Source organism: Pituophis catenifer, unplaced genomic scaffold, assembly GCF_029215685.1.
Source record: "Pituophis catenifer annectens isolate HBS135680 unplaced genomic scaffold, rPitCat1.0.hap2 SCAF_1, whole genome shotgun sequence".
NCBI lineage: Eukaryota > Metazoa > Chordata > Lepidosauria > Squamata > Colubridae > Pituophis > Pituophis catenifer.
The window spans coordinates 190734231-190865774 of NW_027256881.1; the positions used below are offsets into that span (position 1 = coordinate 190734231).

A 131544-nucleotide genomic window follows, 5' to 3' on the forward strand; every position below is an offset into this window, starting at 1 on the left:
AGCAAGCTCATTCTCCATGGCTACCAAGGAATAAGACAATGGAAGGAATATTTCATCAATTGTTCTTTATCTTATTATTTGGAAAAGATGAGCAGCTGAATTGCCTGGATTGGGAGCTTAACACTGGCCACCTTCCCTTGACAAGATAAGGAAGAAACCTTAATAAACATGTCCTTTCAAGTTTAATCCCACTACATGTATTTCTTTCCAAAAGAGGCTGTAATTGCAGCAACCTGAAGCAGCATTCAGAAATGGGGTAAATCCCAGCTCCTGACCATATCCTTAAACAAATGATTGACAAGCATGCTAAATCCTGTCCAGAGCAGAATAAGAAAAGAAAACTTTTGGGTCACCTGGAACAGCTAAGGATGCTTTAAACTCTCAGCTGTGGGTTGGGGATAAGGCAAAGGCAATATCATGGAGATTGCATAAAAACAGTTATGAGGATATGTTTGTGCCACAGCTGAGGGTTTATGAGCCATACTCAAATTTTATTTAACTTAACTTATATGGGCAGCTATGAATATTATTTTGGATTCCTTTAATCTAGATCAGTGTTGGCGAACCTTTTCGGCACCAAGTGCCAAAATGGGAGCGTGCGCATGTGCATGCACAAGCATGCCAGAAACCAGAAGAGCAGCTGCCCGGTGCGCATGCATGTGCCAGGAAGATGGTCTTCCGGTTTTTGGTGCGTGCATGCGCACTGGCCACCTGATCTTCTGGTGCACATGCACGCACCAAAACCTGGAAGACCATCTTCCCAGCATGCACATGCACATGCGCACCGGGGGGCTGCTCTTCCAGTTTCCAGCACTCCTGCGCATGTGAAGACCAGTTGGCCAGCGCGCTGGAACCCAGAAGAGCAACGGGCGGTGGCTTGTGTACCCAGAGAGATGGCTCTGTGTGCCACTTCCGGCATGCATACCATAGGTTCGCCATCATGGATCTAGATGTTATTCCAAGCAAACCCAACTGCACCGTCAAATTTAAAGACTACATAGCACAGACGTGGAGTAGATATAGGTGAAGTGAACCATTTCCTTGCATTCGTTATGGAATTTTCACCTCAGTCTCTAGGATGTCAAGGTGGAATGGCAGGGGATGTCTCCTTATTTTATTCAGATAGCTTTGGATGATTAATTCACAATCAACCAATGAGTGCCACATCCTAATGATTTGAACCTGGGTTTCTTCTACAACAGCCCAACTTAGTCATTATTCTACTTTTATTCAAGTATTAATTTCCCAAATAGTTAGTGCAGCTAATAAATGGATCCAACATATATAGATGTATGGGATAAATAAATGTATATATGCATATGAAGGTTTGCCTTCATAAATATTACACCCTTAGTGTGGTTTTGCATTGAGAACCAAGTTTCCTGTCAAGAGGGGCATCTTTCCAACTCCATTGAGAATATTGTCATAATTCAGCCAACAATGGTCCCCTGTGTTATGGGGATTACAGAAATTGCAGTCAATACTGCTGGAAAAACCCAGCAGTGGAAGGAGATTGAAAAAAAGGGTTAGCATACTAAATTAGAGGAGAGGAGAGAATTTATCTAAAAAGGAGAGCTGTGCTTCCCAACTTCAGAATGGGCTGCTGAAGGACTTAGATTTGCTACTTATTACTACCTCGGCAACCAAATCTGGGCTACAAAAAATCCCAACCCATATTGAGTTAAAATTGCTGCTATTCCTTAATCCTCTAGATTTTTGCAGTCAATAATGGTAGCAATTATTATTATTATTATGGTTCCTCACACAGCCAGCCAGATGTTTATACTGGATTGGCATTTTTTATCCACCTATCAAATCCTTCCCAAAGACCTGGGATAGACAGATTTTAATAGTTGGTAAAGGTAAAAGAGAAAGAACTGGGGTAAAAGCGGTTGTAGGATGTCAGCTGTTCCCAGTAAAGCCGCCTTTTGAAATTGAGCGTTGGTAATTTTGTCAATGCCGACGACGGTATTCATACGGTGCTCCAGATGTTCTGGAATTGCACACCAGGTGCCTATTACTACTTGTACCGTCTTCGCTTTCTTTTCCCCCACGGTCGTTCTACTTCTCTTTGCAGGTCTTGGCATTTTGTGATTTCCCCAGTTCTTGTTCTTTTATTCTGCTGTCTCCAGGTACCACATTGTTGTTGTTGTTGTTGTTGTTGTTGGTTAATCTTTAGTGAGATTCACAGGCTTTGAGGCTGGTTAATAGCTCAGCAGCTCGAGTCCTAACCAAGGACCTAGGAACTGTTAAGGTATCATTGGAGGATGTAAGCTGTACCAAGGAAGGTGGTTTTTTGTAAAGTCAAAATGTTCAAGTCCAGTAAATTTAGAATTTCTAAATAGCGGGGTAGCCCTTTGGGTATTGCTCCAAGGGCTCCAATTACAATCAGGACAACACACGATTTCTTTTTCCACAGTCGCTCAACTTCAATTTGTAAGTCCCGGTACTTTGTGATTTTTTTCTTGCTGCTTATCTTCAATCCGTGCATCATCAGGTATTGCAATGTCAATGAACCATACTTTTTTCTTTTCAACTATTGTTATGTCAGGTGTGTTGTGGACCAAGACCAAATTATTATTATTGTTATTATTATTGTGTTATTATTGTTGTAATTATTGTTGTTGTAGTTATTATTATTACTGTTATTATTACTGTTATTATTACTGTTATTACTGTTATTACTGTTATTACTGTTATTACTGTTATTACTATTACTATTATTATTATTATTATTATTATTATTATTATTATTATTATTATTATTATTATTATTATTATCATTATTATTATTATTATTATTATTCCTCTTCTCGCGCGCCAACGAAATGGAAACTCCTATGCCGGGTTCCCACCCTGGAGGGGCAGCAGAGAGGCGCATCACGTGGGGCGGAGGAGCCCGGCCTCTCTGTGGGCAGCGGCCGGGCGAGAGAGCCTCCGCTGCTGTTGCTAGTGCTGTCGCCGCCGCCGCCACCGCCACCGCCACGCCTAGCGAAGACCCAGATTGGGAGGAGCGCCGGTGGAAGTGGAGGGGGGGAGAAAAAAACCCGGCGCGGGTGGCGGAGGCGGCCGGAGCGAGCGGGAGAGATGGAGGCGCTGTGAGCGCGGCCCGGGCTGCTTGACGGGCGGGGGTTGGCGGAGGCAGGAGGAGTGGGGAGGGGGGAATCCATCAGGGCAGCGCCGAGCCGCTTTCCCCGCAAGCAGCCGCAGCCTCGGCCGCGTCTCCTCTCTTCTCCCAGGATGTCGCGCTCGGTGCTGCAGCCCAGCCAGCAGAAGCTGGCCGAGAAGCTGACCATCCTCAACGACCGCGGCGTCGGCATGCTGACTCGCCTCTACAACATTAAGAAGGTGCGCGGGCCCGTCTGCGGGGAGGGAGGGAGGGAAGGCGAAGCCGTGCGGGGACAAGCGGGCCTTGGGGCTCCGAGTCTCGCTCCACACTGGCTTATTCCGCCAGCTGCGGGAATTTCCGGCCTGGCTTTGGGAAAGGTGCGAGCCGTAGGCCGCGCGCAAGGAGCATTTCCCGGCTGCTTTTGGAGAGGTGGGGGGGCGCGGGAGGAAAAGAGGCGGCCGTAGCACCGGGGGCGAAGTCTCTCTCTCTCTCTCTCTTTTCCCGCTTCCCCCCCCCCCCCATCAACCCACCGGGCCTTTCTTCCCAACCCCATGGCTGCTTCTTACTCAGCAAGGCCTGCAAGGTGTGGGCACTGATTTGCTTCCCGGGGCGGAGGCCCGGAATGCAAAAGGAAGCCGACCCGGGGTTGTTTTTTTTATTATTATTATTCTTATTAAATTCCCATTTCCTTTACGCAAAGAGTGAGTGGAGAGGAAGAGAAAGGGAAGGGTGTAAAACCAGGATTGGGCCGGATGCATCTTCTGGATTTATCCCATTTGCCCCATGGAAGTAGAGAGTCAAAGATAATATTGGAGAGGGGGAATGTTTTCGCCACCGTTTTCCGAAACCCGATGCAGTGGCTAGTAATCCGTGTGTGTTTGTATGCATGTATGTTTGCGTGTACGCCTACGTTTCTGTATGAAGGGAGATCTCAAAACTGGATATGTAAATACCTGCACTTTTCTCCTCGGTCTCCTACTCTTGTTGCCCAAATTGTAATAAAAAGTATTGCGTTAATTGCTGGTTGCCCTGTGTCGTTATTGTTTGACGTAAAATGCTCATTGGAAAGATGGTAGATTTGCTGCTTAGTAAACATTTTTATGTTAGGATTTTCTAACGGCTCCCCTTGATTGCTAGGTGGGCTGGTCATAAAGGAAGAGAAGTGTGATTCTTGACAGACCTTGCTTCAAATATTGATTTGCTGATATTTGACTACCAACTTGCAGCATTAACATGCTACAAAATTCAATATGTAATTCTGTTTGCTCTGATGGTGTGTTCTGAGAGTTTCCTGCTAAGAGTATTAAAATGTAATTGGAAAATAATCAAGTGGTTTTTGCTCTGATTTGAATGAAGATATTAGATCATCATTACGTGAACAGATACTAAAATATATGTGTAAAAGTAGTGGGGCATCTTAGCTATAAAAATCACTATGTGATATAACACTGATATAAAACCTTTTGCTTTTAATAAAGTATTTAGCATTGTGGTTGTTAGGTGGATTCCCCCCTCCCTCTATGTAACAACTTTATAGATGTTTCACTATGTTATTCCTGTAAATGTCTGTATTATCAGAGTCCTTTAATTATCTGGTAGCTTAGTTAAAAGACTTCTAGTCTTTAAAAGTGGGGTTGGAAAAAAAAGCTAAAATATGTCCTGGCAGGATGTTGGCTAATTTCTGATTATCACTTAATATTATAGGTAGTCCTCCACTTAGACCACAATTGAGATCAAAATTTCCACTGCTAAGCAAGACAGTTGTTAAGTAAATCACTGAAATTGTGTTTATGGTTGTTAATGGTAGTTAAGTGAATATGGCCTCCCCCTTGACTTTGCTTGTCAGAAGGTTGCAAGAGGTGATCACATGACCCCAGAACTTTGAAACCGCCATAAATACATGCCAGTTACCAAGTGAATTTCAATCACGTGATTGTGGAGATGCCACAATGGTGTGAAAAACAGTCATAAGTCACTTTTTCAGTGCCATCGTAACTAACAATGATCACTAAATGAATGGTTGTAAGTCAAGGGCTACCTATATTAGCATTTAAAATGGGTGCTAACATTGCTGGATCATAATACCAGTCAGATATCAGGAGTACAGCTCTACATTTCAAAGAATATATTTCTAGGAGATTGTAATCAATCTCCTAGATTGTAAAGATTGATGCCTCACTACATTGTTAACCATAGCCATTGTAAATAAAACAGTCAAGTTATATTAAATACAACGGATCAAACACTTTTTCTTCGTTAAAATCTATCCATTGACCATAAGAGATTCTATTTATGAATGACTGTCTATATAAGACAAATCAAAAGAATATGTGTTTCATTTTAGGAAGGTATCATAAAAATGTGCTAATGAGTCTTCATTAGGTAGAAAATACTGCCAATTTGTACTTGATACAGTAACTTCATATACCATAAGAAAGAATAGCTTCTAAAAATGTTGCCTCAAAAAGGCCTTTTAAAAAAACCTACTGGTTTCTTACCACCCCCACCCAAAAAAAAAAAAAAAAATTTCAGAAGGGTTAGTAACGATGATAAATTTATCCATGAAACAGCTTTCAAATATTTAAAGGTTCTGTAGTTGTCAAAATAGTGATTTGGTTAAATATTACAGCATCTCCAAGTTCATAAAATATACATAGAGGCAGTCCCTGGGTTAAGAAGATATTCTATTCATAACACTCAGATTTGTATGTATGTCAGAACTTGTACTTACAAATGGATGGTCTATTACTAAAAATGGCGGATGGCATTGTCATTCCTTGAGCCAACAAAATGCTAAAGCCATGTAATGCTTTCTGGAACTGCTAAAAACAGGCTGTATATAAAAAATGTGCAGCTTCAGCGGCTCCTGAAAGCATTGTGCGGCTTCAGCAGTTCAGTGGCTAGAGGAAGGAGAACACTGTCCACCATTTTTAGTAATAGGCAACCCACGCGTATCTAGGTCTCAAGTCAACTGATATGTGGATTACCTGTATAGCTCTTAAATACTGCTTGAACTGAAAGTGAAAGTTTGACAGTGCTTTTTTTTTCGTAATAAAGGAATAGCATCCTATGTAGTTACATCACTCCCAAGAACTTCAAAACTTGAGTGAATATCTTTCAGTTCCACCTCAATTACCTTTGATTAATAACTTCACATAGGCACCTGTTACAAACCATAGTAATGCAAAAAATATGCACGATATTATTCAAATGAAATAATTATATAAACAGTCACAGAATGACATCTGATGGTGGTACATAAGTGGTATCATGACATTATCTTTTGCTCCTCTCTGCAGTCACCTAATAATGTCAAGCAGTTCAACCAAAATTATAAATCCCAGTTCTCCACCATTAGGATGTTTGCATCCAAATTAACAGAACCATGGTGTACTCAATCCAGTTTTCTGGATTTGCACAACACACTGAATTGTAAATTACAGTATCGGGGTTCCCATTACTCAAATAGCCTCAAACTAGCCAACCATATTTTAGTTGAGACAATTGTGTTCACCAGCTGTTGAATAAAAAAAATAATAGGCATTATAAACAGCTGGGCTTGGTACAATTCACCTTCTGCCAATTTTCCTTTGCAGAAATGCTAATTGCAATTTTGTATCTAGATTTTATACAGTACTCATCACTATGGTAACTAGAACTACTGATTAAAGCCCTTGTTTCTCATTGGTTTGGGCTGATGTGATCTGGTAGAGCAGAATGGATGAGATTCTAAACAGTGCAGACTGCTATTTTTCATTCTGTTGCAAATCCTTTATTCAGGAAAATATCTGCATATGAAAGGAGCCTTGTAGTTTTCCAGGGATCTTTTTTTCATATATCATCTTTTGCCATGACAGTCTTCTTCCATTTATCAGGAATAAGCAAGTGCTCAAGTGTATCCTATCTAATTTATTTTTACTTTGTTATTATAATCAGTGAGAGAAGTAACAAAACCAGGAAATCATCTATGTATTGATTAATGATGCTTCCAAACTGGAATCCCTGTGATCCCTATTTACTTTTCTGATAAAGCCAAAATCTAAAAGCCAGAATTTGTTCTGGATTTCTGGCTTTTTAGGAGGGTAAAACTCATAGATTTGAGTTTTGATATAAAACAAGAGACTTGTTTAGACTTTCTACTAGACTAGAGGAGGAAAGTAAAACCACAGTTCTTGCTTCTAATGATATTCAAGCTGATTTTTGTTTTGTAAGATTACAAAAGTTTGTCAGGCAATATGTGGTATTGTGGTTAGATGAATTGGCTGTTTTAAACAGAAAAGCAGAAGTTAAGGCTATCAGTGGTAACACTTGGTTGATCCCCAATGAAGTTAAACATTTTGAAACCAAATTAATTTTTGCTAGAAAGTGTAACTTCTCTGATAAAATTTGGAAAATGGCTAGAATAGTATTTCCATGGTTAACATATGCATCCTTTTTCTCCCTTCTCCTCTTCTCTTTTTTTGATACAAGTCACTAAGTTAACTCAAAAGCAGCTGAAATCCTCAGTTTTTTTATCTAGAGCCCACTCTATGCTTGCCTATTTTCTGGAGCCATATAAGAGTTGAAGAAGCAACCTTTCTTTTCTTTTAGCCCTCTGTTAAAAGCAGAACAATATTTTTAGTTAAAAAATGAAATAACTATCTAGAAACTTTTCGTCAATGGTAGGAAACAGGATATGACCAAGAGTCAGATTGTTCCTCCAATTTGTCTTCCGAGACCAAGTGATGACAATGGATAGGGCCAGTTTCTATATTTCCTGAAGTGTCAATCACAACTGTTACATGGCTTTGGCGAGCATCTCTTTCTTGGCACTCAGGAACCAGGCAAAAGTAGGTTTACTTGCCCTTCATTTGGGAAAAAGAAAAGATAGCACAAAGACATAGAAATGTTGTTTAAAAGTTGATTAGTGTCTTGAAACAACAGCTAAGAGTGGGAAGGAGCAGTAAATGTTGGTGATTGAGATTAAGATCAGGATCCTCCATTTCTGGTTTAGAATATTTGAATAAATTATTGGAGTTAATTATTGAAAGAACTTTAGTAATTCAGTACTATGTGCTTTCTTATTTGGTAGAAGAGGAAAGTTGTTCCTGTTTTTGCATTAACTTTATCTGAAAGATGAGCAGTGCTATGGTTGCATTTAGATTCTCAGGCCTCATAAATCATAGTTTATGAAATTATAGATGTCATAAATGCTTTACATTCTCATCTCTGATATCTTAAGAATGGTTTTAACTCGCATGAAGCTAAAGTTCTCAAGAACATCTGAACCAGTGCAGTCAGGCTTTCCTGATTTGTTAATTGGTATTGAATTTCCTGCTTCTGAATAATACTCCAACTAGTATATAGAAGGCAAAATATGATTCTGTAGATTCATAACTTATGGTTTAGGTTTTAAATAATATGCATAATAAATTATACATGTGGTTTGTTTTTTGTATTTGTATGTTGTGTGAACCCACTATTATGGCTTAGTATTGTGGGTGTGCCTGGTCATACTATGTTAGAAATAATGTTTTAAAAGTCTGTTTTAGGATTATATACAGTGTAAATGAGATCAACTTTTTGTCTCATGTAATCCATAATTTTAAGAACTTTGTTTCAGCAATTTTGCTAACTGATGCTGGGTCTTTAATACTTAAAACAATCAGATGGGAAATATAGAATTACTAGTGGGACTTATTTTGCAACTGATATTATCTAGTCTAGTGCACTGTCTGTAAGTGAATTAAAATATGATGTTAGCGGTACATAGTACATTTTTAGAATCCAAATAGAATCTGAGTATGTATGTATACATTAAATAATGTGAGAAATGTAGATTTTTTAGCATTATCATTCTCCATGTTCACCTCTCAATGTAGTATTAATCTTGGATACAGCAACACCATATATGTTGCTTCTACCTGGAAGGAACCCTTTCTTTAAGCCACTTTTTAATATAAATTTGTTTATTTCTGAAAAGCTTTGTTACGGGAAGCTAAAAGTTAGTAGATACTTTAGGTTAATGGATTTCTCAGAGTCCTTAGTTGGGCCTGCTTTGGACACTTTAGGTTTTCACTCTAAAATATAATCCCATAATGGATTGTGCTTACCCATGATTTAATGAACTCTCATTTTGCATATATTCAGTGAGAATCCATAATTTGTGAACCATAATACCTGAGTTCATAGCAACATGCTAAAAGAGAAAACCAAATAAAGCATATTATATCTTAGCGCAATGTGTAATTGCTCTAGTGATTAAGGCACCAGGATAAAAACTGGGGAACCTTGAATTTTAGTCCTGCCTTAGACATGAAAGCCTGATTTTGGTCCAATCACACACACTCAGTTCAACTCAACTCAATTCAGAGTTCTTGAGGACAAAACAGGAGGAGGAAGGTTTATTAGGAGGAATGAATATTAGGTATGTTCGCCACCTTGAGTTATTTATTAAAATGTTAAAAGGTGGAATAAAATAAATATAGAAATAAATGTATAAACTTGATCAACATGCAAAACTATGTCCTGATTTAAATACTTGCTGAAAGCCTATAGTAACTTGGTAACTACTAAGTAACTTAGTAGCTACTAAAATGCTGGAATTTTAGTATTACTGCTGTCGTTAAGGCTTCCTTCTGCTGAATTCAATAAAGGTTTAGGAAAAGTTGATGAATAATAGCTATGGACTGATGTTGCAGTTTCCTCTGAAATATGTTAAGATCAGTTGCCTTTTAGATTCAAAACAGTATCTGAAGCTTTAAAAGTTATATTTGCGAAAGGGTTGTTTGTACCAGTCTATGCCTGGGATGCAGATGGTGTGAAATCTTTTATTAGGAGGCACTCCTGTGGTTTTCATGTTCCAGCATTCTTGCCTGATTGTGTGCACTAAAGAAACACAGTAATCGTTAACCCTACAGAATGAAACACACTGGTTTCAGAACAGTAACGGTTCAGACTTTACTAGAAAAGGCAATTTTTCCTTTGTAATAAAGATAGTTTTAAAATGCTATTTCCTGAGTTGTTAATTAAAATGCTTCTTTGCATGATATATTAACAATGTTTTAATGGAATAACAAGAGACCCTTAGATGTCTTATGGCATCTGTAGTTTTCTAAACTACAGTAGAACCTCTGGTCACAAACGCTTCTGACCATGACCAAATCGGCTTCCGACCAAAAAATTCACAAAATTTTTGAATCTGGTCACGAACACATACTCGGGTGGCGATCAAACATGGCCGCAGCTGATTTTCCCTTCCGCACCATTTTTTTTGTAAGCACCAAATTTCCTGTTGTTTGTTTACAAACAACAGCAACCCATGTGTGGCTGCTGCATTTATTTTGCAATTAACCATGGCTTCTAATCAAATGAGACCCTTTTGGCTTGGCGATGGATCCTGCCTCACCTTCACTTGGCCATGATGCCTTCAATTCCTCTGACCGCCCAAACGCACCTCCTAAGGTTCACACTACTCGAAAAGCCACTTCTCCCTCACTTTCCCCAGCCAGTGCTTGTTGCTGCTGGGCCCCCTCACCCTTTATGCCCCCACTGCTGTCCCTGCCCCAGCCAGACTGCCATTAATGCCCCTGCCTCGGCTGGTCTTCTCAACTGCAGACCAAAGGAAACAGCCGATTGCCAGCACTCTCCGGCTCCCGGACCCGCCTCGGCTCCATCATGCTGGGGAAACAGCCACCCTTTTGTCCATCTTACTGCTCCATGCCTCTCTAAGTCTGTTCGCGGCTGCCAGAGCAGCGCTTCCTCCTCTTCTTTCAAGTTCCTCTGATTTGTCCCTTGGAAAATATTTCTTTGCATGGCACACTGGAAAATTGACAAGAACACCCGAGAGAACTACAAAACATGGACTTCCATGACTTAGACTCTGTTTTAGGCGTCTAAGAAAGTGCCTATGTAGAAATATGAATGAACTACAGTTTGTAGGGATCTGGAACGGATTGATCATATTTACATACAATCCAATGGGGAAAATAGGTTCGGGTCACAACAAAATTGGGTTGCGATCAAAGTTAAGGAACGAATTATGGTCGTGACCGGAGGTTCTACTGTATAAGCTTTTTCTACAAATAATTTTTGTCTATTAGCCTACCAAGGAATGCTTAAGATGTGACAGAGAGCTGAATAGGTCAAGCTTCTTGGTTCTGATTTTTTTTAAACCACAGCAGAACCACTTGCCTTACCACAAACATATTCTGAAACAGTCCTGAATTTCAGAAGTGGTTTGCACACTGTGGTTAGAAGGAAGTCAGCAGTTTGAACAGAGGTATTGTAGCTAGAGATATGATTTTCTGGAGCGTAGCTGAATTATTTCAGAACCTTTTTTTCCCCTGTGATTTAACCCTGCAATTAGAAATATTTTTTAAAAATCCAAATTGATTTTGAAATCCAAAATCCCCAACTGGGTTATGTCTTGATTATGTTAACCAGAAATGCCACACTGGACTTCAAAAGTGCAAGCTTTTGAATCTTCATGAATTAATCAGCCGAAGTTGTACACTTTTTGTAAAAATTTGGTCAGTCATAACAGGCATTACCCTCAGGTACATATTTTGGATTTAAATTCTAAACTTCTCAGTGCTCCTGAAGCTGAAATTAAATCCAAGAATAACCTTATCAATAAAAGAAAGAGATCAATCCAAAATCATAGATTGATCCAATTTAAACAGAAATAATTACAAAACGTTCTTATGGTATGAACAAAACCTGTAAAATTGTACATTTTTAACAGCTTTTAGTTTGTTAGTTTTCATCCTGTCTTCCTTAGTTCAGGTTAGTTTTAGAATCTAGGAATATTTAATTAAAATCAGTTCATTATACATATTGCTTATTATAATTATGCATATTTTGGCATAATTTTGGCATTTCTGATATTTCTCAAATAAACTTTACATTAACTTAATTTCATTGGTTTGAATATTTTGCTGGTTTAAAATACTAAATAGGAGAGACTAAAAAATTTAGTGATCTGCAATAAGATTACTCATTTTCTCTCTGGAATATATTATTTAAATTATGTGAAATAGATCAAAAGTAATTTGCAAGATAGAATGTGTTACTCTTACAATTTGGCAGATTTTCCATGTCTGAATGAAGGTACTTCATTTATGCATGAATATGACAGACATTGTTGTCTAGAGAGAGAGAGTAGAATTTTTTAGGATCTTCTATCAGTGACTGTTTAGGAATTAGACTGGTCTTCTTTTGGTCCCCTTCAGGTATGTTGTTCCCACTGAAATTCCCATCCATTAAATTTTGAAAATTGTGTTAAATTAAAAAGTTGTTTTCAATTTTTTAAAAAAGTACTTTGATATAAGATTACAGGTAGTCTTCAATTTACAACTATTTGTTTATTGACTGTTAAAGTTACAATGGCACTGAAAAAAGTGACTTATGACCGATCTTTACATGACAGTTGCAGCATCCCCTTGGTCACATGATCAAAATTTGGATGCTTGGTAATTGGCATTATTTATGACAGTTGCACTATCCTGGGGTCATCATTTGTAACCTTCCCAGCCGGCTTCCAACAAGCAGAATCAATGGGAGAAGCCAGATTTGCTTAACAGCTGGATGGTTTACTTAACAACTGCAATGATTCGCTTTACCACTTTGGGCAAAAGATCGTAAAATGGGACACAATTCACTTAACCATTGTCTTGTTTAGCAATATAAATTTCGGACTTGATTATGGTTGTAAGTCGAGAACTGTATGTAGTCGATTTTAAAACAAGTAGCATTTTACTTCTGTATATGAAACAGGCATATTGACTAGCTGTTTAGAGAAAAATTTACCTGATATTAAATATCTTCATGAAGCTCCTACAGCAAATTATATTCAATAAAGATTATAAATCTGCTATAATGACTGGGATTTCCCCACCCCACCCCCACATTCTTGGCTCTTTATTTCTATTACAGGTATGTAAGATTTTCACTAAGAGTTCTTCCCGAAAGTTTCTTGCACTATCAATTTATTAATTCCCTTTCCTTGTCCCTCAGAATGGTACTTTGGGTGTGACATGAGACATGTTTGTATTGAAAATTCTGATTTACATCTTTTAAATAACCTATATGTAAATGGAGATAGATAAAATGTTGACTGTGAGCAGCAATATTTTGCTTTAACTCTGTTAATAGTTTTAGTATGCATTCCTGAACGTGATGTTTATGGGAATAAAAAAAAAACCCTTTTGTTTATGTGTAATCTTCTCTTTTTTGTTGTTGTTTCATTACAATGCTTCCCCAGCAAGGACAAGTATGGAAGGTTTGCAAAGCTTTTTCACCTTCCCTCTGCCCGCTTTCAGATCAGCCTCATATTTCCATGATTTTTCTCTCTCTATTATTCACAACTGTAAATAATAACAACTTGCCATCCTGGCTTTTCACTATATTGCATAGAAATGTGCAGCATGTTACAATTTGCATGAGACAGATTACATGAGAATTTTATGTTGAAGAAAAACTATTGGAGCCAAATTAGAATTACTGCACAATTTTCTTCAGAGTAGTCAATTTGAATTTGCTAATTGTACTTTGGGTATAGTTTTACTATGTACCATTTCTCCCAGATTGACTTCATTTTAAACTAGAACCTTGTACTTTTAAGAAAATGTTTACCTTTAGCTGTTAAGGATAATAACTGCATTATGCAAAGTGATGGCTAGCTGGGTCATCACAAAATCCCATAAGAAACCATTGAAACATTACTATGTTAACAAATTTGAGGAGATTAGAAGGTTAGATAAAATTAAGGTTACCCAAATTAACATATAATTCTTTAGGTTGGAAGCAGGTTATCAGTACTAGTCAAATTGAGAACTGTTCCTACCACCCACCATAGTGATATTCAGTACATTTCAGAGTAGTACGACTGGATCCCCAGCCAAATTTAGGATTTGATTACTATGATAGAAATAATTCTGTGGGGTTTGTGGTGTGTTTGTAGGTCAGAACATACTGAATGTGGCTGCAGGTGCAAAACTTGTGCCTAAAGGTAACTTTGATAAACACTGTTTAAATAGGTCTACTTCATTACGACTTTTGCTTTCATTTACCTTTCATTTACCTTTAAATGCACACTAGTGTTGATTGTTCAAATTGTAGACAGACCAACGCTAACTCTACGCTGCTTGTTTCTTTGATTCAGGTGAGACATAAAAATGTAGTAAGCCCAGGATTTTTTTTTTGCCAGTTGTTTAAGCTTCACTAATTCAGGGTGGCGATTAAAGATAAACCTACTTCACCCTCTGATAGAAGGAAAATATCAGTTTCTTTTAAGATTGCTTTTTCAGTTCACTACTGCCCTGCATTAACAGCTTTGAAATGTCCACACATTTTTTTTCCAGTAGGAGAACATTGTGTATTGTGTCTCATTGCATTGTCCAGCTATGACAATCCTCATTCATTTTTTTTCACTTCACTATGAAGCCAAAGAGATATTTCTATTTCTTGATTGCAGATTATTTATAATAAATGCTTGGTGAAAAGAGTACATCTTTAGTTTCTTGTTTTTATTTTCTTCCATAGGCTTGTGGAGACCCAAAAGCTAAACCTTCATATCTTGTTGATAAAAATCTGGAATCAGCTGTTAAATTCATAGTCAGAAAATTTCCAGCTGTAGAGACACGCAACAATAATGTAAGTAATGAAACATTCCATAAATAATTGAATTTCTTAAATGTCTCCTTCTTTAATCAATTCTGTTAATGCAACTGCTAGGGATTTATTGATGTTTCCATAATATTAGTTATGACACAGGTTGACTTTTTTGTAGTGACTATATTAGATGAAAAACTGACATTAAATAGTTGTAGCTTTGTTAATGACATAATAGGAGAAGCATTCTGTGTTGAATATTACTATGTCCTAAAACTTTTATATTGGTTAGGAGCTTATCTAATTTAGGATATGACCATACTAAGCAGTTACAATAGTTTCTAAGAAAAGAATTTCAGTGGAACCTTTTGTGTGTGTTAGGGTTTATTGTGGGTATATTTGAGATGTTTCAAACTCAGTGGAGAATTAGAAAGTATTTTGAAAGAATTGCAACTAGATATATTAGCAGATACTTTTCGAGTGCTGCACAACCATCACTCTTTTAAATTAACTGTAGAGGAAAACTGAATGAAATAAATATATTTGTAAAAGAGTTTCACATCGAATCCTGCCTCTTGATTAAACTAGTCATTCCATTATAACCTGGGATAGAAAGTGAGTCATGGCACTTTCTGAAAATTCTTTTTTATATAACTTTATTGGTTAAAAGATAAGCAGAAAAAAAGATCTGAAAACAAAAAGGTCAGAGCAGAAAAAATGAATGTGCAAAAAAAAAAAAAAGGAAAATAGAAAAGGCTTTCCAACTTCTTCCATACAGATGCAAGTAAAATATATCAAACTTTTGATCTAAGATTAACAGTTGTCTACATTATTTCCATAATCCCATATAATTCTAATCATCAAGTCCCCAAAGTGATTTTCAAGTAGAAATAATATCTGTCAAAGTCTTTGCTTTCATCAAATCTGTCAATTTCACCATCTCTGGCAATTCCACCACTTCATCCATTAATCCATTGATTTACTGAAAATTCTTAATTTGTTTTGATAGCAGAGCATCTTCAAAGATACTGAATAGGGGGTAGGGGTAGGATATGTGTTGTGCTTTTATATTGTTTTACAGTTTTATAAACCAGTTTGTGGTGATGCTGAAAGGTAGGTTAGAAATATAATAAAAAAATAATAATATAATATAAAATATAATAAAAATAGAATAAAATAGAATCATCCCCCAGAATGATACCATATTTCTAATAGCCCAGCTCTCAATTTGGGTAATTGCACAAAAGTATTTCTGTTCTTTTGGTATTGTGAAAATGGATGCTTCACCATCTGTTGAGCAGGATGGAATAAAATACCCCCAAATGATGCCTTTTACAGTTCTCTTCTGTACCTTTATATTTATTTCAATTAATTCAGTGGTGTTATTGCTACATTATCAAATTCTGTTCAATAAAATAAGTGTACACTGCTTTAAAGATATTTATAATCCTAACTGAATACTGATAGAAATATAGAAAGCTCTCCGTTGGTTAATTTTGTAATTCTTTATAATGGAAAATTGGGAGGAAGATGGTCTTACCTATGTGTTTTTCTTCTCAGAGGAGGAAAGGGGAGGCAGGTAATGGGCTTGCATGATTTGTGCATGGAACAGTTTGCACGACTGCTTGAAATTTCCTATTTCTGATGCAGTTATTAAGTTCAGTAATTATATTCCTTTTTATGGTCCCACTTGGCAATATTAATATATTTATGTATCTAAAACTATTTCAGATGTATTTTATATTTGCTATAAATTGCATCCAGACAATTCTGTTTAGAGAAGGCCCATTGGAAATCAGTAAGGCTTATTAGTTATGTAAAACTAACATCTCATTGATTTCTATAGATGTACTTTAAGAACGATGAACTCTGATTCAAATGTTGTACATTGTCAACATTTCAAATAAGTAGTTTTGCAAGCCCCAGGAATATCTGTAACTTTCAAATGCAATGACTTTGGCATGATCTGTATGTATACTTTCACAGTGGAAAACATCATACCCATGAAAGGATTATTAATTACCCAATGGAAAAGTGGTGTTTAGAAGAGCCCAAACTCAGACATAATTTGTCTGAGGATATACACTTTCCTTCAAGACTCATTCAGAACATTTCTCTGATTTTTTTATGTCCCACTGCAAACCACTGGTGGTCTGGTCTCCATATGACATAGACACAAAGCAATTCCTTTTTAGTCGAAGATCATGCTGCTGAAATTTGATAACAAAATATCTGGATTTGTCCTGTACAACTTTGAGTAGGATGGGGATGGGTTCTAGCCATGCGTCTTCCATTGGGATCATCTTGTGATTGCATGGTTTCATGTGGTCCTGAGAAGATCAGGAATTGGAGTTTTGACATGATTGCTCAAAGGCTGGCCACTCCTGCACCGAAGATTGATTCCCACGGCCTGGGAAAATAATCATTTTCTTCTAGAACATCATTGGGATGGAAACTATATGGATCTTGGAGGCAGGAAATATCATTTCAGAGAAGATATCATATTAGACAAGCCTTGGTTTGTATGTCCTCCTAGATGTCATTTCTAATCAAGGGGCTCTGAAGGGGTCTGTCTTGATTTTATGGCTGGTTTTAAAATTTGATACGGATTTTAAATTGATAAGTTTTAAATTATGGGCCAAATTTATTTAATTATTTTAAATCTATTTTTAACTGTAACTTTATGTATAAATGTTTTTATTTTGGCTGTTCACCGCCCTGAGTCCAAAAGGAGAAGGGCGGTATAGAAGTTTAAATAATAAATAATAAATAAATAAATAATAAATAAATAAATAATAATAATAAATAAATAAATAAATAAATAAATAAATAATAAATAAATAAATAAATAAATAAATAAATAATAAATAAATAAATAAATAAATAAATAAATAAATAAATAAATAAATAAATAAATAATAAATAAATAAATAAATAAATAAATAAATAAATAAATAAATAAATAAATAAATAAATAAATATGAACCCTGCCAAATTTTACCAGATAGGCAGAAACCTTGAGAGATAGGTTCCTCAGATAAACTGGCCCTATCCACGAGTATCTTCCTAGGTGAGAGCCAATACCATGAATTGTACCCAGAATCTCACAGACAACAAGTGAAGCTCATGAAGCAGTGGTATCACATGGGCATACTAAGACACATCCAACACTGTTAGTACTATGAATGGCCTTCAAGCACACCCTCATGTAAGGGGCATTATTCCTACCTGAGACGCACCTTCTCGTTGGGAGGAGACAGCAGCCAGGATGGGGTGTGCTCGTCTGTTCAGGTTGATAGACTGAGCCTGTCATAGTTGTTAAGTCCCACCCTTGTTACTGGGTAGACCCAGCTTTTGGCGAAGACAAGAAGACAGGCTCGGCGTGTGGGAGACCAAGAAAGAAAGGAAAGTAATGGATAGAGAGAGACCAGACTGGCAAAGGGAGGGCCTGGCTGCTGTCTCCACCCAACGAGAAGGTGCGTCTCAGGTAGGACCAATGCGCCTTCTCCATTGTGGGTGGAGACAGCAGCCAGGATGGGACATACCAAAGATCACTGTCTCTAAAGTTGGGGGGGACCAGGCTGGTCCAAAGAACCCTCCCCCGAGAGGACCCGTTGCAGCATCCTACGACCAAAGGTGGCATCCGCCGAAGCAAACTTATCCAGTTTATAGTGCTGGATGAAGGGAGAAGGTGAAGTCCACGTTGCCGCCCTGCAGATTTTGAGCAATGAGGCCTGTGTGGCCCAAGCCGCCAATGTCGCAGCGCTGCGGATAGAATGCACAGTCAATTGAGGAGGTCTCGGTAGGGAACGTAGGCCGTGGCTATTGTCTGCCGAATCCAACGTCCAATGGCCATAGATGACACCTTGTAATCTAGAGAAACTGGCAGGAAGGAGACAAAGAGAGATTCTGTTCTGCGGAAGTCCGCAGTACGCTTAATATAAACACGTAGTGCCCTTCGGACATCCAAAGAATGTCACCGCCGTTCGAGCCGGTGAGCCGGTCGAGGGCAAAAATTGGGCAGGATAAGTTCCTGCATGCGGTGGAAAGTCGTATTGACCTTGGGTACAAATGTAGGGTCCAATCAGAGTACCACATGATCCACGTGGAACACACAGAGGTCATTCCGGATGGAGAGGGCGGCAATCTCCGAGATGTGATGAGCCGAGGTAATAGCTACCAAAAAGGCAACTTTGCACATAATAGCCGCAGGCTAGCCGTCCGCAAGGGCTCGTATGGGGCACCCATAAGAGAATTAAGAACTATCAAAAGGTCCCAGGTTGGGTACCTATGTAGAACAGGAAGGCATAGATTGGTAACGCCCCGCAGGAACCAGCGAATCAAGGAGTGCTGGGCCAAGGAAGAAAGAGAACCGCAGGTAAGTATCGATGAGATTGCTGCCACCTGTCGTCGCAACGTATTAAGAGCCAGAGGCCCTCCTGAAGGAAAACCAGGATATTGACAATCGAGGCCTGGAGGGGTTGAACCCCGTTCCGATCACACCATGTACAAAAGGCCCGCCAGGTAGCCGAGTAAATGCGGTCTGTAGAAGGCCTCCGCGATGCCTGAATGGTCTGAATTACATCTGTCGGAATGTTGCCCCCCCCAGGGCGCACCGCTCAACCACCAAGCGGTCAGACGGAGCCACTGCAGGTCCGGATGCTGTACTGCCCCCTGAGTCAGGGGGTCCTCCCGCGTAGGCAGTTGCCAAGCCGGGGTCACTGACAAGGATACGAGGTCTGCAAACCAAGGCCTGTGTGGCCAATGCGGGGCCAGAAGGACGAGCTCCTCTTGCTCCAGCAACAACTTGCGAATAACCCGGGAGAGCAGGGAGATCGGAGGAAACGCATAGAGCAGCCTCGGCAGCCACGGGGAGCGGAGGGCGTTGGTGGCCTCCGCATGCGGCAATAGATATTGCGAGATGAAGCGCGGAAGCTGAGCATTTTCCGGTGTGGCAAGGAGGTCGATCACCGGAGTGCCGAAGTGCGCAGCAATCTGTCGGAATACGTGAGATTGAAGACGCCACTCCGCGTGGTCCAGTCGCTGACGGCTCAGCCAATCTGCCTGTACGTTGGCAATGCTGGAAATGTGTTCCACCCGCAATGAGCCAAGGTGAGTCTCTGACCAGAGACCCAATCTCATCGCCTCCGACATCGGGGATTGGGACCGTGTGCCCCCTAGGCGATTGATATGGGCCTTCGCCGTAATATTGTCCATGAGGACAAGGACGTGTGAGCTGGAGATGCGGTGTTGAAAGGCTCGAAGAGCCAGGTAGACAGCCCGCAGTTCCAGACACATCCAACACTGTTGGTACTATGAATGGCCTTAAAGCACACCTTCATGTAGAGAGAATTGCAACTGTGGGGTGACTAGGGCATATATGACCTTCTGGAGAGTTCCTCTTCTAAAAATGGATGCAATTGACCACCATTTGTAGCTGACTAAAGGTCTTCTTGGCCTTCACTGCTATTTGAGCATGAGCAATGAGTCCAAGCTGTTCCATAGGTTATGCACTGGTCTTGAGTGTAGGAATGCAACCCCACCCAAGAGTTAAGATGGAAAATCTCCAGATCAAGGGAGAGAAAGGCACAGTTTTAGTTTGGATTTTCCTCATCATATGATTACTTTTTGTAACAAAAGAGGGAAAGTTGGATATCAGAACTAAGCTTTTATATAGGCGGTATATGTGTATATATTTTTGCTTTATATTTTAGTATCCTTCAAAGCTAATTTTAGGGTGGTGTTAGACAGGTTCTACCTGCTTAATATTGTGCATCAGACAAAAATGTTGCAACAAGAACAAAATCTCAAGTGTCAGCAAAAGTAGCCAAAACTGGATTTGCATTGCATATAATGCACTGAGAATAGCAGTTGGGTGCAGTGATTAAGTAAAGTCCTTATACCAAAGAAGTTTAAAAAATTTGGAACTAATTACCTTAGGTTTGGGTTTGAGTTTTGGTTTGGTTTTCTTTGCTCCCTGTAATTTTTAGAAGTATATTAAACTAATTTTTAACTGTTCACTTATTTTGTATTTCAGCTACATTAATTGTGTGTTAATTAAATTCAATGCTATGGCTGGAATAGAACTGATTTCTTTTAAATTTTGTTTTTTTAAAAAATCTCCCAAGTATACAAACAGCAGTTGTTTAGTATTCCTATCTTAAATGCACAAAAATATGTTATAAAGTATAAATTAGATGGAATTTCTGTTCCTTTTTGGAATTCAAATGAAAAAATAATAACAAAAATAATGCAGTATTTCTATGAGGCTTGGTTCGCTGTTGGGATAAAATGCTATCTGCTGATCCTTCGGTTGACACTAAACCATATCGTGTCTCTGTTGCCTCTGTTCTGAAATCCTATCAAATGAGGGAATCCTGGTTTCTCAGTCTGGCTTTGCTGCTAACCCCTTTCAGCAAGTCTATGGTCAGCAGGGAGAAGCTGTCTTATGGTCTCTAGCTAAAACTTTCTGAACAGATTTGTGTGCCCCTCTTCCCACACACCATTTGGACATCTCTTTAAGATTAAAGAATAGAGTAGAAAAATAGGGACCACCTTTGGTGGGAAGGTAACAGTGTTCCGTGCACCTTTGGTGTTTAGTCATGCCGGCCATATGACCATGGAGACGTCTTCAGACAGCGCTGGCTCTTCGGCTTTGAAACAGAGGTGAGCACCGCCCCTAGAGTCGAGAATGACTAGCACATATGTGTGAGGGGAACCTTTAGCTTTACCTTAAGATTAAGAAAAAAAGTGAAATAAAGCATAAACATCAGATCAGGGATAACCCCAGAGGGCAGGAAAGCAAGACACTATCACAATTGGGCAAGCATATACAGAAGATTCTGAATCTGGAAAAACTGACACTGTGAGACTAAAATTGTTTAGCCAATCTTTTATTTCAAGAGGAGTGAAACTAATCTAGGAAGACTGGAAAATAAACAGAACAAAAGCATTTTTCAGATATCATATTTTATTTTCTGGATAGTGTATGAGGGAAATTACAGCTGCTATATGTAAACCATACTCTTAACACTATATCAGAATATTGTTTCAGTGAATTGGCACTTAATACATCCCCACCTCTCCAAATAAAATAGCAGAAATGTTGTTGTTTCAGAGTAGCGTTAAAACAGAATTGTACAGATTTGCCTCTTCTTTGCTAAATAAAGTAGTGGAGATCTGCTTTTCTCCTCTGTACTTTCAGGCAGCCTGGAGAAGGCTCTTGTTCTGACCTAGGCTTCCCAAGAGCGTGAAGCAGACTCCTTGTCCTGACAAAACCCCCTTTTTATTAAGTTACTGTGAATTCCTCTCATTCACATCCAGGAAAGTCTTTCAAGGGAGAATTTACAGTCACAGACCTTATCTGGCTTGGAGAACTGCCAGGCCAATATCTTCAAAACTTGGAAAGAAGTCTCTGAGAGTCACGAACCAATTAAGCAAATTAATTGTCTCCTGCAAACTCCCCTCCCCTTTCGTTCCTCTTTATTCCCTATGGGAGGGGCCATTCACCGTCCACCTGTGGCTTTACTCCCAAGTCAACCCTTGTTCCTGAGCTGTTCCCTTCTCCTGGCAGCTCTGTGCATGTGCACATTGGGAACAGGCTCAAGCTCTTCTGCCCCACTGATGTCCGACTCCGAATGCAGCTGACAACTATCAGGCAGCTCTGGCCCCATCTCTGCCTCCGACGCAGAGCACTCATCAGAATCTTCCCCAGGACTGGCCCATGTTCCTCCCCAACCTCCTCAGTGTCTGAGTCTGCCACCAGCTCTGCTGGCGGGCCACAATAGCTCTTTCAAATTAGAGAAGAGACAGGACATAAATGAAGAGAATCTAGGAGACATAGTGCTAATTGGGAGGGCACTTGCTGGAAGAGAAATGATTGCAGTCAACTATGGGTAGTGATCAAATCTGAAAATAAATTTCTGATCACACCTGTTACAAGCCACTTGATCTGGCCACTAAGAGAATGGATGATAAAGTGTTATAGATTTTTCACGGTGGTGCAGTGGTTAGAGTGCAGTACTGCAGGCTACTTCTGCTGCCTGCTGGCTGCCTGCAGTTTGGCAGTTTGAATATTACCAGGCTCAAGGTTGACTCAGCCTTCCATCCTTCCAAGGTGAGTAAAATGAGGACCCAAATTATTGGGGGCAGTATGCTGACTCTGTAAACCACTTAGAGAGGGATGTAAAGCACTGTGAAGTGGTATAATAAGTCTAAGTGCTGTTGTTATTGCTATTGGGATATGTTGTCTTAAAGGGCGTATTCCACTTGTATACAGGTAATCCTTGACCATTTGTTTAATGACTGTTCAAAGTTACAGTGGCACTGAAAAGAAGTGACTAATGACCAGTTTTCACCATTATGACTATTGCATCATCCTCATGGTCACATGATCAAAATTCGGATGCTTGGAAACCTGCATGTCCCAGGGTTATGTGATCACCATTTGTATCCTTTCCAGCCAGCTTCCGGCAAGCAAAATCATTGGTGGAAGCCACATTTGCTAAACAACCGCAAAATTCACTTAACAACTTCAGTTATTCATTTAAAAACTGTGGCAAAAAAAGACATGTAAAGTTAACTCACTTAACAACTGCCTTGTTTAGCAATAGAATTTTTCAGCTCAATTGTGATTGTAAGTTGAGGATTGCCTGCGTAACGACTTAAAGGTGTTTTAGTTATGGGCTTGGGTAAGTGAATAATATCATGTGATCAAGATGGAGGTTTGGAATTGTCAGAGTACAAAAGTGTGTTGGGAATCTGCAAATGGAAAGAGGAATTGTATAGTATCTTCCAAAATATCAACTTTCAAGAACAGAACTAGAACTGGAATGTGAAGTAATGCAAGATCCAAAGCCAGTTTTTTAAAAGAACTTCAGAGCACCAAACACCTTGCATATCCCTCTTTGACAGTACAGTCAAAATGAATTTGTTGGTGATGACCAGAAATTTTATCTCCTGAATTTTATTTTTGCCCCTTGACTCTCCTAGTAACACTGAAAAATCTGATTTGTAGATATGATTTTGGGGGAAAAACTACATTCCATTTCTTACTAGTGAATTTTCCCTCACACATATTTTCTGCAACTCTGATCATAGAACAGTTTTAATTGATACAGTCTACCATTATTATCAGAAATGTATTGTTTCACTTAATTACTCAGGAATATCTTGCCTTTTGGCTACTTTGTTGGCAACAAATTACTAAAAATGTATGTGATAGACTTGAGAAAGATTTGAGATTAATAGCACTTAGATTTATATACCACTTCACAGTGCTTTACAACCCTCTCTAAGCAGTTTACAGATTCAGCATATTACAATTATGATGGAAAAAATATTGAAAGCTGAAATGTGTTATTATGGCAATGAAATGAAAGTATTTTTTCCCTTTTATATACTACTAGCATTTTACAGTAATTAACTCTGTAGTAAGAAAAACAATTATTGATTTCTGTGCAATGCTTAATAATACTTAACAGGGAGAGTTAAAAACATTTTAGGACTATGCAAAACTTTCCAAAGAAGTGTTTTGCAGTATACATAGTACATAGGAAGGATGGCTGTTCATATTAAGTAAAAAAAATCTTTTAAAAAAGATACATCACTTTTTTCTAACAAAGCTGCTGTGCCCAAAGACAAATAGGAACAGACTAAGCAACTGTGCATGATTTTTTTTTTTTGGGGGGGGGGGGGAGGGGCAACTGTATGTGGTTCCACATGATGCAAATACCTTCCAGGAGATTTTCACAATGTAAAAATTATTCAAATATATTTGTTTATTTTGCATTTAACTGAAGAAAATCATTAAGTTAAGCATTCTTGTTATTTAAGGAGTAAACTTAAAATGCACTTTAAAAACAGATTTTATTTCACCAGGATAATCATTTACACAATGTTTAAATGAATTGCCTAGGATTGGTTAGGGAACATGACTATGCTGAGTGGTTGATATATTTTTCATGGTGGATGCTGCAATTAAGGCAATTATTGCTTGAGTTACATCCATTCACAATCTATTAGCTTATTAAATGGGACTGGTCCATATCTAAATGATTGTCTCCCATTTATATTTGCTGACTGGAGCTTACTTTCTGTAGCTTTCTGCTCCAGTCCTTTGAGAGCAGAGCGCTAAAGTGGTTTTAATAGCCACTTCCTTTGCCAGGGTCATGTGACTGCTTAGAAAGTAGTTCCCAGCTGTTTTTCCATACATTTGATGCATAACTATTTCACTGGGGGAAACATATGTTTGTGGAAGAGCCATGCAAGACTTTGGGGATGAGGAACACTGCTTTTTCAAGAGACAGTCTTCCACAAATTACATAGCATCTTTTTTGAAGAGTTTCCTCAGCAGTATTATGTTCTATTTTATAAATAAGGAGGCAACTGAATATATGAAACTGAAATAAAAAGAATCATGTTTAATCTGAAATTATTAGAGGGTCTAATGTTAAATGTAACCGTAAAGCGTGTTTCAGATTCTGACTTTTCAAAATATCATCTGGTATGAGGTCATTAGGTAGTACAATAATTATATTTTCAGTAGTACTGTATAACAATTATAATATTGACAGGAGATTTGGGTTCAATTCCACCCATTACTGCAAAAGTTCACAGGGTGATTTGGGGTTGTTTTCTTCTCTCAGGTTACCCAGCCTCACCAGATTGTTGTCATTAGGACAAATTGGAGGAGGGAATGTTGGGTATCTCCTGGATAAAAGGTGGATCCTAAATATGAAAAATAAATATTCAGTAGGTTTATTTACCTAGGAAAAATCCTACGCTACATCTATAGGATTTTTGGAAAATACACTATAATATTAAAGATACAAGTTTGATCTTTATGGTCATGATTTCAGTTGGTGAATTGGATTATGAAAAAATAATAAAAATAAAAGTAAAAAAGACTTAAAAGTTTGAGTTTTTTAAAGACAATTTATATTTCTCCACAATACAACATTTATTTAAATATTACGCAAATATATTAAAAAATACATTTGCATAACTCAAGCCATGTGAATTATCATAGGAGTAGGCAATGTATTACATTTCAAATGTTCTGTTGTTGGTGTGTTACTCTTCCCGTAATTCTTACAAAACATGAAAATTAAGGTGTAATCATTCAACAATATAGACTTGAGTTTCTTACTTTAGAATCATCCAAATGAAATGTCAGGTTGATTGACATTTGATCAGTTAAACAACCCATCATATACTGACTACAAATTAGTAAATGATTATGCAAAAACAAGTTTTCTCTAATCTCAGTTAGAAGCTTTGTAGCAGTTCCTGTTATATATACTCAGTTTAAATTTTGACTCCTAGTAGTTTCTTGCCTGTGGTAATTACTACTTTGTATGGGCCAACCATTGCACAGACCAGATTTACAGGTTATGCATGAAGTAGACAAGCAGCCTCAGATGTTCATGTTTCCTCCAGCATTGTAGAGTCTGACCCTATTTCTTTCTAGGGCTATATAATCAAGGCAAAAATCATGGTGATAAGTAAATTTTCTTTCTCCATGTTGCTAATTTGTACTATATATCCCTTCCTAGGTAAGAGCAATCTTTGGTCTCCTCTCTCCCATTTCAAATATAAAGCTTGACTAAGTTGACAGTTTTACTGTGGCTTGCTTAAGATGTTCTGAGTTGGAGATGTGGTGATTTACTAAAAGAAGTGAGGGGGAAATGAGAAATAAATATTTTACTAATATTTTCTTTTCACGTGGGAAGGAAATAGGGCATATCACTGACCCACCCATTCCCATAGCTCCAGAGTTGAGAAGACTGCTGGCAATAGTTACAGTAATGACTGACTATAAAATCACATTGAAAAAATGTTCTACTTGCATGACTTAACCATTTTTCTTTCATAAGGGTTGGTCCCAGAAAATAGTAACCTTCCTTTGGGGTATAAAAAAGGAACTGGTAGAAGTGTTGCAGAAGTTAATCAGTAAATATTTAATTGATGGACTGTCAAAAAAAACCACCTTTCATTACTTTCCTTGAATTGTTACTCATTAGATAGACTCAACTATACCAGTGAACTGCAAAATGAACATATTGCTATTTTAAAACTTATTAATCATAGAATCTAAACATTAATTACTGTAAGTAAAATTAACAGAAATAAATTTCAGAAATAAATTTGTCAAATCCTTTCGAAACTTAAACACATTGAATGGAAGAGATAATAATTCTTTTAAAACCTAAAAATATGATCCACTTAAACATTTTCCTTATTTTCATTTTACCAAGTTTTTTCCTGATATATTATAGTTAAGTATTGATTGTGATATGTTAGGAGCAGGTTGCTGTCCCTGAAACCTCTCAGAAACTTGCTAGAGATACTATTTAAACCGTCAGAAAAGAAAAATTAGTAAATACATATTAGCTATCTTATGTAAATAAAATCACATTTGTATTTTTTTTTATTTTTATTTTTTTTTGGCTCTGCGTGGGTTTTTAGAATGGAGATCCCTGAACATTACCTAGAAAACATATATTGACTTTAACAAAAAAAAGTTTCACTTTGGAAAGATCTACTTAAGAGATTCTAGAATACAAATGAACATTTTTAATGTAATATGTGTCTTTAGAAATGGAATCTGGATCTTTTGTATATTATTCATTGATGACGTGTAAAACGTTTGCTATACTTCTTAGAGTTGAAGCTAAATTACGGAATCATGCAAAGTAAATAAAAAATAATAAGCTGCAGAATAGCAAAGCTGCTTGCAACAGCATTATATTTCCATTTAATTAATCTTTGTACAAGCTTCAGCCAAGTATTCTAACTCACTTGCAGAAGAAAAAGGTTCTTCTTTAACCCTGTAGAGTACTAACCTGAAGATCTAGAATGAGGGATCAGACTGGTACTGTTATTGCATATGTAAAAACACACCAAAATCGCTCCTCCCAAAAAAGCTAGATTCATATTACAAATTATAAGAAAGCTGAGTAGAAAGAGAAATACTAGAGAAAAAAAGTAGGAAAAGCATGGCTTTTAAAAGACTTTTGTCCAAGCCCTCAAAAGCAGCTCTACTCTTGTTTTACATGACCAGAATGGAAAGGACCCTTGAATTGAGTGGTTAGCAACATTCCAAGCTGGGAAGACATTGGGGAATTTTGCAGAATCTTTCTCCTTATGAAACCCCCCCCCCCGTCTGATTTCTCCACTTTCTAATTTGATTTTTCTTCTGCCTATTTTTCCCCTTCTCCACTCCCTTCATATTTGATCCTTTTTCTAGCACTGATGACGAAGTGTCTGCAATAAAACAACTAACCTTAGAGATCACCAAGAACCCTTCTTTCAATCCTGAGCTACACATATTCTCCTTTATTGATTCTTTTTCTGATCAGTTTTTTTTTTGTGCATTATCAGTTAGCACAAACTAGTCACGATTTGCTTAATTTTTTTAATGGAAAATATTATTAACTCTTATTAAAAATTGTGGATTTAAGCATTTGGAGAGATTGGACTGAATCGGCAAGATCCCGTCAATATCAAATATATTGATATTTTATAATTTTATTTTAATGGGACTATACTAAGTTTTCTAAAAAGATAGAAACATCTTTTATATAAGATGTATTTCCAAATTATTTTTACCTGGAATCATCTCCAGTACTTTCTGTGGAAACACTTAAGTCATACAACAATGGTCATCCATTGGCTAAGAAAAGATGTTATAAATATCTTAAATTTGAGTCCATTTTAGTATAGGATTATTTTTAATACTGGGGAAAACAGAAAAATATCTACTTATTCCAAACCAAATTATACAGGTTGAACAATATAATAGCTTTGCAAAATAAACATTTTAAAATGCATCTTTATTTAATCAATGACTATCTATTTTTCCTGCTTAGTTAATCATCTCACATTAGCTGCTTATACGTATTGACTCATCAGATATACTCCAAGTAGATAAAAGCTATGTAGAAATACAATATAGTCCTCAACTTGCAACCATTTGTTGAGCAACCATTCAAAATTATACTGGTACTGTACAAGGGGGACTTACAATAGCTACACAAAGTTGTGGCCATCGTAGAATCCCTGTGGCCAGGTGATCATGATTCCTGGCCTGCTGGCGTTCCCCATTCCTCATTCACGGCACCCTTACATCCTCTATACCAGGGGTGTCAAACTTGTGGCCCACAGGCCTGATGCATCACGCGCTGGCCATGCCCCCCCCCCCCCCCGTTTTAGCGAAGAGGGAAAAAGTCATGATACATAACGTGACGACGCGAGTTTGACACCCCTGCTCTACACTCTTTTATGTGGGACTGCAGCTTTTTCCTGCTGAACGACCTGCACAATCCTGAAGTTATGATAGTTGCCAGGACTGGCAGAATTGCTGTTGCTAATTGGTACAGTCACATGTTATCACATTTTGTGACCGAATCACTTACTGGCAGCAGTCCTAGTTCAAATTGATTTTATATCCTAGGTACTACTTACAGCTTCTTTTTCAGATAATGCAACTTCAGGTTATCCATACTGGATTTGCTTCTAGATTGCTGTCAGTCTGAATAGGGAAGAAGAAAACCAGTTTTAATTTTCCCTTGTTGACTTTATTTCAGCTGAAAAAAACTGTCATACCATCTTCAGACAGCACAAGCTAAAAAGCAAACCACAATTGCCTTGCAACTATGCAGTTAAGAAAATGCAGTCTTTAAGTTTGTACAGATATGTAGCTAAACTATAATTAGCCAAAACCTATGGTACTCTGTGAACAGTTTTACTTCAGTATCTGTGGAATTGCATTTTAGATTATCTCAATCCAAGTGATATATCCTGAGAATGGAACCAAATATGGCCTTCATGTTTCTTTTGTAGTCTGTTTAAAACCAAAGTTACCTGTTTTTGTTTCTTCTGATTATCTTATCTTCTGAATGATATAAATGAATAAATATTTCTCCATGGTTGACTAAAACAGATTCCATTAATATGCATTTGTTATCCTTGTAAACCCTTCAGCATGTCTTATTTCATCCATTACTAGTAACAACTATCAACGTCAGTTCTTATTTATGCTTCCAAAAATGATTCCTGTTAATGATTTTCAGGTGCAATTTATCTGCATTTAATTAAGGTATTTTAGGAGAAAGTAATAGAGAATTGCTTGAATGTTTATGAAAAAATGGAAAATGATAACATTCTAATTGACTTTTGTGAACAGATTGAAAAACTGTATTGCCCTCATATAGGTGAAACTCAAAAAATTAGAATATCGTGCAAAAGTTCATTTATTTCAGTAATGCAACTTAAAAGATGAAACTAATATATGAGATAGACTCATTACATGCAAAGCGAGATAGTTCAAGCCTTGATTTGTCATAATTTTGACGATTATGGCTTACAGCTCATGAAAACTCCAAATTCACAATCTCAGAAAATTAGAATATTGTGAAAAGGTTCAATGTGTCCCACTCTAATCCGCTAATTAAGCCATAACACCTACAAAGGGTCCCTGCGTCTTTAAATGGTCTCTCAGTCTGGTTCAGTAGGAATCACAAGCATGGGAAAGACTGCTGACCTGACAGTTGTGCAGAAAACCATCATTGACACCCTCCATAAGGAGGGAAAGCCTCAAAAGGTAATTGCAAAAGAAGTTGGATGTTCCCAAAGTGCTGTATCAAAGCACATTAATAGAAAGTTATGTGGAAGGGAAAAGTGTGGAAGAAAAAGGTGCACAAGCAGCAGGGTTGACTGCAGCCTGGAGAGGATTGTCAGCAAAAAGCCATTCAAAAGTGTTGGGGACTTTCACAAGGAGTGGACTGAGGCTGGAGTCAGTGCATCAAGAGCCACCACACACAGACGGATCCTAGACGTGGGCTTCAAATGTCGTATTCCTCTTGTCAAGCCGCTCCTGAACAACAAACAACATCAGAAGCGTCTTACCTGGGCTAAAGACAAAAGAACTGGTCTATTGCTCTTTTCTGATGATAGCAACTTTTGCATCTCACTTGGAAACCAAGGACCCAGAGTCTGGAGGAAGAATGGAGAGGCACACACTGCAAGATCCAGTATGTCCAGTAAGTCCAGTATGAAGTTTCCACAGTCTGTGTTGATTTGGGGAGCCATGTCATCTGCTGGTGTTGGTCCACTGTGCTTCATTAAGTCCAGGGTCAACGCAGCCGTCTACCAGGAGATTTTGGAGCACTTCATGCTTCCTTCCGCAGACGAGCTTTATGGGGATGCTGACTTCATTTTCCAGCAGGACTTGGCACCTGCCCACACCGTCAAAAGTACCAAAACTTGGTTCAATGACCATGGGATTACTATGCTTGATTGGCCAGCAAACTCGTCTGACCTGAACCCCATAGAGAATCTATGGGGCATTGCCAAGAGAAAGATGAGAGACATGAGACAGAACAATGCAGAAGAGCTGAAGGCCGCTATTGAAGCATCCTGGTCTTCCATAACACCTCAGGAGTGCCACAGGCTGATAGCATCCATGCCACGCCGTATTGAGGCAGTAATTGATGCAAAAGGGGCCCAAACCAAGTACTGAGTACTTGCATGCTTATACTTTTCAGAGGTCCAATATTGTTCTATGTACAATCCTTGTTTTATTGATTTCATGTAATATTCTAATTTTCTGAGATTGTGAATTTGGGGTTTTCATGAGCTGTAAGACATAATCATCAAAATTATGACAAATCAAGGCTTGAACTATCTCGCTTTGCATGTAATGAGTCTATCTCATATATTAGTTTCACCTTTTTAGTTGCATTACTGAAATAAATGAACTTTTGCACGATATTCTAATTTTTCGAGTTTCACCCGTATATTGACCTGACTTAAGACCATCTCTCAAAAAGAACATATCATTTCTCTCAGAATACTGTTGCTTCCCATCCTCAATTAACATAGCATATTATACATACAGTTTCAAATCTATGGCACTGTTCATGAGTTGTTATAGATGTATGACAACCATGACAACTGTCATAGTTGTCATAGTATGAAGCTTTAAGGAAATCACTGCCTTTATCATAGCATCCAGAGGGTAATGTATGTAGCATCCCCAAAGGTAATATTGCTGAAAAATACTGTGTGAAAGCTTATGTTCACTGAATATTCTTGTTTTCATATTTTGCTCTTCCATATCTTCACCAATGTCTTAACATGCTAGCCTCTTGCTTCTTTTTCATCTTTGTTTCTTTTGTTGCTTGTGTTTCAATGTATATTGTGTTATATTGGCCTGGTTAAGAACCGTTACCGTATTTTATGTTTGTATCTACATTTTATTTTGCATGCTTAACGTGGCTTTGCCTGGATATTCTTTTTTGGTAAGTTCTGAATTTTAAAAGTGTATTGTTTTTCTGTAGTAAACCTGTAAACTCTCTTATCACCAATCTTTCCCACATCAAGAAATCTGTCCTTCTTTTCCTCATGCTGATTTGTGCTCATAAATTGTTTTGCTTTGGCTAATTATCTGTATAACCAATACATAACACTTTTAATTTCATATTTAGATCTTCTGTGCCTATGTCACAGTTTTTGTACTAATGGGTACTAATTACCTAGTAACCAGGACTAATTAAAGATAATAGTCAAATATGGTTTGAATCATTGTCAGCTCTCAGGAAAAGATTGCAGAGAGCCCAGTGGTGTCCTCTTTTTTTATGTGTGTGCATACCTTTGCTCATGAAATGTGTGCACACACACCTGTGTATCACAGAGAGCTACTTGTTATTTGGAATGGGTGGCTGGCTGGCTTATATACACACATAGTTTGTGCTCAATATTTAACACTTTGGTTCAGCCAGAGATTTCAAGAAAAGAAACAAAGATCTGATTTACATGACATGTTAACCAATCTGACTGATTAACAGATACACACATGGTACCATCTCCTTTCCTGACTTGCTTGCTCTTTAACCATGGTCTGTGCATAAGTAGATAGAAAGAAAAAAATATCAATAATTAACCTTTTCAAATTCCAATTCATGCTACCTTGTAAGAACCATCCTTTCTGGGTTTAGGTAATGCTTTGGTCTTAAAAACAAAAAGCCACACACAATGGTTAAAGTAGATACATTTCATTGATTTAGATGTCATGCAAAAAATGTTTATTCCATCCACCCTCTTGCTTCCCTAACAGCCAGCCTTATGGTAGATGTTTGTATTCACAGAGGGAGAACTCCACTGAGCTTTTAGCAGAAAAGACTGCATCCTGCTATTTATTGATTTTTGTAAAATTCCTATAAAATACAATTTGATATTAGAGCTATACGGTAAAATCATCAGTAAAAAGAAATTATGGAAAACCTGATTCACATGCTTCTTGCAATATGATTTCTTGATTTACCAAAACTAAACTATTGCTTATACATAAAAGTATGTGTACATGTCTAAATATATATTTTTTTTCTTTAATTTACAGCAACAGCTAGCTCAGCTGCAGAAAGAGAAATCAGAAATTCTGAAGAATCTGGCTTTATATTACTTCACTTTTGTTGATGTTATGGAATTTAAGGTAAAGGTCTAAGTATAGATTAACTTTCTTGAGAGGCTTGTAGCTTGTAGCTAAAAGTTCCCATTAAGTATAGATTAAATCATTCCCTATGATGTTACTTTGAGAATTATATATAGCCTATCATAAATTATTTGTTACTGTAAAATGCTGTGGTCTAATAAACAATCATACCTTTCTCTTCCTTTTTATTTCAAAGGATCATGTCTGTGAACTATTGAATACTATTGATGTTTGCCAAGTCTTCTTTGATATTGTAAGTCTGAAAAAAATGAATCTTTGAAACAATTAAGATAGAAACATTATGAGGGAATATCAGGGTTGTATTGTTGCAGTTATATCAAGCTGGACCTGTTTCTTACATTTTTAAAGGATTGAAAACGGGACATAGGGTTCATACATCAAATTACTGTGGTTCCTCTGCTTAAATTACTGTTAAATAATGCTGGATCAGGAATATCTGTTCAATATGGTATTTAATTTTTATGTTTTAAAATTAAGTAATACAAGCTCTAGAAGCTGTTAAAAATTCAGGCAATGATCATTGATGACAAACTGCTGAACTGTGGAGCTTCCTAATGAATTTTGGCAAAACAAAGCCATTGGCTGAATAGGTTAAACCTATAATAAATCAATAGGGTTAATTATCTTTAAAGGTTTTTCTTTTAAATTTCCCCCAAACTACCACAAAAATAAAAAATCCTACTTCTCTGACTGTTCCATGCAACAGTAAACAGATTTGTCAGGAAGAGGATGGAGAATTAGGATATCAGCTACTGAAAGAACTTTAAATTTTGTCATTAACTACTTTTACATCTGGAAGCCAGAAATGTATTTTCGAGACATTTGACAATTATTTTATTGGATGAGCTCACATACCGTGTTTCCTCCAAAAATAAGACCCTGTCTTATATTTATTTTTGAACCCTGAAATAAGCACTTGGCCTTATTGCCATTGGCTCAAAAGCCCGATTGGTCTTAGGGGATGTCTTATTTTTGGGAAAATGGTAGAAGATTTTGGCCGGGACAAGTTAATAAGTCAGACCAAATCTGAGAGCTCCAAATGGTTGGGCCTGTGTCAGTCACAGACATCAGGGTCAATGGGCATGGAAAAATGCATGAAGAGTAAGAACTTGAATGTGGTATGAGTAATCTGCCGTAAAAGTGTGCATTGTTTAATCAGTGAATTGATACATTTCGCATAACCTTTTAAAAAGAACTCTCTTTGAATTTTAATTTCAGACCGTAAACTTTGATTTAACAAAGAACTATCTAGACTTAATCATAACCTACACAACATTAATGATATTGCTGTCTCGGATTGAAGAACGGAAAGCCATCATAGGATTGTACAACTATGCTCATGAAATGACACATGGAGCAAGGTATCTGATACACTGGGGGTCTTTGGGGACCTCATTCACTTTGCACAAGTATTTTTACACTGAATTCTTCTTTTGCTTTCAGTGATAGAGAGTACCCACGTCTTGGCCAGATGATTGTGGATTATGAGAATCCATTGAAGAAAATGATGGAAGAATTTGTACCACATAGTAAAGTATGTGTGATTTTTTCTGTTTGCTGAAATGTAATTTTAAAATTCAGTTAAATGCTTTATAATGTGTCTGTCACTATTTTCTTTAATGATTTTAAAATAATTAGATTGTTAATTAGGCCAGTTGCATAAATAGATAAAACTTTTTATTTGTCCCTTGTAAGCAAAATGTGTAAATTGCTGTGCTATTGTGATTTCTTTATGTTTTTTCCCTGACTTCTGAATTTGTAAATATTTTATAGTGAAATAATGTTCAGCCACTTATTAAGTCTTGGAATATAACCAACATTTCATAGTCATTATTCAATTCAATATTTTAGCCTTCACTGTCCCTTTTGGTATCATGTATGCTTATCACATTTTCTCAGTATTCTCAAAAATATAAAAATATATCAATATTTATATATTATTCTCAAAAATATAAAAATAATTATATATGATACTTTGGGACATAGAGTTTTCACCTTCTGGACTGTGCTTGCAGTAGTCCCATTAAAGAAGAATTTTACACTCTGCTAAAAATATGACATTCCTAATTATCACTTTCTTACTGAATGCAAGTATGCATGGCAATGGTAACCATTCGCAAGCATATGAAGAGGAATGTTTAAATTAATCAGACTTAATGGAATGAATCTTGAGGGAATTGTAAGACAAAAGGGAAATAAAACTCACTTTCCCTGCATTCCGTAAAGCTCTGTTAAAGATTCTCTGATTGCTGTATATTTGGATTGAATTTATAGTAACCAGTTTCATTCTTTATGAACAAGATGATATAATCATATTAGCCAGCAACCAAATGGCTTTTAAAGCTTCTAATATCTGTCACTGTTTGTATTTTAAAAAGCTCACTGCATTTTTTTTTAAACAAACTGGTTTAAAGCAGTAACTTTGCAAAAAGGAACAGTAGGAGGTAATGAAAGTAAACAGAAGTGTATTTGTGATGGAGCAGAGATGTTAAGGGACACATTTGGGAGTTGTGTGATGCCAAGCCCTGGCTTGGAGTACTGGACAGGGTCAGGTAACCAAAGATGTTATGGAGTACAAGAAGAATGAATTAATGGCCTGGAGAGAGCAGAGGATTGAGTAGATGAACCATCTGGTTCTGATTGCTCCAAGTGGTTGGTGTACCTTAATAAGTCATCGGTGGAAGCAGTTGGGCTCTCTGCTAGATTTAGTTTGTGTCTCAGAGCAGATGCAATATGAATCGAGAATGGAGGATATTATCATCTGTCCTTTGTCATAGACAAACTACTCTTTGATTGCTATGGAGTTAATTAGTACTACCAATCTTTTGTAGGATGAATGGGTCTATTCATTTATTCTGCCTCAGATGTCTAATGGATCCATCTGCTTTCCAGAGGACTCTTAAATAATTTACTGAAGCCCTAAAAGACAGTTGTGGAGAGGCCTTGGTTATTTACTGTGGAGACAACCGCAACCTTAGACAGGCTTGTACCTGAGTGACCTCTGCTTGTCTATTGATCTAGGGGAAATACTGAGTTTACTGAGAGCTTCAGCAGATGAAGTGGCTGCTGGAGAGATGCATATAGCAATGCTGACCAAAAAAAAGTGTAAATCTGATCAAATAAGATAAGAACATAGGTTCAAGCCTACACTGTGGCAGTAACAGTGGCAAAATGGTAGTATGTCTCGCATTCTTATTGTATGAATTACCACCTAGTTGTCCTGTTCAAATAAATCACAAAGAATGCAATAGAGGAGAATTTCTTGGGCTGCTGTTAGAATTGGGAAATAAAATCACTCAAAGAGCCTTGATGGTACAGTGGTCTAAGCACCCTGTTATTAGCACAGCTGCCTGAAATTACTGCTGGTTCGAATCTCTCCAAGGCTCAAGGTTGACTCAGCCTTCCATCCTTTCTAAGGTAGGTGAAATGAGGACCCAGTTTGTGGGGGCAATAAGCTGACTTTGTATAAAATATACAAAAGTATGAAGGCTATTCCTTAACGCATTGTAAGCCGCCCTGAGTCTCCGGAGAAGGGCGGCATATAAATCAAATTAAAAAAAAAATTATTTGGAAGTTGAAAATCTGCTACACAAACACTATAGAAGTGACCAGAATTACATTTGTTGATATGACCTGGAGCCAGGATCTGAGGAAATGAATTAGATTTTCTTCTCCAGTTGGCTCTTTTTATCTACTTACGACATTTTTCATAAATAATTTAATGCAGTACAGCTCAAAACACCTGCTTAGATTGTTGAGAAGATAGGCCTCCAGTTGCAGAGGACCCTGCATGAAACAGATTGTTTGGATGCTTTTTGGACTCTTTCATGCTTGGGTATGGTTTCAAGACCACATTAATCTCCCTCGGTAGTGAACCTTGGTAAGATTGGAATAGGGGAAGTGCAACCCTCACAATTTTGCTTGATTTCTCAGTGGCCTTCAGTACCATTGATTCTGCTGTCCTTCTACAGTATGTCAGAGGGTTGAGATCTTTTTTTCCTAAGGGGGCAATTCCAGACATTGGTGGTGGAAGAAGTCAAGGCCTAGGGTGTTCTGTTGTGGAATGCTACCGGACTGGACACTGTTACAATCTTTTTAACATCTATATAAAGCCACTGGAGGAAGTCATCCATAAACAGAAAGTTAAGAATTGTTGGTATGCTGGTTTAGTGAGTACAGAAGATGTCCTTGAGGTACAAAGGGAAGATTCATTGCCAAGGCATCAATCAAATAAAAAAAAATTGAACCTAAGAAAGTGATTTATGAAAATTACTCAGACAGTTCCTCCCCTGCCCCTTACAAATTCACACTAAGATAAAAGAGGGAGGAAGGGAAACACACTCAGATTTGCAAGATTCTGTTACTATACCTGTTCTAATAAAAATAGCTTTAAGTCTACACTTAAAATCTATTTCTTAGTCTGGTCTACCTTATGGAGGTGACATAAGATTCTCAGTCAAATATTTTGTGCCCCCCCCCCAACCAATTGGAACATTTGCTAAAGACTTGAAGTAAGGCTTGGATTATTAATGTCTGGATGGTGAAAAGCAGGCTCAGTTCCCAAAAGTTGGAATGACTTTGGATTCAGAATCCATTTGTATATTTACCATGGGTGAATAGGCAACAATATAAATTCAATAAATAAATAAATATTCCATCTTTAGTTCTGGATAGGATCAGCATCTCTTGTGCGGAACTGTTTCATAACCTGCAGTTCCTCCTAGATTCCCTGGTTTGACTTGAAGAACAAGAGGCAGCTTTATTTAAGGAGGACCTTCTCATCTTGTGTGCCAGTTACGGCCTTTTCTGAATCAAAATGTCCTCCTCATAGTTAATGTGCCTTGACTACTTTTCGACTACAGTAGTCCAATTACCTTTAAAGGTAAAGGTAAAAGTTCCCCTTGCACATGTGCTAGTCGTTCTCGACTCTAGGGGGCGGTGCTCATCTCCGTTTCAAAGCCGAAGAGCCAGCGCTGTCCGAAGACGTCTCTGTGGTCATGTGGCCGGCATGACTAAACGCCAAAGGCACACAGAATGCTGTTACAATGCACTTTACATGCCCTTAAAGATACCTAGGTAGTAGATGCAATCCAAAATGCAACAGTTATGGATGCCACTTGATTGTCCATGTAATGCCTCTTATTTCAGAGCTGCATGGGTTGGCTGGTAGTGCAATTCAAAGTACTTTAAAACTCTTCATGATTCAGCAGTTGAGTGTTTAGAAAACCAAAACTTCCCTGTGGTGTATGCTTGTTCAATAAGATTTTGAGGGAAGACTTGTGAACAGATTATTCTCTCATTGCAAAGGCTGTGGGGGTGAGCTATCTCAGTTTCTTGCCCCCCCCCCCATTGAAATCTGATTAGCCCCAACCCACTTGGTATTTTAGAAAGCTAATATGTATGGCTTTTTAAGAGGGCTACAGAGGCTGGTGTGTTGTGAGCTTCTCTCTTTCCCACAGGAGAAATATCTGTTTTAATTGGATTTTGGCTCTTTGTATATGAGGTGATGATGATACATTGAACATATTTCATTTGTTTTTGTCTTGTTGCAGAATATGGATGTGTAAGCCATTTAGAGTCAGATACATTTGGACTGATGTGTAAGCCTTTGTAATAAATAGCAATAAGTAATACTGTTTTCTTTCAGCCAGAGATAGAATGTGAATTTACTATATATCCCATCACAGCTGTTTTGACGCAGGCTTAGCTTGCCGGTTCTCTGGATATACAGGCACTTAAAAACAGCAGGGTGCATTTTACATGTAGTCATGTAAATACTACTTTTAGCATGCAAATTGGAGTCAACGTTCAAGTTCTGCTATGAATTTCTTAAACATGAGTGACATTGGATGTTTGAATCTGTGATGTTAGATTCAAATGTTATTTATTATCAGATTTTAAAATGTATATATATTGATTTATTATTAATTTGCGCTCTAGGCTCTTTCAGATGCCCTCATCTCACTTCAGATGGTCTATCCTCGTCGGAACCTTTCAGCTGATCAGTGGAGAAATGCCCAGCTCTTGAGCCTCATCAGTGCTCCCAGCACAATGCTTAATCCTGCACAGTCAGACACAGTATGTAACTCTTTGATTGATCTGTGTTATATTTATGCCTTGAAACCAGAAATAATTCCTTCTTTGGTTCCTCCTCATGCCATAGGGAAGGGGCAGCTCTGATGATGTGTGGGGAGGAATGGAGAACTTTCATCCACGAACCTTAATTATCCTTTGAATTCAGCTTGCTCGCTGAGTTTATATATTATGCCTAAATGTAGGTTAACATAAATTAAGTGATGCATTTGCATAACATCTTATATTCAGGCAAATAACTATACTTATTTATAAGTAGTTAAAATATGCTTCTGCAGCCTCATGTGGAGAACCCAGGGGAGCCCACAATCATGAGGCTGTTTAGACCCCTGAAAGCTCTCCCTTCTCCTTTTAACTAACTTTAATCTCTTGCCTCCTCTTAATATTTTTAACTTTTATATATACTCTTTTGTGTTTTAATGTTTTATTGTACAGAGTCCCTCTTTGAGGGAGATGGGCAATACAGAAATGTGAAGAAGTAATTAATTAAAAAGCTTAAAATACTGGCTGAGATAGTGACATGCTAAATCATAAAGTTTGCATTGCTCTTTTAACTTAGATGGGCTATCTTATATTAACCCAGTACTTAATGGTTCTTTTATTGAATAGCCCAAAGGCCTTTTCAAAAAAAAAAAAAGAAAGAAAGAAAGAAGAAAGAAAGAAAGAAAGAAAGAAAAAGAAAAAGATAAAACAAACAGTTACAGAAATAACAATCTAAAAATATATGATATATGACATTTAAAATTTAACAATATCGAAGTTCAATAACTAGATTTCCAAAACTAGATAACCCAAATAAGATAGCTCCTCTCTAACTCAGCTCATCTTTCTTACAATTAATGAAATTCTTTTTGATATAACTGGCTCGTATTGCTGTCAGCCTTTTAAGATAGCGAGTAATAGCCCTTACCAGGGGAGGAGAGTCTGCCTTCAATAGAAATGATAATTTATGCCTTACATTCCAGTGGGGAAATTTATTTATAATTGGGGACAGATATTGTTTTCTTACTTCCTCATACAACCTACATTCAAATATTATATGCGCCGTATCCTCCACGACGTTTGCCCCACATATACATGTTCTTTCGTTATACGGGATTTTCCGGTAACGGCCGAATTTGACGTTGGTATCTAAAAGTTCAAATCTAAACTTGACAAATAGCTCTCTCTCCACTGATGGCATTTCTAGATGTAAATATTTTTCCAGGGTAAAATTGTTTTAACTGCTGTCAGAAGCTTAAGGGAGTGATTAGTTGAAAGAGTTTCCATGTCCATTTGCCCATGTATATCTTTAATCCATTGTTTAACTTGCTTCAGTGTGTCACACAATGGGAACCCTACGCCATATCGATTCAATATTTCTGACAGCCGAGTTAGCCAGGAATACCTTTGAGGATTTGAAATCTGCTGTTCCTCTAGGCAGATTTTGGGAAGTCTGCTGGCTTCCATCTGAGTCATTTTTAGCCAGTAGGCTACCGCCCTAGTAATTGTGTAGATGTGCAGTGAAAAATGTCCCAATTCAGCTCTGACGGCTACCGCCGAAGTGGAATTGTTTACTCCCAGCATCCTCCTTAACAAATTATTTTGAGTTCTCTCCAATATGGGGGCCTCTGTAAGACCCCAGATTTCGGCACCGTAGAGCATAATCGGAACAAGTTTAGCCTGAAAGACTTTACGAATTGGTAAAATCGAGGTTGGTTGAATATGTTTACTTAATTTGGATACAAGGCTAGCCCCAGCTCTGACCTTTTGAGAAAGGTATTGATGGTGCGGAGTCCAAACACCTGCACTGGAAAAAAACAATTCCAAGATAGGTATATTGGGTAACTTGCTCAATCTTTGTGTCATTAATATGCCAATTATGCTTTTTATTCTTATTGCCAAAGACTAAAACTTTTGATTTAGCTACATTTATGGCGAGAAGTCTCCTCATCTCTATTTGGGTTCTAGAAAACAGCACTAAGTCATTGGCGTACATTAATACATTAATAAATCTTGAGCCTATTTGGGGGCTATGCGTCAGAAGATCTTCCATCTGCGGTGGGATATCATTTATATAAAGGTTAAAAAGAGTAGGGCCCAGCAGGCAGCCCTGCCTCACTCCTCTAGTTGTCGGCATGCTGTTTGTTGAGGCCCCATTTGCCGCATATCTGACTCTAATTGCCGTATTAGTATAGAGAGTCCTGATCAACAAAATAAGTCTGGGGTCCATCCCCATGGCTTGTAGTTTCCTCCACAGATGGTTCCTATCTATAGAATCAAAAGCAGCAGTAAGGTCAATAAAGGCGGTATACAGCTTTTCCCCCTGAGTCTTGTATTTATTAACTAAGTGGGAGAGGACAAAACAATTATCAATGGTAGACCTACCCGATCTAAAACCTGCCTGCTCATTTGCCAGAATTTCCTTATCCAAGCACCAGTCCTCTATTTTATTTAGCAGATGCTTCGTATACATTTTTGAAATTATATTGAGAAGGCTGATGGGGCGATAGTTAGATGGGGCGGCTCTGTCACCTTTCTTGAAAATTGGAAAAGCTATAGCTAACCTCCACCCTTCAGGGATTATCCCTACTTTATCGATATAAGTAAACAGTGCTACCAGCACCAGTACCCAAAAATCAATATTAGACCTAAAGAGTTCGGGAGGCAGCAAGTCCTCTCCGGAGGCCTTCCCGGCCTTTAAGGATTGTATTATATGTTTAACTTCAGTAGAGGTAACTGGTGTCCATTCCGGACATTTCCTTAATTCCTGCTGGAGAATATCCAGTTGCAAGACATTCGTTGTATTGTTACCATCAAATAAAACAAGATAGTGCTTCTCCCATTTTACTGCTAATATATCAGTGTCCATGAATGGGGAACGTTGTTTTAATATACTGGCTATCTTGTGCCAAAAGATCGTAGGGAATTGGGATTTCGCTGCCATTTCTACCTCTTTCCATATCCTGATGTTATAGCTACTTTTCTTGTTTTTCAGGAGGAATTTGTATGCTCTCCTGAGTTGAACCATATTTGAATAATCACCATCCTGTCTGGACCAGTTAACTTTCCTAACTGCGGCTCTTAGATTTGCCCTCAACCTATGGCAATCGTCATCAAACCACTTTCTAGAGATCCCATCTATTTTGCTATCATTCTGGATCATTAAGTTCTTAAGAGTAGAAGTTAACTCTATATAAACTGGTATTGGGGTGTTGTCTCCGGGCTTAGATTGGGAAATTTCCCTTGCTAGCTGTCTGGCTTCGTCTGAGCCCAGATAAGTGGTCACAGATTCAACATCAAGTCTGTGCCAATATAACCTTTTGTAGTTATAAACTCGGGCGTTTACTAAGATGTCAGTTTCCTCTCTTAAATGAGGCCTAACTTCTGAAGAGAGTGAAACCAGAGCCGTGATGGGAAAGTGGTCTCTTTCCTCTTTAAATATAGCTCTTACATCTGAAAAATGGTGTACTAAACTAGAGGAAATGCAAATATAATCAATAGAGGTTGATGTTTTGTTGGATGAGAAAGTATAGGGATATATATACCCCTCACTCAGGCCACTAAGTACTTGCATATCATTCATAAACAGCAGAGAAATTAACCTCTGGGCATATTTATTGGCCCTCTTGTCCATTGAGGACCAGGTGAACTCATTATAAAAATATCCAGTTGGTACCAGGCCTCGCTTAACATAGCTCTTCATTGAGGGGCCTAGTCTTGCGTTAGTATCTCCAGCTAATATAATTTTTGCTTGGGGAAAGCGTCCCTTTAAAGTAGCTAATACTGAATCCAATTCATCCCACAAATCCCTTCCTAGAAGGTGGAGTGAAAAAGGAGCAATATATACATTAATTAAGATTAAGTCCATCCCCCTGAACAAAAATCTAATAGGCAGAATATATTGGAATTGAGGGTCTAAAGAAATTTCTTCACCCTTCCATCCCATATCCCTTTTGACCATCGTGGTTAGACCCCCAATTGCCCTCCCTCTTAAATTGACTTTGCCTGCCGGTTTATGCCATGAGGCAAAGCCCGGTAAGCTGATCTGTAGATCATTAGTAGTCAGCCAGGTTTCTTGAAGGAGGATGAGATGATGTGTTGAAATCAGTTTTATAAGATCCATCCGGTTTGCAGTGCCTTTCCAGCCAGCTATATTCCAGGACAGGAGGGAAAGGCTAGGGACATAAGATGCCCTAGTTATTGGCCATTTGTTGTCTAGTCAATCACCCCGAGGCACTACTCCTTGTGTCTCACCCTCCACCCTTCTGGAGGAGGTGCCCGGAATTACTACCACCGCCTTCTCTGGAGTGCCAAAGGAGACAAAAGTGGCCTCTGGTTGTTGCGGAAGTGTCTCACCCGTTCTTAAGGAAGATAAGACAGGTGAGGGCAGTTGCACACTTGGGGGAGGGTGAACTTCTGCCGCTACGTTCATGGTCTTTGTTTCTTTGAAAAGTCTTTTGCCTTCCCTTCTATCCCGCTGGACGGACTTAACAACTTTAGGCCTTGTCTGATCATGCTTTCCCTGTTCTTCCAACTTGGACAGCCTTCTCGTTAAACTGCAGGCTTCTGCTAGCGAAGATCTTAACAAGTCAAATTCAATTAACATTGACCTTTGCTCCTTTGGAGACAAGGAGACAAATTCGCTGATTATAACATCCTTGGGCTTATCGGTACTTGCCTTCATATATGGGACCTCCCTGGTCTGGTCTGTCTCCATAGTTTCTCCGGATTCTAGAGGAAAGACCCTGGAGGTAGCAAAGTGGTTCCTAGATACCATTTTTGATGTTTGGTTGAAATGTGGTTTAATAGACCCACTCGAGAAGACTCTTGTAGGAATGACTTCAAATCTGAGCAGGAATCCTTTTCTTTTCATTACAGCATTCGGAATAGTATTGCTGTCAAAATGCAGTATTAGTCGAACACAATTGCTATGCTGGGGAAGTTTTTCGTATCTGAGTAGATCTATTAATAAAGGATCAGATTTCAATAGCTGTGCAAGTGAGAGAATTATCCTTTCCTTTGAAGTCCATTGAAGTTGCATGGAATTTTCCTTATCCTTAAAGCAATTTGTTTCTTTAACAACCTTCTTCCTTGATGAGGGTTGACATCAGTTCTTGGAATGCTTTGTTGTTTGGATTGAGATCTTAAACCCTTCCACTCTCTCCGCGCATCGGGTAGGTGTGCAGTCTCACCTTCCTTAGCTGCAGGGTGAGGGTTATTTAAATATTGAAAGATCCTCTCGATGTCTCTTTTGATCGATGTCAGTAGGTCATATATTGAATCTACTGTATGCGCAGTTAACATGCTCTGAGTACAGACCATCTCTCTGAGGTCTGAATATGTCGGAACTTCTCTTAAACAGCTAGAAATAGGAGAGGGGATAAAGCTTGAACAATCATCCATTCTAGCAGGCGAATTTAAATCTGAAATCTGGGAAAAAAGCTCCCTTTCTGTATCTCCCTCTCCCAATGATACAGTCGACGGAGACAAAGTTCGAAGTTCGGCTTGGGGTTCTGGATTACACCTCTCCATAAAGTCGTCCAATTTAAGCTGTTTAAGAGGCTTGGAGTAGTTAAACTCTCTCATAGATTTTGGGGAGAGAGAGTAAGATCTCTGCCTCTTACTTTTCTTTACCATTTTAGTAGATAATTGATCCAATATCTCTCAGCGAAATTAAATATCGCAACAATTTATCCTCCCTCAGCAATCGTAGTTAAAGTAGGCCTTGATGATGGTCTCAGCCGAGGCACCACGGAGGTAAAAACCAATCTCCTTTCCAAACAGCGGCTTATATCTATTAACCCAGTTAATATAGTGGTCTGGTATCTGGGAATATTCAGCTGCCCCAAACACTGTAAAGTGGTAAAACGGGGATTAAATCTAAACAAACAAATTATTATTAATGCCAAGTTGTGTACATTAATTAATTTTGTACATTAGTGGATTTTTTCCATATGTAAATTAAAAAGCAATCTACTGGCCAACTGAAAGACTGTCTATTCCAATATTGAGGCCAACCAGAAGCATTCTGAAGGCTTACAAATGGACATTGGAGAGAGAATTCCCTTCTACTGTCAGGACGTATCTAAATCTATCAGATTCTGCTATCGACATTAGTAAGCATGGATAACCCTGCTCTCAAATAATTTGTCCAGTCCATTTTTAAAGCCATGTAAATTAGTGAATATCACCAGATGGCAGTGAATGTTTATGGAGAGTCTCAATCATCCATGTCCTGGTTGCCCCAAAGGTGCTTTTCTGTACTTTCTTGGTGCGTGTTTTTTTAAAAATATTTTGCTTCTCATCCAAGAACTGAAGAAGCTTCTTGGATGAGAAGTAAAATGTTTTTTTTTAAATGACAGGAATATCACCTTTGGGACAGATGGCAGTGAATTTTCCATATTTTAACCAATCATTATGTAAATGAGTATTATTTTTGACTGTTCCTGTTCAAGTTTAGTAGAGGATCTCTGTATTATATTATTATCGGGGGGGGGGGGGGGTTATTCCCATTACATTTTTACATCATGAATAAATTTTATTCAACCTTATCATAATGGCAAGCACCGTGTTAAGATTACCTTCTCATAAATGCTTCTATCTCTAGTTCTCTTTATTAATTTTATTGCAAGACAGATTACACTTGGACCATTAAGCATAGAATTGTAATTTCTATATTGTGGATGTTAAATGATTAAATTACAGAATCAAAGTAAATAACAAATTGTTAGGCTATAAATAGTGCTTGCTTATTTTTTTTTCATTCCACATATCCTACATACTGTGTTTATATATGCAATAAGTATATTTAGTTATGCTTCGTTGGACAGCACTAATCCATTAGAATTATGTCTGCGACTATCGCAGTTGGCAAAATTGTGGTGATTAAGTCATTATATACTTCCAAGGGGCTCCCAAGAGAATCATCACAAAGAAGAGTTAGCTCATCCTTAAATACAGGTTAGAAAGTATGTCTCTGAGTTCAAATTGAATATTAAGTATTAAAAGTCTTCACAATTCTAAGTCAGGAGAGCTTTTAGCGTATTTATATGTAATGGTTAGATCATAACAACATGTGTGCTTCTATTAAACTACTTTACTCCCTTCCCACTGCCTTGTAGAATTATAGCTAAACTGTCCTGACACTATATTTTGATCATGCCAGTCCAAAACTAAGGTATTGTAACAGTCATTACATTTAAAGCAAAATATAGATTAAGCCATTTTAGCTTAATCTGTATTTAAAAAAATACACTTTAAACCATTTTTATAATCCTGAATTATCTGTACATTATATTTTCCTGAAAGACTGCTTTTTTTTAAAATGTAAGTAGATGTTAGATGAAAACGAATCTTACATTAACTAAATTGTTGTTTTCCATTGATGATTAAAATTTGCTTTTTTAAACAGATGCCATGTGAATATCTCTCTCTGGATACAATGGAAAAATGGATAATTTGTAAGTTGAAATTTTACTGATGTGCTTGCAATTAATGTTTTTTACTGTGATGTCACAGTATCAATGTGTAAGAAATTGTTGAGAGAACAGAACAATTGTGCTATTCTCTGCTCCAAGATACTCATAGCTTTAACCATATTTTTTGAGTACAGTGGCATAAAAAATGATGCTAAACATTCATCTTCAGCTCATGTTTTAGGCTTTTCAAATCCAGGTGACAATTTTAAGTGATTATTACTAGTAGTTAATTTTTATTGTGCCATAAATGAATGATAGAGGGTAACCGAAGTAATAGAAAGAAAAAATGGAGTCCTGATTCCCATAACATTTTAAGCTGACTATACTAGTAAAATAAAACATGTGTACCACCATCTTACAACCCAGTCCCAAACTATACATCCTTCGTTTCTAATACATATAGAGCAAAACTTGAATTAGCAGGTTCTTGGTTTCAAATTTTGGTCATGGCAGATTTGGAAGTTGGACTTGGTCATAAAAAAGCTACAGACTATTGCTGAAGAACTGCCCAAGACCAGTAGAGAGTTAAAATTGAGCTACACAACAATTCTGTTAATTACACTGGCTGGCACATACTACACAATGTACATACTTGAAGCTTTAGTTCCAATTCCTTTCTCTTTTGTTAGGGTCAAGCAGTGTTAACAGCTGCATGAACTCTTAATTTTTCAGTTTTTAACAATTCTTATAGACAAGACCCAAAAGAGTTCCATTGCTGTTAGTGGGAAGAGAATTAAGAATGTGCTTAAATGTCTTCCCTGGAAATCAATAGGAGTTTAAAATGACAAGATTCTTTTTTTATGTCAACACTGAGGAACCAAAGCAGGATTTTATGGCTACCTCTTTAAGAAACGAGTTCAGCTCAAGGACTAACAGGAGAAATCTCCAAACAGAAAGTCACAAAAGACCTGTCACTTGACATCATCAATTTCTCCATGTGAGAGAAAGTAGGGAGCAATGGAGCTTATTATCCTTGCATTTTCTCTTTGAAATGTCCGGAAACACCTGAATCTCTTAGCCAGCTATTATAAGAGGTAGAATGCTTTGCTGCGGAGATGGTATGGCTGTTTAAGGTTGGCCAGAGGATGAAGGTTTTTAATCCTTACCTGAAACATTTTTGGAATGGCCAATTGAAAAACCATTATTCTTTTCATAGAATTTAACTTTTTGATGCACTAGATATAAAAGCTAGGAAGTGGCTTTTTAAATATACTTACTAGTGCACAACACTATACAAATTGTTTGCATTTATAGGGATTTGATTTCTACTGGAGACCAAACAAGAATGCCTCTTTTTGAAGAAAATAATGAATGTAAAGATAGGAAAGGTTTTTCACATTTTGTTTCAACATAAAATAGAATATGACATTTTCTCCTAAACCAAGAGTATGTAGGGGTTTTTTTAAAGCATCTGGTATTGCCTTAAGGCTAGGCTCTCAAAGTGGATAATGCCATTATAAAAAAATAATTTGATTATGTGCCAATGTAGCTTTAATTAACTATAGGTAATATGGTTGCTTGCCATACATTTTTGCTCCATTAAACAATGGGAATCACCCAGTACTATTGAAATTCAGATCAGGGATAGAATGGCTCTAGGGAGCACAGACCGTAAAAAGTCATTTTGTATGTTCTGAATAGATATTTACTTATTTATTCATTCAATTTCTATGGCCACCCATCTTAGTCAATGACTCTAGGTGGCTTACAATAAAAAATATATATAATTAGAAATACTAGAAACATTTTGAAACAATAAAAAACACTAAAAGGTAGTCCTGGCTTACAGGTTGTAATTGGGATCAGGACCTCCATTGCCAAACAGTGTGGTCATATGGCATGATGTCATGTGACCATGCCAATTTACAATGTCAGTTGCAACAATCCCAATTGCCTCCTACAGTCATATGATTGCCATTGGTCTTCTGTCAGCTACCCCATTGATTGCTTGTCAGAAACTGACCATGAAGGTTACAAATGGTAATCACATGACCAAAAAATGCTGTGTCATAATTGTAAGCCAGTTGCCATAATGCCATCTGCATTATGATCACATGACCATGGGAATGCTCATTCCTCTCATTCGGAGCTGTTGTAATTTCAAATGATCACTGTATGAGTGGTCATTAAGTGAGGACTGCATGGTGATTATTTTAAACTGTACAGGGATGTTAAAATAACTGTATCTTAAGATCAAGCAGATTGAAAATATAATAATCGGATGCAGTAAAAAGTATGAATGATCTGTTTTATTTTTTATTTTTGTGGGTGGAATGTAATGGATTTTTATCTTAGTATTCTGCTTCAGCTCTTAGTAATTATTATTTTTATAACTATGTGATTTTCCTCCCCCCCCCCCTTTTTTTTAAAAAAGTTGGATTTATTTTGTGCCACGGAATCCTGAATAATGACACAACAGCTTTGACTCTTTGGAAACTCGCTCTTCAAAGCAGCTCTTGCTTGGCACTCTTTCGGGATGAAGTTTTTCATATTCATAAGGCTGCTGAAGATTTATTTGTAAACATAAGAGGGTATATGTTTTTTTTTTAATTATGCATATTATATGATGATCCAGGTATGATAAAATAGGAGAAAGTCCAGATAATTCTTCATTAACAGATTGGTAGAAACAGCAGCATTATCCTCCATCTCACCCCACTCATTTGTAGCTTTACCATACTCAGATGTTTCATAATGTTTAATCTCGTCAAGTCTTGTTAAGATGAATCTACAGTTGCTTTTAAAGTTACTTTAGAATGTAAATTTAATTAGGTTCCATAATAGATATATCTGTTAGTAGCATTAACAGATTCAACACTCATGAAATTGGAAGGGAAGATCAGAGTAATTGGTCTGCCCTATCCTTTAAGACCAGAGAGAATTATATCTATTGAAGTCTTAGGTACATGTTTCAATATTCATTAATAAGTTTCATTTTACTTTAAATTTAGAGTATTCATAGGATTGAACCTAAAGGCATGTTGAATTACTAGTACATATTTCATTTGATCATTATTGAAGTACATAAATGTTTCATTGATCATATCTAGAAGGGTGTTTATCTAATCCTCTCCTCCCAGAAGGTTTTCTGACTATATTTTTAAAGCTCACCCTTTTCATTCTAAATAGCAAACTGTTTCTTAAATTGAAAAGTAAGATAGGCATGGTTTCTACTATGTAAGAAGGACTGGATATATCCTGAAGTAATGCCTGGAAATTTTAAGATTAATGTCCTTAGAAGAGCCAAAAGAGAATTGACTGCTAGGATAAAATACAAAAGTATGAGAATCAAAAAGCAAAGACATATAAAAACAGTAGGCACTACTTGGAGCTCTAAATTAAATCTTACTTTAAAATGTGCGCTTCTTATTCTATGCCTTCTGATTCTGCAAAGAAAAAGATACATAATCCCTTTTCTCTTTCTCTGTGTTTATATTGGATTTAAATATATTAAGTAACCCTTTGGGCTTTGAGGAAATTAAGTAAAGGAAGGTTTACTTGTCTTTTGTAACTAGAACCACAGAAAATGTACATCACCACTATGTTTACACATTTTATTTATATTTGCAGCTATAACAAGCGTATAAATGACATAAGAGAATGCAAGGAAGCTGCTGTATCACATGCGTAAGTATACTACATGTAACAATTTTAGAAGGCTGCTAATTACGTATTCACACTCATCTAAATTTTATAGCTTTATCAATAAAGTTAAGAGATAGATTTAGATCCCATTTCACAAAGTGAAGGCCATTTCGATTTTTGTTTTCCTTTCCCCTTCCTGCAGCTGTAGAACCACACAATTCAGAAATGTTATTGGGGTGTGTGTGTCTTCTTTTGTGGAATTTGTTTCAAGGGGGAGAATATTAACATGTCCCTTTGTGGCCGAACACAATTATCCTCTGGCTTTCTCAGCTGGATTGTCGAATCCCAGTGTATATTTTCTATCATGCAGCTCACTCTCTGTTATCTTCCATAGTTTGTTGAATTTGTATATTTTTGTTTAAACGCTTTAAGAGCAGAATTACAAAATAGATGTTAAACAATTCTAGGTTGAATTGTGTAAAACTGTATAAAAAACATTAGGAATAGTGTTTATAAATAACAGGCTTTAACATAAAAATAATAGACTGCGGAATTATATGAGACCAGAGATTCCCATAGAACTTGAGATTTATTTCTGAAATGCAATATATTAGTAATGTTAATCATAAAGTTTGCATTTTTCAAACAGGGGTTCAATGCACAGAGAACGGCGCAAGTTTTTACGGTCTGCACTAAAAGAGCTAGCTACTGTCCTGTCAGATCAGCCAGGACTCTTAGGTCCCAAGGTAAATAGATAATGCTAGAGGAAAAGAAATGTTTTTCTTCAGAATTACTAATTCTGTGGCTTCATAATTCTGGATATTGATATGCATACCTACTTTAGAAATGAATTGGATTAATAAATGTGTCTCTTTCTTTTCAGGCCCTATTTGTATTTATGGCACTATCCTTTGCTCGTGATGAAATTATTTGGCTGCTTCGACATGCTGATAACATGCCTAAGAAAAGCACGGATGATTTCATAGATAAGTAAGGCAATAGCTGGAATAACTGTGTGGGGCCATATTTCTTGCAGTTTACGATATGTTTGTTTTTTGATACTGGGTGTTACTTGTACACTGTGATCCCTAGATGGCTTTTATCTCTTGATAGATTAAATAAATGTTCTCTGTAACATAGCTCCTGAGGGGTCCTTGTAAAAATGAAATTATATCAAAACATGGTTGTGCATGTTGATTGAAAGTTGTATATCAAGGTTTATAAAGTAGGGTTTATATGACATGGTGATTTGAATATGTGCCATACCAGTATTACATCGAGAACTGCATTACTGCACTGTATAAAAGCTTGATTACAATACAAATGTTTCTTGAATTTAAAATACTAACTACTAGCAATGTTTAGAAAGTTGAAAAATAAGAGATAAAATGCAAATTGAAAATAACATTGTATTAATTAAGTGAAACTGGACAGGGGCTTTAATTTGTTTCCCCAAAAGCATTAATTTGTCTATAGAAAATGAACAGACCAGAAAGTAATGGGGCCCTAACAGAAAATGTCATATTAATAAAGGTATTTAATAGGGGTTTTTTGTTGCTGTTGTTTTCTCCGCTATCACCACGTAGATAGCTAAAGTGAAATCTGAAACATGTTCCCATCAGCAGATCTTTACTGTATTATTGCAGTGATGGTGAAACGTCTGCTGACAATTAATAATAATTAATAATCAATTAATAATGTTAATTAATTTAATGTCTTAAAAATAATAAAGATGAGATCTAAATAAGATAAATAAATAGTATAAATATAAATTCTGTGCATACTGTACTAATGCACACTGGGTGAGTCAGTGTGAAGAATGTTCCAATATCTCTCAACCCAAAAGCTCTCAAAAATGTTCTCAATATCCTAAAGAGATTTAAAATATTTATGCTAATTAATTCACATACATGATTATTGTGTTGTTAGCCAATCTTTAAACTACAGTAGATCTCAAAACCAGTTTGTTCTGTTGTGATATTTGATGAGTCAGCAACAAACAAAAACTTCACTGAACACATTATACATAAAGTTAATGTGTGCGTGCGCACAAATAAGCCCATCCATGGATAAGCCAGTCATTGAATTCTTAACTAAAATACTGTGGAAATTGTCCCTTAGGCTAGGCTGATGGGACCTTATGGACCTATCCACTAATGGCATGATATTTTCCAGCAGAATTGCTTCTCTCAAAAGGGAAGACTCCTTGTATGGGAATATTCCCTGTGCTCTTGGATGTATGGTATCATTTTTAATCAATTGCCAGTAGTTCAGTAAATGCCTTATTTATCATAGAGGTTTTGTTTTAGACATCCATCTCAGTTGGCCTGTTAAAGTAGGAACATTTTAACCTTTCCCTTCTGTCTTTTCTCTATAATAGAAATGGGCAACCTCTTAGTTGTCAAGAGCAGCATTTTAAGAGACTTGAATGGTTCCAAATGGGTGGAACCACATCACAAATCCACACATTTGTTTGTGGGTGGGGCCTTTTACTTTTTGAAGTTTATTATACAGTTTTCACATGTTTTATATCTGAAACTGGCAGGAAATAAATCCTAGACGGGGTCTCCAAAGGCCACAGGAAAAGGCCTCCATCTCAAGAGACCATCGCATCACTGGTGGCCCTCCCTTTCCTTAGCTCCCTTACATCTTCCTTTCCCATTCAGCTGGAAGACAAGTGATGATGCCAGATGATTCATCCCTTCCGTTTGTCCGCTCTCCACTTCTTTCGAATTGTACTTTTTAATATTTTTCTTCTTAATTATTTAGGGACAAACATACAGCTTTTTCAGTAATAAAGCGTTTGCTGTCAGGGGCAAAAAATCAAGACCATTTATAAGATGGCAGCATAAATGAACTAGTGAAATGTATACTCAAGAACCTAGTCAACTAACAGTCAACACTAAATTGGTGCTAAAGATCAACAGAATTGAAGGAGGGCTGGACAACACAAGGGCTCTAAATTGATGATGCATTTAACTCTGCCATCCCAGCTCTGCCTCCTCAGCTCCTACATTTTATATGAAAAGAGACTTTCATGTAATTTTTTCATGAGATACCCTGTTTAATTCTCTTCTCTTTACAATTCATCAGTGAAAAAAATATTAAGTTAATAGCGAAAAAGCAAAGTCATCTGAGCTTGTTGGTCTTTTCCCACCCACTCAAATTTATTGTTTTTTCCACTTGTCAACCGCCTGTTTTATTCTGTTCCTTCAGGCACATAGCAGAACTGATTTTCTACATGGAAGAGCTTAGAGCACACGTACGAAAATATGGCCCAGTGATGCAAAGATATTATGTTCAATATCTATCAGGTTTTGATGCAGTTGTTTTAAATGAACTTGTACAGGTGAGTGGTGAAGATTTTGCCATGAAATCTGACAAAATTTACAAGAGTTGGATTGAATACTGCTTTGTTTATTTTTTGAAATTCCAAGTCAGTGTAAGAGCCTATGTTTCCTATTAGTCATCATAAAAAGATACACTAGTGACAAAAAGATTTTTAAGGTCTCCGTATTTTGTCTAAAAAGACAAAATTTCTTACAATAAATCACCTTTTTTCAATGTCCACTAGATGGGGCTTAATGTTTGTCCTTCACCAAAGATTCATTAAGATGTTCAGAAGGGAAAATAGTTATGAGTGTGTTTATATTTTAAAATCATAAATGCATATAATAAAGTTGAAGGTTCTTGTAATAAGGAAAAGATATGTGAGGACATCACAGCAGAAGTGAAAACAGTAAAAATAAAAAGCTTGTGCCTCTCTCCCCTCTTTTGTTAGTGTAGTTTAGTAAACTTTGATTATTATTTTTTATTTGATTTATTATCTTAGCTGGGTTGTCAAGATGGGTAATAGAAATTGAACAACAAACTATAGGCAAAAAGTTAAAAATATGTTGAAAAAGAACATTTGTGTTAATTAATAAAAATCTGGGGAAAGAATCCATCGTGACTGCGCATCTAAACAGAGGCAATATGTTTCATGGAACTGAAGAAGCTTCCAACTCTTTAAAAGTACTTTATAAGTGAACTTGGCCATTAGTGGTGTTTTTAGAAGGCCTTTTCTCCATGTTTGATTAGCTTCCAAAAAAAGAGATAGTTCTGCAGATAAGCAGGTTGTAATTATATAATAGAGATATAAAAACCAGTCATTTGTCTGGCACAATGCGTGAGCCAGGAAGCGGTTATGCTCCCTGGCCGGAGAGGGTTGCACGTTCACTCCAGCAAAGGTTTGTGCAACCCTCTCTGGCCAGGGAGCATAACCGCTTCCTGGTTCACACATTTCTTACCACGCCTACTTCCCAACCGGTAGATCTCCATGAGTGAGAAGCTGCGCTCTCCTCCAGTCCTCCTGGGGCAGCTCGCCTCCCCGCTGGCAGCTTCTCCTTCTCCTGGCTGCTCCAGGAGTAGCCTGTCTGTTACCTGGCAAGAACAGCCTGCCACCACAGCCTGCCCCGCCCTCTGACCTGGCAGTTGCTCCTGGTGCTGCCGGAGAAGCGGCAGCATGAGAACCACTCTTTCTGGGGGCAAAGGGGTGGCGGTGGCAGAGCAGCAGGCCAGGGCCTCCCTCCCTCCCTCCAGAGACCTGGGGCTATGCCAAAAGTCTGCTCGGGCAGGGAGACAAGGAAGCCCCGGACGGCCCATCCTTGCCACCACCGCCCCATCGCCCTTGGCGGCAGTGGTTCTCGCACAGGAGCAGCTGGCAGGGGAGAGGAGATGGTGGCAGGCTTCGGCAGCAGACAGTTTGAGCCGGCTAAGAGGCAACATTTCTCCTCCTGCCAGCCTCAAGCTCAGCTCCGGGCAGTGTCCCCCCTAGCCATACCTGGCTTCTCTCTGCGGCGTGGATCCCAGGCAGCGCAACTTCGGCGCCTTTCCTCAATGGTAGCGGTGATCAGGCAGGCAGAAGGGTGCATGGGAGCGACTGGCGGCAGAGCTCTTGGCTGGCAAAAGGCGGAGTCCCGGGGCTGCATGCGGGCAATGACAGTGGGCGGGTTAAGCAAGTGGCGACCGGGCCAGGAACCGGTTCGGGGGCATGGCCAGCCAATCTTATTACCGGTTCTCTGAACTACTAAAAAATTTTACTACCGGTTCTTGCGAACCAGGAGCAACCCACCTCTAATTTGAGCTCTACCTAGCATGGTTAAGACAAGTTGTTTAAAATATTTGATAGTAATTATTAGGTTGGCTATCCCTGGATCCCAGCTTTGACTTTTAAAAGCTCTCAACTATGTTTAATTAAAATCTCTAGTTTTCCTGCTTTCATCAATAACCTCTTTATATTACAATATATAGATATCAGGATGGGGAATGTTAAAAATATATAGTTCATTTTTGTTTGTAATTAAATTATTTTAGCCTGATAGCCATGAAAGAATAATAAGAGGAGTTTTCAGATTAAATATTACTGGTTGATTTTATTTTTTTAATACTGTCTATAAAATTATGTACTCTCCTTATTACTCACCCTAATTCTTTTACACATAGATTGCATGCATCAGACTTTATATACTCAGTACCACTTAAAATTTATCTACATATATAGCTGGCAAGGGATGCAAATAATGAAGAAGAAAAACTTCCTAATATGTGTGTGTGTATTGGCACTTTAGATTCCGTGCTTGGATTTTGTGAGAAAGTGAACAACAAACTTCTTACATCAGTTTAAAGCAACAGGCAACTAAACAATCCTAGGAAAAGAAACCGTTGCTTTTAAAAAATTGTAGGCACTTGTTAAAGCCACACTTACGTAGGTTTCCAAGCACTTTTTAAATAAATAATATAGAGAGAAAGAATGTGTGTGAGAGAGTGTTTGTGTGTATATATAAAGAATTCCCTTTTGTGATAACTTGCAGTTAGTGATTGATTGAGGACCCGGATTGTGGGGGCAATAAGCCAGCTTTGTATAGAACAACACCGCTTAGGGGGGCTGAAAGCCCTAATAAGCAGGTATATACATAAAAGTATGCAGGCTATTGCTATAATGCATTGTAAGCCGCCCTGAGTCTATGGAGAAGGGCGGCATATAAATTGGACTAATAAAAATAAATAAATAAAATTACAGAATTAACCAATGCTGTAACTTGTTCCCTTTATACACTTGAATATTTAGAATCTTTCAGTGTGCCCTGAAGATGAATCCATCATTATGTCCTCTTTTGTAAACACTATGACCTCCTTGAGTGTGAAACAAGGTAAGTGTGTGTGTGTGTGTGTGTGTGTGTGTGTGTGTAAGAGAGAGAGAGAGATTTAAAAGGATATGTTTAGGTGAGTTCCATAATCTTTATTTCTCATTAAAATCTACTCCCTTACACCATGGAATGGGAGAAGAATAGAAATCTTGTCAGATATCCACATCTTTCAGGATCTTAATATATACAAATGATATTGTGGTGTTTGAACCTTTAGTATATCTTATTTATTTATTATTCATTCATTCAGTGAAAGTGTTCTTGCATGAAATTGCTGGTTCCTACCTTTTATCATTCTGAACAACATTATACATACAAACATAGAGAGAGGTATATGTTTCATGCAGCTGTTTTAACCAAGTGAATAAGTCTCTTTGAACAATTTTGAATAATAAATGTCTTCGACATTCTTTTTTTCCTGCATGTGTTTTTGAAAGCAACTGCCCACTGTCACAAACTGAGCTGTCAGTCTTTTATTTTCAAATATAAACTCACTTAGTTCTAGATAACCCTAATCTTCAAAGCTAATGTGGCATTATCTTTGCCTTTGCTTGATCTGTTTTATTTACTATCAAGTGTTTGTGCGATGTCCAATGCAGGTAAAATTGACACAGACTTTAACTTCAGAAGATTCCTTGCAAAGTATTTTCAGGAACTAAGAACTCTCTATAGAAAACTACAAATATAACTTGTCTCCCTGAACATTTTGACCAGCAGTGTTTCAGGACAGTTGTCTGATAAGAATCATCTGGAGTTTCTAAAAGCTTAAATTGAAACTTAGATTTTTTCAATTTAAATTTCAGTTAGTTATATAAACTGATGTCCATTTAGCGAGTGTAGAGAGTTTTGTATAGGACTAAAATTAATCAGCAAAATTCTGATATTAAATACAAGAATTGAGGAATTATCTTCATTGTGCATTAATAGTGTGTTACAGAGTTAATTTTTCATTTCCTTCTTTGCTGCAGTTGAAGATGGAGAGGTATTTGACTTCAGAGGAATGAGGCTTGATTGGTTTAGATTACAGGTAAGAATTATCTTATTGTACTTAAATGCAATGTTTTGTGTTTTTTTCTGCTCTAGAGTCTAATCATTTTCAGTCAAGCCAATAATTTTTAAGTATTTGATTTCTTATTTTCCGATCTATATTTCCTGAGCATGTTAATTTATTAAATAATAATAATAGAACTTAAATGATTAAAGCTACCATCCTGCCCTGCTAGCAAAAAAGTATGTTTGTGATATCTTCTCATGCATGGATGGTAAATGGAATAATTTGCATATGACCAGCTGTGTTTGGTTATTTGGAATAAAATAATATCCAAATTAAAATTAACAGGCCTAGATGTAGAATTTTTCCAATAGAATTGATAATTCCTAAATAGAGATGTTTTTAGAAGTTGCCTACTTTATTGTTTCATATAATACACATAATGTGAGGATAAAACATACTATCCATTCATATAGTTAGAGAGCAGAATATAAAAGCCTAAGATTGCTTACATGGCCTCTGCCTGGTGATAGGAAGGATAGTTTCTCAAAGATTTTATTGATTTTCAGTTGTAAATGTTTAAGTATATTCCAAAATCTGCAATTAAATATATATGTATATAATAAAAATACACAACATTGATCTGATTCAACCAATTATATCTTGGTTTAAATGTGAAATATGCCCAGATTTTAATGGACATTTCGTTCTGTGTCTTTTATGGTGGGCGAAACAAATCAATGTGTCCATGATTAATTAATCATCTCCCATCTCATAAGCATAGGATATGTTTTATATTGCAATAATTCATGGCTTTAAGACAAAAAGTTCTTTGATTAATCTTTGACATGAATTGGTTTGCTGTGGTAGTCTTCCTACATTTATTGCTGTTACATGGCATTACACTGATTTGTGCTGGCATAACTTCCCTATATGATTTCATTGATTCTTATTGGACGTGCTGAAAAGAGTTCATGGTAGTCCAATATCCTGTATTGGGCTTTAAGAGCCATGTTCAAATTAGATTTTTTTAAAAAACTGCTTTGGTGTCAGGAAGTAGGATGCTATTAAATCAAACATTGATTCTCTGTAAGAGAGTTTCAGTAAAAATACAAGCTATTCTGGCAAGGCCTTGTAGAGACTGGTCAATTGACAGAACTGCTTCCAATTTGTGATTGCTTGTGCTAGCCGTATCTGGGCAGAAGAAGCATTTGCATAAGTATATGAACCATTCATTTATGTTCACGTAACGTGACAAGCTAGTGTCACTTCTCTAACCATATACAAATCACCGGGTCAGTCTTTGGAGTATTGAATATGTGAGCCGTGGTGGCACAGTGGTTAGAACAATACTGCAGGAGTTCAATTCTGAGCTGCTCAAGGTTGACTCAGCCTTCAATCCTTCCGAGGTCGGTAAAATGAGGACCCAGATTGTTGGGGGCAATATGCTGACTCTGTAAACTGCTTAGAGAGGGCTGTAAAGCCCTATGGAGCGGTATATAAGTCTGTGTGCTAGACTTTATATAATTTTGGCATTATATTTTCTAGAAGATCTAAAATGCATAGTCATCTTAATCTGGAGAACAAGCCATTTCATAAAATAAACATTATTAGTCATTTAGACGTGGCCCTTGTTTAAAGCAAAAGGACGGGGTAACACTAGATTATTTGAAGAAATGTGAAATAAAGTGTTACAAATAGAGATCTGTAATAACAATTGTATAGCCAAATCAGTTTAGAGAAGGTTTTGTGGCTTGTTCTTGATTAATTTATTGCACGTACCCCAAGTGTATCCTTGTAGAAAGATCCCGTTGTTAAACCCAAATCAGTTTTCCTTGTAAGTTGCTTTTGAGATAATGTGTAAAGTCTGGTTTTCCTCAATTGTTCAAAGAACAAGAGTTGGAAGAACATACCAGTCTTTTTATCTAATGTTGGAATTTTTTTTTCAAATACTACAGGAGAATATGCTTAAAAAATTAATTCTGCATTTGGACTTAGGTTTTTGGCTGTAAACAAACTTAGAATTTTTTAACATACAGTTTCAAGTAACATTTATTTCATTGCTAATTGGCATATTACTATTTTGATCTGATTTGGCTTTCATCCCACTTTATAAAAATATTGAAGCAATAAATGCTTTTTTGTAAGGAAAATAAGTAGTTTCCATAATTCTGGATTGAGCTGATAAATAAAAGTAACTGGGAAAATAGTCTTCCTAGGTTCTCAAATGACTCTTATCAATTTACTTATTTGTAATTACCATTGTAAAAATAGATTGTTTATGCACAAAAAGTTGTTAAGGAGCATTTTGACATTTTCCAAATGGAGATTGATAAAAAGTGACCTGTCCCAAGTTAAGCAAAATATAACAAAAGCATATTTTGTTTTATTTTTCATTCCATTTTATTACATAAATACTTCCATATAAATGGTGACAGATTCTCTCAGAGGTCTTAACCTGGGATCCCTCTTTTGTTTATTTTCCTTGTGTTGTTTTACATTTACAGGCTTATACTAGTGTGTCCAAAGCGTCACTTAGTCTTGCTGACCACAGAGAACTTGGAAAGATGATGAATACAATAATTTTCCACACAAAAATGGTAGACTCTTTGGTTGAAATGTTGGTTGAAACATCAGATCTTTCTATATTTTGGTACGTCATTTAATTTAGTTCTGAACTTTTAATATTTGTCCAACTCTAAAGAAAATGTACAAATTATAAAATACTGTAAAATGTCTGCTGTTAACACGATTACATTGCATTCTTGCTACGAAATTGCAGTTTATTCTTGTGTAGGACCCACTTAATTCAATAGAATAGATGTTTGAATAGAGGTTAAAGAATGCACGTATTAGTACATATTATGAGCTACTTCTATTCAGAGATTGGAAAGAAACCATTTTAATCTGGATTTTAGTCCTTTGATAACAACAAAAGAGTGGGAATACAGCTACTGGTTTTATTAAAGTTGTATCAGTTTAATCTAGTTGATTAAACTGGCCTCTCTGCCATGCTATTGCTTATATACTTGTTGACAGTAGCATACCTGAGGTGGGAAGAAATATATCTTGTGTGGAGACCATAAGGGAGATGTTGCCAAAGACAAGGTGGCTAGCGATAGGAGTTGGGTCATTGCTGCCAGCCATGCCATTTATCTGTTTGGCAGTTGGTGGTGGAATGCAACAACAAAGGGGGGGAAATTGTGCCATCCAATCAGTTTTGACTCTTGGACACTGCCCTTTTCAGTTTTCTTGGCAGCATTTTTAAAAAGTGGATGTGTAAAAAGGGCTGAGTGATAGTGACAGGCCTAAGGTCTCCCAGCTGACTTTGTGCCTAAGCCAGGAATAAAACTCAAATGTCCCCATTTCTAGACTGGTGCCTTAACCTCTATACCAAACAGGCAATGGGACACAGGTATACCCTTTTTCATTATTTTGCTTTTATGTTTTATAATCAAAATCCACTCAGAAACATTCTTCTGCAGTTGATACTGGGGTGAATTTTTAAAAGATTGTTCTGCTCTTTTTTTTCTTTCAAGAGGACCATGATGACTTATTTATTTCAGAAACATTTGAACTGGAGATTGATTCTGTTGTAATTTATTATTGCTCTAAATATATTTATTCCTCTAATTTTATTAGAATAATTCTATTGTATTAGAATAAGTCATATCGTGTTTCAGTCTTTAGATGGTTTCAGCTATTGTATAAATAGAATATAGGATACAATTTCTGGTATGTTAAATGTATGCACTTAGTAGCATGTTTTATACTGTTTATTGATATAAAACACTTTCTCCAAGTAAAATGAAAATGATTCATGATTCTGAACAGTTTTTACAGTCGTGCTTTTGAGAAGATGTTTCAGCAGTGCTTGGAATTGCCCTCTCAGTCCAGATACTCAATTGCATTTCCGCTGCTTTGCACTCACTTTATGAGCTGTACCCATGAACTGTGCCCAGAAGAGGTAATACTGTGACTTAAAGTATCCCTTGCATAAGTAGAGAGAGAAGCTGGAGGATCATACTGTTTTTATGTATATAAAGGCAAGACTAGATTAGGGTGTCTGCTTCATTAGCCACAATGAATCTGTTTGAACACAGTTCAGAATTTTGTCTGTTGTATTAGAAATTCCTCCATTCTTGACAAATAAAAAACAGAGAGGGCTGGTTATGAATTCACTCATACACACATATAGATAAATACATTACATTTTAAATCAGTGTTCACATGTGCCAACTAGTTTGTTAAAACATTTACACCTTCCATCTCCATAAGTGACCCTTTGGACAGCAGAAACTTAAAATACATGGGACATAAGTTGATACATGATACAAAGACTGGTTCAGGTAGAAAATCATGGTTCCTATCAGACCAGCCTGACTTAGTCTGCTTGTGGCAATGTTGAAGAAAAGGGGCAAAATTGGTTTAGAGATAATATGTCAGAAAGTAAGGAATGCATTTCTGTATCGTCCCCCAACTCAGCAAGATTTCAGAAAAGACAGATAATTCTTAGCTGATTAGTTTCATTCCTTCTAAGTTAAGGATTTTTAAAAATGGGTGGTATAAAATTATTCATATTGGTTCACATATATCTGGGGTGGAAAGAGGTTAGCTAGGTATAGTAAGAATGCAGGTCATCTCTTTAATGTTAATACTTTTGAAGGGAGGTCTAGCCATGTGTACTCAATATATTTGTTTATGCGTTAGATTTATATCCTGTTGCTCAATGTATATAACCAAATACTTTAATATAGTGACTAAACTATAAAGAATAATACCTATTTGCCGTGGTGTTAATTCAAATCAATTTTAAAAGCTATTTTCAATGAGTATTAATGATCTCCTAATTTTAAAAGAGTAGGAATAAATTGAGAATTGATTTATCTATCTTGATAGAGACACCACATTGGTGATCGCAGTCTCTCCTTGTGTAACATGTTTTTGGATGAAATGGCTAAACAGGCCCGGAATCTTATCACAGATATTTGTACAGAGCAATGTACCCTAAGTGACCAGGTGAGAATTAATTCTCGTTATTTTGTACTGTAACTAAATGAAACTCGGTACTATGCAATAATTACACATTCTTTGTTTATCCCTGCCTGAAACCCTTGTCTTCCATAGTTTACCTTGTCCCCCACTCACATTGAAAAGCCCTTTGGGCACAAACCTGTTTTTTCCCCTCCATTCTATGTGAAATGTCACCTACATAAAATGAAAAATATATAAAGTAAGAAAAAAAACTTGAATATTTGTGAGATCATCTATCTCCAATTAACTGCTCATCCTACAAGATCTGAAAGGGTTGGCATGCTTCAGGTCCAGTTAATTAAACAGAACTACCTCCCAGGGTCCATGGGGTGCATATTCTCTGTTAAAGCACCTACCCTATGGAACAACAGACATCCCCAATACTAAATTGGCCCTACTCCTGGCAAGTTTTAAGAAGACCCTGAAGCCTTAGTTCTGATGTGAGCCAGTTGATAAACCTCCTGGAATAATAAAGGATGCGTGCCTAGTCTCTGGTTTAATGTGTTTTACTATATGATATTTGAGTTTACCATGTTCCGTATTGTAACATTTTAACCCTTGTTAGCCGCTCAAAGTCAACATGGCTATGGTGTGGGAGACATAAAATTGGATGGATAGATGAGCAGACAATCCTAACAATTTAGATATTGTTACATAATATAATATTTAAATTCCAAATAAAGTCTTTTTCATAATAATCCAGTCTTTATTTCCATCAGAAACCAGCATAGCCTTTCATAATTGGAATAGATAGAAATTAGAATAAAATCGTTTTTCAATCCTAAATGTTGTCATTACTACATTGCAAGTGGGTAAAATCCTGGAAATGGACAGTCTTACTCAAACCTTCAAAGGCAAAATGGTAGTGCAGGTATGAAGTGCAGTATTCCAAATGAAATTAGGGATGGTTTTTTTTTTTTTTTTTTTTGTAGATTGTAACTGGTTTTTGAATTTTTTTTTCCTCTCCTTTTTTAAGTTACTGCCAAAACATTGTGCCAAAACTATTAGCCAAGCAGTGAACAAAAAGTCAAAGAAACAGACGGGTAAGAAAGGAGAACCAGAAAGAGAAAAACCAGGAGTAGAAAGCATGAGAAAAAATAGGCTGGTAGTGACCAAGTGAGTAATTTTGAGATCATTTATATTTAAGTAGATATTTGTCTTAAATTTTCTTCTGTCTTTTATATACATACATAAATATTGTGCTGTTCCCTTTCAGGCTAAGTAGTGCTGTGCAAAAGGCAAAAAGGAGGGAGGAATAGTTAAAAGAAACTACTTAAAAGCACAAGATAAAAGGAAGGAGAGGAAATATAGCTAAATATATTTTGCAATTGTACCATTCACTATACCTTCCCATAGCTTTCTATCCTTGAAACCATCCTTGTTTCTACCATGTCATACATGATTTCATTCCCTATTCACTCCTTCCTTTTTGAGAATATAATCAACGCCATCAACCGCACCTTTCTTAGAGGAGAAGTAAGATTAGCCTATCCATCTTCTCTTGAATCAGGCACTGTCCTTTTATATATGACCAAACCATCACAGCATTGCCTTTTTTTTTTTTTTTTTTTTTTGCACTCATGTACAGTATTCAGTCTATAATTATTTATCATTCACCTTGGTGTTTAATAACTTAATTTGATAGTTTAATTTTCAGGCCCATGCTTTAATTTACACCATATATCTACCTGCCGTTCTCTGCATTGTTCAAGACTCTATTGTGTTTTACAAAAGCATGTGGACATTCATAATGCCAACAAACATAATCTATAACATCATCATAAACACTTTCACAAATATATTAAAAAACCAGGGAACATTTCACATCTTTGTCTTTCTCCCCGATTTTGTGTTGAATCATTTGCTAAACATTCCATTCTCTTGCATGTTCTTCTGTCATATACTAGTGTTACTACATTAATTATCAGATTTTCAGTTGCATATTTGCAGAAAATATTCCGGAATTCAGTTCTATTCACTTTATCAAATGTTCTCTCTGAATCAACAAAGGAAACGTTTCTCATATTTTACCTCAATTACTACTACAGAGCACTAATTGGTCTGCATGCTTCCTACCCAGTTAAACTTAACAGTATGTTCCAAATTTAGTTTGTCACCTCTTGGATCTTATCAATGAGAATCCTGTTTAAAAATCTTCATTGGCATACAGCAGCGGCCTCCAACCTTTCCAATTCAGCAGACCGATGCCAGCAGGGAAGAGGCGATGGTTTTGTGTGCATGCCTGCATGCCACTTTCAAAAATGCAGCTTCACACATGTTAGCGCATACGCATCCACCACTTCCACTGCCTGGTTCCTAATGAGCTTAATGGGTTGGAGGCTCCTGGCATACAGTACAGATCAAGGAAATAGTAATAGCATTCTACAGTCTGGGTAGGTATCAGTGTGCTTCATGTCCTCATATCCTGATGAGACGCAAGCAACAATATGGTGGTCTGCCACGTCTTCTATGTCAGGATTAAATTTTACCCATGGATGCAGTAGCGACTTCTACTTTCATCAAATGATGGCTGAGAAAGGACAAGATCAGTCCATGTGGTTGATCTCCCTCCACCTCTTTTGAGAAGAACAATCATAACACTGTTCTTCTCAACTCCACTGATGTTGGAGCCATGCAAGGCAAATTGGAGTGCAGAATATTTGCCAAGGATACTCAAATTTACTTGTGGTGAAGTCACATATGTTGGAGAGCTACTCTAACCAATACTGGATCTGCACAACAAACACCTGTTTCTGTATTTTAACCTTCTCCTTTCCATTTAACACAAGATAGGACAAAAGAATTGTATCTCTTTTTATCCCTGTGCTACTCTTCTTAATATACTTTTTCCCCCCTTCCATTCAGTTAAGTCCGATTCTTTGAGACTGCCTTGCCAAGTCCCTGCAGTTTTCTTGGCAAAGCTTTTTTAGAAGTACTTTGCCATTGCCTCTTTCCTAAGGCTGAGAGAAAATGACTGGTTGAAGATCACTCAGCTGATTCTATGCCTAAGGCAAGACTGGCGCTCATAGTTTCTCTGTTTCTAGTCTGATGCCTTAACCACTCTCAAAGAATTATACAATTGCATTCAAATAGCATATATTAGATTATGTAGTTTTATCTTTTCTTATGTGACTTGCATATTCTTTGTTTTTCACCTACTCAAGCCTGGACAAATTGCACACAGCACTTTCTGAACTCTGCTTTTCTATCAATTATGTTCCAAACATGATCGTATGGGAACACACCTTTACCCCAAGGGAGTATTTAACATCCCACTTGGAAATTCGTTTTACCAAGTAAGTCCGATTAACATCTTTTAAATCTTTGCCTTTGGCTGTCATGAACAATACTTCTTTGGAATCTTCCAAGTGTCTGTTCCATTAGGTCAGGGGTGTCAAACCTGGGGGCTGGATGCATCAGGCAATAGCCACGCCCACCCCCAGTTTAGCAAAGGGGGGGGAGAGTCATGATATGTCATGTGACGATAACATGAAGCCGCCAGTTTGAAAACCCTGCATTAGGTACTGGTCAACTTTATAGTTGCGCAACTGCTTATTTTCAGTCATGCAATTATATTGTGCTTTGCCTTTTGTCGCTTTATAGGGATTATAGTATTATCAAGGTTATGATCATAGCAATCAGATATTCATGACAAATACCTTAAGTTTACATAGTGGGAAATGCCTGTTCTCAATATCAAAACAAGTAAGAATCATTGAATCTTAGAAAGATCCTAAGTCAGTTGACATTTTGCAATAGGCACCTCCATCATTTTTACAAACATGAGAAGCTGTTGCTTTTGATTAATCCCACCAGTTCAGTTAAATCATACTTCAACATCTCTGTATGGAAGCTTCTAGCCTGTTAAACATTTTAATGCCAATCGTGGGCGAAGCAATCGGCGTCATTAGAAACCCGTGAAGTTTGGTTGTTTTCTTGCAGACGTTTCATTACCCAAACTAGGTAACATCATCAGTGCTAGTAAGGAGTGTGGTTTGCTCTCAGTTTGTATTCTATAAACTTATAAATATAAACTGAGAGCAAAGCCCGCTTCTTACTAGCACTGATGATGTTACTAGTTTGGATAATGAAACCTCTGCAAGAAAACAATAAGCTCAGAGAGCATCAAGAACCCCTCATTTCAACCCTGAGCTGAGTACCAATCCTTTATTGGTACCGGAAAAGCAGGCAAACATCAGATTGTTCAGATGATATGAATAACTGTGTTATAGTAGTTTAAAGTCAGGTTTTGCTTTTTTTGAAAACTCTTCATTTAGATTATTTAGATTATCTGCATGACACTAATGTGCTAATAACTTCTTTCATTTTTACAAAGGTCAATTGTTGGGATGACAATGTATAATCAGGCAACACAAGAAATTGCAAAACCTTCAGAATTGTTAACGAGTGTCAGAGCTTATATGACAGTGCTCCAGTCAATAGAAAATTATGTACAGATTGACATCACAAGAGTGTTTAATAACGTCCTTCTTCAGCAAACCCAACATTTAGATAGCCATGGGGAGCCAACCATCACCAGTCTATACACAAATTGGTAAGAATTTGAATGACTGTTTTCCCTGTTATGTTTTGTAAGAGGCGAACTTTCAGACTTAAAAAAAAGATTGAGAATGAGTGCCCAAGTGAAAGAGAACAGTGTGCCCTGCTTCAGTATGCAGCTTAAAACTGAATATCTCAGAGACCTTATTTAAAAAAAAAAAAAACTGAAAGGAAAAAGCATGCTCCCAGAAGGAGAAAAAAAAATCATTAAGCATCCCTCAAAGACAGTGTACCAGGAGGGGGGGAGCTTTTAAAATAACTGTAAAAACCTCACCTACCTGAATTATATCTAGTCCTAAATGAATATTTCTGAAAAAAATGGAAAGAAGAAAACTTCTTTTCTTCAATTTCTACATTAAGATTCAATTTTTAACAGTGAATTAAACCCAAATAGTATCCAGTCTTGCTTTTGATTTGGTTCAAAGCAAATTCAGAGACAGAGTTGCCAGATTTTATCAAACCAATATATATCCCAAAGAACCCAGATATTCTTTTAGGAATACATAATCACCTTTTCTTTCCAAAAGTATATCCTAAGAGCTTCATAGATTAAAAGATTCTACATTTTTAGATACAGTATAATAAAATATTAACATTTTTAACTGCCTTCTAAGAAGAACATAGTTCACTATAGCAATAACTCCTAACCAATATAGAATGACGAGTGTACACTCATAACATCTATGTATAAAGGATTAAGACAATCTTTTAAAATTATTTTCTGAGTGATTCAGTAGATTCTAAATTCTTTTATACAGAAAAAAGATAATATTCCTTGAAGCTGACAGCCTTGGTTACCCCAATTATGTGTTCCAAATCTCTTGTATATTGTCCAAAGATTTTTTTAAAAGTAATAAATTGTCAGTTTAGCCTCAATAAAGGTCTTCAATACACTCAAAGCTTCAAAGGCTGTACCAGAGATATTAATTAGTATATCAGCTTACTGAATTTCATGAAGTGAAGTTTCTTAGTTTCCTATTAAGGAAATTGCAAATTGATTTTAACTGAATATTACATGCTGTGAAGATGGGCATTTAATACATTCGGTTGTTTTATGTGAATTAGCAAGGACAAAAATTAATATAGATCTTGCCAGAATTGATATGGTATGAATTCTACTGTGAAAATAAATTTCCTTTCGTTAAGGTATCTGGAAACTTTGCTACGGCAAGTCAGTAATGGCCATATAGCTTATTTCCCTGCAATGAAGGCATTTGTCAACTTGCCTACTGAAAATGAGCTGACATTTAATGCAGAAGAATATTCAGACATCTCAGGTAGGTTTTCTGTAAATGTTTGTTTGAAAATATTGGGAGTTTTTCTGTCAGGTAATTTTGTCAAGTAACACCCTTAAGTATAAATACTACATTGGGAAGTCAGATAGCAAAGCTGTATTGTTGAAACCAGAGAGGAATAAAGAGAATTCAGCTCACACAGTGAGGCTTCCCTAAGGTCTTCAAAAGTTGCACCTTTGACACATGTGATGGAAGGAGCTAAGGAGTGGAGATGGCGTAAGAAGCAAAAGTTGAGAATAGGATTGTTTTTATAGTGAGCAGAGTTTCTATTTATTTATATCCCACCTTTATTATTTTTAAAATAACTCAAGGCAATGAACACATCCAACACACTTTCCTCCTCCAATTTTCCCCACAACAACAGCAACCTTGTGAGATAGGTTGGGCTGAGAGAGAGGGACAGGTCTTAAGGTCACCTAGTTGGCTTTCATGCCTAAGAAGAGACTAGAACTCATGATCTCCCAGTTTCTAGCCTGGTGCCCTAACCACTAGATCAAATTGACTAGTTTCACAATCCATTTACCTGTTTTGTTTTTACACTGCAGCAAATAGATTGTAAATTATTTTCTATTGCGGGTGTTTGAGACGGCGTAGATATCTAAGATGCTTACAAAACAGAATAGCAGTATATACTGCATGCATTATATTAAGGCATTATATTAAAGCAAATGAATGTGATTTTTCTTCCTTAGAAATGAGAGCCTTATCAGAACTTCTTGGTCCATATGGTATGAAGTTCTTAAGTGAAAGTCTTATGTGGCATATTTCCTCACAGGTTGCTGAACTCAAGGTAGCTTTTCAATAATCTTGCATGGTTACTGTTTTTATAGTTTAACAGTCAAGTTTGTGTTGAAATAAAGTATCCCTCAAATGATTTAAATTAGTACCATCTTTTGTCCTTATTCATCAGGATTTCCCCCTGCATTTCATCTGAATGGCAAACTCGTTTCAATTCAGTAAATTTTTTTGTAGTTTCGTAAAGTGCACAAACTTGTTGGTTTAACCATCAGTTATACTCAAACAACATATCTCTGTAGATCATAAATGCCTGGGATTGGCTGGACAGCTCTTTTACATCTGATTACATATAACTTTCTGTTTTGTGGCTGCCATATGCCCCATCTATCTATTTAAACAATTTGTATGACCTCCTACCTCATGGTGGTGACTCTGGGCACACAGCAAGTAATAAATTCAACGCAGCATAATGCAACAAATAGAAACTTAAATTTATAATAATATGTAATGATCAGACCGAAAAATTGAATATTAATCCATAGTGACCAAACAGCAAATCCACCAATAGAACTAGTTTAACCTCCTGACTCAGAGCCTAGGAGAACATCCAGGATGAAAATCCAGAAAGGTCAGGGCCCTGCTGATCTGAGGTGATACTGTTTCACAGGGCAGGTACCATGACAGAGAAGGCATGACTTTGAAACCCACAAAAGTCATATTTCTTTATGGACAGGGCCTGGTGCATGCCAGTGCTATTTGTTCTGAAGGGGTGAATACAAAAGACTGCAAGTATCCTGAACCCATTTAGGGTTTTATAGTGATTTACCAGCACATTGCATTATATCGAGAAATCCACTGCAACAATGCAGCATAAAACAAGAGTGTCACAAGCATAACATAATGTGCCCCAAACTGTTTGCACCACTTCTTTCTGGGCCAGCTGTGCATTAACGAATGCCCCCTTGATACTTTGAAGCACAACTTCTTGCCTTGGCTGCTTGATGGAAGTTGAAATCCAAAATGTGACTGGTTTAAAGTTGTCTATCCCTAATTTAAGGAAATCCAGTAATGATTCAGGAAACTTCATCCTTGAAATGTAGTATCGTGCAGAGTGATATGGTATGTAGCCTTAGAGCTATAGCTTTAATTCTTTGAATGCAAATTACCTATATCTTATAAATTAGTCTTAAAAATTTACTATAAAAATCCTGCCAAAATAGAAGAAGAAATGATAGAAGGCAATGTGTTGAAGCTCTAGCCAGACCAAAATCAGAAAATGTAAGTTATTTTTCCATGAAGAAAACCTGTAAAAGTGATGTTGACGTGAACCAATGATGTACTGTATTGGATATTGTGTTCTGCTGTATTTATGCTTTCAATTTTCTTTGCATATTATGCAGAGAATGTTATTTATAATTTGCTTTATTTTGCTTTGCTCTCTATTCTCTCTGCTGTGCTTTTTGCTCTGCTCTGCTCTGCTCTACTTTCTTTTTAGGCCATCTTAGTCCAGATTGAGGAATGCAATCCAGTTATTCCAAACCAGCTTTGGCCAATTTTGTGAGATGATTAGAACAATAAATGCTTTATGAAGCAGACAGAGCTTTTATTATTACACTCAAAGCTTTCTGTTTGCTGTGTATTTAGGCTAAAATAGTGTAATGACATAGTTCTTCTGGTCAGATACTAGGAAGATCTGGATTTCATGAGCTGTTTCCTGCTTGCCTCACTGAAATGTTCTAAAGCATGCACTTATTACTATACTCAGATCTGTGCCTGACCTGAGATCTTGCTTCGTCTTAGAAACTTGTGGTTGAGAATGTTGAAGTACTAACACAAATGAGGACCAGTTTTGATAAACCAGATCAGATGGCAGCTCTCTTCAAAAGATTGTCATGTAAGTATTTTAATCAATAAAAGATGTAAATTTGGTAATGTAATGGATAATAAAAGTTTCTCAGTGACAAAAATAAATAAATAGTCAAAATAGACCAACACTTTCAAATAAAGACTAAAATTAACAAGTTACACTTTCATTAACAAATTGTATAAATTTATGAACAGTCATATGTGGCTGATACAACAGCCTATTTAATTCATTAGCTGAATGAAACTCAGAAATAAAACTGTATAAAGACAAATATTTTAAAAGCTTGTAAGAATTTTAAGAGGACATCAAAGTGGATTCTAAACAAGCTTCTGGAAAAAGTGCATTCGTTTTTTTCATTCTTTCCTTTTCATTTATTCTTAGATTTGATTTCCATTTCACAGACTTAACTTAATCTTCCTAGTTTGTTACCTTTCATTCAGAATTCGGAGCCAGTGACTGGTGAAGGCTAGGTTTGAGAAAGCTGCAGTATGAGCTGAAATAATTAGGCCATTGTCTTGCTAAATTATATGGGATTACTTTTATTTTCCACAACCCAGAGTTTTAAACTATGGAGGCTACTCCACTGTCTGTGCTCTACCCTTGATCATCTTAGCTAATTAAATCCAGCTGGAGATGTATTTATTAATCGAGTCATTCATCAGTTTCTATAGCTGCCAACTCAATCAGGTGACTCAGGGCAGCCTACAATTCTAAAATGGTACAGTTAAAATAATTTTAAAAAATTAAAACAATAAAATCATCCACAAAATCAATAAAATACAGGCAGCAGCCATGATGGTTAATCGACTAATGGTAAAGCCAAGTAACAAGACTCTTAACACATTCAGAGCCCCAGACCCAGGTATATACTCAAGTTCTTAAAGCTTTGCAAAAAGCCAACTGGATTGGGGCAAATGGAAATGGTTATCTGGAGATCCTGCAGACATTTCTTCTTTTCAGAAAAAGTTCTTCTCTTGGTTCTGAAAGAGGAAGTGGCATACCACCTTCTCAAATTTCCTTTTCTTGGGTTTTGGACTACTACTGTTTAGTAGCAATTATTTTCCTCTTGGATGAGATGGTAGAGTGGAGGATGGCCTTCTACTTTGATATGCTTAAGTGAAATATATTTTCTATGGCAGATATGTATCTGATACAGGCCTGGTTTCAGTTCTGAAACTGCTTTGGTGGATGATCCTTATTAGAAGAGCATGCAGCCCTGTTGATTTTCTAGAAGTCTTGATTTTTTTTAAAAAAATGTATTTATTACATTAATTTCCTAGAACTACTTGTTATGTAGGATTTGGTGTCACTCTGATAATGATGAAACTGTACTGTTGAGCATGGTTTGTTTGGTCTAGTTGTGAGGTACTGCAGGGGTCTATGTTGTCCTCTTGTATTCTGTAACATCCATGTGAAAGGCTGGATGGAATCATGTGAAGATTTGAAGCCAGGGACAATCAGTATGCCGGTGGTATGCAGGGCCTCACCAATGTATAGAGACAATATTAACTTATGAGCACTGGCAAACAGAAACTACTAACAAGATAGACATGCTTCTGGAAGCAGGTATAGTGAACAGAAGGTATTTATAGAAATAGTATTGTTCCCCCAAAGTCCAAGCGTTTGCATTGGCTATCAGCTCAAAATGATTTTTTACCATCATCATTTCCTTATGAGGATATGAATAAATAATCTTGCAATTGTGCTGTAGACCACCTTTGAAAATAATTTGGAGGCTTCACCTGTGAGAAATGGTGCTTCTTGGTTACTGAAAGACATGCAAAGGCAGAGTTATACTTCACTCTGAAGTTTATACTTCAGTTACACTTCACATCTTTTCTCTGAAATTCACCTATTCCTTTTTCACTTTCACACTTGCTAAAGGTAGTAATGTTAAGTAAGGCTCAAATGACCTTGAGCATAAATCAATGTCTGATCAATCCAGTGCTTGAGAAATTTAGAGGGAATCTTACGGGCAGTTTACAAGCAGCCTTTGGGAACTGTACATGGAATGAAGTTCACCTTGGTTGTAGTTCTCTCTGTATGGGACTGTATCTTGATTTACTAGTTCATTTCCATTGATAGCTTAAGGCAATGGTCTTCCTCCAGAAATTCTCGCTGTGGCGGGAGATTTTGGGCCAGGCGGGTATGTCCATGAGATTTTAAAATGCAAATATTTTCCTCCTGGTTCATGCTCCACCTCCCACAGCAGAGGTCCTCCAACCCCTGGTCCATGGACCGGCACCGGCTGTTGCATGCCAGCAACAGGGCCACGTAAACAAGTGAAGTCCCATTCACATGATGCAGGCAGCATGCAAAACCACACCTCCTCTGGTCCACGGAAAAACCTTTATCCATGGAACCCTGGTGCCCAAAAAATTGGGGGCTGCTGTCCTACAGAACTTAGCACAGACGAAAAAAATGCTGTTTATGAGCATAAATTAATGAAAATTTGTTTCACAGTCTTTACATTTTTTTTCCAGCTGTGGATAGTGTTTTGAAGAGGATGACTATTATTGGTGTTATTTTATCATTCCGATCACTTGCACAAGAAGCGCTTAGGGATGTAAGTACTGTGTTGTGCATTGTAATTCTTCTGTAAAACACATTCATTTACCTTAATGTAAATTGAATGAAATATATTACAAAAGTAAATGTAATTAAGTGCTAATAACTGTAAATGAGGTAAATAAGGTCTCTGTAGCCTTAACATAACTGCCATGCATAAACTGAGGACAGCACGGGATAAATATATGCAGAAATCATAAAATGCTGTCAAAAGGGAGAAAAGTTATAAGAAAGAAATTATTTTTCTGTGTTCCCTTATCCTAGGTTTTATCCTATCACATTCCTTTCCTTGTAAGTTCAATTGAAGACTTTAAGGACCACATTCCAAGAGAGACTGATATGAAGGTAAGAATTTTCTCCTGAGAGTAGTGGATGATTTAATTCCAATAAAGAATATTTATATATCAAATCATAAAAGCAATACACCACAGTAGCTGTGGAATGTCTAGGTGGTTTTGATTAACATGATAAAAAGAATCATAGTATTGTGATCATTTACAATTCCACATTTTGTCATCTTCAACACAAGTAAGGAAGAACTATTTATAGTAATCAGAAATATTAAGTGATGTCTTAGGAAAGATTGGGGAGAAATTGTCATCAGTAGAGGGAATAGAATAGTGCCAGGGAAGAAAGTGAAAAAGGGAAGTTAAGATTGATTAGAAAAGAGGAAAGAGAATAATCATTTATTGTTACTTTTACATTTAGCAAGAATTTCTAATTTATAGTTGTTGAAATATTCCTTAAACAAATGGATATTTTAAAATCATTTTGGTCTGAGGAGTTCTAAGACACAGATGCAAGCAAGTATAGGATGGTAAGAATTTGCAGCTCAATAGTTACTGGTAGGTGGTTTTTCTGACAAGCACTGGGATAGAATTGTTCTCTATCATGGAGCCCCTAAATATGAAACCAGTAGCATAGCAGAAGAAGAAATTTGAAAGACGATTTTATTTATTTATTTATTTATTTATTTATTTATTTATTTATTTATTTATTTATTTATTTAATAAATGTACATAATTGCATGATTCATACACGGCAGCGAATTTTGAAATGTTGTTTTTAGGATAATGAGCATTCATCCTCTAAAATGATAGACTTTTGCTTTGAAATAAAATCAGATTTGATTTACAGGAGACATCTGGAATCAAATTCTTTTATATGAGACAAGAAGCATTTACAGCACAAGTGCCTGAAGTTACTTAGATTCTCAGTTAGTGCATCTCAAAAACAATTTTCAAATCATATTAGTTTTTCCACTTTTCCCTAATTCTGTTTTTAATCTAATGAAATTTCATATAGTCATATTTCATTCTACAGTAGTGTTTTGCTTTTCAGGTTGCAATGAATGTATATGAGCTCTCATCAGCTGCAGGACTCCCATGTGAAATAGATCCTGCCCTGGTTGTAGCTCTTTCTTCTCAAAAATCAGGCAAGATTATAACTCATGTGGATAGTGAGTGTTGTGTGATACTTCTGCATTCAGCCATTTACTGTCGTCAAATCAACTTGTTGATTAATCTCCCTTTATTTTAGAGCACACAAAGGGTTTTTCTTTTCAATCAACATTCTATTTACAGGATAAAATATTTCAAGATTACTGCTATTATTTGTATGCTTTATTTATGGCGGGGAAAAAAAGTAGTGAAAAACTGATACAAATATATTTCCCCATGAATGCATGCAGCTAGAGGAGGTGGCTAATTGCTTGGTCTTGATTTAAGTTTCATGAATGAAGGCAAATATATGTGTCCCAGGATAATGTTGCAGGATCCAATCTGGGTCAGTCACCGGGACCAGAGATTTAGTCTTCCGAGCTTTCGGACTTGTGCTGGAGCCCATCCTCAAGGAACTTCTCTCTAACAGAGTGTGTGCTTTGGACTATTCTATGTGTGCTAATTTATATGGTGCCTGGTTGTGTGTGACTTTTTAGTTGTTGATTGGGGTGTTGATGGCCGGCTATTAAGTTGTTGGCTGTTGTTTCCAAGTTGATTTAAGTTTATTCATCTTAGCCCCTATCTAGGATACAAAATGTCATGTGTTTTCATTTGAACCAAGTTGAAATGAATATGGGGCAGTGGTGGGCTGCTCCCGGTTCATAGTAAAAATTTGTAGTAGTTCGGAGAACCAGTAATAACATTGGCTGGCCACGCCCCTGAACCAGTCCCCGGCCCGGTCGCCGCTCACTTACCCCACCCACCTCATCAGAGGCTTTTTTTTTTTTTTTTTTTTTTTTTTTTACTTTTAAAAGCATTTTTTCTACAACCTCTTCGGCTGAAAAAATGCTTTTAAAAGTTAAAAAAAAAGCCTCTGATGATCCTGCGGCTCAGCTGGGATCGTCAGAGGCTTTTAAAAGCATTTTTTTCTGCAACCTTTTAAGGTTGTAGAAAAAATGCTTTTAAAAGTATAAAAAAAAAAGTTGGCCAAGCCCACCCAGTCACATTACCCCCACCACCAATCCACGCCCACAAAATAAGCCACGCCCACAGAACCGGTAGTAAAAAAATTTAGAACCCACCCCTGATACGAGGTCCTTAAAAACATTTTATTTGTAACTCATCCTAAGTTTCCAATTCTCAATAACTTCATCTCTTCTTTTAACGAACTATATACTATATATTTTGCTGGTCTCCCCTTTAGTATCCTTTTTTAAAATCATTAATGTTATGGCAATTCGTTTTTCTTTTTCTTTTTTTTTCTTGAGTTTTCTTTTCAGTGATTAAACTAGGGTGTATTTCTTTCTGGACCCCCCACCCCCCAATAAATTATTGTTTTAATTTGAATTCATTTTCAGAAAATATTAGTCCAGAGGAGGAATATAAAATTGCTTGCCTTCTGATGGTCTTTGTGGCAGTCTCTTTACCGACTTTGGCTAGTAATGTGATGTCTCAATACAGTCCTGCCATTGAAGGTAATATTTGTGGGAATTCATGGAGAGAATCTGTTAACTATTCAGTTGAAACTATTGATTTCAATTTATGGTCTTGGTGATTGCATTTTGGTGTGGAATAACAAGTCATTTTTATCTCACAATGGTACTTTTCAAAAAGTCAATCTCTTGCTTCAATCTACTTGGTTTTTAGAGATTAGTGATTAGAAAATGTTAAGCTGTAGTGCAGCATCCCCCAACTTCTGGGCATCAGGGACCATTTCCGTGGAGAGTTTTTTCTAGAGACTGGAGGGGGCATGGTTTCGTGTGCTATCTGCATCCTGTGGATGGGGCTTCGTTTGTTTGCGCAGCCCAGTTTCTGGCATGCCACGGACCAGTGTCGGTCCATGGACCAAGGGTTGGGGATCCCTGCTGTAGTGGAAGTATTTATAAGATGAAAAAAAGTAATGAGCATTATCTGGAAGAGTACTGAAATGTGTGTGTGTGTGTGTGTGTGTGTGTGTGTGAAAAAAATGAAATAATACAAATGTATTTTTGTCTAGGTCACTGTAACAATATCCATTGCCTGGCAAAAGCAATCAATCAGATTGCTGCAGCCTTATTTACCATTCACAAGGGAAGCATTGAAGATCGTCTCAAAGAATTTTTGGCTGTATGTACAATTATTTTTTCCAAAATAACCTGCTTCAGAAATTAATCTGTATTTTGCAAAGTTTGCAGCTATACTGTGTTTAATTTACACTGTTTGTTATCAATCCTGATAATATTGGGGGGGAGGGAGGGGTTGCTATAGTGAATGTCCATTTTTGCTTTGCTTATTGCATTTCATTAGAATTAATATATTCCAGGGATCCAAGCACCCAAATGAAACCATTCAGTTAGTGTTCAATTAGTCCCATTCATTTCTTTATTACTCATTACTCTATATTTCCCATGTTTGCTACATTCTTTAGCATTGCAAATTACCGTTAGTCTTACATAGTATTTGTATCAGACATGAATGAAATAGTATGCCTTAAAAGTAGGAGGAACTGTAACTTGTTTTGTTTATTTTTATCAAGTTATATGTGATTATAATTTATCCCTTCTTATATGATCATGATTTATCACTTGTTGCTTGTATGTACACTGAGAGCTTATGCACCGGAGACAAATTCCTTGTGTGTGTCCGACCACACTTGACCAATAAAGAATTCTAATTCTAATGTGTGTGCACCTTACAGCTTGCCTCCTCCAGTCTACTAAAAATTGGCCAGGAGACAGACAAAACCACTACAAGGAACAGAGAATCTGTTTACTTACTTCTTGACATGGTAAGCTTTAATCCTAACTATTGTTCTTTAAAGCTGTTTTGCAAGTAAGCAGAGAGATATTGTTGTGGATCACAGAAAAATAATTGCTCAACAAGTTCAACTTATTAAAACAATTTCTACACCAGCCTTCTTCCCCCTACTTTTGTTTCAAATTGGACATATACTGGCTGCAGATTTTGTGACTCTTAGTTCAGTACACTAGGAGCCCACAATATTATATACTGTCTTTGCTTTCTCTTCTGTGTCGTCTCTCACTCCAGCAGTTTCCCATTTAAATTTTCTCAGCAGTACATACACCATTATCAAGTGCATTTCTGAAAGTAACTTTATTATTGTGATGTCATGGTCATTCAGCTCACTCAGAGACTATAAAGAGAACAAAAGTAGTAGGTTAACCATTGCGATTCTTTCATTGCGATCATAATAAATATTTTCGGCATTCAGCCCAATGAATGAGAGTAATTTATAATGCATCCAGAAGGAGCAGGCTAATTAACTATTTGGTTTACAGGCTTTACAGACTGGGAGCTAGACCAGCAGTTTGAATCTCCTTGTCAGACATTGCCTCCAAAATGCCATTTGTATTGAAGCCTTAGTTGAATGGTGTGTGTGGGTGTGTGTGTTGGTGTGTGCAGACCTATAGGGGCATCCATAAACATAGGAAGACCAATTTTACCAGCATCCTGAATTCTACTCTTTGCCCCGATTCTGACTGATTTCCTCTTTCATCTTAGATTGTGCAGGAGTCTCCCTTCCTGACTATGGATCTTCTGGAGTCCTGCTTTCCCTACGTCTTGCTACGGAATGCATACCATGCTGTGTACAAACAAAGTGTCACATCCTCTGCCTGAATAGCTACTTATCTGGAGACCAATTAAGCACGCCTCTCTGTTGCCTCAGTTTTACTTGTAAACTGTGGAGCTATTTTTATTTTATGGCCTGGCAGAGTTTTGTGGATTCTAAACTTTTTCCCAATGCAGTTGTATTTCTGACCAGTGGTTTCTTAATATGGTTGTATTACAATATAAGCTTGGCTGATTTTAGGTTGCACATTTGCTGAAATTATTCCTTTTTTTTTCTTTTTTAGAGTCTCAATTCTGTTCAAAAGAGAAATGCTGAAGTTATGGGTTTTTTTTCATATTTGATCATGCAGAAATCATAATGGCTTGTTTATCTCCATGAAGAACTCTATTTAGTGATTATTTTAGTGTTCCTAGTTTTCATCTGTGTGTAAATTATTTCATATAGGGAGAATTTACAACCTGTACCTATTGTTCTTATCAGAAATAAGATCTGGATGTGCATTTCTGTGAACTACAACATTTTTACTTTATTTTTTGAAACACTCACTCAGATTAATGACAGATGCTATCTAATATTTTAAAAAGAAGTTATAGGATTGGTTATCCTTAAACAATCTTCTCCATACAATCTGAAATGAGAAAAAGTGATTTTGTTTGTACAAAGCCTACATAGTGAAATTTTTTAAGACTAATGTCCATGGTGCCCCATTGGCATTAACACTACATTGTATCCTCCTGTATAATAAACATTCTTATGCATTTATCAAATGTTGATAAAATGTTAGCCCTTAACCACTTTTTATATGTTTTAAATTTTTGAAATTCAAGTGTATCTTCCATTACATACAATAAACACTACACTGAAACGTGCTGGTGATTTTGCTATTTTATACTAAGCTAGACTGAACTGACACAATTTTAATGTATCTTTATCAAGGGATTTCTATAATGTTTGACTTTTTTTGTACAGAATATATTTTTAGTTTCTAACAGAAGAAAGAGCAATACAAGTTGCATTTCCCTTATTATCATCTCTAAAGACTATGATCACAGTACTGTTGATTGACGAGTAATTTAATTTTTGAATATTTTTAATCTATTAAAAACACCTATCATTGCAGGTTGCTCTGCATTTTCCTTACTGTAACTAAAGGAAGCAAAAAGTTCATTCCCTGCTTCCCCTAACTTTTGGTTACATACTTTTCAGTTACTTTTGAATACCTGGCGTAATAATCATAATACAGTCCAACAGTTGTTTATGCCAATCCTTTGCCATTAGTTCACACATGAACAAGCCAACACTTTAAAAATGCAAAAAAAAATTGCATACATTTTCCACAGCATTTTGGCCATTCAATGTGAGTGTAAGTAAAAGGGTCAAAGAGATTCCAAGAAATATAGTACTGAAATCCTATGCTCTTGAATATTTCCTAAAATTCAACACAAAATTGAACTGGTTCCCTAGCTTTATGAAATTTACATAGCCTCCTATCTCTTCAGAATCAAATCTGGCTGCTGCACAACAATCAAATGAAAAAAGTACATAAAGCAGATATGAAATTCAAATTTATAAATATATGAATTAAATCTATATAGGCATCCATCTCATATACTTTTGAGTTCCATATTTGATTCATTTTGCCAATTTACAAAAATAGCTTTTGCTGATGTAATGAAGCTCAAGTTGAATGAATGATTTTGTTGTGTTAGCTGCTGATAATTAAAGGTAAGATAAAGCTTGTGTAGAAAATGTGAGGTGTTAGAGCACACACTGTCATTGTTCTTAAGTCAAGTTGACTTTGCAAGACTAATAGAAAGTACATACTATGGGATTAGAGTAAACCAATGAGTTAAGTATACCTTAGAGGCTGGCAAACAACTGTTTAATAACAAACAACTATTTAACAACAATTTAGATGCAAATAAGTGTACTTTTAAAAAAAGATTAGAGGTGCTTAGTTAATTGCAAACTAGAGTAAATATTAAAGATGAGATATATAGAAGGAAGAGCCTTGTCTCAAGTTATCCTTATCCAGCTCAAGTAATCTCTATTATAATGAAACAATGGACTGTTATTAGGAAAGATCAGAGTCCTGAATTAAAGCTGCTCATTTTTATCACTCCACCAGGACTAACACTGCATTAGACAGAGTCTGAAAATACAGCAGCTGGTTTTGTTATTTGTGGTTTTCCTCCCATGTAGAAAAACAAATTGGCTTATTCTTGGAAACTATATAGTTTGACTGAGGGGCTAGTGACAAAAAACAATCACCATGATATGTTTGTGCACTCCCCTTTGCTACTAGCCTATGGTGTTGCACATTCCCATGAACCTCAAGCTTTGTTATGAAAATCCATTTACAGTCTTATGGCTCTTTACCCTTTGAAATTTTTATTAGAACCCATGTTTTACTTTTAAGCAAGGATCCCTTCCCATACAGTTGCCCTCCATTTCTGTGTCCAGCTGTCTTAACAAATTTCTCACTTAGCAATAGAAATTTTGAGCTCAGTTGTATCATACGTTGAGGACTACCTGTATCTGAAGATGAATCTGGAGACTGGTATATGCAAAACAGCTGCCTTCCCCAAATCTATACCATTCTCCTTTTATCTTTTCCATATTATTTCCTATTTCTCTACCATCCTACTGACAAGTCAGATATTGTCCAGGGGTTTTAAATTTAATAATAAACACCTTTAAAGTCTAGAGCATGGGTATCAAACTTGCTGCGTCATGTTGCTGTCACATGATGTAGCGCGATGTTTTTTCCCTTAGCGGAGCTGGGGTGGGCATGGCCTGCGTGTGGCTTATCCAGCCCACGGGCCACCAGTTTGACAACCCTGGTCTAGAGAAAGGCAGATGCCCCTGTGGGATGAATAATAAATATGAAAGATGTAAGAACTGAATTAGCCTCCTTGCTAAACAATTTCCAGCTAAGACATGGACTTTGAGATGAAGAAATAAGTCAATACACAACCTACTAGGCAAAGGTTGTCTTGAAGAGGAAACTTGATAAGGTGAGGTGTAGAATTAAACGCAGGCAATGGGCAGAGTTTGGAAACTGATAGTTGTAAATAGTAATTGTTATAACTTGCAGACAGGTGATCCCTACAATTGCTGAAGTTTTATTCTCTAGTATACTGGTGTGACTGGAACTGAACCCCCCTATTAATAAGTTCATATGTAAATCCTCTGGTATGTCCTGAACTGTGTGACTTTGTTATGAATGAAAGCAATCAATAATTCATGCAGCCTTGGGCTTTCCCCCAAATGTAACCTATAAAACTGTGAGGAATCATACTACATTCTTCCCCTCATTCCAATAGTATCATCTGGTTGGCAGAAAAAAAAACTCCCTTAATGAGTTGGTTATTTTATTTCTGCAATAGTTGATGGGGCTTTGTAGATGATCGAGTTAAAGGACTTTTATTCAGGGTTCCTCAAGTTTATTCCTATTGCCTATGACAGGCTCTCCCTTTGGATGTCAGAATTCGGTTATTCATTGCTTACTATATTATGTAAACTCAGTCGTGGCTTATAAATCAAGCATTATCTAGTGGCATGATAGATGAAGTTGACCAATTGTAACTTAATCTGTGAACTTTATAATGGGAATCTTATAAGTCATTTAAAGTAAGACTCTACTGAACACAGAAGATTCAGAATGAGGGAATCCTGATCAGGTGGCTTCTGGTCAAAAGCCCTTGGCCGTTGCTCCTCTAGGTAACGTGCCATTGTCCATCTGTTCAGGAAGTTTAAACTTCCTGTAACTTAGACCTATTCAGAAGACAAGCTTGTTGAACTCAGTGTATTTTCTTCCTAAGCAATTGAGCATACATTGGCAATAGTAACATAAAGATGTTGCGATCCATCTTGCTATATCACTATGAAAAACTATTTGATCAACTACTGACCCTTGGCAATGTTCAAAGAAACTTTCAGCATATTTCTTTTGCAGAAGTTCCAAGGAAATTGAAATTGAAATTGAAATAGTATATTTTATCAAATGCAAAATTCATATTGTTAGCTATCCCCGTAGGGTTTTGATAGCCAGTTTATTTCATTCGGAATTTTTATTCCAGTCCATACAGAGACACGAGTCCAAATATTTTTTTAAATTGGAAAAGGTTAATAGAAACAAACAAACAAAAAAAAATCTTCCAGAAATATTGTTCTTGGCCCATCATATAAAAGGTCTATTTATTACATCTTCCCATTAGATTCAAATACAGATTATTTGTTCCAACTATTGCAATACAGCCATACACAGTACAGAAAAAAGTAACTATAGGAAAACACTATGCAGGTCTTCGGTATACCTTTAAAAAAAAAAAAAAGTACCACTGAAATAGGAAGCTGACAACAGCTGCATATCATTTCCAACTTGACCTTCTTTTTGGCCTTGGAGGTTTTTTTGTGACTGTCTTAAGTTACATTACACAAAGGTTGCACCTGTAACAAATTACACATGCCATTTTAAATTTCCCTACCAGAATATCATGAATATTTATATATGAAATGTCCGTAATTTCATTTGTATCTACGGTTTAACTGAAAGCCAACCTGCTCTGGATTCCTTGGAGAACTGCAAGTTTTAGAAAGTTGCAAAGAACTTTTTCCCCCCTGAGGATTTATCAAGCAGTTATCAATGCTGGACTGTTTTATTGTGTCATAGTATATACTAGTATTGTTTTGTATTTTTCAATATAGCCACAGACTGCCCAAATTTGCTAGAAAGCAGGAATATCACTCGAAGCTAATTTCATACACCCTCCAAGGAAAATGAGACTATATTCCTGACATAGATATCCTGTCCTGTCCTCCCCCTCCCAATTTCTCTCAATGATCTACTGACTACTACTGTATGAGTAGTTTAAATGACATCCCCATGTTAAAGCCCCCCCTCCCCAAAACCTGGTAGCAATTAGCTAACCTTGTCTGATCTTGAAAAACCCAAGCAGTGTCTGACCTGATTGGTATTTGGATAGGAGGAACCAGGAAACTATAAACTCTGAAAGCTGAAAAACACTCCAAATGGGAACCCACTTTATTGTTGCCGAGAAAACAACCTGGACATGTCCATGAAGACATCAGGAGTCAAGTTCAACTTGAAGATTAACCTTTTAGGACTGTGCAGCCCTTTGGATTCAAACTGGTGCTTTGGGGTGTCCAGGGGTGCAAATGCAGCACCAGCCTGCAATCTTTAACCATGAACTAACTGTACAGCAACAAGAGTAGGCCATAAAATAATTTAAAGGAGAAGTGTCAAACTCAAGGCCCGGTGGCCAGATCTGGCCTGCGGGGTGTTTAGATCTGGCCCATGGGGCTGCCCTGGAAACAGTGAAGAACTGGCCTGCAGTGCCTCTGCTAGTGAAAACAGAGCTTGAGAGGCCACACACAATCCCCCCAAGTTCCATTTTCACTGGCAGAGGGTTGCAGGAGGCCATTGCAGCTGAGAAAGGAGTTCAGGAACCCGTTTTCACTGGCAGAGTGCTCGGGCCACCACAGGCGCCCCCAACACGAGTGACATCAAGCTGGCCACACCCACCCTGGCCATGCCATCCCGGCCCTCCCGAGGTCAAACACAACCCTGATGAGGCCCTCAATGAAATCAAATTTTACACCCCTGATCTAAAGCAATCAAGAGGATGATTGCATACTTTCTCCCACTGTAGAGTTATAAAAATGCCACTGGAAAAAGCAGAGGGCTTGAGTACAACTTAACAGTTTTTGTACCACAGCCATACAGGAAACCACCTCAAGCCATTATTAAACACCGGGAGCAATGTAGGGCTGACCCTCACTCAAAATTCTTTTGTAACTTCCTTCTAGCCAAATGAGGGCGCAGGAATGTCCTTGGGAGAGGTGGCGGTTTCCTTTCTATTTTCATCTCTCTTGGCTGAGTGTAAAGGAGAGGGTGAAAACAAAAGCATAGTTGAGAGATGAGGAGCAAAGGTGATTTCCTGTTAGGCTGCCTCTTGCAGGGAGTTCTGCTGCCCTGCTTGGTTGCTTTCCACCTTCTGTTTGGTGGGAGGGTGCGCATTGGCCAGTGTCTGCCCTGCCCCAGAGATCAGTAGGAAATGAAGGGGGGTCCAAGGGTGGGAGAGAAGGGCCGAGGTGGCAGCAAGGGGAGAAGGTCTGCTTTCTATTTGTTCCTGAAGATCAAAAGCATCTGGATCCATGTGGAAAGAGCTGCCTTTGGCCGCTAAGTGAAAGTTTTCCCAAAGATGGGGGTGGGTGGGATGGGGGGAAAGCCAGGACAAACGAAAGCGGCCTTTATTAAAAGACAAAAGAGGGAAGGTTGGGGGGACTTTTAAGGCAAACTCTATGAGCTGCTTCTGCTGTTGGGGAGAAAGAAAGAAAAGGTAGCAGAAAGTTGTAAAAAGGAAAAGTAGAAAGGAAAAGAATGACGTCTCTCTCTCTCTCTCTCTCTCTCTCTGAGGAATTTAAGGCTGGTTTCAGAGAGGAGCGGGAGGATTAGGGTGCTTTACTTTTCCTAAACCAAGTTGCCAGTTAAGGGTCGGGGGAAGAATCTCAGTAGGGAGCGGCTCATTTTCGGCCAGAACCAGAAGCTGCTCCCCCCCCCAAAAAAAAACCCGGCGCGAAGCAAGCGAAAGAGGCGGCCGCTTTCCAGATGGATAAACAGAAAAGGAGCGGGGGCGCATGGCCGGGAGGGAAGCGGAGGCAGCCTCAGGTCAGGTCTCTCCTCTGAGCCTCCCAGGAAAAAAAGGGGAGGGGGCGCGGGAGGGAGGGAGCCGGGAAAGGGCGGCGGTGGGGGGTGCGGGTGCGGCTCGAGAAGGGAGGTGGGGCTCTCCGGCCGGGAGAGCGTGAAAAAGCAGCGGCGCAATTCCAGTCACACATCAGCGAAGCCGGGCTCGTCCGCCGGCGCGCTCCCTTCCCTTCTCCCTCAAGAAACTTCTCGACCTCGCGCCTCTCCCGGCCCCCCGCAAGCGCGACTTCTTTCACTCGGCGTCTCTTAGCCCGCTGCTTGCTCCCTTCTGCCCGAGCGGGATCCCCTCAGCGGACGCAAAGGAAGCCTTGCTCTTCCCCCATCCCCCACCTGGAGCCTGGAGGCGAGAGGGATCGCGCGACCTCGCTCCCCGCCCGGGCTGTGCGCGAAGAGTTTGGGAGAGGCTCCTCTGCCAGCTCTCGGCACGCCCCCGCCGCGGCCAGACTATTTGTAGGAGTCGCCCGGAGAGGATCCCCGAGCAGTTGGGCGGCCGGAGGAAGAATCCAGCAGCCACCTCCGCCGGGAAGAAAGCGGGCTTCGAAGCGGGAGGTGGGGGGGGAGAGGATGTCTCTGGGCTGGGGCCAGGGCTCTGGGAAGATGCTGCTGCCTCCGTCCGCTCTGCTGCTTGCCCTGGCCGGGCTACTGGCTTCCTGGGCGCCTCTGGCGCGGGGCGCGGCTTGCGAGCCGGTGCGCATCCCTCTGTGCAAATCTCTGCCCTGGAATATGACCAAGATGCCCAACCACCTGCACCACAGCACGCAGGCCAACGCCATCCTGGCCATGGAGCAGTTCGAAGGGTTGCTGGGCATCCACTGCAGCCCGGACCTGCTCTTCTTCCTCTGCGCCATGTACGCGCCCATCTGCACCCTCGACTTCCAGCACGAGCCCATCAAGCCTTGCAAGTCCGTCTGCGAGAGGGCCCGGGCGGGTTGCGAACCGGTCCTCATCAAGTACGGCCACGCCTGGCCGGATAGCCTGGCCTGCGACGAGCTGCCGGTCTACGACCGAGGGGTCTGCATTTCCCCCGAGGCGATCGTCACAGCCGAAGGATCCGGTGAGTCGCCTTCAGTTTTCCTCCCCAGAGGCAGACACCATCCTGGGAGCCCTGCCCCTGCCCCTGCCCTTCTGCTCCTTCTGACATTTCCCTTCCACCTCTCTAATCCTGGCTAGAATTGGGACCAATTCTACGGATTTTCTGGATCCCTGGAGACTCCCAAGTTCAGAATTGCACATTTTCCTTAAAATTCCTCCACCATCACCTTGTCTAGAGGCCTCTTGGACAAATGAAATTGGGATGGGGAGTTGGAGAAACCAGAACCACTGTGTTAGGGGGGGGGAGTGTGTACTATGAGGGAGGGGGAAAATAAACGTGGATAAATATGCTCAGGGTTCCTTCTTCCTAAAAGAACCTGTAGAATTCCTCCTCAACTAAACAACCATTGTCTCAAATCTGCTGGCCTTTCTTATTTTACCCCACACATTCACTGTCAGTCAATCCTTGTCTTCTTTCCCCAATTGCCCATCTTTTTCCTTGATTGCAAATAAACCTTTCCACTTGTTTCATATTTCCAAGTCTTATTTTCTATATTTGCCTACAACTTAAGCAGCAGTACCTTGCTATGGCAATCCCTTGAGTTCCCAATCTTGCCTATCAAACTCTTTGATCTGTGTAAAAGTAAGCCAATTCCTTTCTAGTCATTTATAATCATCTAACCATCCTTGTACCTTTGTGTAGCCACAACGATGCTGATTTCTTTTATAAATCTCTAGTTTGGAAAATGAACTTAATCATAAAAACTATGAAATGTTTAATCTACTTTTCAAATCCTTATCGATCATGTCTGATACATCTCAACAGAAATGAGGAAATTGTGGTCCCCAGATGTTACTGCCTGGGGCTAATGAGGGTTGGCCTCCACCAGCAATTAAAGCAATTAAGTGCCTTTAATTTTCTTGTTCTAAGCATATGGGTGTATCTCCATTTCCAGTGTGTAACCATGATAATTTGCTTTACCTGATGTTGGTAAACCACAATTCCAGCAAACCAGGTCTTCTGAACTGACTCCCTTATTGCCTTTCCATTCCATAATCATAGCTTCTCCAGCCCCAGCCCCTTAAAAAACCTGCAACCTCCTTTAATGTCTCAAATTCTGTTCTCCATCTGAGTTATTGTAAAACTTGCATAGCAAAAAAAAAAAAAAAAAAAAGCAATTTTGCAAGAAAAATCTTAGTCTTTGGACAATACTTTCTTTGTGATCAACTAAAAATACTTGTTAGCTTTTTCTTGGCTCATTCAAAATGTTAAAACTGTATTTAAGTCTGCAAGGGAAGCGAAGAGGCGATAGTACCAGCTTTAGTAGAGTTGTCTTCTCTAAGCCCCCTGGAAGATAAAGAAATCTAGGACACTTGACAGTTTGTTCACAATTGTAGACATTGTTGCTTGCCCATGCTTGCAGGTTTCTTTTCTGTTGGATGAACTAAGATAATTGGTTTTATGTATAATCTGAACATTTGCTTAGTATTGAAGCCAATTGAAGTCTTCTATGAAAAGAAATCTGTAAATCGGCACCTGATTACCAACTGTGACTCTCACTAAGGATCCTAGTTTTCCTTTGCTGTTTGGCTATCACTACAATGGTAAAATCAGTTTCCCCAAAGTTAATTCTTTGCAAAAGTTTTGCAACTTTCTAATTTATTATTAGGCTCTTGTATCTTTTCTTTTGAATTTATTTTGGCAGTGGTTCTGAAAAATGCTAGAGCTGAAGATGCTAGAAAAATGAAACGGCTAGATTCTGTCTTAAGAACCTCCATCCTTCTGCTGCTTCCCTTGCTACTCACACTTCTTGATCTGAAGAAGTTCCATAGATGGAATGGGTTCTTGTTTTTCCTTGGATTCTAGTTAAAGCCAGGGAGACTGCATACCTATGAAGAGGTGGCTGCACAATGGAATTAGAATAATGGCACAAATACCTCTTGGCCACTTTGTAAATCAGGTGGCTGCACAATACTTCTCAGCTACACATGGCATTTCACAGATATTGTCTTGTTTTGTTTTTAAAAATGTTCCATTAAAATAGGGTTTCCCAACCTTGGCAATTTTAAGATGCATGGACTCCTGGGAGTTAAAGTCCATGCGTTTTAAAGTTGCCAGGGTTGGGAAATCCTGCATTAGGATGCAGTTCTAGTCCCACCTTGGTCATGAAGCCAGCTGGGTAATCTTGGGCCAGTCACTGTCTCTTAGCCCTAAAAAGAAGGCAAGGGCAAACCACTTCTGAAAATCTTGCCATGAAAAGTACAGGGATTAGCCTTGGCAGTTGCTGGAAGTCAGTGGTGTCTCAAAGGCATATACACACCAAAAACATTGTTATTATTGATTGTATTTTGAATTGTATGAAAAATATGTTAACACATCCTGCCTGGAATTACAGAGCAATGTAGAGGAAATATAAGCATTTTAAATAAAGATGAATAGATAATTGTTCAAAGGGTATAAAGTAGAATATTGTACATGAGTGCATTCATTAAAAAGGAAATAAAACTTCCTTTACATGGTAGAGTTAAATGAACAGGTTTTAAAGGTTTCCACTACACAAATTTGTGGGTTACTTAATTTTTTTAATGAGAGAATGTTTATGCATATAATTGTTTGCAGCCTTATCTAGTGGAAGTGTCTCAGATTTGTGTGCCAATCCCCATAAACAATCTCCATCTTGTCCATTTCCATGTCAACATAGTATTATTCTCAGTCCCTTTGGAAATTGAATAGAAATTAGGAAACAGTTGGTGATTTGTGCTCAGAGGCTATGAGAGTGTTTGAGACTCCAAGAGAAATGTGTATTGGAATCCAAAAGTAGCTTTTTGTGACCAATTATTAACTTACCATATAGACATAGTAAGAAAACCAGGAGGGGTACTTTACCTGTGTCTGCTATAGGTAGAGCCTACCACAATTAAATGAGAGATCTGAGGAATTCCATTTGGCAAATCTTGATCAGTGATGATTAAGTAACCTCTTTAGGTTTGGCTACTCATTGGTGTAACTGTTCCCCTTGCATTTCTCCAGTATGTTTAAATTTTTATGATGCAAGATTATAAAAAGCAGGCATGAAATCCAGAATACAGAACGTCCCGGAAGAAAAAAAATTCTCTTTGGTGATATCCTTCTTATGCTGATAGTCTCCTGGCTGTGGAGCTCACCAGGTGATAGTATTGGCAGATGACCCTTAAAATTCCTTTACGTCTTGGAGCAATGAAATTAAATGGAAGCCTTCAACTGCAAAGTATACTCAAAACCAAGATTGTTTGTATTAGCTGGCACTGTAGTTTGTTTGCTTTGCTTAAGGCTTCTGGGATGCAGTTTCTGGTGTATCCTGCCATTTCCCAAAAGTTCCAATGAGAGGGAAACCCTTTCCATACTGAAAAGGTGGAAAAATCCATAATCTCTCATATACAGGTAGTCCTCAACTTACAACCACAATTGAGCCCAAAATTTATGTTACTAGGCGAGACTTTTGTTAAGTGAGTTTTGCCTCAGTTTACGACCTTTCTTGACACAGTAAATCATTGCAGTTGTTAAGCTAAATCACACACTTGTTAAGTGAATCTGGTTAACCATTGACTTTGCTTGTTCAGGAAGTCTCAAAAGGTGACCACATGATCCCGGGACACTGCAATTATCATTAAATGTGAGCCAGTTGCCCACTGTCTGAATTTTGATTACCTGTCCATGCGGATGCTACAAGGGATATAAGTGTGAAAAATTGGTCACAAATCACTTTTTTCACTGATGTAACTTTGAACGGTCACTAAATGAACGAGAATTGCCAGTATTACTGAATTATAAGCGCTCATCTTGAAAGGTAATGGAAGTTGTTGTTCAACAACATCTGGGGCTCTATAGGATCTTCATTCTTAACCTGATAAGGAATTGCTTGAAAGCCACATGAGTTGACAGAGGCTCTGGCGAAAGAATGCATGCCTTTCAAATAAGACAGCTGAGCATAAAGATATATCTATAAGCGCAGCAAGAGGCAGCTTGGTCTAGTGGTTAAGATGCTGGATGAAGAGTGAGGAAGTTCTAATCCTGTCTTAGACATTAGACGTTAATTGGTAAAACATGGGCCAGTCATTCTTTCTCATCCCAAGAAAGAAAGCAATGGCAAACTTTTTTTTGAAAATGTTGCCAAGAAAACTGCAGGGACTTATCCATTTAATTTTCCAGGGATACTTAGCTCTAGAGCAGGATCAAGCAATCCTGGGCATTTCAAATATGGCTCTATACCATTTTTGTGGAACCTAAAAATTATATTTTAATTATTATTATTTTTTTTTTAAAAAAAAGGATTTTCTAATTCAGGAATGGAGGAAAATTGCTGAATTTGAAAAGTCACAAGTATTTCCAGGTTCATACCATACTCTTGTAAGGCTAGAGCGCTCTGAATTAAGATGGAAAAACTGCAGAATGCACAGAATAAATGCCCAAAAAGTGTTCTATTGACCATTTTACAGGGACTAAGGAAGTTGTATGTTTTGGCTTGACATTTGGCTTGCTAAGTACTTGCCATATTTCAGGCTTGGTTGTCTATGTCCTCAGTTTCACTATTTGATTGACTTCATGGTTATGTGCAGACTGCAGAGGTTTGCTTTTCCATTAAGCCAGGTTTTGGAATGGTTGGGAACTATTTTGGACATCGTCTGGGAACCAGAAAGTTGAGAATTCATTTGAAAATCTACACTAGTTTATGAATTGAAACAATAGAGCTAGAAGAGTCTTTATAAGAAAGGAAGGTATATATATCTCAAGATAGGTTTGCTCTCTCTTGTGCCTTTCTAAAAGTACACCATGCAATCCGATCAGTGTGTTCCTAACTGTACCTTTTTAGTTCCACCTCACAGCTGAATTTGCACCTTCTGGCTCAGCTGAGACAATTGGGGCAGCCCGTCTCCCTCCTCAGGCTCATCCCACTCCCCTTTTTTCATTTGCCTCGTATTTTGACAACTGGTCTTCAAGCTTCAGCCATTCTAAACCTCACTCCCCAGATCCGTCTACAGACAGAGTGTTGACTGTTGTTTCAGCTGCCTTGGGTTTGATACCTGCTGGGAAGCTCTGCGGGCAAGTGGTTTCGAATGGCAGAGTGGGGGCGGGGAGGGTGAATGTCTCATATTGAAGCCTCGCTAAGCATGGAGGTGCTTCCCAAAGTGCCTTCAGAACAGATCAGCACTGAAATCCAGCTTGGCAAAACTCACAGCCATTAAGAAACCGTCATATTCAGAGCCATGGAGAAGTCGTTTTCTGTCAGATTGCTCCAAGGTTACCTATTACCGAGGACCAGAAAGAGCACAATAGTTTCATTGAATAAAGCCAGTGTGGAATCCATGAACGCTTTCTTTCACTGACGGGGGAACATGATGACATTCTTGGTGCTGAGATGTTTTTTAAACTAAACAAACATGCTGGCCACTAGGCTGAAGCCACCTCTCTTCCCACTCCTCTCTCTCTCCCCCCCCCACTCCTTCCAGGAATACAAATTCCTCATCTTCTAAAAGTAGACTAAACAGTGACTTAAAACTTTGGGAAATGGAGATTCAAACTCAAATTGGGGTGGGGGTGGGTGGGAGACTGAGACATTTTTAGGAGGGGTTCCAGGACCCTGGGCTGTTTAAGCACAAGACTTGGGTCCATGCAAACTGGTGTAACTTGTGGCTCAATTACACCTGTTTGCATGGACCCAAGGTTTGTGCTTAAACACTCCAGGGCCCTGGGACCTCCCCAGCAAACCCATCAATCTCTTCCACAACTTCAGTTTGCATCTCCATGTGGATCATATGCTGTAGGCCGGGGTGGGTTCTACTTACCTTTACTACCGGTTCGCAATGGGACCGCGCGCCATTCTAAACGTCCGACTGACTGAGTGACCAACCATTAATAATAAGACTCTACTTACGAAGGAAAATGGGGGGGGGGGAGGAGGTTGCAAGGACCCAAGACAGTTGAAGAAGAGAAAAAGGCTTTGGAAGAATATCCGAAGGACAGTGAAGAAGATGCACTGAAGCTACAGTAGTATTCCAGGAAGGTTTATGAGTACTGGAGAGACCAAACTAGCCTACAAGAAAGACCAAATAAAGAACCAAAAAGAGACATGGGAAGACAAATATTACATGGCTAGTACATTTAAAAAAAAAACCCAGCAGGCAAAGCAGATAATAACAAGACCTGGCAATGCCTAAGAGCAGTAAAAGTGAAGAAAGAGACAAAGGGGCTAATTCTGGCTGCATAAGACCAAGCCTTTAGAACAAATGCATACAAAGCCAGAATTCAGAAGACAACAACAGATAGCAAGTGCCACCTATGCAAAGAAGCTAAAGAAAAGTGGACTACCTGGTTAGCTGCAGCAAGAAGATCACACAGACTGATTACGAACAATGGCGTGACAAAGTAGCAACAAATGGTGCATTGGAAAATCAGCAAGAAATACCACTTGCCTGCAAGCAAGAACTGATGGGACCACAACATAGACGAAGTAATACAAAATGAAGCTAAAATGCTCTGGGACTTTAGACTTCAAACAGGCAAGCGCCAGGCACACAACATCCCAGATTTAACAATTGTCAATAATAAAGACCCCCCCCCAAAAAAATCTAGGAAGCCAGGTTTTATTTTGGCAGCGTTTTGCTGAGAAAATCATAATGGCGTGCTAAAAAGCCACATCATGGCCTTAGAGCTGAGTGCATTCTACATAAGGACAGATGAAGGGCAAATGAAGACCTGTGTCCAGCTTTACACAGTAGCCAATCAGATGCATTCTAGGTAGATTATGTGGTATTTCAGAGAAGGTGGGTCTTCCTAATACTGTACAAGTAGTCCTTGACTTACACCATTTGTTTAGCCACCACTTGAAGTTACAACAGCCCTACAATGGTTGCTTGGCAACCAGCATGTATTTACAATGGTTGCAGCATTCCAAGGGCATTTGATTGCCATTTGCAATCTTCCTTGCCAACTTCCAACAAGCAAAGTCAATGGGGGAACTTGGATTAACAACCACATGATGCGTTTAACAATGATATAATTCACTTTAACAACTATGGCAAAAAATCATAACTTTGTTAACTCACTTAACAACCACTTTTTTGGTCCTAACTGTGGTTGTGTAAGAGCCGTGGTGGCACAGTGGTTAGGATGCAGTATTGAAGGCTAAACTCTGCCGACAGCCTGGCATTCGATTCTCGCCGGCTCAAGGTTGACTCAGCCTTCCATCCTTCCGAGGTCAGTAAAATGAGGACCCAGATTGTTGAGGGCAATATGCTAACTCTGTAAACCACTTAGAGAGGGCTGTAAAGCACTGTGAAGCAGTATATATAGTAAGTCTAAGTACTATTGCTATTGTAAGTCAAGGACTGTATATTTATACTCACAAGAGGTAGAAAAGGATATCTGAGGAAGACTCCCAGTGTATTGGGGATGACTCCAACTATTGTCCCTCTGCCAATAGAAGGCTTCTGTAAGTGAATCATGGAAGCAGGGAATTTTCAGCAACAATCTTCTCCATATAGCTCAGGATGTTATCTCTCTTGGAGAGTTATGATTCTTTCTGGAGAAAGGAGGATATGGAAGATAAAGGGCTTTGTGGGAGACTGATTGAGTATACTCTTGTATACTTTTAATGGCAGGAGTCTTGCGTCAACAGAAAAACCAGGCAGAGGGTGTCATGTTCTTGCTATCTGCAGTCTACTTTTGGCAAAAGTCAAAGCAAAACATACAATGTGTTTTGTGGTTTCTATTTCTTTTATCTCTTAGTGGGAGTTAGGGAGTCATGCTACAATTTTAGCCGTGCTTGTACTTTAGCAAGTACAAGCAATATTGTCCAATACAGATAATCCTGTTTTAGCACCATCCAACAAAAGCAATTTAATAATGTGGAAAATCACCAAATCGTAAAGCTCACAGATGTTGAGACGCCCATGAACTTAAACAACAGACAAATAATTGGAGCGGATGACCTGAACATAACAGAAATAAACGAAGAAAACAAAGTCTTCCACATTTAAGAATAAATTGTGTGCAGTGTTCTGAGAAGAGATATATATACTTTGGCCCAGCCTTCTCAACTTGGCCCCTTTTAGCTGCACTGGGACAGGGATAGAGGGCTGTGCTAAGGCTCAAACTTTTATTCTCTCCTCCATCTCCTGAAAAAAATAAAAAGAAATACAGTAAGGTAAGGATGATATATAGTTCTACCTCCTGATTTTATTGGGTTCTTATATTAGGAAGTGGTCTGTAATTGCAGTTTAAAGATTATGACTAGAATCTAGAGATAAGAGATTAATTCCCACTGAAGTTCTGCTTGTTTTGTCTGAAGCCATTTCCCTTTTTGAAAAGACACCCTGGCCTGTTCTTTTGGCAGAGGGAATCTGATTCTACAGCAGATTGATTTTCAAGCTGCAGGCAGTTACATCTTCCTTACTGATGGCAGAGTCTTTAGATGCCAGAGTCTTGCAAGTCAGGTGCCATATAGATTTGATCAATAAATAAAATAAAATCCCAAGCATGAATACGTAGCATCACTATTGCCTTCTTGATATTTGTTCAGTGAATAGCAATAGTTATTAGCACTTAGACATATATACTGTTTCACAATGCTTTACAGCCCTCTCTAAACTGTTTACAGAGTCAGCATCTTGCTCCCAACCATCTGGGCCCCAATTTTACCGACCTCAGAAGTATGGAAGGCTGAGTCAATCTTGAGCTGGTGAGATTCGAACTGCTGGCAGATGGCAGCCAACAGAAGTAGACTGCAGTACTGCATTCTAATCACTGAGCCACCACGGCTCTTATTCTTTAACAGTGTTAGTCTGCCCTATTGTTTTAATACTGCTTTCATTTATCTGAAGGTGTACGTATTACAGCTCCCATATTATTAAGCATGGTATTTGGGTGTGGTGGGAGTTTAGCCCAAAACATATTGAATGAATTTGTCCAGGCAAGGTGGAGAAAGAACATTGAAATACCATGAATTAGCAGTTTGCAAGAGAATACCATTGCAATTATGGAGACTACACTTCTAATGAATTAATAGTCACCCTAATTAATAGCCGCCCAGCACGAACCATTGATCCTATTGGCTGAGGAGTCGGGGATAAACTATAAGCTTTACACATCTAGAGAACTGCAGGCTGAAGGCCATAAACAATGTTTCTTTTATAAATAGGCAATGCATTACGTTGACAGGCACATTTCCACGGCAGGATACATCCAAAAAGACTTCTGGAAGAAATTGGAAATTTCCATTTTCTCTTCTATCCTTTCATAGCATCCTGCCTTATGAAAGATTTACAATATTTATTTAATATTTTGATATAGCCACAAGACTTAATGATAATTTAATTAAGCTTTTCTTGATCAGTTTGGCCAGTTTTAATGATGCAGGCATTGTTGAATTAATAGACCAATGAGTTAAGAACATTTTGCATATTTTTTTCATGGTTTTTTTTTTTTTTTTTGCTCCTGGCCCTAGTTAACAAGAATAGCTCTAGTCACTGTTTTATGAATTGCTATTAAAGTTGGAGCCGAGGCATGCAAATTCAGTGCCCAAAGATTGTAGATGGGGCTCCAGGCTCATTCTTAAAATAGATATTTAAAGAGCATGTATCTTGCACTACTATTAATCGTCTCATCATTCCTATCACCCATCTCCTTCCACTAATGACTGACTGAAACTTTATTGCTTGTATCCTTACAATTTATATTGACTGTTTCCTAATATCATTTGATTGCTTATTTGTACCCTATGACTATCATTAAGTGTTGTATCTTATGATTCTTGACGAATGTATCTTTTCTTTTATGTACACTGAGAGCATATGCACCAAGACAAATTCCTTGTGTGTCCAATCACACTTGGCCAATAAATTCTATTCTATTCTATTCTATTCTATTCTATTCTATTCTATTCTATTCTATTCTATTCTATGTTCTTGGTCTTTCAGTGTATGAAAAAAGCATTTTCTAAAGCATTTTTACGGATGATCCTTAAAGATGAGGATATTGTACGTTGAATAGCAGTAGTAACAATAAATTTAGAATAATGTCTTTATTTTAACATTGTGGGCAGTTCTTGTGTTCTCTAGTCCAGCTTTTCACTATCACATATGTCATGGCAGTCATAAAACACAGGTAGTCCTTGATTTACGACCACAATTAAGCCCAATATTTCTGTTGTTAAGTGAGACATTTGTTAAGTGAGTCTTGACCCATTTTACGACCTTTCTTGCTACAGTTGTTAAATGAATCACTGCAGTTGATAAGCTAGCAACTTGGTTGTTAAGTGGATCTGGCTTCCCCCTTGACTTTGCTTGTCAGAAGGTCGCAAAAGGGAATCATGTGACCCCGGGACATAAGCGGTTTTAACGGTTTTAAATTTTAAATTGGATTTTAATGGGATGTTTTTAATTGTGGGCCAAAGTATTTAATCTGGTTTTAAATTGTTTTTAACTTTTATATTTATGTATTTGATCTTGGCTGTTCACTGCCCTGAGTCCTTCGGGAGAAGGGCGGTAAATAAATAAACAAACAAACAAACAAGCAAGCAAGCAAGCAATGGTCATAAATATGAAGCATCTGCCAAACATCTGAACTTTGATCACATGATCATGGGGATGCTGCAAAGGTTGTAACTGTGAAAAACGGTCATGTCACATTTTTCAGTGCCGTTGTAACTTTGAACAGTCACTAAACAAACTGTCATAAGCGGAGGACTACCTGTATTATGATGTTTTACGACCATTAAGTGAATGCTGCACTCATTAAATTAAACGTGGACACAGTTTTGCCAAAACCAGAAGTAAGTGTCAGTTTTGGCAAAAGTGTTGTAAACGTGATTACGTGATTTCAGGATGTTGCAAACGGCTATAAATGCAGGACCACCAAAGGAGTGTGACTTTTGGAACATTGGATCCAGGTCGTATGTCCCCTTTTTTGGCTTGGTTGTGACTCTAAACAGCTGCTAAACAATTGTTCATAAATTGAGGACTTGTCTGTATGGCAAATTCTTTTTATCATAGGACAGTGATGGCTAACCTTTTTGCCGTCGCATGCCAAAAGCGGGGGGGAGAGCGGGGGGATCGTGCGCGTGTGTGCCCACACCCATAATTCAATGCCCTGCCCTCCCGCACATGTGTGCATGCTCCCCCCGCTTTTGGCACACGATGGCACAGTGGGCCCATTTTTCACTCTCCCCAGGCTCCAGAGGCTTTCTAGGAGCCTGGGGAGGGCAAAAATGGCCTTCTTCAACACCCCCCCGGAGGCCCTCCGGAGGCCGGAAACAGCCCATTTCCCAAATTCTGGTGGGCCCGGAAGGCCCGAAAATCAGCTGGCCGGTGGGCACATATGTGCTGGAGCTGAGCTAGGGCAATGCTCGTGTGCCCTCAGATATGGCTCCGCGTGCCACCTGTGGCACCCGTGCCATAGGTTCGCCATCACGGTCATAGGAAATTAGACTCTTATACTTGGCTCCTGAGAGAAAGCTCCCCATCCTGTCTGATTTTTTTAAAAAGGCAAATGTAATCTTAGTTCCACTTACTAATGATACAGTCTTCCTCATTCCTTGATTTTAAGTCCTAGAATTTACAGTACTTGTATTATATTGGGGATTCTGAGAGTTTCAGGCCAGCTCTTCTAAAGATACCAAATTGGGGAAGTCTTTTTTAATGGATGAAAAATTAAGCATTTTGTTGTGGCTGTGTTGAATAATCCAGTATTAAAAAATACTAACACTTGTTTGCATATTTAACAATTCATGCCAGATTTCCCTATGGATTCTAATAATGGGAACTGTAGAGGCACCAATGCCGGTGAGTACATTTTTATCTAATACCTTGTTTTTGCTTTTTACTCTTTTTGTTTAGTTGACCTCAGGCCTCAACAGAATAGAAGCAACTTAATAGTGTCAGGATGTTTTGTATGGTACAAAAATTATTTGCTTGTAGTTACAAGTTCCTTCTCACTTACCTATTACTCCCAGTTCTGTAGCATGGAGAAAAGTGATAAATTGGATAAAACAATGGCAGAGTAGAAACATATAAATTTAAAATAAATAAATAAATAAATAAATAAATAAATAAATAAATAAATAAATAAATTTAGATAAGATTCTGTTCTGTGGTAATTGTTCAACTGGTATTGTATCCAAGAAGACTGTTAATTTTGCAAATACTGCTTTTCCTTTGACATTCTTTTTTATAATGCTTTTTCATATGCTTTATGTCTTGAATCCATATATATGTGTGTGTGTGTATATATATATATATATATATATATACATATATATACACATACATATATATACACATACATACATACATATCAGTAGTGGGTTTCAAATCCCGGTGCTACCGGTTCAATATCGGTAGTGTGAGCGCATGACGCTTCTGTGCATGGGCAGAGCGTTTTTGATGACATCTGGGAGGGTGGGCAGAGCCTCCTGCCACCACCACTACCGGTTCGCCCCGGTTCAAACCGGGGTTGCAACCCACCATGCGCGCAAACACACACACACACACACACACACACACACACACACACACATACACACGGGGCTTGGTCGGTCCATCATTTTACAAAAGAAAGAAGTGAAATGAATTAAAGAAGCTTTTAAAGTTTCATAGAGAATAAATGATTTTCTGTTTGTTTTAAGAAATTCAAATCTTTAGAATAAGACTTTCCTGGATTTTCGATCACTGAATCCAGTCAGTAAATCTGTTATATACATAAAGGACATAATTTTTTAGCTCCCAGGAGTGTTCACCAGAGTAGAAACGGGTAATAGAAATTAAATGTATACCTACAAACATGATTTATATTCATGCAGTAATTCCTTAAAGCTAATCCTTGCTTTTCCCCATAATACACATATGAATGTGTCTTGTTCTCCAATTATTACTCCCAATCATCATCTGACCTTCTTAACCTTCCTGTAATTTATTTTCCAAGTTCCATGGTTCCCTGTTAATGGGAAGTGCCCAAGGCAGGTTCTGTAGCACAGAAGTGTGAAGGATTGTAACCAAAGACCATGCTTGTTGGGAATTCTGGGAGTTATAATCCCAACACATTGGGAAGGAGCCAGGTTGTATCAGGCTATTGTAAAAATTATACCAGGAACTGGATCCCATGTGAAGCACTTCACATTCTCTAAAATAACATAGAAATTTTCAGCACTATCATTTGTTATGTATCTTCAATACCCTATTACAAGGGGCACTGTGGATGTTGTTCAAAGAAAAGTCTTGGATCTGAACTATTCTAACAAACATTGCAAATGTTCCATAGTGTATTTTTTGCTGGTGAATAATATCTTTAGGCAATATCTAATAAAGTAATCCCTGACAAAGACAATTGGCAAGTTCTTTTGTATAAATAATTACCCGTTCTTTCTGGAATGGAAATAACATTTTTGTCCTTTTCACAAAACGTGTGTTTGTGTTTCAAGAAATTTAAAAGGTTTCTCCCAACTTTTTTTATGTTAAAAATATAATGCTTTTGCTGTAGTTTGTAGGTTAAAAGGTAAAGGTTCCTCGCACATATGTGCTAGACGTTCCCGACTCTAGGGGGTGATGCTCATCTCTGTTTCAAAGCTGAAGAGCCAGCACTGTCCAAAGATGTTTCCAGGGTCATGTGGCCGGCATTACTAAATGCCAAAGGCTCATGGAACGCTGTTACCTTCCCACCAAAGGTGGTCCCTATTTTTCTACTTGCATTTTTTATGTGCTTTCGAACTGCTAGGTTGGCAGAAGCTGGAACAAGTAACGGGAGCTCACCCCGTTACGTGGCACTAGGGATTCAAACCGCTGAACTGCTGACCTTTCAATCAATAAGCTCAGGATTTTAGCCACTGAGCCACCACATCCTTTTGTAGGTTTGTAGGTTATTGCATTCTAAAAGAAATAAACTATGCCGATAAAAAAATCATATTCTTAAAAGTTGCATTTGCAATGTCCATTGTTTCTCTAGCTCTAGTGCCTTAAGTCTTATATAGTGCAATTAGTTTTCCCTTGCTCTTCCTTATGCCTGGACATCTCCCTCAATCCCTAGGATGTTTAGAAGTCGTCTTTGACATCAAAGCTATAGACAATTTCATTTTGGGAGATTTACACGGGGTATTTTTGAGCTTAAAACATTTTGCACATTTCTCAGCTTTGAAACATGCAAATAAATGTGAAAATCTGTAGTGCTCAAATACTTATGTTTTCTGGGTTGAAGACACAAACAGCCCTGTTGTGTTTTTTATTTTTGTTATTACTAAGAAGGCAAGTAAGCTTTCTTCCAGGTGAAAGCTAAATTAAATGTTCTTACATATCTCTGTAGATATATTTCTTATCTTGACTGGCAAAATCGCGAGCAAAAAGACATGTAAAAACATATAACATTGTCTTGGAAGTATCCATGTATGTTTATTGCAGTGTTTTCTTTATTTTATATTTAGTGATATACAAATTATCAGGCAGCAAACTAACAATTTAACTAAGCAAGTTGACAGAGTGCATAAGCTTGCAATGTAGTATCTTGCCTTATCAGAACAGAAGAAGTCATTGTTGAAAAATGCATTTTTTGAGGAAAAAAAAAACACTAATTCAGATCATACTGAGAAGATGGCTGGGACTGATAGGAAAGTTTGGTTCTAAAGATCAGCTGTAGCTGACTATGTGGGTGAGGATCTGTCCTGAATTTACAGGCAGCCCTTGAGTTACAACAGTAATTGGGACCAGAATAACCATCACTAAGTAGATGCAGTTGTGTCACATGGCCGCATTACCTCACAACAGCAGTCCGGGCACTCCTGTTGACTGTTGTTAACTGAACTCCACCCTGTTGTTAGGCAAGAGCCCACCTAATCCAATCCATTCCCACCTCCTCCAATCTATTGCGAGAAGGCCATGTGCGATTTGGATAAGGGTATGTGTGGCCTCAGGAAGAAGGTTTGGATAAGGGCAGTGGTGGGATTCAGCCAGTTCACACCAGTTCAGGAGAACCGGTTGTTAACTTTCTGAGCAGTTTGGTGAACTGGTTGTTGGAAGAAATCATTAAGACAGAGAACCGGTTGTTAAATTATTTGAATCCCACCACTGGATAAGGGTATATATGGTCTCAGGAAGAAGGTGCAATTCATCAACAGGAGGAGGAAGAAAACAGCAAACATAAACTGGGGGTGGCAAGGCCATTGGAGTGCAAAGAGGCAGACAGCAGGGAAGCCAAAAGGGTAGAGATGGATGGAAGATAAGTGGCAAAGGGGGGTGGGGCGGTCCTGTGGTTAATTCTTGTACAGTAGAACCTCTGGTCACAACCATAATTTGTTCCATAACTTTGGTTGCAACACGATTTGGGTGTGACCCGAATCTAATTTTGGAAATTTGGCGCTTACAAAAAAAATGCCACAGAAGGGGAAATCGGCCATGAAACAAAAAAAAAATCGGAATTTTTTTGGTCGGAACCCGATTTGGTCGTGGTCAGAAGCATTTCTGACCAGAGGTCTTACTGCAGGGGTGAAATGCTCCCGGTTCGGACCGGATCGTCCAATCCGGTAGTGATGGAGGCGGGTGGTTTGGAAAACCGGTAGCAAAAATCCCTGCCCCCCCCATGCCCAACTGAGCTGCGCAATCATCAGAGGCTTTTTTTAGTTTTTAAAAGCATTTTTTCTACAACCTCTTCTGCCGAAAAAATGCCAAAGAGGTTGTAGAAAAAATGGTTTTAAAAGTTAAAAAAAAAATTGGCCACACCCACCCAGTCACATTCTCCCCCCCCCCACTAAGCCACATCCACCGAACTGGTAGTAACAAATTTTAGATTTCACCATTGTCCTACTGTATTTATAATTCTATAAGTACAGGTGAGCTGCTAAGTTCCCCGTATTTTGATCTCTTGACCATGAGACACTGCAACACCCATAATTTCAGGGACTGGCATAACTACCATTTGTTCAGTGTAACCAAGTTCAGTGCCAGTTTAACTTAGAATAGTTGCTGAACAAATGGTTGCTAAGTGAGGAGTAGCAGTACAGATAGTCCTCGACTTACAACAGTTCACTTAGTGACCATTTCAAAGTTACAACAGCACTGAAAAAAAGTGACTTAGGACCATTTTTCAGACTTAGGACTGTTGCAGCATTCCCATGGTCACGTGATTTACCATTCGGATGCTTAAACAACGGACACACATTTATGACGGTTGCCGGGTCACTGGGTCATGCGATCCCCCTTTGTGACCTTCTGACCAGCAAAGTCAATGGGGAAACCAGATTCACTTTAACAACTGGGTTACTAATTTTAGCAACTGCAGTGATTCCCTTAACAAATATGGCAAGAAAAGCCGTAAAATGGGGCAAACTCACTTCAAAGATTTCTCACTTAGCAACATAAATCTTGGGCTCAATTGTGGTTATAAGTTGAAGACTACCTGTACTTTTGTCAGCTCATTTTGCTTTATTTTCCTTTCCCCTTAGCCAAGAAGAGGGAATGTTCGATCTTCCAAATGTTAAAAGTTACCGTCAGTGTGGAAGATGTTAAAGGATGAAGTGGGAAAGATTTGCTTTGGTAGCAGCCTGTGGAAACAGTAGACAATGTGAACTTGAAGGTGCTATTAAAGTCAATCATTGACTTGCAGGCTGCTTGTATCCTAGAAGAATTCCACTCTTTGCTATGGGTTTCTTATCAGGAAAGGAGAGTATTTAATTTTTTTTTTCCAGAATAAAAGTACAGGTGTCCTCATTCACTTTTTTCACCTACTGTTTCACCTCTGCTGTCTAATAAGTGATCCACCAGGAGAGATTTGCCTGAAGCAAAGCATATGGAGCATTAGGGACATGGAAACTTGACTTCTGCATTGTTCTGTTATTTAAGCATCTCAAATACATCCCCCCCCACAAGGGAAGTAGGGTGGCCTTTTAAGAAGGAACAGGGTGACATGATAGCTGTCTTCCAATACTTGAGGGGCTGCCACAGAGTGGAGGGGGTCAAGCTATTTTCCAAAGCACCTGAAGGCCAGACAAGAAATAATGGATGGAAACTGACCAAGGAGGGATTCAACCTAGAAATGAGGAGGAACTTTCTGACAGTGAGAACAATCAACCAATGGAACAGCTTGCCTTCGGAAGTTGTGGGAGCTTCATCACTTGAGACTTTCAAGAAAAGATTGGACTGCCATTTGTCAGAAATGGTGTAGGGTCTCCTCTTGAGCAGGGAATTGGACTAGATGGCCTATAAGATCCCTTCCAACTCTGTTAATCTGTTAATCTATTAATCTTTTCCTCTAGAATGAATGGTTCATGACTTTTGGGAACAGTACATCCCACCAATCACTGTATCAAAGAACCTTGGTCCTTTGTTATCTATAAGGATAACAAGAAAATATCATTGAAGTAGATTTGGATTTGCCTTGGGACAGCAGCAGTTGATTGTGTAGTAGAGGAAGGTATTGGGAAAAATCTGGGAGGAGAGGTAGGCTGCTGGGATAGGTCATGTCTAGACATACCAAGGAATCTTCGTGGTCTGCATTCCCCAATAGAAATCTTCTGCTCTGAATCAGTGTCTTAAGACAAATCCTGTCTTGTTTTATAATTCTGGGAAAATAACCTCTTGCAAACTTCAATTTTATGCTGTGTCTAACTGTATGCAGAAAGAAATGCCTGTAATGATTATAACAGCTTTCTTTTGACAGTAAGATTTCTAATAAATCTGCAGGATATTGTCTATAAGCAATAAACTTATATTTTTTTCCCCGTCAACAAATGGGCTGAGTGAGACACAAACAATTCCTACTGACAACACAGTTTATTTGTGATTATTGCCAAATCACATACCTTTCCTTTTTTTAGTTCTAATGTGAAGGGAAATTCTGTTTTCTAGAGCGCTGCAAATGCAAGCCTATAAAAGCTACCCAGAAGACCTACCTTCGGAACAATTACAACTATGGTAAGTGTGGCATGAGGACAAGAAATAAATTTTGAAGAAGAGAAGATTTAAATGAAAACAGAAATGATTTCACAGAAAGGGGTTCTTGGGTAGCTACTTCAGCCAATTGTTATGTCCAAAGGCAGGCAGCTGTTGGGGACCAAAAATTGTCTGCTGAAAGTGACTTTTAAAGAGCTCAGGTTCCTCCCTCACCTGTTTCATGCTCAAAACAACAATTTTAGGCAGTTCAGGCTGCCAAAAAGATTGACCATCCCAAGGTCAATTAAAAAGATTCGAAGCTTAGTGGAATTTGAACCTGGCATTCCTACTTTTTCACCTGAAACCTTTGAGAATAAGTAGCTTTCTGGAGGGAACAAGATCAACCAAATACATTTGGGAAATTTCAGAAGTATTAGATACAAATGCAAGCACTTCTTTAGAAAAGAAAAACAAGAATATTGATTTCAAGAAGGCAGGTATTGTTATTCTTCATCACTAATAATCAAGTGATAAGACTGTCATTTTCTTAAACTACTCTTCTGGTGCTAACGGCAGTGCTTATTGTTTTAAGAAAATAAGAACTCTTTTATTATGTTTTCAATTATTAATTTACACCTTTTTTAAAAAAGTCTTTCTCTCCAGAGTCGAAAAGAACAAAATATTCTGGAAGATGCATTAGATGTCCTCATTTTAACCTCTGTTCTTCTTTTTCTTCAGTTATTCGGGCTAAAGTTAAGGAGGTAAAGACCAAATGTCATGATGTCACTGCAGTGGTCGAAGTAAAAGAAATTCTAAAATCTTCATTGGTGAACATTCCTCGGGACACGGTCAATTTATATACAAACTCTGGCTGTCTTTGCCCACCACTTAACGCTAATGAAGAATATATCATTATGGGCTATGAAGATGAGGAACGTTCTAGGTAATAATGGGCTTCTCCCTTTAATTAGTTCCACCGAAACACAGCTAACTGAGTAAAATTAGGAAACCAAAAGAGAAATCTTAAATCTTGATTGTGGACTAAATGCTATCAAAAACAAGCTATTTTATGGCCGATTAATATTTATTTTAAAAAAGAAGAGAAGAATAGCTGGAGGAAAAAAATCTACACCTCTGATTAATAAACTTGGTATAGTTTTGAGAAAGTTAGTAAACAGATGCATTTGTCTCATGAGTTTTCCTGTAAATGAGATCTTTGTTTATATATGTTTTTATTAAACAAATGAACATACTTTGTGCCTCTTGGTTCCCTCACTGTCTTAATATTTTTATATAAAAGTTTATCTGATTTTTTTTTAATACTCCATCTTTATTTCCAAGAGTGTTTTTGGAGTTCATTGGCTTTCTTGCAAAATAAAAATGGTAGGTGATCATTATTCAGAATTCTATCAAGTGCATTCCCAGTTGCCCAGAAAAATAATGCTTTGTGATAGATTTTAAAATTCCTATCTATTCAATGGTGCCTGAAATTAAGGATGCCCAGCATACTTCATGCAGACATTTCTTGGAAGCATGCGCAATAAAAATTAGTAATCAGGATAGAAAACAACCCCTGGATTGTTGAAGAAGGTAATTGGCACCAAGAACAACCTCTCAGATCTGATCAAATGATTTTTATTCAGTTAATGCAGACAGCTTGCATTTTGCAATAACCAAGCTTGCCAAAGCTTTCAGTGGTCTAGACCATAGTTCTGACTCACTCATTGGCTTGCTGTAATCCATCTGTCTTGTTGGATGCTGGCCTCAGACAGTTCCTGAACCTCAGTTCCTGAACCCTTGTTTTGTGGAGTTTGCAGCACGGTTTCCTACCATGGTAAAGAAACTTTAAAATAGGTATATAATAGCACTCCCCCAAAAGCAAACCTTACATTCTCCCCAAACTAGTCCTGTCCGTGTGTGTGCATTATCTCCCATTCTGCAGATCTTAGCTTCCTCAGTTGTTGTCCTTGGTCATGAAAGTCTACCCAATCAGTCATTTAATTTATAACCAATGGTCATAGTTCCCCATTTTGCAACCTTATGAACTGTAAGGTATGCACTTCTAGTATTCTCAGCATTTTTCTGGTTGGAAATTCTTGAAGTTGCAGTTCTAGCACATCTGGGGGGGAGGGAAGAAGTGCAATAGGCTATTAACACATCTTGAGTGACAGATTCTGAAAAAAAATGGGATCTTGGTTGGAACTCATGTTTCAGAATCAGAGACCTGTATGGACCTGGTCAAGTGAATCTCTGTGCCTGGCCCATTACATAATATTTTGTTGTGAGGTTAATTTTATTTCAAATGCAAGAGATAAATGTGATATTAGCTGATTTCGTATCCTTTTCCCTGAGCTAAAATTGTGTCAGGCACAAAAAAACAGTTCCACATGTGAAGGTCCAAATTAGCTGATTTATTGCTAAAAGCCTATGTATAGGAATCTTCTCAACTAATGGTTAGAACTAGATATGAGTCAAAGGCATTGGGGAGGGAGGGTGGGCTTACCTCGTGGCTATGCCACAGCGACTCTAAACTGATCCCTCTTTTAACTCCTCCCATTGGCTCTGCTAGTCCTTCAAATTGTCACATTACATCAGTTCAAGGGCTATCTAATTACAAAGATCTACACCTCTGTTATATGTTTCTGCCTAATTTTATGCAAAAACAGTCTTGTGACACCTTTACATTTTTGATAGATTTATTGTAGTTTGTTATGTTGGAGTCACAAATTAAACAAAGCCACCCATGAAAATGGTTCTATTTCTAAGAAGGTCTTAAATCTATCAAAGTCTATTACTGCAAAGAGTTGCATTTTTTCTTGCATCTTTTAAAATTCAGAATAGTTAAGGCAGGATACAGTTAAACTACTGTACTGTTCATACTCGTATACTTATATATCCATAGCTAGCTTTCCTTCCATGAGTATAGATTGTATTAACAAACCTTTGTACAAATGGGAAAAGTAGGCTGAAGTGGTCCCATATAGTGGTCCTTACTAGATCTGCATTTGCTCCTTGAACATAAAGCTTTCTCTTTCTTCTTAAGCTGAGATATTTTGCTTTTCATATATAACTCTTGTTCTTTTTCTTTAAAATGCAAAGACTATTGTTAGTGGAAGGCTCCATAGCTGAGAAATGGAAGGATCGTCTCGGTAAAAAAGTGAAGGTAAGACTGCTTAATCACATTTGACCTTGATTATATGTTGTTATAATTTTTTAGGGGGGCTCGTTTCTAAACAAGCTGCCGGATTCTGTTTGTTTACTCAGAAACAAATAATTAGGCTTCATTGTCCAGCTTGCTTAAGTGAGAATACAGCCTCAGGCAACTCTTTCTCCACAGAAAGGAGTTTTTTTTCTACCGTATACCATACTGAATCTCCTTTTCATTATACCAAGTATCTCCCATGCCAAAACAAATTCCAAAATCTGTAAATGAATATATAAACTGAGGCAATCCAAACTAGAGGTGAAGAATTACATCATAGAGAATGGTGTAAAAATATTAAAACACATGTTATAGAAAATGAGTAAAGAAGCATGGATAATTATGTAGTATGATTAAATTTTAGGGACAGCACTTTGGGAACAGGTTAGGATTCTTTTCAACACAACTCTTTGCAGGTAGTCCTCAACATACGGCCACAATTGAGACTAGAATTATGGTCATAAGTTATAGCAGTCATAAAGCAAGGCATCCATGCAACCCTGACTCTCCCCACTGCGGATGCTATGTGGAGCATGGGGTGTCTCCAAAGGTGGGGAAGGCCCTGGGTTGATGAACAAATGGTCGTAATTCAAGGACTACCTGTATATCAATTGTCTGTGCTTAGTGATGTACCCCATGTTAAAATGAACAGGAAAAACATGTAGGAGTATGTATTTTGACCGATGAATACAATATTTGCTAGAATGGAATGTCAGTGACAGAATGAATGCTGGAGTAATGAAGCAACAGTAACAAGATACTTTCCAGATCCTTTTAAAGAATTACAGAATGTGCAGGGGAAAAAATCCCAAAGACAATTGCAGTTGACAGCAGTTACTGAATACCGTTGATACAGGGGTGAAATCCAGCAGGTTCTAACACGTTCTGGAGAACCAGTAGCAGAAATTTTGAGTAGTTCGGAGAACCGGCAAATACCACCTCTGGCTGGCCCCAGACTGGGGTGAGAATGGAGATTTTGCAATATCCTTCCCCCTGGAATGAGGTGGGAATGGAGATTTTGCAATATCCTTCCCCTGGAGTGGGTGGGAATGGAGTTTTTGCAATATCCTTCCACCAGAAGTGGGGAGGGAATGGGGATTTTGCAATATCCTTTCCCTGCCACGCCCGCCATACCCACAGAATCGGTAGGGAAAAAGTTTGGATTTGACCCCTGTGTTGATGCCATCCACTCTGTAGACCGTTCATTTTGTAGTTTTGGCAACAAATTGGAAGATGTTGTTGAAGAACTGTGGGTCATGTTGATGTCTAAAAAGTTGCTAGTTTAAGATCTCCATGTTACAGAGTGGTACCAGTGGATTAAGTGTTGATGATTTCAGAGTAATAATTATATTTTGATCCAGAATAGTGTTGTTTTGTTGTGTAAAAAAGTGGAACCGATTTCCAAACTTGGCCAGCTTCTTGGTTTCACAGGGAGTTTGAGGTTGAAGATGGAGCAGGAGGAACCATATATGCTCTGTTGTACTCTTGGATTTTTTTCAGACATAAAATGACTGATATTTGCTATAGCCTCATATAGCATAATTGTTCCTAGAAGGCATTTTGCTCAGAGTTGTCTCTATCCTGGTAAAAGCACTAGTTACTACGTTTTTAAACAGAAATATCCACTGATTGTGAACTTCCTTCTGCAATGGCATCAACCCAATTCAAGCTTTTCAAAATAGTTAAGTGTCAGAAAAGAAAGCGACACCCCTGACACCGTTTGCTTATCCTTCTGTTGAGAATTGGCCATATCTACAGGCTGTGGAGATCTTGTCAGCACTACCGCTAAGGCTTCCTTTGTCTTTACTCCTCCTCCTCTTCTTTTTTTTAAACTGCTGCCAAAACACAAAACAATAGTCCACTCAATCCATCTCAACGGGGGTTAAGAGGCTATTAAGTCAGAAACTTTTAAGTACATGTCTGAGGGGACACCAGAAGAGAACATGCTGAGCTTTGAACATGCTCCTGCTCTTTCTCGGTTTATGGAAGGTTATTTTGAATCCAGGAAAATCCTTTCAAATTGGCAATGTGGGGAGGACAATGGTGCAAGCTCTTTCGCTTGAGCTTTGTTTTGTGTATGACATTATGTCCAGAGATTCACTTTGCATAACAGGGTTTAAAATCTGATCTGTTATGCAACATAGATTATTTCTTACTCTCACTGCTGAAAGAAGGAAATGTTACAGTCTACTTTCCCACGCTCATTTATCAGTGTTTGAACGTGTAGCCATCATATTCATTTCAACATATAGCCTTCAGCCACATATACTGGTGACCAGCACCAATCTCTTACTGGGGTGCTTTCTAAGCATAAAATATGGCTGATATTTTTCTGAAAAACTCTGTTACTGTGGACTTACTGTCCTTGATATGAAATGTTGTCATTCTTGTAACAATCACTCACTTTTTAATACTTAGCGATCATGTTTATGTATAGTAGCAAGAGACATGTGGCAACAGAAATGCCTTAGAACAGGGTGTTCTGTCCCCGTCTCACACACGCACACAAACAGTCAGCCAGGGTTTAAATAAAACTTGCAGACAATAAATTCCTTCAATAACAAGATTGGCAGCAATCCAGTAGCTGCTTGCCAAGAACTTTACTCACAGAGGGAGGTGTTCCTCCTCCGTCAGATAAACCAAAACAAATACACAAAGTCAAAGAATTGTCAAGTCCAGTCCGTATTAAATCCAAGGCAGGCAGATAACGTAGTTTCAGAGATACAATGCGACTCGCTAGTTGTTTAATTTTGTCCGTCACAGAGCCTGAATGGCCACCACACCCCCTTTTAACCCCTGTGGGGTGTGGTCCAGTGACTCAGCTTAATCTCTGGCATGCCTCCTTTTCTGCTGCGTGAGCTTGTCTCTCCGACGCTGGTGTGGATCCAGCCAAGACTTATCTCCGTCACTGTCCGACTGTGACTGTTCGGAGATACCTGGCTCCTGACCAATCTCTTCTCCCTCGGGAGACACCTGAGGCATTGCCAGAGAGGAGGGTCCTGGAGAGGGAGGCCTGACCAACTCCTCTCCTTCACCTTCGGAGTCTTCTCCCTCCGATAAGATGGGCTCGGGGGTCGGAGTCACAACACAGGGGTGGGGAAAAAATGGCCCTATTATAACTTGTAGACTTCAACTCCCAGAATTCTGGGAATTGAAGTCCACAAGCCATTAAAATTGTTCCCCACCTCTGCCTTATAAGGGAGTCATCTGTAAGACACAGTTACATATCTCGTCCTAAAAATAGCATACATAAGTCAAAAAATGTTTTGAAACATTATTTTGACATGTTATAAATGATTTGTTAAAAACACAGGCAGCAGAAAGTTCAAATCTTTGTTTCAATTTATCATTTGATAAGAGTTAACTTTCCATTTGCAGTCTGTGTTTAATAGTATTGATCACTTTCTAGGTCAAAGTGGCCTGGAAACATAACATATTACTCGCGTTATCTGATTTTCTCTGTGACCAAAAAAATTTGCATTTTCTTCTTCCTAAATATTTAACCTACAACATTAAAACTGCGTAACAACTTAAAACTCTCGGTTATGAATGAAGTCCTCCAAAAATTTCCATTTACCTAACAGTTTTAGACAAAAGTGTATGCGATGGCACTCAGGTGTGCTGAGGTGGCTTTGAGGCTCTTTGATTAAAAAGATAAAAGCAAAATAGAATTGAATGGAAAAGCAGTAAAATGTACAGCCACCTGAAAAACTAACTATAGGTGAGAAAATGGCTTTTTTTTTTTTTAAGGTAGGTGGAAGTTAGTTTACTAAACTGTCAGTCACTTGTTATTTGGTTTGGTTTGATTAGATTACTGCAACACACTCTTGCATGGGCTGCTTGAAGATGCTTTGGAAGCTCAGCACAAATAGAAACAAATGCTTCTGGTTATGCTGATGTGCCGTAGCTTCTAAGTCAGTGGTCTGCAACCTTTCTGGCTCATGCAAATGGAGCTTTGCATGCACGTACTTGCCCACGGCTCGTGCAAGTGGAACTGCGCACTCACCCACTACTTGCACGGCCCAGTTCCGAACAGGCTGTGGCCCGGTACTGAGATACAGCCTGGGGGTTCGGGACCCCTGTGCTAAATGAACTATATTGGTTATCTAGTTGGCTTCCAGGTTTAATTTTAGATGCTGGTCATCCCCTATAGAACCTTTCATGGAATAGTGTTTAGTTTTTTGAGAGACTGCCTATCTCTGGTTGTTTCTGCCCATTTGGTGCATTCAGTCAGAGTGGGAGCTATGATCCATTAATTAAAAGTTGTCATCTTATGGAACTGAGGAAGCATGCCTTCTCTATTGCAGCCACTGGAGAAGCATTCCCCCCCCCCCCACCTCCCCACGAAAGATATACAGCTTCCATTTCCTTGGTTTTCTGAAGTCTTTTAAGACCTGGTTGTGTTCCAAAGCCTGAGGTTATGGATGTCTGTGGAGCCCCTGTTGAATTTTTGCAGGTTACAGATTGTTATTTTGGTCTCTACAATCATGTGTTTTTATTGTGCATTGCACTTATGGTAAAGAGCTCAGAGACCTCTTGGAGATGGGCAGCCTTGACAAATCCAAAAATCCAAAAATAAAATGATTAATCTCTCTGTGTATCTCTTCTGCTTAATAAATCTGCTATTGATATTAATATTTACCTAAAAAGAATCTAATCTTCCACCCTCAGAAATATAAATCTGTGCATGCAACATGCTTTTGTATGTGTGCATAGATAGGTGTATGCATCTGTATTCCTATCAGAAGCCATACTTCAAAAAAGGAGAGGGCCAGGACCAAAAAAACTAAATGTATAAACTATTCATAAATACTTATTAAAATTAATTACCTATAAAGTAAAGCACTTCAGTAATAAAATTAATTGATTCCACTCTTCACAGAAGCCACATAAGTATATACTCTCTCTAGCAGAAATCACAAAAAAGATGCAGGTAGTAATACCATAGAGAGCACTATCTGGTATTATCATAAGTGGATATTGGGGAAAATGGACATTGGGGGAAAAAAAAGAAAAGTGAAAGAAATAAATGAAGAGAAAGTATATTTTGTTTGAAAATTATTAGAAGGTAGATTAATCTTCCAATAAAATAAAGATAATATGGATATGTTAAGGAGATGGTGTAGGAATGGTTTGGAAATGAGTGAAAAGAATTATGCTTCAGTGTGCTACCAAAGTGTGCAAAATTATGGTTAGGTAAGGGTTAGGATTAGGATTAGTGGGACATATGAAAATGGAAACTTGGTGGAATGAGGAAAGAAGTTATGGATGAGAATTTAAGAGAAAGTTTGCTGCAAAAATTAGGATAATATACTGTATTACGTAAATGTAGAGAAAAAGATAGTTATCAAGAATATTGTTCAAGAGAGACAGTGTCATTGTGTCCTCCTTGATTCCTTAAACTCCTTAATCTCATTACACATGGACAGACTTAATCATAGCTTCAACTGTAAAACTCACTTTAGTTTTTAGACCAAGCAAAATCCAAAACAGCTAAGGAATTTCCAGAAGGTTGGCACTCAAAGGAATCGGCCATCAAGAAGTTTATTAAAGATAAACCACATTTACACTTCATTCAAAAGAGACAATTAAAAAATCTAAAAAGGAAACAAAAAGCTAAGAAGACCCCCTGTCCAGCAATCAACATCCAGATAAGCAGGGATTAACACCAGGAGCAACACCACACAAACAAGCAGTAAACAATGCCCTAATCAAGGCACTTCCAACTCAGGTTATCAATCAAGCAGTAAACAACAGCCTAAACAAGAAACTACCAAGGAAAAAATAACAATCCCACCAACTGGGTAATGAAACCTCTGCAAGCAACCAACCAAGCAAACTCAGAAAGCACCACAATTCAACCATGAGCTACATATATTCTCTTCTATTGATACATAAAAAAGTTAGGATCAAAAGAGCCAGAGAAGATGCAGAGCATCTAAAAAATGCTTTGATCTCATGAGTGACAAAACTAAAACAAGGAGCATCCAGCACAATGGATAGAATGAAAATAAAAGTGAAGGCAATGTTGGAACCAAGCTGTTTGCAAAGGTAGAAGGGTATTGAGAATGGTGTTTGTCTCAATTAGATTTTGCTCTATATTTCCTTCTTTTATCTCATACATTTAATTCCTTGCTTATTATTTCTTACTCTTTTCTGCACTTTTCAGAACATTATTCTGCAAATTTTTATTCAAGAAAGGACTGAATATGACTAAAAAAAGATAGCAAATGGGCTGAAAAAAGAGATTGTCCTCCCTGTGCTATTGATTATCTTGCAAGTTTTAGGATGTTTTTTCTAATTTATAGAAGACCTTTTAAAAAGGATACCTGCATTCTTCTCATGCTATTTATTTGAATTTTGGACATTTATATTTTGACACCTGAAATTCCAGGAGGAAGGAGAAGAGATGAAGGGAATGCATATAGAAATGGAAGCTGGATGACTGAAAGATAAGAGAATTGGTGTAGTTTGTCCAGCCTTGTCATTTCCTATCCAATTGTTGTATTCACTTTATGTCAGTGGAGATTTGTGTTTGTATTAGTGTCTCTGCTTGTTTTCATTTTTCTCCAGTTTGGCCACAGTTGGCTTCATTTAGTTTTTATTTGAAAAAGAAAAAAAAATTCACTGCAAGGCACTTTTCAGCCTGTGTCATCTTATGCTGGTGTTCCCTAATTCATTTCTATTAATAAGATCTCTAACATTAAAGTAAGAAGAGTTGAATTATTAAAATAAAGCAGTTATTAGTACTGAATGATCCAGCCCAGGTTTCTACCACCACTTTCACAGATGTTTAGACTCTTCTCCTCCTGTAATCTCAGCAGCCATGTTGAAGATATCAGAAGTGAAGACTGGTACCTCTGAGATTTTTTTTGCTCCTTTCTCTTGAGTGCCACAAATGTTGAGCTGGAACTCCAGCAAAGAGGGTGGGTGGGTGGATGGATGGATGGATGGATGGATGGATGGATGGATGGATGGATAGATGATAGATAGATAGATAGATAGATAGATAGATAGATAGATAGATATGCATCACAACAGATCATTAGAACAGAATTATTTAAACCAGAATGTGGCCATTAACTTTGCATGTCAATCCCTTAAACTACAAATAAAGTGAAAGAACCAATGACTGCTTATCTAGCGTTGCACATAATTGTATATTATAGAAATATAATTCTGATATAAATGGCTAATCGCTTTTTATTAAAAGATGAGAGATGAATCACATCTTTAGGAAGAAAATTGAACTGCCTTTGTGGCAGTCTCACCTTTTCTTTTTAATCTTACAGCGCTGGGACCAGAAACTCCGTCATCCTGCCAAAGGCAGAAATGAACCTGGACAAAGTGATTCTGCTCCCAAATCTGGGAGAAGCACCAATCCACGACAAAGGCGCAACTGAGATGAAAAATACCTTGAGGCCAAAACTAATCCATGGACTTGTATAAATTAAAAGACTTGCCTTCTTGAAGCAGCAAAAGAGAAATTGCACTATTGCACGTTGCCTTTTATTGTTTACTATGAGTTCATTTTGTAGCCAATGTTAGTTGTTTTTTTTTCTTCCCTTCTTGTTTTTTTGCCTTTTGCATTGTGCAGGAATACAAACACTTGGAAAAGAAAGGTATATTATATTCACAAACATCTATCTGTGAATTACATTGACAAACATTTTTCTTTCTTTGAATGGCCAAATTGATTTTATTAGATGCTCATGATAATTGTTTGTATACAGTTCTTTCAGTCTAGAAAGCCACAAATACTTTCTTTATATGCATAAACAAGTTGCCTGAAAGGACATTTTTTAAAAAAACGAATCCCACAATTCTTAGGTTGTATTAAGAAACATAATCCAAATTCCCCTGTAGTTATAAAGAAGAATGAGGTGAATGTGAAGAATATCAGGACCCCACATATTAAGAAAAATTAAGATTTTAATGGGCTTTTTCTAATAGAAATAAAACACCAAAAGGCAAATGAGTTCTAAAAGTTGTTATCTGGGAAACACAAACTATTTTTATAATTGGCAAGTGGAAAAATTGATTAATTTTAAAGAGTTCACCCCCTTCTCCTTACTCATATGGATACTCTTTATGGCAGCCTAGATTATGCAAAGAGATTATACCAAGAGAATCCAGCCTTTTAGAGTAGGTTTGCTAATAAATGTCAATTCCGCTTCAATAAACCACTTATATGAAGCTTTGTTTTAAAACATTAGCCATGACAAAGACCACACCAAGGACTTACTTTTGAAAGTCTTAATCCTTCTGGGAAAAGTTGTATAGAATTGTTAAAATCTTGCCCAAAGATACCCCATACTTGTCTTCTGTTAACACTTCTCCCTCCTTTTCATTGTTGCTGCCAAGTTATAGGAATACAAGCAGTCATCTTCAGGCCTCCATCTCAGCGTAGATCTGCATTTTATCATTTCAGGCTGTCTTTTTGATTGTATTTCACTATCTATATGCAACTGGAATGTTTAATGGTCAATGTTGGGGATCTGGATGAATTCTTCTGAGGAAGCTGAAAGGGTGATCCCTCAGCTATTATTGGACTAAAACTTCCTACCATGTTGACTGTGGACAATGGGAGTCTGAGTCTAACACTGCTGGAGAACCATAGGGTCTTCACCCTTACCAGTAACAAATAAAAGCATCAACTTCTTTGCAATCAGCAGACATTTTAAATAACTTACAATGCATATTTCTATTCAATAAGTGCCAACAGATCATCCTAATGATCAGATCTTTTAAGTCTTTTGTAGCAGTGCCAATAGCTTGGAGTTGTAATTCCTATCTTTCTCCCTTTCTAAATTGAAATAAAACAATTATTTTAGCAAAAAAAAATGGCATGTCTTTCTTTGGCATGTAATAGTGTGGTGGTATCATTCAGAAATTAAATTTAAATTTAATTTAAACTAGACTGAGTGCATATGTAAGGCTTCAAAATGATAATGGTTAGATATAATTTTCATCATATTTCAATATGACCCCAAAAAAGAACCCCGAGGGGTAGGGGAATCTTTTCTGAGGAGGAAGTGGCATGCAATATTTAACTTTGATCATCATTCTCCCTTTTTTCTATTTTTTTCTTTTCTTTTTTTGTTTGCATCTTTCCTCCAATTTTTTACTTCTCTAGTCATTCTTAGCTTTATACCAGGGGTGAAATTCTGCAGGTTCTGACAGGTACTGGAGAACCGGTAACTGATATTTTGAGTAGTTCGGAAAACCAGAAAATACCACCTCTGGCTGGCCCCAGAGTGGGGTGGGAATGGAGTTTTTGCAATATCCTTCCCCCAGGAGTGGGGAGAGAATGGGGATTTTGCAGTATCCTTCCCTTGCCATGCCCACCAAGCCACGCCCACAGAACCAGTAGTAAAAAAAATTGGATTTCACCCCTACTTTATACCCTTTTGGTTTAAAATGTGTCTCAAGGTCAAGATGCAACACATTTTTTTTATATGAAAAAGCTTCCCATACTCATTGCATCATGGTTCTGCATGACTAAAAATGAATCAGATACAGATATTTTGCAGATTTTATTTTCAATAATGATTGACATTGTTTTTTCTTGGGTGCAGCTCTAAATGTACTTTATATAAGTGCACAGTTGCCAGTTACTTCTTTTTTTTTAAAAAAAAGGCATAAATATGCTGTACTTGTGGAACAATATATTATGTCAAGATAAAACTTTACTGATGGCAATCCTGTGGTCTCTGTGCAATCTTGGAATGCACAACAAAGTTGCTAGCTCCATTGTTTCCTGATAGGATGTCTCCCTTATTTTGTCACTTCTATGTTAGCCATTTAACATGGGGCAACTAGGATGAAGCTGTGGAGTGATGGAGTGGCCTAGAGGTGGAACTCTCACCTTACAATCAGGAGGCTGTGAGTTTGATCCTAGGTAGAGGCAGATATTTCTGTCTGTGGGCACACTGAGAATATATCTGCTGAACAAAACTCCGCATTGGCAAGAGGAAGGGCATCCAGCCATTAAAACACTGTGCTAGCTCCATTCAGTTGCCCAGACTCCACCCCACAAAGGATTATGGGGTCGTTAAATGAAGATGATTATGAACTAGGATGGAACTCTTCTGAACAAGGGTAATTTGCTCAAGATTGGCCACCTCTTTATGGGATGCTGGTGATTGTTCTTAAAGATGTAATGAGCAATACTGGCCATTCATTCTAGCCATGTCACCACCTATATTTCTCCTTAGAATCTCCATCTTGCCAGGTGAGACAGAGAACAGGTATAGAGACAGAAAATAGGATGTTTGCCCTTTGCAATTTCTCAGGTGGATTTTTAAAGGGGCAACACAGCTACCTAGCTCAAATATTGAATGACACCATTAATCTTGCTCTATTTTTCTTTTTCACTGTAGAATTTGCCAGCTCTTTGGGCCACTACTGGCATTTTAAGTTTTGACAGCATGTTACAAGCATTCTCACAAATTGTTGACATGGTGGGTATGGCCAAATACCCTTTTATTACAAGACAAATTTGTATAGTTCCTGCCCACAACCCATTGTAGTCTCTAAGGATGCTCTTGGCAAGTTTCTTATTATTGTTAAATTGTTTTTGCCACCCATCTTACCACAGGGCTTCTCTAGATGGCATTTAAAAGGTGAGATTAAGTTTACCTGATATATTTTCTGTCTGTCTGGTTTTCTTGGTTAAAAAAAAAAAAGCCTTCTCCTGCACATTTGGATCATTTGGGTAGTTTCTGTTGTCATTATGATTGAAAAAGAGTAAACACAGTTGATTGATAATAAATGGCTTCAGCCAAACACTAACCATGAGTGAAATAAAAGTTTTCGTGTTATCATTCATATTCTCTGAAAAATGGCCAAGAAATCATAAATTGTGCCAGGGTATGTAAACTTATGAGCACAACTGTATCATTTACCTCCAGGATCTTCCTATATTGCTACTGGCCAATATAGATATACAGTACTTGCCTGCTTACTTTAGGCTGGGCAGCTGGGATGATTTTCAGGCCTTGGGCAATCCTGCTGGAAATATATTCTCTTGGAGTACATTCCCAGAATTCTTCGCTCATCCCTCCCAAGACACCCCCCCCCACACACACACACACTGCCCATTTCCAACCATGATGAAGCAGTACAGCAAGCCTCGAGGCAAAAATATTATTTCTAGTGTGGCTAAAAATAAAATCAGCTCGTGCTGCTAAATGACAAAGGAATACAGATAGATTGGACAGACTGACAATAACGCTTTGACAAGCGATCTGGCAAAGTGTGCAAATTGTTTTATCGTATAGCAAATGCATGAAAATGTACGTGAAATGGGATGAATTGGGTTATCGAGGCAGCTGATTAAATCCATACCTTTCTGCATCTGGGTATTATTATTTCAGGGAGCAAATGTGTAATTACATCTTCTCCGGCTAATTAGCAGGATGCTGTTACGTTGTGAATGATCGTTTCCTGTTAACTATGTACCCTTGAGGATAAATTGTCATGAGGCCAAAGTTCTTTGTGCTTCTCATCCCAAAGCATGCCATTAAGCTTGTCTTATCACAATTCCCCTGTAATTTTTGTTATTTTTGGAACAAATTTATTTTTAAGGCAGAGGCATGCACTGCAGACATGGGCAACTGAACTCAAATCCTAGATCTAGAATGCAGATATTTAGACTATTAATTCACACTCCCTGTTCAGTGCAGAAATCCAGATTAAAGCATTCCAAACATTTCTTTGACTAACTTCTGTTTGAGATATGCCCCATATCTCTGGTAAGTGGCTCCATTGTCAAATTGCTATTGGTGTTAGGAATCAGAATCTGCCTTGCTGTACCTTAAATCCATGATTATTTCAGGCTTCCTGGAATGAGAGAGAACATGTTTTGATTTTCAACAACTATCTTGGTCTCAGCAATTTCTCCATGCAGAGCTTCCCCACCCATTTCATGAGGTTCAGTTCCAATGAACTAAACTAAAGTTCATTGGAACTGAAGTTTAGTTTAAACTAAAGTTTAGTTTAAACTAAAAAGTAGCCAAGGACCACCAGGAAGCAGCCATAAAGAAATGCATCTCACAAAGGAGAACTGGAAAGTAAGAAAGAAGAAAGAAATATATGCTAAGCATGAGTGGAAAGATGGATATGTAGGTAAGTATTATTTGTGTGGGGTAGCTTGGCCATTTTGGCTTTGGTGTGCACTTTTCTCGTGATGCTCATTCACAGTTGGTATGTAGCCTCCAAATTAGCCATAATTCTTTTCTAATTGCATGTCCACAAAACCCACTAGGAATAATTCCGGTTTCATGATTCTGGTCTCCAATATCTTTTGCTTCATTGTATGGCTTTGCACCAAATTTCTTTGCTTTCTCATAAATCGATCTCACTTGATAAAAATCCCTCTCTTTCTTTTCACACTTTCAACACTGAATTGATATTCTTTTTTACATTTCTGATGGTTTGGCTGGTGTCATATATACCATTGGTACATCATTGTATTCAAAGTAAAACACAAGGTAAATTTGACACCAGTTCCCCACATTTCTCCCATATATCCATATTTACAGTATGTTATAACCAAAGATTGGATCCCATTTCACCATATAGTCTTTAACTTGTTCATCCTCTTTATCAAACCTTAATAACAATTTGCATATTTTAGTTATTATATGACCATCATTTATCCATTCAGTCAGAGTCTCTTTCTTAGGCTCTCTTGCCTTCTTGAGCTTAGCCTAAGCTTCTTCTGCATTTACTGCTGTCCTAATATAGCTTCTGGATGCCTTCTCCAAGGTCATTCCCATGGCTTCCCACAGAAAGTAACAGGATTTGTTGTTTCCATCTTTAAGTTATATTTCAGGTGGAGTGTAAAAAAAAAAATGAAGTCCATTACAATTGACTTTGTTCTGCGTTGAAAGAAATATTTGGACCTCTGAAATTACTTCTGTGGAACAATTCTTTTTTAATGGACATTTTCTTCTTGAATATTCTCCTTTACCTAAAACAAGTGTTACCTTTACCCTTTAAGTTGTCTAATCTTTTTCATATGACTTTTTAAAATATTTTCTTTAATTTCTTTATACATTTGTGAAACATTTCACAGCTTTTGTGTAATTATTTCAGTAGTAGCTTTAAAGTTTTGCACATCCCAATAAAAATACCCTAAACCTATTAAAAGCTCCAGATCATAAATTTTCTGTTTCAGCAATATCTAGAAGATCAAGACAATTGTTCTTTGTAATTCATCAGAATTAATTGCACACTTCCATATAAGTTCTGAAATACAGCCTTCCACCATGTTTATTTTTTAAGAATGTCTGTGGGGAGTCAAGTGCAGGCAAAAACTAGCCCTTGGTTTAACAGAAACAGTTTTATTTATTTTTAATTTAAAAAGCAATAATAAAAGGCCACACTCTATCCAGATATATACTATGTTGATACATTACGTCATCCTCGGTTCTTTGGAAGAACTCAGTGGTGTATGAGGGTGAACACCAGCTAAAGAACAGGCAGCTGTGACTTCACATTATTGTGAACAGATAATATATGGGAGAAACCGATGGACTCCAGTTTTTGTGATGCCAAGTTCTGATGGAATGCACAGAAACCAACTTCCTAAAACTAGTTTTAAGTTGAGTGAATTCAGTGTGAAGCAAGATAACTCTGAATTTTGAAAAGTATAACAATGTCACTATTTCTATATGATATTTGGCATGTTTGCACCTTTTTAATTTAAGCACAGAATACTGCTCTACAGAAAGTTACCTCTCCCTCTCCCCTTCTTTCCCCTCCCCCTTGTCCTCCCTCTCTCCCATCATCTAATTGCAATATATTCATTGTAAGATATGATCTTTCTTTGTTCCAGCAAATGGAAAACCCCAAACACAGTAAGAGTTGAAGCTTTTCCTTCTCCTGTTTTTTATAATTTAGGAGCTATGTCCTTGACTTTCCCTGATACAATCTGTTTCTCTTTATCATAAAATAGCCAATTAGTCCCAAATGTCTTCAGAATCTTCTGAAAACCTCAGGTTTCGGTGTAGAAAATGAATTCCAATAACAAAGATTAACCACAAGCTTGGAAGTTCTTAGACATATTATCTCATAAGCCACAGCATCTGGATGTTACGTATATTTGGAGCATGTTCTCCTCCTTTCAAGCACATTTATTTCAAAAACACTGACCTATTGTTATTTTGAATAGGCACTGAATGTTAGGACGCTACATTTCTGCAAGCCTTTCAGATTTTGACACGGCTGGAATTATCTTCTACTATCTATGCCATGTACTATGTCCTAAGTGAGCGCAGTTACAAGACAACAAGACGACCAAATGATTATGATGTGCAGTTGCTAACATCTGGATTCTGATGGCAATACCATTTTAGCAAAATAAAACAGACTTCATTGATAGGAGTTTGCCACTTCCTAAAAGAATGTGTGGTGTTGAATGGAACTGCATTTCACAGAGCTACACAGATTATGTGATGAGCTTTGCTAGATCAGAATTTGTTTCCCTTTAATGATTATCCTGAATCTGCAGGCTGGACCATAACGCTATTCCTGCATAAAGCTATTGTGCAATACCTCTGCTTTATTTACAGATTGTTATGCTGGCTGCCTTTGGTAACCCTGCCCTCATGTCCATCCTCCCCTCATGTCTACCTCTTCGTCCATCTTTTCTCTTGCCAGAGAAAATCCATTAAGAGGAAAAACTGAAATTGTTAAGCAATGCCCCTGAGACCGGCCAAAAGAAGAGACCCACATTCTGGCAGAAGTATAGGGCTATCATTTCCTTTCATGGTTTTGTACTCAAGCAACTATTTTCAGAGCTTCAGTTCTTGCTCCTGACTGTCTGAACTCTGGAATAATACACAGTGTCCACCCCATTTCTACTTCAGCCACTCAAAAAGTAGATTTTTGGCTTTTATGTACCAGAAGGGTTCGCATACAACTCCAATTCCTCTGCTGTCAATGTTACAGATTGCGATCCTTTTTTGCTCCATCAGTTACATAGGATCGGCTGTTTGGATGTGTTATCAGAACAGGGATAACTGCAGAAACATGAAACCCTCATATTCTCCCAATAGTAGGGGGGAAATGTTGCCCAACAATCTAATGGTTATATACTGATCAGGATTATGACTTTGAATGAGCTGATCTTCTTCCCAGAATGATCTCAGTTGGAAGCTTCAGCAGAATGATTCGTTCTCAGCCTCACTTTCTTCTCTTCAGACAAAGGACAATGAAGGGTCATTCAAAAGAATAATTGAGCATGAAAAGCAATTCAAAGACTGGATTTAGACAAAACAGTGAGCCACAGAGTAGCAAACTACATTTGAATTTAGCATATTGGGTACACCATTAGTCTAACTGAGAAATCCTTGTCAAGGTAAACCATGTTAATTTAAGCATATTATACAAAAGGATTAGAGAAATGTATTATTCACATTTATATCTCACCTCGATTGAAACGGCTGGTTTCCCCAGGCCATGCAGTAAACAGAATTGAGATCTTTTCCACTTTGGCCCTGCTTTCAATCCCAAGAATCTCAAAAAAAAAAAAAAAAGTTTTCACTCTCACCAAGCTGAAATGCTAAAGATGAATAGGGAAGAAAGTCAGACAATCACCTTTAGGCTTCAGATGTCAAAGGCCATGGACTGGAAGAGGGGTGGGTGGAGAACGGCAGTCATCTCAATATCCCACAGAAGAAGAAAATCAATTGGTATTGGTTCTCCTTATTCCTGTTTCATATTGTGAGTGTTTGCCTGGCCATGTGAAATATATTGAACTAATGAGCTGTGAAATTATATAGTCACTTTTTCCTGCTAAGGTTGCTGAAGTCATCTCCAAGTTATCCCTTGGGGAAATAGACTTCCCCCAAATTCAGGACTTAATAATGAGGCCTCTCTGTAACACCATTTGAAACCTCCTTTCCCCAACTCTATTTTTCTATGCTTTCTGTCATCTTTACAAGCAAAACACATACACCTATATGCAGATAAAATAAGGGAGAGAAATGAGAACATATGAATGCATGAATGTTTACAGTTCAAGCTAATTGAATCATATTGTTATTGTGGACAAAGGAATAATATTGAATTTATTTGTGTTGCCTTACGGATAAACATTTTATTATAAATATATATTCCCCCCAGCGGAAATAACATGAACTTCTATAACCTTGTAAATGACAAATTGCTTATTCCCTATCAAACCACAATGAAACCTCATTCATGGATCATTTTGGAGGTAATTCACCATTCCAGAAGGTCTATTAAATTTGAAAGGATGTCATCATGATAATTGACATCATTTGTGTCAATCTGCATCATCTGTGTAATAACTTAATCATACCAATGATGCAAATAGCCATGAATTACCCAATTTGCCTTATTTTTGTAATGATGTCATTAAACAAATCACATAAATCACTGCAGATGTTGTAAAATTAACATCCATTTAACTGCCTTGTCTGGACTACTTCATAGGAAACAGTCCTGTCTGTAATTTCGGTGGAGATATCCAGATGGCAAGTTGGCCTGTTGTGTTCCTTGTGGGGAGATTTAAGAAATCAAGGTTTCACTTGAAGAATTATAGAGTTGTAAATCAAGAAAGAAAATGTGCTCCATTGTGAGATAATGTGCTGAGCCTCTCTGTAATTGCTCCTATCTCCACCACTCTCTGGGAGAACATATGGGCTCCCATGTAACACAGATCCTCATTTACCTGTTCTTGTGGATCTGTAGTCTATTCACCTACTGAACAAAAGGATGGAAATACTTTCTTACTTTAGCCTTGGACCCCATTCCTCCTTTGATAAGTCCATCCCAGTTGTTGCGGGCTTTGTTTGAAAGAAGCCAAGCCTAAGAGGAGATAGGAGGAAGTGACCATAACCTGGACATCACCTCCAGCCTTTCTACTAAGGAAAGACTTGTCTAAAGCTAAACAGCCAAGCAGCTGCCAGGCGAGGTGGGGTGGGAGAGAGGTGAAATGCTACCAGCTGACTCTAATTATTCCCATCCCAAAGGTAACTTAAAACCATACAGAAATCACATTAATTGCAGTAAAATGTATCTAACATAGCATGAGTAGGATTTACTGGCTTCAAGAGCATTTAAGATATCAACTTACAATATAATGGGACATCCTGATTAAGCAGTTCATTGCTTTAGGTTATGTTTGGAACATATTGGAACAGTTTTAATCTTTGCTGAGAGTCCATAATAAAGGTTTTTCTGTAAATTCTAAACATGTTTCCAAATTTGTCCTCCAGTAGGTGCCTCTCTCTATTTTGGTTGTATTTTAGCAAGATTTTAGAAATCAGTTAACTGCTATACAATCTCTTTTCACCCTTTACTCCAATGATGTTACTTCTCCTATCCTTCCTCTTTTTCTAGTTATCTCTCTCTCAAATATTCTCAACATCTATAAAAATGCTCCCTCTGGAGAAGTTTTATGAGACTTTGTATAATATTATTTTCTAATAAATTTTTGATAGTCTGCTTGACAAAACTACTAGTGAAAAATACGATTACCAACTACATGGATTTAACATTTTTTGTCCTTAATCCTAATAAAAACGTTTGCTTAAAGAACAAAATTGTTATAAAAATATAAAAGCCCCTTCTAATAGAGATGAAAAGGAGAAAATCAATTGAAGGACAACGAATCCTGAAAACAAACTTCTTTTAGAAGGTGAAATTAAACAAGGTATTGTAAAACAAATACAAAACATACACATTTTGACAACGTTTTGTAAATTAACATAGAAGCCATAAGAGCAGGTGATTAGAACTAGGGCTGCAATATGAGTGTAGGGTGGCAAAGAAGATTTGAACAGATTATCCCATGCCATTTTTGTTCATAGGGTTGCCTGGTCTGCTTCCAAAAAATAGCGGACAAGCGGGGGTGGTGGTGGTGGTGGTTAAGTAGTAAAAAAACAACAACAATTAAATTATATATTTTCTTACAAACATTTTAACACGTATTAAAATAATCACTTCAAAACTTTACTTAAAATTCAAAACATCAAAGATATTATAATAATATGTAAAATATTAAATTACATTTTACTTTGCTGTCGTGTGTATTTTTTATTTGACTGCGCAGCTTTGATCAATTCTTTGTGTTTAAGGAATAATTCTTTAATTTCAGTACAACGTTGAGAAATATTAAAAAATATACAAAGTTAATTTCGAACTGATGGTACAAGCAGTCGGTTACGTTCGTCAGTCCACAAATTTCCCATGACGCTGAAATTCGTTCAACATTTGTATTTGATACCGGAATTGATGCACAATACTGGAACAGTTTCAGTAAACTCGGAGCTGGCTCTTTCTTGAAAAAGTACGTCCACTTATCAAGGGATGAATCGCCCTGCAGATGAACATAAACTTCTTCTAAGGCAGAAATTTCATCGAAGAGAATGTTGGGTGGAAGTTCTTCTCGCCATGGTGATAATAACCAGATGTTCGTCATTTCTTCTAAAGTTGGAGGATTATTGCGATCAATTAGATTGAAACAATTTAGCGTCTCATATACTGAATCGGTGAAATTATACCACTTTTCTAGGTACGCAATGGCTCTTTGATACATGTTGATGGCTTCTTTCTTGAACTTTTGCACGGCATTCTCAGGCAAATGTTTTTTACGTAAGGAAAATAAAACTTTCATTCCAAAAAACTGCTCATCGTATTTTTTTTGCAAAGAATCACGCAGTTTACACATGATAATGTGAAGATCACATGCAAGAATTTTCTTGCTTTCCAGCTTCAGTAGGGTGTCTTGCATTATTGACATAAAGAAGTGCATGAAATATAAATACAATTCTGAAATTGTTGGTTCATCGTCCTTTACGAGTTCATTTTCCTGATCCGAAATAAGGTTCCAGATAACCTTATGGCACTCATTAGATCCAAGAGAAATAAAATACGATTTTAGAGGTATCCAGTTTAAAAAAAGTCTTTCGACCACTTTAAACAAACTTAACCAACGTGTTGGAACATGGCGCAAAACTTCATGGAATTCTGACTCGCAAAACTTAGTGCCATTTCATCATAAAGCTTTTGAATAAAAAAAATGTCCACTATTTTGTGAAAAAAAAGTGAACATAATGTGAAAAAAGTGGACTGTCCGCTCAAATAGTGGACACCTGGCAAATTGTTCAACAAAATCTCTTCCCATTCCCCAAAATGGTGCTATTTGTCCCTGAGAGGGAAATTGGATCTTGATTGTTTAGTTCTAACCAGAATGACTAACATTCTATTCAGTAACAAGTTACAGTCCTTTGGGATAATGTCAAGTAGTTGTTCAGCTGTGAGTTTGTTTTCTTTTGCACAGACAGACTGGAAACCAAACCAGACATCAAAACACCAGATGCTGAGATATTACCTTGCTCTCAAAGCTGGGTGTTAAAACCAGCTTGGCACTAATAATCCCAGTTGTCAGTTTGGAGCTCCAGCTGTGACAGTGTCTGCCAAATGGTGGTACAATGTTTGTGGTACAGTCTCTTGGAATGGGTTCAAAAGATGCAAGAGAGCCAGGGGGTGGGAGGGAGGCAGCCCTTTAGGAGAAAATACCTTAGCATTTTGCACATCTTTAGAAGAAACCCATTGCCTGGCCTGGCTGCAGGACACAAAGGCAGTTTAGCAATCCATTGCCTGGATCTAGGTTCTGGACCAGCAATAGACAACCTTGGATCGCCTGACATTTTGAACTATAGCTCTATTATACCTTGCCACTGGGCATGATAACTGAGGTAGATGACTGTTAAAAGCCCAAACTTCTAGAAGTTACCAGGCTGTGCCTCCTCCTTATAACATGCTTAACTCAGTCATGTGAGAGTTCACCGTAAAATGTGAATATGAAAACTGAGTTATGGATCCAGTCCATTATCTCAGAAGGTTTAAATTGAACTAAAGAGATTTTTTAAAACTCTTTCTCTGGGCGAACTAACTCCAGGACTACAAAATCTAAAAATGTTCATAAAAGCCAGCAGTCAAACAAAAGCCACCCAGCTGGAATCCTACCAATAAAATCTCAACATTCAGTTTTACATTGTTCTCTGGCCTTACATTATTTTATCCCAATCCACAACAATGAAACTAAATTCACCAGTCAGGAACCAATCATTCAGAATGCTGAAGAGAAGGAGAGTCATCAATCAGAACTGGAAGGTTTTTCTTACCTCTTTCTTTAAAAAAAAAAATGGCTGAAAATATCTCACTCACATATTTACTATCATGTTGGGCAGTTGTTGTGTCCAGTTTTCCACTGACTTCTGTACCTGCAAATAGGCACCACTGTTAATGTGGTGTCAAAATGGACATCAACATGGTCCAATCCTGAACACTAGAAGCAAAAGTTGACGTATTATATCATGCTGAAGCTGGGAAGGATCCCTAGTCCCAAAACAAGCTTTTAACCTAGGCAAACCAATTGCACACAAGATAATGAAGGATGTTAATGAAATCTGTAGTGCTGGGATGTGCAATACCCCTTTGTCATGGTAATCACCCATGTTAAAAATCCAGCTGCAGAAAATGCATTCTCTCTCTCTCTCTCTCTCTCTCTCTCTCTCTCTCTCTCTCTCTCTCTCTCTATATATATATATATATATATATATATATATATATATATATATAGCAATAGCAATATAGCACTTAGACTTATATACCACTTCACAGTGCTTTACAGTCCTCTCTAAGTGGTCTATTGGATGAGAGAGAAGGAAGAAAACAAGTTTGAGTAATGTAGCACTTAAAAAGAAGGTTCTAAAAGTTTATAAGCAGAATTGTCAATGTATTTGGGTTGCAAAATTTGACGCCTTATTTCTCAACCTCATTTTTTTTCCATTGGTTCAGTGACTTGCTTTATCCAAATTTACTTTATATGGGGGGGGGAGTGTTTGGAGAATATAATGCTGGCAGTCCCAAAGGTGCTTTTTCAAGAGGCGACTGGACTTTCTGAAAAAGCACCTTTGGGACAACCATGACCTGGTTGACTGAGAATCTCCATAGATATAATGCTGGCAGAAAGCAAAGAAGGGCTGCTGCATGTTGATAGTCTTGACAGTTATGAAGACAGTTATCAAGGGAAGATAAAGAACCAACTTTGGAAATAGCTAAGAACAAGTATTGCCATCATCCATTTTTTATTTTGGGGGGCTAAGAGTGACTGGCACAAGGTCACCCAGCTGGCTTTATACCTAACGCAGGATCAGAACTCACAGTCTCCCTATTTCTAGCCTAGTCCCTTAACCACTACACCAAAGTGGCTGCCTTACCTATATTTGGGCTTTAAAATTTGTAACAATGATTCAGTTTACTTATCATACTAAATAAATATAATCTGAACTCCCCTCCTTGCCAAATGATTATTAGTTCATCTGGCATAGCAGTTTAAAATCTATACTGGCTTCATGAAATTTTCACTTTGTGCCTTTTTTTTATTGGGGTTTGAACAAGCTTTACAAAGCGTAAAATAATATGTAACTGTGACCGTCAATTGAGTTTTACTCTTTGCCAACCAGTTATCTTACCTATTTAATCCCTCTCAGACGCTATAGGACTTTTTATGTTCATTCCAGCAACTTTCACACTTTGGCAAAAGCAATTACATCATAGGTTCTGCCCTTCTGTACATGTATGTGATATTATGGCACATATAAAAAAGGTAGGATCCACATTGCAACATTGTGATAATGTTGGATCACTCTGAATCTTTTTGTCTTACACTGTGGACACTGCTGATTAGATTGATTTCTTATTTATTTGGAGGCCTATGGGTCATTTCAATCAACCAATTTTGAGTGGCATACGACTTCTCCAATTTGTAATTTGGATGAAAATAAATACATAATAGTTAAAAACTAAAATGAGAAGGGCACAACACAAACAATTATATGCACCAGGAATCAAATATAAAAAACCCACCAGCAACTATTAAAATAGTTGTTCATTCTGCAGGACAGTCTTATAATTCTTTATTGGCCAAGTGTGATTGGACACACACAAGGAATTTGTCTCCAGTGCATAAGCTCTCAGTGTATATACAGTGTACATGGCCTCAAGACTTCACAAAATAATCTAGGGTTCATCAATTTTCTGAAGATATAGAAAGAGACTATTCCAGAGGACAGGGAGACCAACAGAAAAGACCCCTCTGACTAAGGAGCTACATAAGCAGCTTGCCTTGTTAGGTCCTATAAGATAGAGAGATATCAATGGAAAAAGGTATGCCCAGTTATATTCAGGCTCTGAAACATGCAGGGTTTTTAAAGGCGACAAGCAAGCGCCTTCTTTTGAGGACAGAAGCCAACTGACAACTGGTGCTGCTCTCAAAGCATGATTATTATGTGAATGCCTCGAGATGTATTCATATTTATATGAACACCACATTCTGGAGCTTCAGGTTTTAGCATCAGTGTTCTTAGACTATAGATACTTATATCAAAATGAAGGACCAAGCTTGAACTTGTGAACATGGAGACCAAAGAAGATCTTGGCAGAATACAGAATAACAGAGTTGGAAGGGACTTTGGAAATCTTTTACTCCAACCTTAACCCTAACTTCTGAAGGCAAGCCATTTCAATAATTACTTTTTCTCATTGTCAAGAAATTTCTCCTAAATTCTAGGTTGGATCTCTCTTTAAGTTTCCATTAGTTATTTCTTGTCTTGCCCTCAGGTGGTATGGAAAATAGGTTGTCCCCTCTTCTGTGTGACAGCCTCTCAAATATTGGAAGATTCTATGATGTCACCCCAGTCCTTTTCTTCATTAGACTATACGCAACCATTCATCATATGATTCAGCCTCCAGCCCCCTAATCATCTTTGTTGCTGTTCTCTGCACTCTTTCCAGAGTCTCAACATCTTTTTTGTATCATGGTGACCAGAACTGGATGCAGTATTCCAAGTGTGGTCTTCTCAAAACAATATATAATGGTACTAACACTTTGTATGATCTTGATACTGTTCCAGAGGTGGTATTCAGCAGGTTCTGACCAGTTCTGGAGAACCAGTAGCGGAAATTTTGAGTAGTTCGGAGAACTGGTAAATACCACCTCTGACTGGCCACATCCCCATCTATTCTCTGCCTCCCGAGTCCCAGCTGATTGGGAGGAAATGGGAATTTTGCAGTACCCTTCCCCTGGAGTGGGGAGGGAATGGAGATTTTATAGTATCCTTTCCCTGTCACACCCACCAAACCACACCCACAGAACTGGTAGTAAAAAAATTTGAATCCCACCACTATACTGTTCCTCTGTTGAGGCAGCTTAGGACTGCATTGGCTTTTTTTTGGCAAGGATGTTGGAAGAGGCAGAACAAAAAGGAAGCACCAAGGAGGGTGAAAGGCTGCAGTTTACTGATGCTTATTCACGGCGAACTAATGATGATAATCTCATGAAGTACTGCAAAGGAATTGCAGTATTGTGATCTGCAAGGAGCCCAGGGTTGCCTCCTTGCCTGAAGAGAACTCAAAACTACATCTGCTACAAGCCCAAGTTTAGGTCTTGATTACTGCAGAAGAAAATGTAAAAAAAAAAGTTTGAGACAAGAGTTTCTAGACTGCAAAGTGGGAGAGTCAATCAGACATGTTATGGGTCATCTTCAGAGAACTTCTAGTAGATCCTGCCCTGAGCTAGATGGCCTCTAAAGTCTCTTTTAATTCTCTGATTCTGCAGTTTGTTTTTGACTTAGCATGAGCAAACTCATTATGGCTTACTCTTAAGGCAAGAGTGTTCAGCCAAATAGATAAACAGAGCTGGAGGGGGTAATTGCAAATATGCACTGCCTCACCCCTTTGTACTTGTGTCTATATATCTGCTTCCCTCCTCTGTTCCCAAAAATCTGGTCCCCTTAAACATTACCAGAAATCTCTTTTATTGCCCTTACAAGGGATAATGTGATTTCACTGAATGTGACAAGGCTAATAGGTTTGCACAATACACTTCAACAGAACACAAAAAACTGAGTCAGCAGGAGGATAAGAGAGGATTAGTTTTCTCCCCAAATAGCCTCAGGCTTGTTTTAGTTTAAACTGTTTCCCCCTGCTCAGCTGTGTCACGTGAACCTGGAAAAAAAAAAAAAGAGGCAATGCAAGATTCAATCTCCT

The 131544-nt window shown here is 37.9% G+C and overlaps 2 protein-coding genes across 3 annotated transcripts; both read left to right on the forward strand.

Annotated features, from left to right (window-relative positions):
* Positions 1 to 3197: 3197 nt before the first annotated feature.
* NCKAP1 (NCK associated protein 1) lies at positions 3198 to 79467 on the forward strand. The gene is made up of 31 exons (XM_070956867.1): positions 3198 to 3348; positions 14633 to 14743; positions 33102 to 33194; positions 33391 to 33447; positions 34434 to 34576; positions 34659 to 34749; positions 39156 to 39293; positions 46702 to 46750; positions 49143 to 49299; positions 50339 to 50395; positions 51003 to 51099; positions 51237 to 51343; positions 53570 to 53702; positions 56463 to 56544; positions 57510 to 57568; positions 60040 to 60185; positions 61367 to 61499; positions 62432 to 62551; positions 63543 to 63682; positions 65731 to 65862; positions 66903 to 67121; positions 68273 to 68403; positions 69114 to 69211; positions 70960 to 71053; positions 73510 to 73592; positions 73859 to 73939; positions 74936 to 75029; positions 76392 to 76508; positions 77030 to 77139; positions 77711 to 77800; positions 78535 to 79467. The coding sequence occupies exons 1-31, from the start codon at positions 3241 to 3243 to the stop codon at positions 78649 to 78651; spliced, it is 3387 nt and encodes a 1128-aa protein (XP_070812968.1). The 5' UTR covers positions 3198 to 3240; the 3' UTR covers positions 78652 to 79467.
* Positions 79468 to 85452: 5985 nt separating this feature from the next.
* On the forward strand, positions 85453 to 116325 carry FRZB (frizzled related protein). Of its 2 annotated transcripts, XM_070944176.1 has the most exons (6): positions 85453 to 86388; positions 98136 to 98183; positions 104226 to 104291; positions 104988 to 105192; positions 107349 to 107412; positions 114744 to 116325. In XM_070944176.1, the coding sequence occupies exons 1-6, from the start codon at positions 85899 to 85901 to the stop codon at positions 114852 to 114854; spliced, it is 984 nt and encodes a 327-aa protein (XP_070800277.1). In that variant the 5' UTR covers positions 85453 to 85898; the 3' UTR covers positions 114855 to 116325. The 2 variants fall into 2 exon arrangements, with proteins under 2 accessions (XP_070800277.1, XP_070800845.1); XM_070944744.1 differs by lacking the exon at positions 98136 to 98183.
* The last annotated feature ends 15219 nt before the right edge of the window (positions 116326 to 131544 follow it).

Excerpts from the sequence above, each read along its gene's own strand:
- NCKAP1 (XM_070956867.1), top strand. The coding sequence starts at position 3,241 with ATGTCGCGCTCGGTGCTGCAGCCCAGCCAGCAGAAGCTGGCCGAGAAG. Across the intron at positions 62,552-63,542 it reads AATGTACCCTAAGTGACCAG|TTACTGCCAAAACATTGTGC; the intron begins GTGAGAATTAAT and ends TCCTTTTTTAAG. Across the intron at positions 65,863-66,902 it reads TTGGAAATTCGTTTTACCAA|GTCAATTGTTGGGATGACAA; the intron begins GTAAGTCCGATT and ends ATTTTTACAAAG.
- FRZB (XM_070944176.1), top strand. The coding sequence starts at position 85,899 with ATGTCTCTGGGCTGGGGCCAGGGCTCTGGGAAGATGCTGCTGCCTCCG. Across the intron at positions 86,389-98,135 it reads CGTCACAGCCGAAGGATCCG|ATTTCCCTATGGATTCTAAT; the intron begins GTGAGTCGCCTT and ends AATTCATGCCAG. Across the intron at positions 107,413-114,743 it reads GTCTCGGTAAAAAAGTGAAG|CGCTGGGACCAGAAACTCCG; the intron begins GTAAGACTGCTT and ends TTAATCTTACAG.